Genomic DNA, 142,586 nt, shown 5'->3' with positions numbered 1-142,586 from the left:
ATGCTGCAACCCCAGTGGTTTCAGCATAGTTCTCCTGACTTGCACTAGAGAAGCTGAGATCAGGACCTTTGTGCTCTTTAGCAAGTAAGACCAAGCTCTTTCAAATGTCACACAAAGTACTCCTAGCTGTCCCTAGCAATTGGTAAAATGTCAGGGAGCAAACTGGCCTGGCATCCTGGGGCTGGCCATGAAATCTGGAGGGGAGGAGGTAGGTGGGGCTCTTGCAGCCAGCTATCTGTTATCCTCCCACTGCAGCAGCTGGCTGACCAGGAGATCTCCATCTCCAGGCTGGAGAAGGATTGGTGGCAGTATGAAATTACTCCTGGGTGCAGGCAAACCAAGTGACTCCCCACGGCTGAGCTATAAATTAGTCTCTGCAGCCTGCCAGCATATCCTGCCTGCTGATAGCTTATAAATAAGTCAGCTGCAGAGCAGGGTTAATATTTACCTACATCTCAGATGGGTGGCATTATGAAGATGAAAAGTGGTACAGAAATGCTACAGCAAGTTATCATTAAGCCTCTGCACTGGCATATTTACTCATCTCTAATAGCTTACAGAGGTGCAGAAATACAATTAAACCAGAAGAAATCTATAGCTTCTTGCCTCCTGATAACGCCTCATCTTCCCATGTATTGATTTAATGCCTGTGCTGGTGGTGTAACATATGTTTACTGTGTTTTACAAGTACCACTGTGCTGACCTGATTTCTGTGTACTGCTTATGGCTGTTTGTTTGCTCCTTTGGGTGGTATTTATTTATTGTTTCTGATAAAATATATGGAAGCTTACCAGAGAAAGGCAGGGGTGCTTATCCATAGCAAAAGTGCATATCTGGAACAGAACTCAATATGTTGAAGGGAAGGTATTATTTTGAGACATTTAATTTATTGTCTTCTGACATCTTAAGCTGTCATTCTTCTTGGATTATATAGGACCTGGTCATCAGACGCTAATTCTCCACATCTCAAAACCCATGATGTTGCACAGACATCTGTGCTGTGCCTTCAGCTTAGAGTGCAAGAGAAATCCTGCCCTTCACCAAGGTAACGTTCCCTCTTCCTTTCTTCCCCTTGGTCCTTCTGAAAGGATTCATAGCAAGAATGACCCAGGGCCAATTCCCAGAATATAACAAGACAAAACAGGGACATTTACATTCTTCATAAACACGTGGTCTTTCTAACATGGTCATTGGCACTCACAGGGATGTACTACAGCTGCTAAGTATGATCCTGGTCACAGGACTAATTGGATGTGGGAGTTCAGCCTGCTCCAGGGTTTGCTCTTTGCCTTAGCAAACAAGGATAAGGGGGGTTAGCAGCCCCTGGCACGCCATCCCACATACGTGGTTCATTTGCAAACTTTAGTGTTTATGGCTGTGAGAGCAGGAGCCAGTTTGGAAGTGCTGGATGCAAGAAACAGGTTGCTTTGCTGTGGATGAAAAGCACGAGGTGTTGTGAAAGAACTATTTTAGATGTCTATTTTAGGATGAGATGATCAGTGCTCTGTAAGAGACTCTTTCTTTCCACACTTACAGATGAAATCTAGATGGAATATTTACATGGTAGATGTCTGTACTTGCTTAGATGAATCCCACCCTCAAAGCCAAATTTTAATGTCACCAGGTATAATTTAAACCCATTATTCCTTGTCCTTCTCACCACACCCTTTCCCCAACCAAACAACCCCTTTCTCTGTCACTCTTCAGTGCTCTCTTTGGCTAAAAACCTACATCCTTCCATTTCTCCTTGTAGGTCTTATTTTCCAGACTTTCAAATTTGTGTCATCAGGGATCTCTTGTGCAGGCTGGCCTTGCCAAGCCAGTCCATCCTGGGGTGTAACATGCTCTCTAGGCTTCCTGCAGAGCTGTGCTTACTCTGGTGATGATCCTGCCACTTTACCTACCTCAGAGCCACTGCTGGTTTTGGAACACCCAAGCAAATCCCTTAACCATGACTGCCGCAGGCATCACCCCCACCTCTCTCTCTACATGCTATTTAATATAATTCTATGAAGACTGGAATAGGAACAGACTATAACAGGAATTATATCCTCTGAAGAATAAATCTCCTCCTATAAGCTCTGGATGGAATTCAGAAGCACGTTCCATGGAGATGCGTCTTTTGGAAATGAGAGGAGGTTCATCATCAGAAATGGAAACATGCAGAATATTCTGTTTTCTCAGCATCTAACTTTTGTTAGATGAGCCCCATCTTGAAAGTCCAGATCATATCTCTTATGTTCTAAAACAGCCTACAACAAAGCACTAGAAGAGAATAATTGATTTGGCAGGTCCATTTTCATGCCATACTCGGTTCTAGCATTTCCTGAAGGGTCTTCTAATATTATCTCAATTTCATACTGATTACTTAAAAGGGAAGGAGCTGGGAACAGTAGATATCCTAAATTTGTGTGAAGTTCCACAAACATGTAGTTACTGGACTGGGGGTTTTCAGACACCTATTGTTGGACTCATGAAGACATTGAGAAGTCATTCCTTCCTCTAAAACTTCACTGGCAGAGGCAGGAGCCTTGCTTGAACCTTGGAAACAGCGTATGTAATACCTTTGTTAAACTAGTTTCCATGGTAACAATTTCATGTCACTGAACATGGTTAAAGACATTAAGAAATACGAACTATTCTGTTTGCTTGTGTTTAGAGTTCTATTGACCTCCCTTTCTGAATAACTGTTCTCCTGGAAGTAAAGACTCAGGGCAAAACGACGGATGCTGGAGGTGTGGTTGCTTTGCTGTCATATTATTATCAAGCCTTTCCTTTGATTTTTCAGCTTGGGATTTCAGAAGAAAACTCTGTAAATATGAGTAGGCATGGAAACGTGGCACAGATATTTTTGTCTCTAACACAAAAATAAAGCAATTAAAGATGACTGTGGTTAAATGGCTTGTCCAGAGGGGAGTTAAAGCAAAGCATGAGGAGGCTGAGCAAGAAACTACATGCTATCATGACTTGACTCCTCCATTTACTCCTTGCCAGAACATAATGGTTCCACTTCATGTTAAAGCTGGATAAACCACTGTCAGGCTCCTTTGCCACCTGCCCCTCTGGCACTACTTTAAAAATGAAAACCCTGACAAATCTTGACATATGTGAGCAGCTTAACTCCTCTTACAAAACGCTCTAGCAATAAAATGAAGTGAGATGCACTAGTAGGAAAATTCAGCAGTTGTCTGTAATTTTCTCTGTGCATTGGGTGGGGTTTTTTTTAGCTTACCTAATCAACATTTGTTTTCTTACCCAATGATTTTTTGTGTACTACACTCTTTTCTCATGGGCAGCATTTGTTGCTCCTTCTGCCAGTGCAGGATTGCATCCCCAGCAATGGAAACAAACCATGTCTTGGCTCTGGCTCTAAGTTCACACTGGCTTCTATGTGAGGTTTTTCCAGCAGCCTGAAGGTCTTCTGTGGCACATCACCTGCAGAGACTTTCACAGCAGTGGGCAAAGACCCTTGAAAACTACTGCTGAGAAAAGCAGTCAGTAAGAAGGATTTGTGAATGCCTTCTCCTCTGCATGATAGCCATAGCAAGCTGGGAAGGGTCTTTCAAAGTGGGAGGACAACAGGGGAAAAAAGTCTGTACGTCTGTACGTGTCAGAACCAAGCTCAAAGATTCAAATATTTCACATTTTTATATTTGCAGATTTGATATTTGCAGATTTGATGCTGGCAGCCCATGTTACTCCAGTATGTTAGACTGGGGTGTGAACTATATCCAGAAGGTGCAGAGTGTAGATTTCAGATGACAAATGGCTCACCAGCTGAGATATGCATTCAGGATGCTGCCATCCTATGGCAAATAGCTAATTGGCTGCTATCACCAGCAGGATGCCTGAACAGAAATCAAGGGATGGATTAATTTCTGCCTGGTGGAAAGCTGTTTGAGGTGGGGATGAAATAATGCACTGTGTTACTACAGGGTTATAATTCAATAAAGAGCTATCTCTTTTGGACTGACCCTAAAATCAAGCATTGTTTTCCACACCAAAAAAACTGAGTAACTGTTTCAGGTGAAATGAAAAAATTTATAAAGCTTTCCAAGAGCCCTTCACCAGCTTTTGCTGCAGCCTGAGTTGCAGGAGGTGGAAGGGAGCAAGAGGAGAGGTGACATTCCCGTTTCTTTAAAAAGTTCCAAAATTATACACATTCAGGTACAGTATCACACTTTTTGTTCTGGGTACTGAGGACTGACAGCATCATGACAATTCTTCCCCCTTCCCAGAGAACTCTAGCATTTTGGGGCATACACCCTAGAGGTGGGAGGACAAAGCTGGAACTTCCTGATCTCTGAGTTGAATGCTGTGTCTCCAGAATTCACTTCCTTAAATATACACAAAAATATTTGACATTATATTAATCCAGCAGCTCCCTAACCTGGTTGGTGACAGGCTAGGTGGGTGAAGGGTCAGTGGGTTCCAACTCACAGAGTAGTAAGATGTGGATTTTCCCAAAGCACTGCCAAATGTAGGGAAGGATTTGACATTACCAAGTGTTTTCCTCTGCTTCCTTTAGCTTTACAATGCTGCAGCAGAATAAAACACCAAAATCTCAAAGTAAAATGGTCTGACATTTTCAAAATATTTTTTTCTGCCTGAATTATTCAAAACATTGAACATGAAACTTCAATAAGCATAGAGACTCCTAAACTGTCTCTCACTGACAAAAAAAATTATTTGCTACAAAAATCAATTTAGGTACCCACTAGGATTGAATGATGCATGAAAATTTCCTTACATTAATATTCTGATTTGTAATTTTTCAGGCAAAAAACCCTAAAAATAATTTAGCATTGCAACTAAATTTTTTAAAATAACATTCTGCCTGCTGGAATAAAAGGAAATCCAGGGACTTTGAAACAAGGGAAACCTCAACCACAACCCCACTTCCAGCTTTTTTAGCTGAGCCTTGAATATTTTCGCAATCCCAGGGCAAGCAGTTCCCCAGGTTATTGAACTGTTTTGGTCCTGGCTGTGTCTCCCTGATGGAGCTGAGCAGAACTGCCTCCAGCAGGGATCTGGGATCCTGCCTTTGAGACAGGCTCCTTTACAAGCTGCAATGCTGCTTGCCCAGAAAATGGTTGGCTGAGCTGACAGAAACTCAGGGTGAAATAACATGCACAAAACTTGGGATTTCAATTATCATGTTTTTCATCTGACTTTTTTTCAAATGACCTTTTAAAATGAATTCAGCCTTCTTGGCACATTTATTATCAGTGAGAAAAACAGCCTTTACCTTTGAGCCTACACATGATATTTTCCTTCCCTTTTTTCACTTTCTCTGCTTCACTCTCTCTTTTAAACCTAAGCAACCCTCCTATCTTTTCCCTCCTCTTGCAGCAAATCCCAAATCTGAGCAAAAATATGCCTCGTTCTGTTGGTACAACCTGGGACCTTACCATTTATATGGGCATGAACTGTGGTGTCATCTGACACTGGCACTCATTTCAGATGAAAAAGTGATGCAAAGGAGGAGGGGGTGGGCATTGCTATTTCAAATAATGTACATTACATCAGATACCTTTTCTTTCTTTTTAAAAACTCAGTGGCCTTTCCTAGTCCTAAAAATATTTTGTCCAAACCTCCTTTCTACTTTAAGGAAATTAAAAGCTGTGAGTGAGGATTGTCTCTATCAACAGCTCAAACCATTCTTTAATGAAGAGAACCAGAATCTTGTCTCTGTTTTCACACAGGCTTCAGTTCAAAGGAACTTGCTTGAGGATAGCATTTAATTGACCTCAGTGATGGAGCACTAGCAGGATGCTTCTTGCCTAGCAACAACCTCCAGGTAGGAAAGCTTTAATAACTGCTGGGATTTAGACACCAGGGAATGCTGTTGCACAGCTGTGATGGTTTCTGAGCAGCCCAAAAGTGAGCCAGGCTGGCTCCCCTAAAGCAACCGTAGACCAGGGGGGCTGGCTCAGAGGTTCTGAGCCGAGCATCAGGAGGTTGCACCTGGATCTGCAGGCATGCCAAAGCCCTCTCTGCCCTGCAAGGATGCACACAAGCACACAGCTGTTCTCCTTCACCTGCTGGAGTTCCCAAGCTCTCTGAGACCTGTGAGTCACCTGTGGTGGCTTTCAGCCTTGCATGTCCTGCTTGGAGGTCTGGCTGGCTACTCCATGCAAATGGCCTGTAGAGAATTATGTGGAAGCTTGAAATTTCAGGCGGTAACCAGAACTGTACATTTTTGGTAAATAAGCAAACATCACCTGGCCAGGGTTCATTTTATGCAATAAAGTATGTTAAGTGACAGACCAACCACCAAAGGTGAAAAACACAGAAAAAAGGAGATAGCACTCAAGTTTAACCAAATTATTTTAGCAAAGAACTTTTTTTCTGCATCTTCAGTTCCTATAAAAAGAAAAAATTCCAAAGCCTCTAACAGACAGGGTCTTCCTCCTACTAAGGACATGTTGGGGTTCAAGTCCTTTGTCTTTTAAATATAGGACTTTGGGAAATTAAGCTGACAAAGAGAATTTAGGAAAACAATCAATATTTCCATCCTCCTCATTCCAGGCACAGTTTTTTGGGGGGGTATATCTGAAGAATTGTGCTGAAAAGAGTCTTTGTGTTCTAATAATGATGCATTTCCTACATTTGTCTTACTGCTTTCAGAAGTGCCCTTCCGTTAATATTCAGCAGTCTTTCTTTACTCATTTTTTGACTGGAATTTTGTATTTTATATATCTATAGATATATATGTATGTATATATTTGTGTCCTTGTGTTTGCATGTATATATAGTTCATACACCATTCTGGTGGACTTTGCAGTCTCATCCCCTTTCCACACTTTCTTCCCCCAGATCCATTGCTTTTCTTGGCATAGATCCTCAAACCAGCCATGACACCTAACACCAGAACCAGAGACAAGAAAAAAACCCAGTAGTTACCATTGTGCTCCTGGTCCTCCTCTCTTTTCTTCCTTCTCCTGTGCATCAGCATCCATGACCACACATGGGGATGCCACATGAGAGGTGAATACAGTCAAGCCTTGCCAGCTGCTGCTGAGAGAAAGAAGGGCAGGCAGATCTACAGCCACAAGTGTTGAAATGATCTCTCAGGATGGGCTAAATAAGGTAAAAATGGATTGTTTGGACAAAGAGAAATAAAACCAGCAAGTTCCCCTTCCAAGTGCTGAAGTATCACCTTTGGACCACATCATATCTGGTGGTCTGCACTCGTTTGGTCAATGTCCTCTGCTGGAGCCATGCTTTGATGTTGGTAGCAAAGGGAGAAGGCAGAGACAGCTGTTCACATCCTACCCTCCAGAGTGCAGGAGAAGTTTCCCACCTTATGCTTTTCTTTCCTGTGCTTTTGCCCAAGAATGTGTCTCTGTGGGCATTTTTGTTCTGATGTGACTGAGCTCAGGGCACGCTCTGTGAGTCATCTCCAGGATGGAAGATGGAGGGCTGAAGTCAGCAGGGAGCTGAGTCCAGTGTAGAAGCCCCATCCTACAAGGGGCTGTAGCTCATGCAGGTCCAACACTGGGTGTATTATTTCAGCCTGGCTCAGAGCACTATCAGGACAAGCTGAAAAAAAACCCCACTGTTTTTTTAGTCTAAGCTTCTTACAGAAACATGGTTTTCAGACATGTCTGGGTAACATCTGGAGTAGCTGGCCATGAGATTTCAAGGGAAATGATATTTTCTTGAAAGTGTGCTCCTTTTGGCTTTATTCTGATGCAAAACTGAGGAGTGGACTTTGTTCTCTGCTGAATGAGAGAGTGTTTGCAGCAACATTATGGACAGCAATTAAGTTAGTCTCCATTTATAACATCTGAGAGTTGAATCTGGCCTGCAGTCGAGCCAATAAGTCTCATGGGATCTTATGTACACTGTTTTGAAAACCTATTTTTTAAGGAAAACAAAGGAAGTTCCAGTAATTTGAAACTCATAATATTTGCAGTAACCCAGCTATACAAAACCAAATACCCCCCAAGTAAAAGTCCATTAGACAGCAAACAATAATTTTTTTCCTGGTGCCTTGCTGCTCTGCAAAAAGAACCAGCCCTATTTTCTTCAGGAGGGAGCACAGAGGCTCCAGTGCACGTAGACCTCACCAAGAAGGGAAGAAGGGATGGCTGAAAGGGAGGCTGGACTTGAGCTTGAGCAGATCCAAACCCTGCTCTCATGCAGGCTGCCTGGTTGAACTTGAGCATCGCTTTGCTTCTCTTCCCATCTGTCAGATGGGATTATTACTCCACTCAGGCACTACAGAGATGGGGGCCAGGCAAGAGCCTGTAGCAAGATGAAGACTTTCTGATCTTGCAGCTCCTGACATCTGTGCTGGTAACAAAAAAGGCCACTGGTGTAGGTGGCTTTATGATGAGGAAACTGCATTGAGACCTGGAGCAAACCAAGACCACTGGCTTCTTTGTCTTAATGAAAGCACCTGAACAGAGAGTTATTTCCAACAGTTTTGATCTGTGAATAGGAATCCTGGTTCTCTGGGAGGTTAGGGTCATAATTTCCCATTAGTGTTCATGCTGCTTCCCAGTAATACTTTCTCTTGTCTTTTGCTTGTCTCCTTTCTTCCCCTTCCCCTTCAATTCCCTATTTCTATTTCACTGTTCCTGCTTTTATTTTCTTCCATCCGTCAGTTCTCAGAATTTTTTCAAAGCCAGACTAACTGTTAAATCACAGCCTTCTTTCACAAATCGACTCCTGATCTGTGCTTATATTTTAACCCAAAATGTACTTTTTCCATCCCACCTCTCAGTGGCTGAAATAAGCAGACTGCCTGAACACACTGAGTATATTTCTATTGCGTAAGGAAGGGAGATAAAGAAAAACCCACAGCCCTGAGACTCCCAGGACTACTGGGAGCTGGTACCACTCCTTTTGCCCAGTTTTGCTGGTACCAAACTGCTGTTTCCTAATCCAGCAACTGGGTTTCCACTGATGTGACAGTGTCTATATTCACACTGTAATCAACATCCACCTTCTGGCTGTATTTTAAATTGGATTAGGGTGTGAGTTTCCTTCTCATTTTACAATCAACATGAGCAAATGCTTTGTTTATCAAAGCAATCTGAGTGATGCATAATGGAAAGCATTAGATCTATCTGGAACAATTATGACCCTGGAGTAGGTGCGTTACAATAACGGGAAATCTATTCTGCTAAAAGCTTCCTTCAGGATCATTATCTAGAGACCTGCTAAGCCTGCAATTGTTCCTGCAGCCCCAGCACCTTCTTCAGAAACAAAATGAAGACCATAGCTGCCTGCTTCTGAGTGTGAACAGCCCAGCTTGCTGGTGCTCAGGTGGATGCAGCTCCCCATGTGGATGCAATGCTTCCCTCCCCAGATGATGAGGAAATGTAGACTGAGTGCTTTGAACGGAGGTTTCCCCACTGGTGCAAATCCTTCTTGTATAAAGACCATGAGGGAAAGAGCTTCTCTGTGTCTGAAAGCCTCCTTGACTTCTTTTTTACTAAACAGGAGAGTTTTACATATAAACCAAATGTATGCTTTCATTTCCAAAGAGTGAGGGCCTGATGTATATTTATAAATCAATGGTATCCCTTTGTACAAAGTTGGATATTTACAGTGATATTTTTATAAAATTGTTTTTAAAAAGTTGCTTGCTTTCTTCTTAAGGTTATTTACACATTCGATATATGGACAAGAAATATCTCTGGTATTTTCTGTGACCTTTTTTCTGAGCTCAACAAATTATTCCCCTATAATGACTTTTATAATGTTTATAATGTGTTTTATTCATCTGACTAATCTTGATATTTATAAAATAATTCATGTCAACACACTCAGGCTTCTTCACAAACTTGTTGCTGTGGCTGTTGTCATATGCATGGTAAAGCAGACCCACTCAGCATTGAAGGGGACAGGGCTTGGCAGGAGCAGGGGAGGGACTGAGCCTTGGCTTTGTCCCCAGCTGGTTGGAGACCCTCCCATGGGCTCAGCCCCTCTGGGTGAAGTGACTGTGGAGGTCACTTCTGGTCTGTCTTGGCTACAAGTGGACTGTTAAATTATTATCACAGAAACCTCCTTTAGTTTATCTACTTATAGCAGCATTAAGCCTCTCTCAGCAGAGCTGTGGCACTTCCAACTAAAAATGCAAAAATAATGATGAGCCAAAATGCAAAAAAATGGACAAATAGCAGCAGGACACTCAGACTTGCAAAAGAGATGATGCCTTGCAAGGCTGTCCTGCCGGTCTCCAATGATTAATCCCAGGAGGGACCTCAGTTAAATTGGATACCCTTGGAAAGGCAGTGCATGGTGAGCAGCAGTTAGAGGAGGTGGAATCAGAGGGGAAATGCTTTATCAAGTGGATATTTGAGTGTGTTAGCAATTGAAGGGAAAACAAAGGCAAGGCAGGTGAGTAATATCTGTGGAAAGGCAAAGATCTGTAGAGAATGAAAAATAGGAATGAAGCCAGGAAAGAGCTCTGTGCCAGTGGGGAAGGAGAAACTGGAGCCTGTGTGAGAGCTCAGCTCCCTGCAGCCCTTGCTTCAAATGCTGGCATGAACACAAAGTGCCTGCATGCCCTGAGCTGGGATGGATTTGGACAGTGGATTGCACTAACCATGGCAACTCACCAGCTGGAGCTGTGAGCATCACTCCTTGCATGTCTGCCTGCACCTCCTGGTGCACTGCTCCTCTGGTAGAACCTATTCCAGCCTGTCCTCAAGCCTACTAATGCAAGGGAAAGGAATTAAAATAATTTTGTAGCTGGCCTGGCTCCCTGGCAGTAACAAAACCTCCCACCACTTCAGTAGTACCGAAGGTTCACTAATGGCATTTCTATGGGAATCATTTTGCAGAGATGCTTGTCTGGAAAAGAGGTTTTCAGTGTGCAGAGAAGGAGACTTTCCCCAACCACAGTACTTGTAGATTTCACACCAAAATAGTTTTTTGGTGGTGTAATTTGGGGTTATATTACGTGATATCATATTTATTGTATTATTATTGGATTGTTGTATTATCTTTGGGTTTATAATATTTTTTTCAGTAATATCAAACACCTCACTGATTTAAAATTATACTTCAAATTCTCACAAAAAACCACGAGCTGATGGCAATAATTATGCTTCAGCTTTTAGGAAATCCTAATCCTTAGGTTTCAGGTCACTGCAGTGACATTCATTTCCAGGAGCTTTGGGCCATGATAAGAAGGGGTTTTATAGAGGACTGATAGAACATGAAAAAGCAAATGTCTCTTGACTGTCTCAGAGACCTTGGGAATGCAGGTATGATTCTCCCTCTGATAAAGCCTGCATGCTGCTGCTAAAATCAGAAAAATCATCTTTTCTGAGCAAAGTAACCATCTACTGAAAGGAGCCAGGATGGCTCCAGGATGGCAGATCCATCTGCCACTGAGGTCAAAAGAAAAACTTGCCCTAAAGCAGGTCTTTGCAACACAGTACCAGGAAAGTAATTTTTATTTCTCATTACTGCTGTGAACTGGATAAAGAAGCTCTTAAATGCCTATCAGAAGTATAAAAGAATGCTGTTTATTTGCTGGGAATGCATTAGAGAAAGGAAGATGTCAGAACCTGGAGGGAATAATGTCTTTTATATAGCAGACTAATGCAGAGGCCTGAATGCATCAGTTGCACTTGAATGACTGGAAAAAGACATACAAATAATCCAGTCACAAGTTAATAACCATTTGAATTTCAAATAGATTTGATGTAGACATGCTGCCACACCTTTTGTGCTCATTCGCTTGCAAATATGGGGGAAATCATGGTTTCCAAGTTCAAATAAACTCAGAAGAGAATTTTCAAAGTTCGTATGCCCATCTGTTCAAACAAACAAGCACTGCATTCATGTTTATGAACGTTTGTACTGGAGGTGACTGCAGATGTATTCAACCTGCAAATAAAAATGACATAATGTGATTTATTTAACCAGCCACAAGAAAACAATGTGCATATTAATGAATGTGAATAATTACTCAAAATTAACATTTAATCTACAGAGCAGTAGGATCATTAAGCTGTAGCAAATAAACTTAACTAAGGAATAAATGCAAAAGAAATTTGTGATCCTCTGGCAGTTATTAAATAAATGGCAGCAAAGACTGCATTAATTGTATAAATTATTCATTTTTAATTATTTGTTCAACTGTGGTAAGTATTGATAACAACTTTATGTCTCAGGGAGGGAAGAATGATGACAAAGAAACTTTGCTTATTCTCCTTAACAGTGGTAAAGTAAACAAAATTGGAGAATGAACTGAAAAATCTGGGGGCGTTTTTAAGTGTGTCGGGGACATCTTGTTGCTCATTGTTTTTTCTTCTGTCTACCCTTGTGCACAGCACTGGTGACCCTTTTTAACAGACATGCATTTTTAAAACTTGACTGATTAAAATGTTGGAAGAAGAGCTACCCAAAATAAAGGGAGCCTTGATCCATGTAAAGGTTAGATGACAAATAGCTAATACACTCTCTGGAGAAGGTGCTCGTACGTGTGGCTGTGAGTGAGGATTGCAGCAGCCTGGTGAGCTGGTTTGATTCTCAGCAATGTGACAGCAGAAACATTGTGTGCTTGGGGATCCACGACTGTGCAGCAAAAATAAATTAAAATTCTTCTACTTCTCAGCATGTAACCTGCAGCTTTTGATAGGTGCCAATACACAGTGGTGATCCCCAAGCTCCTGAGACCTCTTTCCTGAAGCAGGTGTTGAATGCAGAGGGCAGCAGGGACGGTTATCTCGGAAGTGCCAGCACATCATCCTCCAGGTATTTTCCCACCAGGACAGGCAAAGCTTCATGACTTCCATGCCAGGTACTACTCTAAAGACAGAGCTGCAGATCTCCTTCTCAGATTGTCTCTGGTATTTGCTTTGTGATCTGATTCGATGACATTTTCAGATAAGACAAACTTTTATCAAAAATCTTGGTTCTGCTGCTTTGCCCTGAGAGAGCAGACTTACTTTGATTTACAACAGCACTGCCCTGTCTCCTTCCCTGTCTCATATCACCTCTAGGACATATTGGCTTCTTGTTCCCTTTCTCACATCTCCTTGAGAGCTTGTTGCCTTAAGCTTCTTGGCTCAGCAAACTGGGACACCTGAAAACTACATGGCATCAGCAACAGAAGGCGAAGAGCTTTCAGACGGCCAGAAATTTTGGAAAAACCTAGCCAGACAAACCACCCCCATTTCATTTCTAGTTTGTGCTCCAAAGCATATGAACAGCAGAGTTTTTTGAAAAAAGAAATGCTTTCCATATTTTTTTACCAGCAATAAAATTATGAGTTTATTGAATCAGTTAAATCAATTTGGCTAGAATGTACTCAAGCAATTCAGGATGAATTAAATAGCATGAAAAATTTCAGCACCAGGACTATGATAGGCTTATTAACAACCAAAAACCACTTTTGAGAGAGAAGCATTAGACAATCTTAATCAGAAAGTGCCATTTCCAATCTACAATGGGTGAAAATTATATATTCCATTAAATGCCATGTATGATATGTACCTCCCACAGTGCAGAGCTATTTTCTTGAATGATGATGATGATGATAATGATGATTTTCTTTTTGTGCAGTTATATTTTCATATATTCACTGGGGTCTTTTATTAAAGAAACACAATTCCTCTGTGCAAGGAATTGTGTTGGACCTTGGCAGATCCAGCATTAGTTCATACTACCAGTATGAGGTGTCTGCAAAGGAACAAATGTCCCACTGAACTGCTGGGCACTAATAAGGTTTTTCTACGTGTAGCTGTTGTCTATTGAGAAATGAGAAACTGACTTTCCATTTCACATAGTTTCCCTCTGAAATGAATTAACCATCACTTTACCCAAGTTATTGCTCTGCTGAAATAACCCGAGCCTCCACACAGCTAATGATGGCATTCAGCAAAGCAGTTTGAATGTCCCCTACAATCTGTCAGGACCCAGGACATCCCTCTGGCTGTCCTGAGCAGCCAAGACCCCTGCCAGGGATCTCAGAGACCCTGGCACAGAGCCCAAAAATGCCTGTAGTTTTGATTATGACCCTTGGGGCAAGTTACCAACCTTAGATGAAGATCTGCAAGCCATGACAAATTAAGTAGAATGATAGTGAATTTATCACAAAGTAAAAAAGTAGATTTTAGAGTTTTTAGAATAGACATTCAAGGAAGCAAGATGGAGAGATCTGAGTGTGTCCAGCCTTTCTTCTTCTTTTTCTTCTTAGCCTCCATCTTCTGCTGTGATGTTGGCACTTTTAGATTAGTCTAGAGTAGAAGCTTACTGTCTAACATAGGTAATAAGTATTAAAAAGTAATTGTAAAAATTGTATACATAATTTTTAGTATAAAAACATAACACTGCCCTGGAGGCAAGCAGAATGCCTCTGACTGTCTTGCTGAGCAGATCTCAGCAAGACAAGAGAAAGAATTTTATAGATAAAATACAATAAACAACCTTGAGACCAAGAAATGAAGAGCCCTGACTCTTTCTTCAAGCACCAGGCTGGGAAAAGAGACTTTCCAACTTTTCTCAGAGTCACTCTGACCAGCGAGAGATTCCGACAACAGTCTCTGCTTCCAAGAATCCTGCTGGCCTTGCCTGTATCCTGGGGACAGCGTGCAAGGCAGTGGGATCAGGAGGTGTTGCTGGCAGTGTGAAGGATGCTGTAAGCTGCATCCATGAAGGATGCTGTAAGCTGCACCTGTGAAGGATGCTGTAAGCTGCATCCATGAAGGATGCTGTAAGCTGCATCCATGAAGGATGCTGTAAGCTGCACCTGTGAAGGATGCTGTAAGCTGCGCCATCTTGTGTAGCTCTAAAAAAGCCATCTGACAGCACAAAGATACTCAAGAATATTTCAGGAGGCAATTAGCATCCATGTACTAGGTGCTCCAGAGTGGCTAAGCTTTAGGAAGACTCCTTAGGATTTTCAGCTGAGTTTGCATCCCAGCTATAAATCCAGGAAGTTTTTCTACATTTGCTGCATAATACTGGGAAAGAGGGGACAGCAAAGGTGAGTCAATTCCCTGCTTCTCCCTACAAACCTGTACCAAGGGCCTCTGTTTTGAATGTATTATAGAATCAAATGTGCAGAATATGAAGTCAAGAAAGTTTAAGCACCTAAGCAGGGGGTAGGTATAAATATCATGCTAGGATCTGTCCCTGCTCTTTTCCACAAATGTGAATCCCCCTGACGTAAAAACCTGACAGAGGGCTTGATGTCCCAGCAGGAGATGGATTTGTGCAGATCTCTGCAGCAGTGACATTTGCATCCAGCTGACTCTACCTGTGTAGAACAGCAGGAATATTTGACAGCACAAAGGAACAGGCAAATGAAATCGAGCGAGGAAAATAATAGCATTGAAAGCATACACGAGAGGCTTGTGCTATGTCCTGTTACAGAATTTAATGGAGATGTTCTGCACCTACTTTTCTCAAAGTGTTTCTGTGAGATGGAAGATGTGAATTTGTCTTTTTCTAAATGTGGAGTGAGAGCCAACTGACTTTCACAATTAATTCGTGATACAGATGCAGTGTCCTAGAGAATATGCTCCCTCTCCCCTCCTGTTTTATACAGAGCTTTGCTAGGAGGAAGAGATAGCAGGCTCAAATGAGTCTGTAGGGGCTCATTTGAGAGGGCTTGGTGCCGTCTGCTGAGCTTGAATGCACAGTCAGGGATCAGGAAAGAAAAAGATGTTGAGCCTTTTAAGGCAGAAGGATCTTACATTGCCTCCTGTCACCAGCATGTTCTCCTTGTCCAATAAATTGGACATTTGTAAAGTAATTTTTCACCGAGTCTGTGTTTCTCCTAAGGATGATACGTCTTTTTAGTGTAAAGTAGGTGTTTTTTGAAGTCCAGCTCCGAAATCCTAGGGAGAAAATCTTTTTGCTGGAAACATTATTTGCTCTTGGAAAAACCAGCATATGTGCCAGGTAAATACATTCTGTGGTACTTTTATAATGCCTATAGGCAATGTGTGGCAATTATTTTCTGAGAAATGCTGATTTTCTAGTACATGCCTTTCACTTGAGTTTTAGTCTTTAATGACATGAGCTTTGGGATCTGTGAATGTATCACCTCTGGCAGAAGTACAACACAGTGCATTTTGAAGTTAGTACCCAAAAGAGCAGTGGATAAGATGTAGACACAAAAATAGAGCTAGACCTCACCCCAGGCTTGTATGTTACCAGGTTCTAGAGAAAGTTTCTGCTGGCTTTGGTGACAACTGAATCTAACTGCAGACTTTGGTTAAAACAAAACTTTAACACTTCACGTTAGCCTGTTGGGCAGAATCTCACTCTTTTTTTTTTGGATACGTTCTGCATAACTCAAAATAGCTTCAGCATATGCTCACTTCTTTCTCATTAAACATTTCCAGGAAAGTCTTAGCAGTCTTACATGTGGAATAAGAAGTTTAGCTTCAGTTTCCTGGACAACATGCAGCAATTGAACCTATAACAGCACCACTAAATCTCATTTAAATCCACAATTGTCTTTAATCCCTGACCTAGTCCTTTTTGTTTTTCCATGTCCACCTGAGATGGCAAATATTTTGCAAGAATAGGATGAGGTATGAGTGACAACAGAAAATCTTGGGATGCAAGCTCCCTGCTTAATCAGTGTCTTTGTGAATTGGATCATTTCAGTATGTAACAAAACCCCTTTAAAGGCAGAATATCATGCAGCAGGCATCTGGTTCACTTCCACAACCAAGCCACAGAGACCTTTATGAAGGCATAGGAATGCTAAACCCTCTGTACAGCCCAAGGAGGAAATGTCAGTGTCTCAAGCTCTTTTTGGCTTTACCATGTTTTTATCAATATAGCTGATAATTCAGGCACATCACTAATAGTTCCCATATGTAAAGGACCCATTTCATACATGCCATGGGGAAGTGCTGGTTTCCCCTTGAAGTGCCTCAGGCTGTCTCTGCTAAATACACATATAGGCATATGTGCCATTTGGTCGTGGTATTCTCTCCTGCAAGTTGTTTACCACATATACTATTTATAACTTTTGTTATCAGAGCTTGAACATCTGTACCAGAGATGTCTGTACAAAGTGACAGAGATCTGTACAGTATGCAACAAATAACCAGAGCTTACATGATGAGGAATGTTCCTGCTGTTAAGCTGGTTTGTTAGGGTTTCACTTAGCGACAGATAAAGATGATGGAATACGAATTCTCCCTGACAAAAAATTGGGTTTCTTCCCAGCAGCTCAGAAATGCCTGAGCCTCAAGACTGTCTCTGCTGTCTCCTTTGCCTGTCTGGGTGATACATGATTGATGCCTTGAGAGGCTGCCTTGAACAGCAGCTAGGCAGTGTTAAAGGAATAAAGTAAGTGTTTATTAAAAGGCCTTTAAAGGATACACCTTGAGCAGTACAAAAACCTGGCTGTGGCTCTACCCAAGATGGACCCAAGATGGATGATCGGTCACAAGTTTTCACGCTTTTATAAGTTTTGGCCCATTTACATGTTGGGGTTAATTGTCCAATTACAGCTTCAGGTTATGAAGTCCCATCCTCTTGGATTGCTCTCCTCAATTTGCTGTTGTTTACACTTTCTGGGACCAAAGCTGCAATGGTGTCCTTGGTTCTCAGCCTGAAAAAGGATTGTTTTGTCCGACTAAACTGTGAAGAGAACTTGCTGACACTTTATATGAAGTTCAGAGTTACATACTAATGCAGTACAGAATCTGGAAAACGTGAAAGCTAAACTTTAAGCGTCATGATGAGCACTCCCTTCCTATGCAAGCAAGTCAGTCCTTTCAGGCCACTGCATCTCATGTGGGAAGGCAATACTTTTTTTTTGCTGAACCACCCCTGACTACCATTTGGGAGCAGATGGATACAAAACAGCCAAACAGGCACTCTGGGTTGCTGGTATGTTTTTCCTTCCCCTGCATTTGGCATAGCACAAGAAGTGGGAAAAGCAGCCCCTCATGAAACAGCCCCTGCTTGTTTCCCTTCCTCAGTAAACTCCCTTTCAACTGATCAAGAAGAAAGCAGTAACTTTATACCAAGGATACATGAAAACCTGGCAGAGGGGGCAGCAATTCCTCTCCCATTCTACTGTAACAGCACCACATTCTTCACAGCCAGTTTCACAGGAAAATTACAAGCTATCTGTTTATTGAAGCGTGCTGGGGGATAAATCCCGCTCATCTTCTTTATGTGAACAAGTGAGCCTTATTGCATGAGAAGTTTGGCCAGGGGCAGAGCTGGCTCACAGCCTGTGCCCCACCTCCCCATGGCTCAGGGCGCAGCTTTTCGCATCCCTCTCCGCTCTGCCGCTCCATCCAGCCCCGCTTGTGACGTCCCAGGTAAAGGGCAAAAGATGACAGGATAAGACCTTTTGTGTACAAGTTGCAATCTTTGCAGAAGTCTGATTGTCTCATCATTTTCACATCAAGGCCATGACAAGGAAAAAGCCCCATAGTAACTAATCAATGGCAGAGTAACCAGTCAGCTCTGGGGCTGTTGGTTTTGTGGCATAAAATCATTGAATAAGCAGTAACAAATGTTTCTGCACTCCCTGTGCAGACCTGCCAAGTCAATTCAGAGATATCAACAAGAGCACTTTAAATGTTTTGGCAAGAGAAAAATTTCTTTAAGCTATTGAGGTGCTTTGTGCATGTATTTTCAGGTAACAAGCCTTGGCTCAAAGCCCTGCATTCAAGCATCGCTGAATATCACTCCTATTCAAAAACTAATCAGAATCAGCATTCAAGTTCTGTAAGCACTATGTTTCCTACAATTCATCTAACCACCATGAATAACTTGGAAATAATTAAGCTTTTGACCAAAATTATGTGCTGCATAATTTCAGTCTATAGACTTGATTTGTTGAATCCAAAATATTCCACAGATCATTATTATAGCTGGACACATTTTTTAAAATTAATGATCAATAATTTATATATTATGACAGATCATGCAGAGTTGTATTGCTTATTTAGCATCATGTGTATTCTTGATAAACACTGTAATAGAATAGCTCCCAAGCACACTTCCAACTCAGGAAACTTCTTCTGATCCTATATGGACAGCAATGAAAATAATTCTGGTTCATTTTGGAAAATTCCATTTTATCCTGCAGAGATTTAATCCTGTGTCCAGAGGGTTGACACTGGACTAGATCCAGTGTCAGTACAACACTGATCATGCTGATAACAGAATTATCTGATTACATAGCTACATTTATCAGAAGGGTCCTGACTCTAATGCACCTTGTCCTTTATGTTTGTTGCTCCCTTGCTCCTCCTGAGTCACTTGCTTCCCGCAAGTAGTGACTCACCAGACCTGCTCAGGGGTGCAGGGGCAGACTTAGCCTGTGGAACCACTTCAGTAGCAGAAGTGCTTTGGCAGGAGAACTGCTTTAAGAAGTTATCAAGGGAATGAAATGTGCTCATATGGCTCACATTTTCACAAATACGTAAAAGACCATGTGGAGCTCTATGCCTGTCAGGCAGTAAAAATCCCATCCCCTTCCTTCCATATTTGTTGAGATAGTCATGAGACTTCAACTCCTTCTTCTCCACACAGCTGGCATGCACAGCGGAGAGGAGCTGCATCCCACAAGTGCTGTGACAGATGTGCTGTATTACTGCAGCTGGATGTTCCTGCTAGGATTGAAGCAGAGGAAACAGTATCTTTGGTTCTCTTCAACAGAAATGAGAAAACATAAAAAGCTCTCACATCTTTCCTTAATATTAGGAAAGCTAATATTTCTTTAATATTAGCTCTGTCTTATTTGGTCTGCTAGGGTGATGCAACTACAGTACAAGGGGAATCCATCACTTTCATTAAGCATGGTAAGTAAAACTAACTCAAAAAATAAATAGGCTATTACATATTTCCATACTTACCTCAGGAGATAGCACATTCATTATATCCCAATAAGCCCCAGATAGAGATAAAAATACACCCAAAATTTGCTAGGGTTGAAAAATGCCTTTTTTTCCCTATACTCTTGCAGGAGATGCTGTACTTTTCACCATTTCCCTGCCATAGTGAGCTGATCTTCCAGCTCAGGAAAGCAGATGCTGTGCATCATTGCTGTTCTCAGCAGCAGCAGAAGCAAGGAGCCAGCACACAGCAATTTCCCCAGTACTTCAGCCCCCAGTGATGTGTAGCTGCACTCACCCCTGTCCAGTGTGTACAGGCACCAGCAGCCCAGGTTCTGCTCCCTCTGACACATCCTCCTCTCCACTATGGGCTTCTCTCACCTTTGGTTCATGCATTTCCAAGCTCTGTGGAGCAAGGCTCACTCTCAGAGCTGGCACAGTGACAAGGCTCAAGCTCTCCACGTTAAGTTAGGTCTTTAGTCATAACCATGGTGTAAGGTCATAAATTATCTGCTTGACCTGATCTTAACAGAGGAGATGAAATACTTGGAAATTCAGCTGGGACACCCTGTGAGTGCCCTAATTCTCAGCAGCATGGGGTACTCACCTGATGCTCTTTGGGCAGCTGGATCAATATTGCACATCTGGCTGGAAGCTGCTTTGGTTTACCCAGTGAAAGCAAATACTATCTCATACAGCAGTTGTGTTTCAAGCATGATGAGCTGCATCTTGGTTGCTCTCTTTGAGTCTGCACTGGCTCCTTTACCACCTGCCTCATGGACATCTGCACTGAATACACATCCCGTCAGTTCAGGATTCACCAAGTTTGTACTGGCGCTGAGAGTCAGAGCACAGTAGAAAGCGCCATCCTAAAAATGACTCAAGTGAACATTCTCTCATTAGGACAAAGAGCATCTCTTTCTCTCTCTCAGTGTGAGGTGACTGAATATTTTCTCACCAGAATTTTCCCAAGGCTGAATATAAGGGTCTATGCCCCTGTGCCTTTATGATAATTGCTATATGATTATTACTCCAATGATTTCTTTCTTGGTGAAAAAAGTAGGGAGCACAATCTCTTACTGAAAAAAAAATTGGTAGGGACAACTGTCTCAGTCCTTGAGGTGTTTATTTAGCTGTTACACAACTGGATAGGGGCATAAGGAAGCTGAAGTGAGAGGTTCCCAAAGGCTCCTCAAAGCCAGTATAGTTCAGAATTCATGGGCTTCCCTTTATAGCTGTTCAGTGTTTTCTTGCAACTTGCTATGTCTAATTTAGAGGGCATTTCGAGGCGAAGGATATGATTCCCATACTCAAAGCAAAGGTGTATGTCCCATAAACAAAGGATAGGAATGTTTTTTACTAACCAGCACATATATATTTTTTCTTATTTTATCCCATTTTCTCCTCTTCCCTGGACTCCCTTGTTAAATTCACATGTCCATGATGATTAATCCCAGCCTTTCCTCAGAAGTGTGTTGACATCACTGTGGTGAGCCAGTCAGCAAAGCTCACTAGTGAAATGCAGTATATGGCCCATGTGAAATGGCTGCTACAAGACCCTTCAACACTTGCAGAAGAAGAATACCATAAAAACAACAAATAATATTAAAGAGGATTAAACTGTATGATTTTCTACACCGTTTCCAGCTGGAACAGGGCACTTTGCATTAAGCTAATGAGAGGTGAAAGCCAAATTAGACATTCTTGATGGAGATTTCATTGTGTGTGGGTGCCCACTGACTGCAGATGCAATTATTTTTCAACCCGTGGGAGCTTCAATCCATAGACTTGCACACCACGTCAGGCTGATCCAGTAAGTCTGGCCCCCAAATCTGACCCAGCTGATTCTTGTTCTTTTCTGGGAAATTACTCAAGAGCAGGGAGGAAGAATGTAAAATGATACGTGCTGCTCTTGCTTGCCTCCAGCCTGAGAGGATAGGTTTGCTTACAAACACTTTCACATTTATCCTACATTAGGACTAAAAATCAAGATCCTTCCCATCACTGTCAATATAGAGGCACAACCAAAAAGAGAGGAAAACCAGAAATGTTTCAGGCAACAAAACAAACAAACAAACAAACAAATCAAGATGGAACAATTACAAAGAAATTATTTGTCTTCAGTAAAAAGACAGACTTAGGGAATTGTTCATCAGTTGCAATAGCCAAAGTAGACACATGGATGAACAGACAGGCTCACAAGAGTGTACACTGAAGTGAAAGTTGATTACCATTTCAAGGGAAAGTTTGATTAAAAGGTACGTGAAAAGAACAGAGTGTCTTACTCAAATTTTTCTTCTTTCTTCATTTTCAAAACAAAGGTGAAGCAATTAAGGTCATAGCAAAGCAGATAAAGTTACTTTTTTGCTTAGGAGATCAACTCTTGTCACTAGAGTGACAGTTCTTCACCTATGGTCCTCACTTTCTGCAGAGGAGAGAATTCTGATTTTAGCAGGGTGCCTATTTAACAGCATTCACCTTCAGAGCATGCTGTCTTACCTCCTACATGCTTGGGTGGCATCACATAGGATGATGCACCTCCATTTGAACTGCACTCTGAGGGTCAGGGTGTTTTGGGGTAGAGGTGTTGGATTTGTGTGGCAAGGGTTTGGTAGCAGGGGTGGCTTCTCTGAGAAGTTGCTAGAAGCCAATGCCAACACAGACACACCACTGGCCAAGGCTGAGTCCTTCAGTGACACCAGTGACACCTCTGGGATAACATATATAAGAAGAGGAAAAGAAAAACAACCTGCAGAACATCATCAGAGAGAGCAGTGAGAATATGTGAGAGAAACAACCCTGCAGTCACGAAGAGCAGTGCAGAAGGAGGGGCAGCAGGTGCTCCAGGCACCAGAGCAGAGACTCCCCAGGTGCAGACCATGGTGAGGCAGCTGTGCCCCTCCAGTCCATGGGGTCCATGGTGGAGCAGAGATGCACTTGCAGCCTGTGGAGGGACCCACACTGGAGCAGAGGAACGTGCCTGAAGGAGACCCTCATGGGAAACCCATGCTGGGGCAGGCTCCTGGTGGGATCTGTGGACCCATGGAGAGAGGAGCCAGTGCTGGAGCAGGTCTTGTAACCCTGCAGGGACCCACACTAGAACAGTCTGTTCCTGGGGGTCTGGAAGGGACCCATGATGGAGCACTTCATGAAGAACTGCACCTGATGAGAAGGACACATGTTGAAGAAGTTTGTGGAAAATTGTTTTGCATGGCAGGGACCTCATGCTAGAGCAGGGGAAGAGCACAATAAGGAGCAGGAGAGACAACATGTGATGAGCTGAACTACAACCCCCACTCCCCATCCCTATGCACCACTCAGGGGGAAAGAAGGTAGAGAAAATTGGGAGTGAAGTTGAGCCTGGGAAGGAGGGAGGGATGGGAAGGTGTGACTTATGATTTGGGTCTATTTCTCATAATCCTGTTTTGTCTTTCACTTTATTATCTTTCCCCTGCCCAGTTGATGGAGTGGCTTTGGGCATCTGGCATTCAGCCAGGGTCAGCCTGCCACACACATGGAACAGCTCTGTAACCAACTCTGCCAACTCCTGAGACTCTACTATAGCATCCTGGCATGTCTAGACAAAATGTGTGATACAGGTTGACCCCTTCACTGTTGCTGATCAGCAACAACCACCAGGACTGCTGCTACTAAGGAGGCAGACTGTGCAAGCCTTAATGAAGTCAATGGAAAATGCCTTTACTCTGTGATGGCGATTTTTCCTTCATAAAATTATATGTATACACAGTCAATGTTTTTCGACTTGAAGCAGTTGTTTCTGCGTGCTTTCCCATGCCAAGTATTTTAAATATCTCAATCCAGCTATCTACACTGTTTACGCAACAGTAGATGTTGCATAAACAATAAAATCTACTAGGAAGTGATTCTCATATGTGGCCAGCCCATCATATGCAGCTCTCTGGACCCTGCGGGGAAGGAGCATTTATTCTCTTTTCACACCAGGAAAGTCGTACAGACTTGTCCCTCAGTGCATCAGCTCCAAATCAGAGGGAACTGAATTTAGCTGTCTCACTGAGGTGATGTTAGCCTGGCCAGCAAATGTTCATAGAGCTTACAAAGGGATTAGATGGTGATGTTCTTGTTTGGAAATTCTGGCAAACCACTGGGAAGACTGAGGACAACATGAGAGCGGCCAGACAGTGGGCGGTTTCTGGTTCTGTGTTCCCACATCAGAATTACAAATGACAGAGTAGTGTTAAGATTTGTAATGGACATAAACACACATCCATTTTAGGAACTAAGGAAGTCTAAGCTTTTTACATGTTGAGATATTGGGGAGAAAAAAGAGAGAAGAATAACTGTAAGGTAATATAAAGCTGAGATAAGAATTACTTTTAGTGGGAAAATACTGAACTTTATGAAGATGGGAAATCTGATAAGACACAATTAACATAAATAAAATACTTTCCTCTTTCTCTAGTGGAAGAAAATAAAAACTCTAGACCTCCTCTATTTCCTTAAATTAAGAAGTGGCATCAGATCTGATTTGAGCCCCTCAGAATCTCTCTATTCCCCCTGATGTGAATGTAAAACTCATATCCATTCATTTCTCTGCAGTCATATAACCACTTAATTACTTTCTTTTTAGCACTATCCTTCTCTAAAGGCTGATGTGTTTTTCTAGATATATTTTCTTTAAATTGCATATTCTTTGTTAAGATGAGTAAAAAAGCCATACTACGCAGAAGATCACTGAAAAAATAGATTTATTTATAAAAGAGGTGTAAAGATCTCCCAGGAGAGCGACTGTCCTCACTGCCAGCTGAAATCAGCAAGAGCAGAGTCATCTCCAAAGCTCAGTCTCAAGTATGTAACAGGCTGTGAATTTCTGATCTCATTAGGACTTCTCTCCTTCTTTGAACATGAATATTCTTGTGTACATTCCCATACCTTCCTATAATAGCCAGGTGTTGCTGTGGGCAAGTGTAAATGTACGGGGGTTTTGTAATGGTATTGCCAAAGAAACAAATGCTCCAAAGCAACTGCATGGGATTACTGGGAGATGAGCTGTCTGACGTTAGTAAGTTATTTAGTCATTGGGCAAACATCTACTCCAGACTATGTCACGATAGCTTCTGCTCAGTTTTCCCTTGCAAAGTCCCCAGATGTTTAACAAGCAGGAGACAAACTGCTGTTCACTGGGAGGAACCTGCTTCTGTCTGAAACGTGGCACTTCCAAACACAGAATGGTTTGGATGGAAGGGACCTTTAAAGGCCATCAAGTCGAAACCCCTTGCAATGAGCGGTGACATCTTCAAATAGATCCGCTTGCTCGGAGCCTTGTCCAACCTGTCTGTGAATGTTCCCAGGGATAGGGCATCCACCACTTCTCTGGGCAACCTCTGCCAGTGTTTCACCACTGTCATCACAACACATTTCTTCCTAATATCTAGTCTGAATCCGCCAAAGTGGTTTAAAATCATTACTCCTCGTCTGGGTAAAAAAGTCTGGCCCCAACTTTAAGCTCCCTTTAAGCACTGAAGCTCAGAGATGCTTTAGCAGGCAAGGGGCGGAGGGGGAGAGGGGAATTTGGTGACAGACAACTCAAACCCCTTTCGGTAAGTGTAAATGATGTCGGGAATGGGCAGGGAAAAGCGTTTAGGGCAGGACGAGGGGGAGAGGGGAATTTGGTGACAGACAACTCAAACTCCTTTCGGTAAGTGTAAATGATGTCAGGAATGGGCAGGGAAAAGCGTTTAGGGCAGGACGAGGGGGAGAGGGGAATTTGGTGACAGACAACTCAAACTCCTTTCGGTAAGTGTAAATGGTGTCGGGAATGGGCAGGGAAAAGCGTTTAGGGCAGGAATAACACCTCTCTGCCAACGACCCACACCTCCGGCGCCCCGCCAAGCCGGCTCCACCCAGCCGCGCCGGGGCCGGGGCCGGGCCGGAGGCAGCGCCCGGGCGGGGCCGAGCCGGCCGGGAGGAAGAGGAGGGATTTCACCTGCCCAGCCCGGCCCGCCCCTCCAGGTGCCAGGTGGAGCAGGAAGCGGTGGCGGCGGCGCCGGAGGGGACCCGCGCCCGCCTGCGGCGCCGGGCCCATGAGGGGAGATGGCGGCGGGCCGAGCGCTGGCCGCGCTCCTGGCCATGCTCCTGGCCGCCTCGGCGCAGCTGATCCCGCGGGAAGGTACGGACAGGGACAGGGATGGGGATGGACCGGCTCCCCCCACCCTCGGCTCGGTTCCCCCCACCCTCGGCTCGGTTCCCCCTACTCCCACCCCGGTTCCCATCACCCCCACCCGGGGCTCCGCTGCCATCCCCTCCCCGCCGCCCCTCAGGAGCTGCCCGGGCCGGCGGGACCCGCCCGATGCGCGGCTGAGCCCGGGCTCGCTTTGGTTGGCGGCACCGTAGGCGAGAGACTGATAACTCTGCCTTTATCCCCGTGTGCTGCTGCTGATTTAATAACTATTAGTTATTTAAAAGGGGCAGGGGTGGTGGGGTAGAATCGCGCCCGTAATGTTTGTGCGGTGGGACATTTCAGTTTCAGCACTTCTAGTCAGAATGCTCCCTTTTCTTTCTCTTGGAAAATGCTAACAAGAAAAATTACTTGATCTTTTACATCCTTGCTTGCTGGAGTATTGACTACGCAAGTAACCTCACAAAGTCCTTTTCCCTGGACGCCAGAGGGGCAGCTGAACTCTCTGTAAAGAGCAGAAGCTCCTTGGTCTGTGTTCTATGTGGGATCGTGCAGTTGCCCGAGTTTTTCAGCAGAGAATGATATTATTGATATAGAACAACGGGTAGACCGTATGCAGGGAAATTGAAAGGTTTATATGCCCAGCCGAGTCAAATAGTTTAAGGCCCACAACCAGCTCTGCATCTGTTGAAATTCCTGGATGCTTGTTGAAATCCCATGTATCTAACCCTGTGTGCAACCCCAAAAGAATTCCAGTTATGAACACAGGGACAGAGTGTGGTGTTTTCCTCAATTTCCAAAGCTGCTTGATTACAAAAAATGCTCATCCTCAAGTCTAAATAGTCTATTTAACTGCTATCTGTAGTCCTTTCAAAGGCTCTTGAGGTACGAGTCCTTATGTACAAAATAACTGGTAGTTATTTGAAGTGACTGTAAATTGCCTAAAGAGTCTGGATGTGAAATTTATGCCTTTTTAATGTTTCTATTGCCTTTGACTGCACTGGTTCTGCTGAAGTGGAGCTCAGGCCATTATTATCATGAGCAATACATGCAAAATGTTTCCTTTGAAATTGGGCAGCCCTAAGGTTTAAGTTTCAAGCCGTGCAGTCTTTTAAATAAAATATTTGCATTTAATGTATTGCCTCTGAGTTGAGTGAATAACATCAATTTGCCTCTCTAAGCCTCTTCAAAGGAAAAAGAAAATATAATGCCGTTTAATAATTGTGCTTTGTTTTCAGAGTAAACAAATATTTAAAACCTTAGGTGGCTCAGCACTAGAAGCAGAGGAGGCAGACTGTCCAAGGATTTTAGCTTAATCTAGAGGAACGTGGGAGAAAGAGCACCCCAACCTCTGGCCTTGCTCTTTGGCAAATCCTGAAGTTGCTGTTTGCAGCAAAGTTAGTGACAGTTAAGTCACACAAAACGCCACTGGTAGACCCAGTGGTTTGTTGCCACTGATGGTGGCCCCTCTTCCTACCTCCTTCAGTCCTTTTCTTTCCAACCGCAGGCTTCCACCCGCTGGTCTGTCTCCTGCACAAGCACCACCACTCCTGTGTGCCAGGTCCTCTTCTGTCACCCTCTCAAACTCTCTAACGTGGTGCTTCCTCCTCTTTGAGAAGCCCTGGTCCCCCCAAAAAGAGGTGGCTCAGACTCAGCTACCTTGGCAGACTGAAGGTTGGGATGGTGTGAGCGGGACGTGAGGCAGAGGGGAGTGGGGCCTTCCCGGGTTTGTTGGCACGTGAGACCTTGTGTGTCCTTCCTTCCAGTGGGAACTGCTGTTGTTATTGCACAACCAAAACTGTTGGAACATTTCTCTGAGCAAAGATTTGTCCTGAAAGCCCAACACAGCTCAAGTTAAGATTTTCCTCTGCAGGCCTGCGTAGTTTGTAATTTTTAAAGAGTTCCTGTTGCTCTGGAGCTGATGTTGGCTCTGCTGTTGCTGTGCCTTGGCTGCTTCCCTTTCCTTGGTTGGAGCTTCCTTCCTTTCAGCAAGGCCGGGTTTAGGCTGGGTGTGCACGTGGGGTGTGGATGAGGCACACGTGGCTCCTCCTGGGGAGTGGTGATGCTCTGCTGGGACAGCTACAAATTTTGGTGTGCCTGTCTCTAAAGCCGTCTCTTATCATCCTCAGTGAAGTTCTTTCTCCTCTCACCTCCCTGCTCCACCCTTTCCCAGCAGGTACAGTATTACAGTGGTGTTCCTTTAGGAAGGTGTAGGTGGGGCATGGCTGGTCACATTGTTCTCAGAGGAGCTTGTGGGTTTTCTTGAGATGCAACTTAATGCGTAAAGTAAATTATCAAGTGAAAGATTGGTCCTAACTTATAGCTGGAAAACGACAGAAAGAAGTATTTGGTGTGCTGGCTGCGCACGGACGTGGGAGTGTGAACGGAGTATTGCATATCTGACCTTTGAAAGTGTGTTTTCCAACTAAAAATGAGTTTCTTTGAGGCACTAATAATGAAGTTAATCAGGTTTCTGTGCTGTCTATGAAACATAAACGTTTTTCAGGTTTAAAGTATCTTTATTAATGTGATAAAATCTGCATGTATATTCTGGGCTTTGTCTTTAAAATGTCATTGTTATAATAAGTGAATTTAGAGATAGTGCCAAGTTGATTCTTGCTCTACCCTCCAGTCATCTTTTTCTTGGCAACTGACTGATTTGAGTCACACGTCAGTCCTAACATGTAAAGCTGCTTCATTTAATAAAATAAAAAGCCCTGAGCTGTTAGCAGGGTCATTCTGCTGCTCTGACAGAATATAAATAACAACCATGTTTGTTCTCCTCTGAAAGTCAGTGGAAACTGGATTATTTCCACTCTGAATCACCATTTGTTCATTCGATTGAGACCTTTTTTTTTTTTGCTTGCCTCGTGCCATTATCAGTCTGGAGTGCTAACTTTTTTTCCTCTAGAAACTAATGTGTTTATAGTAAATTATTTATAGTGTGTCTCAGTTCTGATACTACTACCTTAAATTCACTTCCAGAAAATATCCCCTTTTTTTTTCCTTTTCGCAATTCCAGAACTTTGTGTATTTGAAATCTTTGTTTTTAAGAGGTGAGCCTTGTCTGTGTGTGTTTTTCATTCGTCTATAAGTCTGAAGGGATGTAGAGGTGATGGGAAGGGTTGACTGATTGTGTAAGGTGATAGGAATGTGAATCAATGTAAACATTGGTACACTGAGCTGAATTTATTGTCCATAGCAGCACAAATAACCACCAGTTTGAGTGCCCCCCACTAGAGATCCCCAGTAAGTTTGTTGTCTCTGGAGTTGTGTGAATGAAGTTCCTCCCAAGAGCTGGAATCTTGTTCCTGGGCTTACTCAAAACTGGAAGCACCAACAAATAGCAGCCCCTTGGCTACAAAGTGGCCCAGGAGAGAAGAAACGAGATGTGATGAGCCAGCTCCTGGGCCTGGCTCCTTAGGTGGCTGGTGTCTTTTTTGTGCCTGGGGTTGTCATTTGATGTGGTGGCTCAGCAGCCAAAAATAATTAGGGGAAAGCATGCTGAAAAGGATTATTTCTTGGCACTGATTCAAGGCAAAGGACTAGTCAGGGGAGAAACAAGTTGAGAGGATTTGAGGCTGATGAATCTCATGTCCGGAGTACCACCATGGACCTGTGACATGGAGGAGGTTATTTGTTCGCTAGAAGGTTGTCTTCCTCTCATTTTTATTACAATTCTGTGTGTTGCCCTGCTATACTACAAGGAGAGTTTCTAGATGGAAATCAGGGCTTGCTGTATGAAATAGAGGAAGAACCTTTCCCCAGCCTGATATCCGATACTATTTGGGTCAGTTGTGCTTAGGCTTGTTAATTGCTTGTATGAATTATCTTATCTACAGATAATGTTGGAATAGAAAAAAAAAAGTAGGAGAAAACTACTGAAAAATAATCTTGAGTTCTTGAAATATGTAATAGCAGCAGCAGTATTTTTACAAATAAGTGTTGCCAGGGTTCAGTTTATTAATGTAGCCCTTATCACTTAGCCTAATTGATATTTATACCAGCATATGGTAAATGAAAAGCTTTGTGATCCACAACTGCCAAACCCTCAGTCTTAGGCAGAGGCTGAACAACTTTGTTCTTAATGCATTCCAAAAATATTTCAAATTGGAAATAGCGTGAGGTACCCTCCTGTGCTGAGAGCAAAGTCAAGATACTTTTGGCTTTACCTGTGTTGACTAAAGCTGTGGGTGACAGGGGCATGGTCTGTTTGCAGATTAGTGTAGATGATGGCTGAATAGCTCCTTTCTTCACCAGTTCTTCTTTTTTTTTTAATCCATTCTCATTTGCTTTCCGTAATTGCTGATGGAAAAACATGACCTCCTTCAGGTGCTGGGCAGAAGAGCAGTGAATGTGTGTGGAGTTGTACCCCTTCGTGGTGTGACTGCGGTGGGATCAGTGGTGGTGCTGGGTTATTCCTGGGGCTGTGGGGGAAGCTGAGGGCTGCTCACCACTGCCATGAGTGGAATGTGCCTCTGAGCTGAGCTGACCAGTTCTCTTACAGCAGCAAACTCCTGCTCTCTTCTGGGTGCTCCCTGGAGCTCTCCCTTTGGATGTTTTCTGGTCTTGGTGTCTTTGCAAGAGCTCCTAGAAAGACTCAGCTGTAGCAAAGCACATATTAGCTAGAGAATATGGGCAAAATAGTCTTGGATGACAGTTTTGATCTAAATGAGCTCTTTTGTTGGACTACTCTTGTAACCTTCTGTTAAAATATTTTTTAAAATCTGCACCTTTAATAATTTCTGTAATTTATAAACCTTTGCCTGACAGGGGGGAAAAGCTAAAGATATCACTTAACAAAGCACTTCCAGCAGTTTCTGGGACAGCATCCAACTCACTGGTGCTGCTCAGGTGTCTCTGTCAAACCTCAGCTCTGGAGAGGACAACACACCCACTGCAGCAGGGGTTGGCTTGTTGGAACCAAACCATTAACCAGTTCCTGAAGAGCAGCTGCTGACTTTGTGCTCTCTTAGTAGGATTCAGCCAGTAGGGCGAGGTCACCATCCTTTGATTCGTAAACTTCTTGAATATCTTGCAGATGTTACCATAGGGTTTCTTCTTGCTTCACATCTGCTTGTGCCACCAGGGTGTGAAGGAAAGGACGTGGGCTGGGCTGCATTGTTGGCTGCTGGCCTTTACAGCCAGAGCAGAGCAACATCTTGAGTTTCTGTACTGGCTGGTGACAGAGGAAAGGGTTTGCTGCCTGCAGCTGAGCCTGCCTGGTGTGGGTAGTATTGATGGGACCTCCTGGAAGACCTTCAGCTGAAGAACTGTGCCATAGTGTCTAGTAGATAGGCATTTCAATATGTTAGTAAGATCTAGTCTGCCTGTGGGTGCCCAGGCTGCCATTACTGTGGAAAAAGTGTTTTTTTAAGAATCTGTCTCCTGTACCAGGGATAAAGTCTCTACTTTACCTGTTCTATTGGACACCTTTTAACAAGGGAGGGCAGCCTGCTTTGAGCTGTGCCTTTTGTTTTCTTGGGGAGCAAAGTGAGTGTGGTTACTTGATGTCAGATCAAACTCTTATTTTGGAGGTAGGATAATGCTGGCATTTTGGAGTTGGTCCTGGATTTTCTGAGTCCCTGGCTGTGAGACAGAGGAGAGAGCAAGCTTTGAGGAGTGGAAAGAGAGGATTTGGAGTTCATCAGAAGTGAGACTAAGAGCTGACAGCAGGATGTTTGGTGTGGGAGGGATCCCTGTTTGCGAAATGCGCTTTTACACCTTTGTCAACCAGAGCCAAGACTGAAGAGCTGCTCAGACATGCTCTGAGATGTTGTCCTTTTGCTGGCTTAAATCAAGGTAGGGATGAAAAACTATGCAAGCAAACACCTCTTTGATCAAGGGAGGCTCCTGCAGGGACCTGTGTGGTGTCAGTGTTTCTCCAGGCAGTGTGACATTTTCTCCTCAAGCTGTGCAGACCTACGTGTCAAACATTTTATACATTGTATGCTGGTGGTCAGCTCATAGACAGAGGCTTGCTGAGCTCTCTATCTCACAATGTTGCTTCTACAGAAGCAACAACACTTCATATCTGTAAAATAATAATTAGGAAAAGGCAGCTGAGAGTCAGCAGTGTCTCTTTCACACTTGTGGTGAAAAAAAGTTTCTTTTAAAAAAATCTGCATGACTTATATGTGTCTTAATTATCTTCCAGAAAGGTTCTAGAGAAAGCTGTATATGTACAGAAATGTATAGTTTTTGGGGTTTTTCTTCAGTTATTTTAAATCTGAAGGTATTTTATTCCTGTTAGGCATTACAAATTAATGAATTAACAACTTTTGAGTGAGCAACCTTGTTGGCCTGGGGTGCTGACAGATCTCTGGTGAGCTATGTTGGAATGGCTTGTAACATCACTATGCCAGAAGTGTCTGCCCTTCCTCCTTGACGAGGAGGAAAAGACCTGCCTCTCGCCTGCTTTGCATCCCCATCCTGGCTATCAGTTCAAACAATCACTTTAGAAGAAGTGAAGATTAGGGGGCTGTTCTGTGATGGCTGAGAAATGGGCATTCTTCCCCAGGAGCCCTCTCCTGAGGCCTGGTTAGCATGGCATAATAGCAATTGGCAACATCTATCTCCTAAGAGTTTACAAGCTTTGCAGAGTTTATCACTGTGATATTCTGGGTGATTCCCTGAAAGTAATCCTTTCACAAAATATGGACCTCATATCCCAGACAAGTGTGGTGGTGGAAGACAGGTCCAAATACCAGGAGATAATCATGTAATGTAGGGAGTAGTTTACATTGAAATGAAGAAGGGTTGGCTGTAGTTTGTGATTGTGATGTCTCTTGCTGCTCACAGCCCTGCTCAGGAGGTGAGAGGAGTCCTAACTGTCTGTGTGTCCCTGACTAACTTTGCTAAGGGTTTGAAGACTGTGAGGGCAGTCACCTGGATTACGTTGCTGGTGAGACTGGAGAAGTGGATGGTGCTTAGGCAGTTGGGTGCTGCAGTTGGACTGGAGAGATAGACTCAAATTGTCAAAGATGTTAGTAAGACAGGTGCAAAACAACTGAGTTGGCAAAGCAGGGAGACGTTTACTCTTTCAAATATTCCTTGATGTGCTTTTGGCCAATTTGAGTGAACTGTCCAGTGAATTGTGATGCAATTCACAATTCACTGGTGTGAATTCAGTGTGGTGGTGAGGTGATGCACCACCACACTGAGTTACTGTGTTATATACCCCTTGCTTCCCACCCTCTTGCCATGGCTCTTGCAGCAGATTGTGTGTAGTGGAATAACCTCAGCAGGCTCTGAGAGTGCCTGCAGGTCAGCATCCCTGCAGGGGCTCGGAAGAGGCAGTGAGCCTCCAGGAGAACCTGCCAAGCTGTAGTGGCAAACAGCATCCCTGTGCTATCCTCGTCCCAAGCTGGTGGCACAATTCCTGCAGGGAACGAGCCTGTTCTCTGGAGAGGTGTGTTGGTTGTGTGGGTTCAGATCCCCCTGAGGCAGAACAGGGCTTTGGATACCGGTATTTCATAATCAGAGCAAGTTGCTGCTACTCGTCTTGCGGCTCCTCCAGCTCATGAATGGTGGCTGAGTCAGCCCCATCCAACTGGGTTTCGGTAAAAATGGCTGTCATGGAACAAGCCTGTGATTTAACCAGAATGAGCAAACCCACAGTTTCTGTACATAATTCCGGGATAAATTAACATCTGGGATTTCGTTGTAGGTTTTGTTTTCTTGGTCTGACTGGGGCTTTTTTGATTGTTTTAATCCACCCAGTCAAGTCGTGTGAAACAATCCATAGATCCTTATGGGTAAATTACTGCAATAAAATGCAGCTGTCAAGCCAAAACTAGTTGGACTCTGTTCTAGCTCCTACTTTGTGTAGCAAGGCACTTTACATAGCCATAAAATTGCTGTTCTGCCAAGTCCTTTGCTTGTGTATACGTACACACACTCTGTATGAGTGCTACTGCCCTGACTATTTGCCAGCTGTCTTCTACATTGCACTCCCTCTTGTACAGGAAAAATCTCCTTTTGACATATACACATGTTAAAATTACTATGAGCTTGTCAGTAAATAAATTTAGGCTCAACTCTCTGGAGAAATTTAATTTGTTTTACACTATGCAGCTTGCTTCTAACCCCAGTGGAAGAGCTCTGAGTGCTAACATAAAAGTTTGAAAATATCATCCTCTTAAGAAAAAGCTGTGTTTGTGCAGAGAGGGGCATTACTCTAGCAATAGAGGGATGCTGTGATGAGAAAACTCTCATGAAGGCATTCTGAAATGAAGATGAGCAGTAGAAAAATCCAGTTGTGGAAAGGCAGGGTGTCAATTGAGATTAGGGCAGTTGATGAAACATCCGGGGAGGCTGCAAAACTGTAATTGCTTAGATGAAAAAAGAATAGGGTGAGATCAGCTGTCTGCATCAGCTATGAACCAGCTCAGGACTGCAGGCTGTACCTCTAACATCTTCTAGCTGAACAATTCCATTGTTGTATAGACAGAGACGAGATCCAGCTTGGCAATGCTTCCTCATGTTGGTTTGGATATCCTGTGTGTCATCCCTGTGCAGCAGCAATAAGGCGTGGAAATTGCTTCTTTTCAAGAAATGTGTCCAGTTACTGGTAATCCTAATAAAAAGGCATGCAGTGGGAGTCACAGACAAAGAGAGATTGGTGTGACTCATGGGGAGACTCACTCGTGTTTATAAAAGCTCTCCAATGAAGGTGCTCTTTAAGTAGTCCCTCTGTCGTGCTGCTCATGTGTGGCTGTAGTTTGGGGAGTTTTAGCCATTTGTTCGTTTGTTTTTAATGACTTTGGGATCACTGCATATACGTCCCGCATGATTCTTTTATTCTACTTTTCCTATTAGATTTGATAGTCTAATGCAGCTTAGCACATCCCTAGCAGCTGGCTGCTGTTGGCATAAGAGCACCACGCTCTTATTTCTTGGCCAAAATTATTATCTGTGGATTTTCATCTGTGCAAGCTGTTTGTTTATGCATGGGAGGTGTCTGTTCTTATGTGGGCTTCTAGCAGGCAACTTTGCTGGCCTGATTTGGTATAGATCTGCATCTTTCTTGCCTACTGCTGTGATGATATATATATATTTATATTGATCATTGAAAACACTTCTGTGATTTTGGGCAGGTTCTGTTTAGGAAAGCTGAGGAATGGGATAAATCTGTGCTAGAAAACAATATTGACCTGACAAATATTTGATATTCTTGCAGAGAGATCAAATGAAGAATGATTATATGGTCATGAAGTCAGTAAGAGGAGCAGAAAGGAGGGGGGAAAAAAGCCCAGAAAGCCAAATTGGGTCTTTCAGGGGCTGGGGAAGAGGATACTTTGTTTTGACCCTTGTAGGAGCCTTTGCTGATTTCAAAGCATTGAAAATTTCTGTTCTTTGGTTTCGGCTCAGGGTGTGTATTTGTTTTGATTTAAAACTAGTCACGTGCTTAAGGCTATGCCTAAACTTAATCCTCATGACTAAAAATTAGAGCCATGTGCCAGCATGTGGTGGATGAGTGCTGGCTGTTGGTGGTCCTGGTCCCTGTCCTGCCAGATTGGCCATATGGCTGTGCTGTCCCAGGGATGGGGAAACGAGCAGTGATAACTGTTTGACCAGAGAATTAGAAAGCAGACTTTTCAGTAATACTTATAAACTTACAAGGTGAGTATGGCAGTTACCTTGTGCAAGAAAGAAATGTATTTTGTCCATAGTTATTAATTATTTGGTTTATGTTATTAACACATCATATCTGGATGACTTAAACAGTGGAAAAGTTATGAACATCATGGTCAAAGGTGTTTTGTACGCTAAGTGTTGTAAAATAAAACCCCAAGAGAACCCAAAAAGAACCCAGTGGTATGGAAAATAGAACTCTGGGCTAGATTGGAAGTAGTTGTTAAACTTTCTTTTCTGGACACTGCTTCCTCCTGAAGAATGAGGAAGAGCAGCACTGAGTAAAGCTTGCTTGGCTTTCCTCTCTTCCCCACCCCATGGACATTGCCCCCGCAATTGTCCCCTGTCTGCTCTAGAAGGTCATTGTACAGGCAGTTCCCAGCTACACCATCATCTTTTTTATTTCCTCAGCAAAATCCATATTGAAAACCTCTTTTCTAAGGCAGAAACACAGATGTAAACTGTGCCAGCCATTGGAAGAGGTAGGAGAATGCAGTGTAGGCTCTCAGGTCAGAGAACTGTTCTGTCACTTAAAGGCAGTAGGAAAGTTACTCAGTGACCAGGTACTTACTAATGGTATTAGAGAGTTGGTAAACTTGTGGTTAAAGATATGTGCTGCAGTCTTCCAGGCCTCGTGGTGTTTGAGATTTTCATTTGAAACCTTTGATCCTGGAGGCAAATAGGTAAGGCAGTTTCAAGGACTTACTAAGTCTTTTGACTCCAAGATTGTGTAGAAAAGCTGCAAAAAGGCTCAAGACCAACGAAACTGAGATAAATACATGATGGGCTCTGCCTCTGAGTACTCTATTCTGCCCTGCTTCCTGTAGCAGTGGGGGTTTTGATGCCTGATGTTACCAAACCTGGAGCCACAATGTTTCCAGTCTCAGGGACGGACTATGCTGACTGCTCGGTCCCTGGGGCTTTTGCAAAGCATTCCAGTGAAAGTCAGGTCCTGCAAAGCCATGAGATTCCTGTAAAAATTAGGAGGTTTTTGAGCCTCTCTTCAATAGAACAGATGGTTTTTGTTGAAATTGAGTCACTAATGCAATAAGCTGCTTTCAGCAGCTGCGATGACTGGAGCTTTCAGCTGGGTGGGTCTGTCTGTTGAGGGTCTCTGGTGTGCTCTGTGACATAAGAGGGCTCTGCTGATCAAGGATTCCCATGGTGTGTTCAGCCCTGCTCCCCACAACCCCACCAGGTGAGCCCCTGCATGTCTGGGCTCTGATCAGCTCCTTATCACCCCTGCACCAGCTGGTGTGGAGCAGACTGGTGCTCCAGGGATGCTGAGCAGCTGGACAGAGCCTGGGGCATCCTGCAGATGTATGTGAGCCAGCTGTTCTCCTACACCTTCCTGACATGCTGCCTGGTAATTGGAATGGCTTCAGGGCTCCCTCAGGGCACTGCTCTGCTGGGTTTGCCAGCACAAATCTTTTTTCATTGAGGTTAATGAGCACGAGGATTCCCAACCTGGCATATGGGCAGAGCTTTGTCATGCAGCCCTGTGTGATGTACCATTCAAGGCAGAGATGTTTTTGAACCAAGCTTGGGGTACCTTTATTTCTAGATCTCTTACTGTTTTTTTATATGCATGATTTTCTTCTCATATACACTAAAAGCTCAAGTACTGTAGAAACTGAGATTCTATCTTCCATACACCAAAATAAGAAATGGAGAACAATGAAAACAAGCAGCAGAAACTTACTGTCTGTCCTGCCCTCAGATTTTCACCTGGGGCTGGGGTATGGTTGACTTTACTGCAAACTTGCCTTATTTCAGCCAGGGCTGCCCTCATTATTTGCTAAGCATCCAACTGAAGTTAATAATAGTCATCTTGAATGTCCAGTTGGTACTCTCTGGTGTCTTATATTATGTGTATATTTTTAGAAGACAATCAGGTTTGAGTCATTTTTTTGATAAACTGCTACCTGTAAAATAAAAGGTTATTCAGCAAGGAGTTTATTCAGTGAGTCTAGTATTTCCTGTGAGTGCTGCTCCTGCATCTGGCAGTACTTGAGGATGGGTGAAATATTTCCCAAAAGCTGTGAATCAATGATGGTTGTGTCAGAGATAGAGAGGAAGTGTCCAAGCACACACACTCTGTTCCAGGCCACAGATGCCTTCTGTGCTGGTGAGGGGCACTGCACAGACATCCTGTACCTTCAGGCAATGAGTTGTGAAGGGTGGGGAGGGTGGGAGAGGGCCATGACTGCACCTAAAAGTATCTGTTGATTTGTGCTTTTGGTATTGCTGGAATACCTCATCTGGCCTGCAGTAACTGTTGAGGTATACCCAGAAATTAATCTCTTACCATTGTCTGTGATTAAAGCTGAAGCTTGTTTTTTTGTTTGACTGCTGAATAAACTTCCTGAATTGAGTCGTGACTTGATGGGCGCCTTCAGAAATGAAGCAGGCTGCGTAATAACAAACTGAAAACAAAAATCAGGAGAACAACAATTTGGAAGGAATAGCTGAGCTACTTTTTAATTGTGAAATAAATGATACTGGTGAGGGTAAATTGGAGCAGAACTGATTGTGCACAAATTCCCTGTACACCTCTCCTGGGCACATGCAGTAAATATGTTTTTATGTTGTCTCTGCTGAAGAGAGGAGGCATTTTCTATTGGTACAGCACCAGAGGCTCCTGAGAGGTGGATGCTAATATTCCTTCGGACACTGTGGCATCTGTGGGGCTGTGTGGAGAGTCTGGTGCTCCTCATATGGCTAGTAACAGAACACCTCTGTTCTATGTATTTTTTCTTTCTTAGCTTCCTTTACAATCTCTCTTCATAAAGCGGACAACACCACAGTTACGATTAAACTGAAACCTGGTCTTCAAGCAAACTGTCGAATCCGCATGAAATATGTCATCATGTCTGAACTCAAGATAAAGCCTGGGGACAATGTGACCTTTACCTTCACCTGTGGTACTCCAGAGAAGTATTTCATCACGGAAATTCAGAAAAATATTGGTAAGATACAGATTTTTGATTTTTCCCCAGTAGTAATTTTCCTCTGGTAAAAGCAAATGCTTTTTTTCCTGCTGCTGTATTAAAGTATCTGCCATAATCTTAGGTAAGAAGAAATCTTTGAGCACTGATAAATAACCTTGAATGACTGCTACAACTATGCAAGCTGAAGAAGTCTGTATTGCAGCTGGCAGAATTAATGTTGATTTGGCTGTGCTGGAAACAGCTAGAATGCAGTTTGCTGCATTAATTCCTTGCTGCTTTTCCTTTTCCCACAATTTATAAACCAATCAAAGAATCTTTTTGTTCCTGACAAAAGCCTCTGAACACTTATAATAATATATTATGTATTTGATGAACAACTTGGTTGTGTCTATAAGGACAACAGAAACATTGAAGACCTGCACATGTTTCTTTATCTTTAATGAATGTTATTGAGATCAAAAAACTGTAAATTCAGAAGTGTAACTAAAACTACTTCTGCTTTGAATGTTATCCCTGGTGTATGTACTCTTTAATGGCATGAACACGTGCTACTTCTCAACTAGATCCCAAACTTCACTGGGTATTCAGTCTTTAGTAACATCTTCCTTATTTTTGGGGTGATGTTCAAGAATAATTCTCTTAGCGTTTTGGAATTTTATTCATATGATTCATGCAGATAGCAACGCTCACTGTATCTCATATATTTGCAAGACACACTAGTGATATTTCTTCTTTTAAGTCAAAGCTTAGACATGGATTAAAGTTACTTATTTTGAGTGTCAATCAATTGCTTGGATTTTTCAGATAAAAGTTTTCTGGCTTCCCCTCAGAATCCTGCAGTGGCATTTGTTGTTGTTAATCTGGACACCAAGGGAAGAAAAACACAGTTCCTGGCAAGGAGTAAAACATTTAAAGATTAATTATTTGCCAGGAACTCTCTGGGGGACATGGGATAAAATGGATTCTCTAGATCTGTGATTTCTAGCTCTCTTGACACTGCATTTGTCCCTTTTGCTGGTTGAGACTCTGCCCTATTCACTAAGTACCTTCTAAATTCTTCAGCAAACAAGGTGGAATACTAGGAACAATGAATCCCTCCTATTACTCAGCCTGACAAAAGCAGGTTTATCCTGTCTGTTCTATGGGCTGGGAGTCCTGTTTGGAGACAGCCTGTGACCATGTTAGAGGAGTGTCTTTTAGTGCACATAGAAGAAAACATGAGTGCCACCTGAAAATTGTGATAATAGCAAAGAAGGGGAAGTATCAAACTCCCCTTTTAATGGAATGCTTTCCAGAGTGTATCACAGTTCTTCTCTCTCTGCATTTAGACTGTGTGTCAGGCCCATGTCCCTTTGGAGATGTTCATCTTTACCCACCGGGGCTACCTCGCCTTAACAGGACTTACATCTGGGACGTGAAGGCAAGTACAAAAGCTGGACTTGAACTAAAATTTTCTACCTCCTGGCTAAGGCAGATTGAACCAGGAGAGACGTGCCCAGACGCCGTTAGCTACAACATCAACAGCTCTATTGATAATGCCACGGTCAACATCGGCACTTTCTGCAGGAACGGCTCCGTGTCCCGCGTCAAGCTGCTGGGAGGAGTTGTCATGTCCCTGCACCTCCCGTGGCACTTGCCTCTCACCACCTCAGGCTTCAACATAGCCAGCAGGGCTTCCATAAAACGTGAGTAGTGCAGCTGCCTCCTGCAGATTGCAGCAGAATCTATTTCAACCTTTCTTCACAGCTAACCTTCCATTTTTGGTGCTGCTATCCCTAACTCCCTTTCACTTCATCTGTTCTGGAAACTATTGTTGTATGATTTTTAGTTTAGTTAGATGGTGTTGTTCTGGAGTCAAAGTATTTGATGTACATTAATAATTTTAAATCTCTTTAAACTTCCTAAAACTTAAACATACCTGCTTTCTTGTTTTTGTGAATTCAGCTAGGTGACACAAAGTAGTATAACTAGAATGAGCCAGAGAGGTTTTGTTGGTTGAACTGTGTAGTTGGGCTTGTTTATTTTTTAAAAAGTTTCTTTAACTTCTGGAGCCTCAAACCAATACCTCTCTTCAGGAGAGGAGTGTGGGAAAAGGTGAAGCAGTGCCTGGAAGGCACAGGAGGCTGCATAAATACATTTATCTGTTTCAACCTGCACGGTAACATAAACCGTTGTGTAATAATCTTCCTAAAATACCTGGAATATTATACAGCAATCAGTGGGTTACTTTGTGATCTCATGACAAAACTTTCTCTGTACTTGAATTCTAGTGCTTTTGCTATCAGTTATAAAAGAAACCTGGTCCAGGTTCAAGCTTCTAGAACATGACTGTTTTGTATAATTCCTGGCACTCCTTACACTTGCACATCATCACTGGAGTCCTAGAGTGGGACCATAATCTCTATGTACCCAACTTCACGCTGCCAAGAGTCATCCAAGGATAAAGTGTCTTATGCAGCCTGCATGTTTCACATTTGTGTTTTAATATGCCTATCTGAGGCTCTTTGCTGGTGTGCTTTTGTTAAATTTGGGAGGTTTTTGTAAAGAGAGCTACATGCTGCTATATAAAAGCTTGCAGCTTTTGTTTCCCAAAACCCAGTGAAGCAGAAGCACTTATCAGGCTGTGTATTTGCTCTTGCAAATCCAAGTGTAGAAGTAGGAATTAGGATCTTGCCCTTGCCAATAATAAAGGCTTGTCTGTCCATGTGCTTGAAAGGTTAACCTGCTAAACTGCAAATGCAGTATTAATACATTCCTTACCTTTTCTGTAATTGAAGACATAAGAATCAACTCAAATATATGTTTTGGTCTAAGCGTTTTGTAATAACCTAGCTTGTAGCTGGAGTGGGTGATCTCTCTGTCAAAAGAAAGACTGCTTCTTGGGTGCTAGATATGCCAGTGTGCCTTCAGTAACTGGAACTTATTTTATATGTTGTGATTCCCTCCCTGTTTTAGGGTTGTGCATCATTGAATCCATTTTGAAGAGGGAGTCTTCAATCACCCTGATGTCCCCTAACTACCCGCTGGGCTTTCCAGAAGATGAGCTGATGACGTGGCAGTTTGTGATTCCTCCCAGCCTGAGAGCAAGCGTGTTCTTCCACAACTACAGCCTCTCCAACTGCGAAAGGAAGGAGGAGAGGGTGGAGTACTACATCCCTGGCTCCCCCAGCAACCCGGAGGTGTTCAAGCTGAGCGACAGCCAGCCTGCCAATATTGCTGGCACTTTCAACATGTCCCTGCAGGGCTGTGATCAGGATGCCCAGAACCCCGGCATTCTTCGCCTGCTCTTCCAAGTTGTTGTTCAGCACCCACAGGTTGATGAGAGTAAGTACCTGCCTGCCTCTTTTGTTGCTTTCAGATGTCTGGCATGAGCACCACAAGGGAGATAAATACTCTTTTTTGTTATTTTCCTTGTACTTTGGTCCCTGTATGAGTTTAAGGAGATTGCCAAGCAATGCTGAGGCCTGTTTTATTGCCCATGGTACCACTGACCACACGTACAGCAAGGCGAGCAGCGATGCTGAAATGTGCAATTTGCAATGGACTATTTAGTGCTGCTGTATTTTTTACACCCTAACTTATAAATGGAGACTCCTTTCTATTTCCAGCACCTGAATCATGTAATTGAAAAATGCCTTTAATAGTTCTGCTTTCAGACATGAGAATTCAGCATTTTAAAGGTCATTCTTTAAAGCGTGACCCCAGTTTTTTGTTCCCTGCATGAGCAGTTGCTCCTAACAAGGTGAAACCTGCTGTCATGGTAGATAGCAAGATCTGTGGTATTATTAACTGGTGAATTGAAAGATGTAAAATTGTCTCTGTATTGGTAATGGCATCAATATGCATCTTCCCTTCTTTTCTTCCTTTGAGTTTTAATTTTCCTTCCTAGAGGAAGTTGAACATCAACAAGTGTGAAGAAGTCACATTAAATACAAAAGTTGTACTAAGAATATCCCCTCCATTCTTGGATGTTCTTTACATTTCTTTCTCTATACTGAGAAAATTATTTTTTTCTGTTTTCTAGCCCCAAATTCAGATTGGTTTAGCACAATGACTTATAATACCAGAGCATTTCTCTAAAAACAGAAATAAAAGGCCTGTCTAGGTAATGAGCCAAGGAGTTAGTGATTTAGCCTCTGACTTTGCAACTCTGACCTCAGTTCAAGGTGAAGGTTAATAATCAAGGTGCACTTACTGCAAAAGAGCAGGTGGAGGAAAGTACACACTTGACTGCCACTGTGTCAGGAGCTACTTAGTGGTTTCCAGGTAATTTTAGAGAGAATAAGGTTTGAATGACTTGTGAGCTGAAGTCACATATCCAGAAAGGATCTGTAGCATCTCACGGTTACAGTTCTTTCTTCTTTGTCTGTGTAGCCTGGCTCTGTTTATGAACAGCAAATCCTCACAGAATTGCTGTTAACAAAATTGTGTTTGCTTACATTTATTGTGTGTTGCATCTCAGAAGCTAGACAGAATGAAAACATTATATTCAGTTAATCAGCTTTATCTCCCTTCTTCTTTTGAAAGCAAAAATAATTTTAATATATTTATGGCCAGGAGACAAGACGATAATCATGTAAAAAATCAAAACCAGGTTGTCATTCCGTGAATGAAATGCAAGTAATAAACCATTTGGATTTAAGAGACAACAGTGGTTTCTCTAGGGATTTTATAGGATTTCATGATTGATTTTGTAGTTATATAAGTTCCATCAAAGATTCAAATTCAGCCCTCAGGTTGCCATCTGCAACATTGCTCTTATTAAAAATGCATTGCTATCTGCATATTCTCAAAGCTTCCACAGCTGTCTGTGGTGCTTGTCATTAAATAAGAAGAAAATATGGCTCTTTCCAGTCATAATAACTTCTTGATCTAACTCTTCCTGTGTTTAGCTGCTGCAGGAAAATACATTGTGAAAAATTATAACCTTGCGGTGGGAGTCCTAGGTTACATGCTTGGTTGTGCCAATGACTTGGATAAGTCCATTTGACCACTTGCCTTTTTGTCTGCCTGATTTCCCACACAGGAGAAAGCTATTTTATTCACCTTTTGTGTATGACTGAGATCTGTAGCTAAAGCTAAAACCAGAAAATGAAGAGTAGTAATAGAATATGTGTGTATATAGGTACCCTATTTCCCCCCCTGTCCTTTGAAGAATCATTGAACGGTTTGGGTTGGAAAGAACCTTAAAGATGATCCAGTTCCAAACTGCCCCGCCGTGGGCGGGGACACTTCCACTAGGCCAGCTTGCTTTTTTTAACGTCAGAGAGAGGTGCCTTAGGAACAGCACCAGGATGTTGCGTGGATCCAAAATCTATCTATCCACAGGACAGTCAACCTTTATGAGCTACACTTGCATTTTTTTCTCCTCTTTCCTTCTGTTTTCTCCTTCCAGATGTTCCAAGAAGAGGTGAAGGAAGTTCTGCTTCACACTATGCTTCTTGGCTGTAATTGCTCTGGGGTGTTTTTTTGTTGCAGATGTCACCCATTTGGTTGACCTGAGCAAGGAGAAGAACATGACTGTGACAATACACTTGGAAGGGTGGCCCAGCCGCACGCCCCTCATGTCTGAGCCCATATGTCTGATCTGCAAGGATCCTCGCACCTGCGACCGTGCCTTGACTTTAACCTCTGGTGCTGTCTACAGGATCTCCTTCCTGTGCAAGGACTTGTCCCAGCTGAGGATCACAGCTGAAAAAGGCATAGGTACTACAAAAGTGGCTTAATCCTGTTTCTTAGGGAATGCTTTTGCATGTTTTTCCCCAGGGGTCAACCAAACTTGTTCCCTTGCTTTGGCTTTAAATTGAGGTTGGAAACCAGGTGTTGGCCAGCTGGGAGATGGGTGCAATGAATCTGGAGGTGACCTTGTTCAGTACATCGTTCTACCTTTAAGAATAGAAACTGCGTAGTTATTCCTAGAAGAGAAGAGAAAGAAGTCACCTAAGTCACTGCAAATTATGGAAACAGAGCCAGAGACCCAAAAATCTGCCCATGAAAATGCAGGACCAAGGTTGCCATCGGGAGGGCATCTTGTTCTGCATGCATGTCCCCTTGATGTAGGATTTCCCCAAATGCTTTCAACTACAGGTAGAAAAGAGATTTGAAGTATCCTTACCTTGACTGGTCTGCAGCAATGCCCCAGTCAGCAGGTATATCTTGAGTGAGGGCCTTTGAATATGGTTCTGTCTGTTTCTTTGGTGTCCTGCACCTATTAAGGAAAAAACTTAAATACAAACAACACGCGTTTGGATAAAGGTTACTAAGAGAGGATATTTTCTTAGGTAAATCCTTATCTTGGCCTGTAATGCAGGCCTGGCAGTACTCTGTGTGTGCCCAGCTATTTCCTCTGCATGAAATACTCAGCTCTTTGGGTTTTGTTTTTGTTTTTGCAGGCTGTATGGATATTCGTTGGTGTCAGAAGAAGATTTATTCCCTTTCAGTGCCCAAGGCTATTACCCGATTGCCAATTCGACTGCATAAGTTTAATTGGAAGCTCTTGGCCACTGATATGATCAACGTAGAAATTACGTCTCCGTCCTTGAAACTTCAGCAACCCATCCCAGAGCAGAGGTGCAACACGAGCTACAGTTACAGCATTGTCAGTGCCACCCCAGAGACAGAGCTGAATCTTGGTGTATTCTGTCCCGGTGGATCTATTGAAAAGATTCAGATGAGGAATAATATCACCATATCCTTAAAACCATTTGGTAAAGGATTCATCAATGAGTCTATCCCTCAGGATTTGAAAATGTCTTTTGTGCCACATATTAAAGGTAAGGTAGTAGATTTTCTACTACTTTGTTCTACAGTGATAGATCTCTCAATAGGCTTATTAAAGCACATATGGGTGAACAGAAATTAGGAGTTCAATCCTTTAGCAATGACTCTATGAGTAGACTCTAGAATCAGTCTTTATCTGAACCAGTGATGTGATTTATTTTGGGAAGAGAAAAGGAGCATTGTATTCCAGGTAGTGGATAGTTGATTGTGGCAAATTCTGCAGGTATGTCTTTGTTTATTGTGATAACATTGATTTGGGAAAGGACAATAATTATCAAAATTAAGTTTTCTTTTATTCTTTCCCTTTTGCTACAGATGAGTGCATATTCACCGTGAGCCCAAATCCACAAGCTAAAGTTTACTTGCAGACTCCCAACTCGCCTTATGGTTTGCCTCCTTACGTTTCCATATCCTGGTTCATCACTGTGCCCAGCAAGCAGACTGCCCGCCTCAGGTTCTCCAAGGACCGCATGGGCATCGCCTGTGAGACGGGCCGTGCCTACGTCAACATCAAGGAGGAGACGCCGGGAGCAGAGGAGATTGTGCGCCGTGAGGACGAGCTCCTGCCCCAGCCCCGGAACATGCTCCACAGCTTCTGGGTGAACGTCTCCAACTGTAGGCCTGCGGATAAGACGCAGCTGACCTTGCAGTTCTGGGTGACTTTGGCTGACAAGCAGCTAGGTGAGTGCTGTGAGGTTGTGGTGGTTTTTTTCTGGTTGTTTCCTTGCTTTCCCTTGAGGTAACAGTAATGGATGATGGTCCTCCTTGGATGTAGATTCCTGCCTTTGGAAAAGTCTGTCCCTCAAAAACTTCCCAGAGTTTCATCTGGATATTTCTAGGAGCTGGGGAAGAAGGAGGGGTTTTAATGTGGTATGGTTTTTTGGGGAGTGGAAGGTGTGTTTCTGGGTTTTCTTTCGTTGACGCAAGAAATGGCAAGGATCAAGGTAGTAAGACTAGATTTCATTTTAAAAAAATTAATTTAGCTTTTTTAATTGGAGATAATAGACAGAATATATAATAAGATCAAGTGATGTTTTTCCCTTCCAGGGTCACAGACCTAGTGAACAGCTTGGGATTTGATTATGCAAACTTATTCATCCAAGTAGTCCTCACTTCTTGTTAGCAGCTCAATTAGTCTCAGTGTTCACATGAGCAAGAAATCCTCCCTAGGACAGGTCTGTCATTTAATGGAGATTGGGCCCTGACTGCTACCAGCAAATTCTGTTTTCTTGTTCTCTTTCATCTCCCTGGAACATAAACAGTTTTTAAAGAAAAGATGAGGGGGCATTTTTAGGGTAGGCTTTGCTTATGTAAATTTGCTTCACATTTGCAATTTCTAATTTTTTGATCTTTTTTTTTTTTTCAATCTGTGCTTCTTTTGAAACTAGCGGCATTTTTCTTTGCTCATGCATGGACTTCCCTAATCAATTTTATGACTCCTAGAAAACCCCAGGTCAACACAACCTGTGTATTTCAGAGGAAAGGATGGTTTTGAGGGGAATCTATGGAAATGCCACTATTTCTTCTTTTGAGTCCTTCTCTGTTTCTTTCTGTGCTTTCATCTCTTCCTTGCCTATTCAGCCAGAGACATGTGAGGTGCTTTAGGTAAGTTTAGCAGTGCATGAGCTCTATCAAAAACTCTTGGAAGTGGGTGGGTTGGTTGGGTTTTTTGGTTGTCCATCACTGCCAACAGCAGGAGCTTGTTGTTGCTTGGCCTCCAGTCTCTTGGAAATGGCTTGTGTTGCCCTGTGGCAGGCATGGCTTAGGAACTCCTGCTCTGCCAGCAGCTGCTATGCTTAGAAGCTCTTAAAGGGGTTCAAACCCAGACAGATTTTAGGAGAAGGCTGGGTGTTCCTTCTTTTGCTCAGTGTCCTTGTTCCTTGTCTATTTGCAGACCTTGGAATCATACTTGCTGTGGTGGCTGGCGCTGGAGTTCTCACAGTGATTGGACTGACCGTGTGCTGTGTTAAGAAGAAGTAAGTTCATAATTCAGCATGTGTAACTTAGCAGTTCAGGAGAGCATTTTGGGAGAGCTGCTGGGCCCTCTGTTTCATGTGTAGATATCCTTTGAACCAGGGTCTAAAGCATGAGGAGGACATGGTGGAAGTAGTGTTGACCCCAGGAATGCTTCTTTACTCTAAATTGACAAACTTCAAAGGCAGAGCAGTGTTTCTGGAGTCACATTACTTCAACCTGCAGAGCACTGCTTACCTTGGCCTTAAGCGCAGGCTTTTGGGTGTACTGTGAGTCAGGTGTTTGTTGGACTTCCTCAGCAGTCCCTGCAATGTGAAATCCCAATGAATGTGGCTGTTGCATGCATGACTCCACTCAAGTCTTTGTTCAAACAAGATGTGAACTCATCCAGATACACTAAGAGTTTTCTTTCATGCATACAGCCTCCAGCAACTTCTGGAGTTTGCACATCAAGTGGGAACAATTTTCTGTGAGATGAGCCCTAGGGGAGAGAAGTGGGTTGTGCAAAGCTTACATGCATGGCATTACTCATACGAGCCGAGTCTGGAGTCATTGATAGCCTGGGCTTTCTCATGCATGTATGCTCAGTGTTGTCAAGGTGGTTGGTCCTGAAGCTGTAGAGCTGGAATGAATTTATGCAATATGGTGACTAGTGCAGTTAGGGGCACATTTTCCTGCCACACAGGAAAGACTTCACAAACACAGGCTTAAAAGTCTTCAGTTCAGCCTTTGTTCTTTCCAATTTAGGGGCAGTCATTCAGGAAAGCATAATTAAGAAAAATTAATTTGATTTTCATTTTGACCCACTACCTTGTCTTCAGTAACATAGCCTTGTTTTTGTGAGGACCTAATGGTCTCTGGGTCTTACAAATGCCTGTGGAAATTGTGGGACTTCTGCACAGCCAGGATCCCAGTGCTTGGGAGAACATTGGAGTTAATCTTGCAAACTTGAGGGTCAGCAGAGCAGCTGTGGGTAACCAAATAGCATGAAGTTGTTTTCTGCTCTGTTAAAAAAGAACATCTAGGCTTAAGAGTTATTTCTCCCAAAATTGCAAGTAAAGCCTTTAATCCAGGTAGGCTGCCTGACACTGTGTGCTTGGGATGAGTGGACAGAAGCTGTTGTTACTGAGTTCCAGCACGCCAGACGTGTCGTTTTTGACCTGTTAACAATTTCACCTCTGTAACAGGAAGAAGAAAACCCAGAATCCCATGGTGGGAGTGTACAATGATAACGTGAATACCCAGATGCCTGGAAGAAAAGGCTCATTCAGAAAAGGGAGGCAAAACAATGAGTCTCATGTCTATGCGGTTATTGATGATGCTGTGGTCTATGGACACTTGCTGAAGGAGTCCAATGGCTCCGTCTCTCCAGAAGTCGATGTCTACCGGCCTTTTGATGGACCCATTGGTAGCATGCCACCTTCTCCACCTCCATTCTCCTTCAGAAAAGACATTAAACGCTCTTCTAACCCCGAGGAGGAGCCTCTGCCCCTGATGGACATAGACCAAGACACTTACACGTTTGCTCATCAGAAATCAGGGCAGTCAGAGGACAATGGAGGTGCAAATAAAAAGGATAAGGGAGATACAGGCATACCCTTGCTGGAAAATAAGGAACCAGATGGTTTAGTGGGGTAATTTTATGCCACAGTTTTCTGTGGAAACACAGGTGTAAGGACAGTGGCCTAAGACAAAAACATACTGAAGAGGAGTGTTTTTTTTAAATATGTTTTTATCTTGTTTTGTTTCATTTGTGTGTTTTCAGTTGTTTTTTGTCCTTTTTTTTTTTTAACTTCAGCTGTTGATAGCTTTCAGTTTTAAAGTGAGCACCTAGCAAACTCAATTCCAGTCAGGACTCTCCAGGACTGGTTGTGAAACAGGTGCCAAAGGTGTGCTTCTGCTTTTTACTACATGGGCATCAGGAAAGTTAATTCCTAACCACCAGCTTAAAATTGGCCACTGGTAGTGGGGAAAGTGTGCTGTCCAGTATTTCCTCCTGTCACAAGCCATTATTTGTCTGAGTGTTGGTTGGTGACTCCTAGCAGATGCAGACTGCATCCCTGTCTCAAGGCAGCTCCAGGTTGCACACATCCAGGCGATCTGCTAATATCTGACCAAATCCAAAAAATTTAAAATCTGACCATCCTTTCCATCACTTGTAGCTTGAAAATCCATCAGATTTAGCATGCCAGTGGCTATGTGAGTGTAGTGAAAGACCATGTGTGCTGCTAGGAAGAGCTCTGTGCCTGTAAATCAGTGTGATCATTTAAGCTTGGACTCTTCTCCTTCAGAAGATAAGTTATGGATTTTCTCTAAGTTTCAGCTGATGTTGTTATACTTGGATTCCACCACGTGAGCTTACACCAAAGACTATTTTATTTGCTCTTTGACAAAAACAATTTCAAAAGTCTAAACCAATTTGTGGTTCTGTTCAGGTGCCTGTGACATTCGCATTTTACTAATACCTTGCACTTTCGGTTCAAGTGAGAGTAAGGATTCAATAAAGAAATAATGATGTGGCCATTCATCTGTTTACCAGTGCTTTTCACTTCACCTCTTACTAAGGTTTACAATACAGGGTAAAAAAAAATTGTTTACAGCACCTGGTATCTCTGAAATGCAAAAAATGAATCCATAAGAAAAGCCTAGATGTTTTAATTTTTTTTTTTTTTGGTGTATCAGTCTGAATTTAGCGACCATGTTGTTATGTTGGTGGGGACAGTTTTTGACTTCTGTCAGAATTTACACTTCAGTTGTCTAGCTGCCCCTGAAAGGTGTCTTTTGAAATCAGGTCTCATTTAAGTGCTGTAGTTAGCATGCCCCTCAGTTTCTGTGCCTTTGACAACACAAGGGCCAGATTCCTTGTGGCAGTGAAGTTGCCTTTTATTTATGAACATCTGCCTTGTCCAGGTGTGCAGTTTACTGAGGATGTTTGTAATTTTGTGTGCAGCACTAGACTCAACAACTGGAGAATTTCCCTCCAAAAACCTTACCATGACTGTTTCTGGCCTAGTGATACACAGAGGTGACATGAACCTTTTAGACAAGTGTTGCATGCAATGATGCTAAACATATAATAATATTTAAAACTAAAATGCCTTTATTAGAAACCTTACTGTTTACATTAAGTAAAAGTGTGGATTTCTTCCTGTGTTAACTATGCTGGCACTGCTCATTGACTATTTGGTCAAGTGTGTGAATTTAACAGTGTGTTAATACTGCTTGGACCTCTACACAAATCAGTATAATGTCATACCTGGCACAGTTTTCTGTAGCATTTATCAAAATACATGCTAGCTAAAAGTGCCTTTAATTGTTCCAGGTACCTTCCTGCTCATTTTTATCACTTTCAATACAGAAATGTGTATCCCGAGATCTCTGGCTACTCACTGGAATCAAAGTGTACTGGATGATTTTGATGTCATTTGAGAACTTAAAAAGATTTCTGCAATACTGGTATCAGTTTTTCTCAGGTAACTGAATTGCCAAAACCTATTTTATCAGAGTAGTCCAGTTGTGCATTTGTCTGATCAATGTTCCTCACTTCTGTTTTATTGAATAGTCTGTAAAAGAAATTCAAGGCTTTCTTATCCCTCTAGCTCAACTTCTTCAGTTCCTTAGATGAAATTTTTAGTTCGTGTCCCTTGTCACCAACAGGAAGAAAACATAAAGGAGGTTGGGCATTTGTTCACAGCCTCTTGATCCTTGAGAATATGATTCTTGTTGACTGATACTTTTATGTGCTCCAATTCAGCTTTTCATGCGACAGTATAAACCTTAGTTTATAGATGTCCCCACTCTAAGGTTGACCTTCACTATGCTTATTTGGTGTGTGTAAAAAAAGAGCTCAGGCACAGATTTCAGTTTGTTTTACATTAAGAGAAAGTTGTGACTTAATTTTTTTATTATTATTAAATAAATAAATGATAATGCTACCGCCAGCTGGAGTAACTAATGTATCTCCTTTGTGTGTGTGTGTGAACTCAGGATGAAGTATTTTGGTGTCTGCCTGTTGGTAGCTATGCCATCACCCTGGGCAGTAGAAGGGGGTTTCTAGGGAACCTGGTTTCCTGGGATAATAAACTGCTCTCTGTGCATGCCCTCATTCGTGTGTAGCCAGTGATATGCTGTTAATGACTGTTTTCAAAGCCATGTGTTCAGATCATTGAGGAGAAGGGTTGTAAAATGCTTGTAGATTTCATATAAAAATAAACAGTTCAGTGGCTTCTCAGTAGGGTTGAGATGTTTGTAATTTATCCATGCCCAACTGACACATAAAATTGAATTCAAAATTAATTTCATTTCAGGGATAATAGCACATTTTATGAACAGTCCTTCAGCCCAGCAGTGATCCTTATGGAAATGTGTGAAGCCCATTTTGTTCTAAATATAAGCTCATGGAATCAGTACATACTGATTGTTCTTTTGGGGATTTTTATTATTTATGAATTTATTTATTTTGGGGCAAGTTTAACGTACATAGAAAATGATGCTTGAAATCCTTACTACTGAGGATCCCAGTAATTGCTGGGGATGGATCCTAAACTTAATTAATGAGATCTCCTCTTGGAAAGCTTGGGAAACCTGGCAAAGATCATCCAGTCCCTAGGCCTTGTCCAAAACTGCCACTTAAAACAGATGTAGATGTGAGTAAAAAAAATCCTGGAGTAATTCCCTGGCAGTGGTCTTCATCTAAAAATGAGACTTTCTAAATCTGATTAGCTGTTAATTGAAAGGTGGGTGTCCATAGGAGGATAGCAGTTGCAGAACTCCTGGCCCAAAGGTAATTTGCTTTTGAAGAGCAAAGAGAAGCTCAGGGTTTTGTTGCCCAAACCAGCAAAGATGAAAAGATACCTCTTGCTTCTTGGGCTTGAATTTGTAAGGTTTAGACAATCTTGAGCTATGAAAATACTCAGTAATTGCTTTATTTTTAAACTTGTTTCTGAATAGTGTAGTTACATTTCCAGATAGACCAAAAGCCAAGTTACTCTTTTGTTGCATTACAGAAAAATTTGTAGAGCACCTGTAGGAAATGAGAAAGTAATTTTTATTGTAAACACCAGACAAACAGACTTCAACTCCTTGACCCTAGGGGGGGACAAAATCATGTTACTCTGAAGAAACTATGCTGGGGTACCTGTGAGTGTGACAGAGCAAATATTTAAGTCTGTGAATGTTTTGGGGGGAGGAAGGAGAAAGCAAAACACTGGATATCACTTATCCATGTGCACACCTTCACCAGCCAGCATCTAACTGCAGACTCTGATATACACAAAGGTGGGAGCAAATCTGCCTCCCCAAAAACTTTGAAGCTAAAAACAAAAACAAAGTGGAGGATATATTTCTTGAGTATAAACATCTTTCTACATCCAGCTTAGTGATCTTCATTAAAACTGAGGAATTGTGGCAGGGAGAACTGATCCAGCCTGGAGGAAGGAAGGGTCCTCTTACAAGGACTTTGAAACAACGTGCCAGAAGTTTCTTCAACACAAACGAAGCGTGGCAAATTGTTTCAATTAGCAACACTTAACACATAAAAGGTGGTTCTTGTGGTTTGGGCTGTATCCATTTCTGGTCTTAAGGAATTGCTACACTGCCGCACATAAACCAGGCTTTACGCTTCTGGGCAAGATGGATCTTCAAAGACCCAGCAACTGCTTTGTTCCTTGCTCCATTTGTGAGTGCGTTTTGTATACAAATGTGTGCATTTGTCCTGGTACAACTGCTGCAGTCACTCACAGCTGAAGAGGGACTGCCATGATGCATCCTGTCAAAGATACTTCAACAGAGCAGCACTCGCTCAGCACACAGCACTTTTTTGAGATAGGAAACTAGAAAAAATTACCTCACTTTCTGAAAAGTGTTTTCTCAGAAGAAAATGAGATAAAATGTTTTGGCAGTATCCAGTCATCTTTGCAACAGAACTTTTTTTTTTTTTTTTGTAACTGGAGGTTATTTGATTTGAGAAAGTATTGTTTAGAACCAACTAAATGTTTCATGTAAAGTGTGTGCTCCCTTTTTTATTTATTTATTTATTTATAGTAAAACTTTGAAAGGTTTTTTTAAAAATTTCCAGTTGCATTTATTTAATACTTAGTTTCTTTTTAATATTTAATTTAATAAATTGTTAATTTATTTAAATTTTTATTTTAATTTCAGTTGTTGGTTGCTCTTGTTGGTTGCCATTTCTTTTGGAGGCTGCATTCTCTGGTGGGTTGGTTTGGGTAAATATGGAGAGAGGTAAGGGGGCACTTCCCTTTCACCTCCTTTAATTAAATGGGGACAGGCTTGGGTGTTCCTCAGGAACCTTGGGAATGGTTTTGCCTGAAGGTGATCTATATCACCTTTGCCACTTGCCATGATGGGGAAAATATCCCATACTGGTCTTTACCTTAAGGGCTAAAAATGGCAGACAGGGCCCATATGGACACCTCCCTTCCTACATGAGATTAATGGTGGCAAAACAGTTGCTAATTACATCTGTAAATCTAGTTTTCTGCACAGGATAACCTGTCCTTAAATGATATTCATCACTTGGTCTCAGGAGTATGAACTGCAGGCTCTTAAGCCAAATTGTTTTAGCATCTGCTTCAAATTCATCATTGCAAATGCTTTTTATTTAAAAGGTGCTGTGTGGTTTTTTAAAATAAAGGAGAAGCAAACTAGTGGTGTGTTTTTCCTCTCAGAATGCTACTTTTATTTAATTGCTGGCTTCTGGAAAAAGTAACCCAGGAACAAATGCACAGAAGTGTTGTTTTGCAATACAGGCCTAATTTCAAAGGGGAAAAAAACCCCTACTGCTCTACAGTTTAAGCTGCTAAGTACAGTTTTGTTCATACTAAATTCTGCATGTGCACTGTGGGCCATGATAGCCTAAAGCTTTCAACTTTGAAGACCTGGACATCCAATGGCAGCTTCCCATGAGACAAAAACTATCAGTGAGGCTACTTGGAAAAACATCCCTGATATCCTCAGAAATGAGGGCTTTAAAGAAAAACGCAGTGATAAATATTTTTGTATAACAATTATCATTTTAGTAAGGGGCTAGCTCAACAGCTTGAATCTTTTTAGATTTCACATTTGCATAGTAAATTACAACTGTTCTACTTTCTGCCAAATCAAACCTGTTGAGATACTTGTTAATTCCTTTCACAGCTGAATGCTTTACCCATTCAAAAGCTTATAAACAGTTAATATGTTTTCCCAAGTTAGTTTCCTTAAGTTAATGAGAGTTTATTTAACAAGAGGCAAACCCTAAAAAGTAACCAAAGGCCTAATAAACTAATAAAATATTCCAGTATGATTGTTTGGTGAACATTTTATAGGTTAATCTTTCAGAGCAATAAAAAAAAAAAAAAAAAAAACAGCAAGCAATTAGATCTTTCTCTCTAATATCTCTTCTCTGGGTTATTGAAAAACAAATAAAACAAATTTCTAAGTACCTCAAACCGTCCCAACAGGGCATATGGGCTCATGTATGTGTCTAATATCTCAGAAGACTATTTTTGCTTGCCGAACATCTTAGGGAAATGGGCAATTGGCCATATACCTATGTATTCTGAAATTTTATACATTTGGCTGGTCAGTTCTGCAGGTCAAACTCTTCACTTCTTAGGTTTTTATGGTCACCCATTTGGGTTAAAGGATGAGGTACAGCTTCAGCTGAAAGGAGTTGATGGATTTCTGTAAGAATGCTTCCCAATACAGCCTGTGGGGAATCTGTGCCCAAGTTATGGTTGGGAAAGGAGCACTTCTGGACCTAAGACAGCTCAGGCTCCAGAGGCTGAACAATGCATCAACGAATCTGCTCCAAACACCACTGAAAGATGGATTTTTGTCATCACCCTCCTTTCTTTTCCTACTGTTGTATTTTCATGTCTTCTCTGCCTTTCTCCCCACACTCCCAATCAACAAAATTCAGGACAGAGGTCTCCAGAACCTAATTTTTTGATGAGTGTTCTCTCAGTGTTGGTGTGAAATACTTATAAACCTCTGTCTACAATATATTTCTTACTCTAGCCTCACCTGAACCTGACTGGAATACAGTAAAGCTGCTGTGTGAAGTTTGCTACTGCAAGGTCCTCAGGTTTCACCACAGAACAGCCACAAAGCTGCTTCAGTGCTGAATGAAGAGGCAGTACTTGAAGTAGTTGACATCTCAAGTAGTTGGAGAGGTACTTGGGAAAGCATTAATATATGTAGGAAAAACTCAAATTAGTCTGGAAAGTACTGCTTCTCTTGACATGAATGACCTCTTGTATAAGTAACACCTAATTATACACCAAATTAGGTGGAAGGCTGCAGAACAATAACCCAGCTCCATGAATGGTGCAGTGGATCATATCTCTACCAGTGACCTTTTCCCAAGATGCTTTACAAAATCTGTGCTTGCTTCATGAACACTGACTGTAGCAGAAACATCTCCACCAATTCACAGTCCTTTAGGTCATGACTTGGTGGCTTTCCGTCACTGAGGAGCAAAACACAGGAGAGACATTCCCCTTCCTGCCACCTCGAAGGAGAAAAAGATGATGAGAACAGTGCATCCCTTCACTCTTGAAGGCTCAGGTATCAATTTTAATTTTAATCATTAAGCTGAAACTTAGTGCTTGTTCTGAGGTTAGAGATTTTTCCTTTATGTTTCCTTTTGGAGTGATTCCACCTCATTCTGGTATATCCTATTTTAAGGTCCAGAGCTTTACAGCCATAAAGTCTCTTGCTTTTTTTAATACACAAATTTAATGCAACTTGAAGTCCCTGTCTCTGAAACGATCAACTTTAATTCCCAAGGAGTGTGAGTTCAGAGCACTGGGAAAGGGCAAGGAGAGCAGGGAAGGAGTGGTGTTGTTGGCCCTGCAGGGAAGGTGAGAGGATGGTGACCACAAGGCAATATCTCACTACTGAGCTCTGCCTCACTCGATGCAGCCAGTTCCTGAGACTCAAAACCTCCAGGGTCATCCCAGCTCCCTCATTAGCACATGAACCAAAGGCTGAATATTTGCTTTGCTCGCTGCAGTGTGGCCTTCAGGGCTGTCTGCTCTACTTCTTTAATGGACATTTATCACCTGATCAAAGTCATGAGGTGGTTTTATATCTGGCTGTGAGCACTACCCACGTCTGTAGTTTCAGCAGGCTTAAAAATAGGCTACTCATACAGGCTGGCAAACAATTTCTCTGAATGTTTAAAAGAAGGCAAAGTTAATGATGATTTCTGGCTGTTTTCAAGCTCTCCATATTTTATCTGTAAGGTGAGTTTTTCCTAGTACTATGCTTTCAGGAGTGTTTACCTTTCTCCAGTGATACACTACAACTACTTCCCGTGTTTGCATTCTTTTTTGGTGCATACATTTTAATTTAGGAACAAACCCCACTAATTATTGTTCTTCTTTTCTGAAAGCAAGTTCAGTTTCTAGGCTGGGTACAAAACTTGTCAGTCACTTGCTGTAGATACACAGCACCCCACCCACACAGCTCCTTCCAAGTCCTCACTCTTCAATGGAACCAATTGTTTAACCCTGTTTATAATCAGTGCAATTACTGGAGTGTTTCCTAAAATTTGACTGGTTTAAGGTCACTTAGGGGTTTGGCTTTCTGCCCTGATGTATTATAGAACAAAGTGTGAGAGCTACCTTGATAAAGGTGTGTTGCAGCACCTGTGTGTCGGTGCTCGGGCAGGTGGGACCTGTGCCATTGCCCATCTCCTGGGCCTGGATCCCCATGTCAGCATGGCTTGACACTCAGGGGCTTTGGATCAATGCCTTCCCAGTGACAGAGCAATGTCCACATTGCACATGAATCCAGATGAAATTCAAGCAGCCCTTGGACTCTTCTGCTCTAACAGTAAAGCAAATATTTCACTGTGGTTGATCTAATTCACATCTTCATCTGTGCACTCCTGAACTGAGTGTTTGGATTGAACATTTAATATTAAAATATATATATATATTTCATTTTCTTTTTGGTGATTTGGTGGAGTTTGTTTCCAATTTCCTTCTGGTTGAATAACTAAGTGAAGTTTCAGCTCTTGTCTGCTGATCACACTTGGCAGAGCAGCAAGACCTAGTTAGTATCTAGAGCTCTGGCAGCACTACAGTGTAGAAATCACTTCCCACAAGGGATTATTTTATTGGCTTTCTGGCTAACCTTGTTCTGTAGGAAGGCGTTTACATGACAGCTTGTCCATCAGGTGTCTGAGGTCAGCTGTCTGCTCCTGAAATCCCTGTTTTTCTCCTGTGACTGCAGAAGAGGAATAAGTTATGTAGGATCCCTTGCTCAGTGGCTGTGTTTGCACAGAAGTTGAAAGGGACCTCTGGAGATCACCAGATTGCACCTCCTGCTCAGAGCAAGGTCCCATTGGCCAGGGCCACATGTCCAGTCAGGCTTTGAGTGTCTCCAAGGATTGAGGCTCCACAGCCCCTCTCAGCAACCTGGCCAGGGTCTGACTACCCTCACAGAGAAAAAGGATTCTCTTCTCTTTAAGCAGAATTTCTTGTATTTAAGTTTGTGCCCATGGCTCTGTCTTCACTACCCTCCCCATCAGGCATTTGAGATCCCCTGAGCCTTCTGCTCTCCAGGCTGGGCAGTCTCAGCTCTTGCTCTCTGCTCACACAACAGTTCCCCAAATCCCTTCTACTTCCCTGCACTCACTTCACTAGGTCCATGCCCCTCCTGGGCTGGGGAGCTCAAAACTAGACCTGGCACTCAAGATGTGGCCTCACTGGCCCTGAGAAACACAGAAACAGGGTAAACCATTGAATGGCAGAGACCTCACTTTTGGGATCCTTGTTAATGGGTGTGATAGAAATAGAAGCTACTGACACTGCAGTGGGAAACCAAGCTGTCCATGGGGCATTGCTGCAAAGCAGTAGAGGTTGTGGGTTTTATTTTCCCTCCTGCATTTTCTTTTACAAGCTGCTGTGCTTCCCAAACAGTGTTTTCTAAACACAGCTTCTTGAGACATGCTCTCCATTGCCAGGCTGGCAAGCAGCTCAGGTGTTGTGTTCCCTGCCTCAGGCTCAGAGCCAGCTTTCTAGAAGGGCTGAGGTGAGAGCAGCCATGTTCTGGGATCAGCAGCTGGCCTCACCTCTTGGCAGCACAGCATCTTGGGTTTCTCCTTCCTTCCTGGAGAGATGCTGCAGGCCCTGGGGTGCCTCGTGGCTGCTGCCAGCTTGGATGGCCCCGGGCTCCAGCACAGCAGGACAGGGGAGTCACAGGGACGTGATGCAGACACTGACCTGTCTGCACAGCACAGGACAGAGTGGAGAGGCTGCTGGGTGTGAGACTAAAATGGTTGTGATTTGTTTTCAGCTGTATTTGGAACAGTCCCCAGCTGCTACCTTTGGACTCCCTCTGAGTGCTTCTATATATAAAAGCAATAAACCATATTTTTTTTGTTTTGTTTTGTACACCACAGCTTGATATCCTATCATCTATCCCCAAGGAGTTTATTTTTATGCTCTCCATTAGTTTAGTGACCTCCCCTAGCAGGTTTATATTTATGCTCCCAGAGGTGTTTTGGTTTAGCTCTGTTTGCTGAATCTCACAAATCTGTGCTTCTTCCCTGTCTGTGGTGTCTTCTGAGATGGAGAAATGTAACTTTAATTTAGCTTTTTATTTTATTTGTCAAAAGAGAGACTGGCAGTGGGGTTCAGTGCTTGCACAGGAGAGGGAGTGAGCAGTAAAGGCAACAGGAATCACAAGATTCAGTGGTGCAGGGGCAGAGGAGATCCCTCCCTTCTGAGGCTCATTCTACCAGAGGTCTCATTCTATAACCACAGAGGTGGGAAGTGTGTTCCCTCTGTGCCAGGCAGGAGCAGAGGTGCTGAGGGGCTGTTCCTTGCAAAGGATGACAGGGAGAGGGTGCACCTCATGTGGAGAGAACCTCTGGTCTGAGAAACACCAGGGCTGGGTGGGCAGGCACAGGGAGCAGGGCCATGGGGTTGGGTTTCTTGTTAGGACTACCCAGTGCCACAGAAGTGTCCAAGGCCTAAAACAAGCTTTTAGCTCACAGCTCCCAAATTCTTACCCACCTCTGCCTACCCAGCCCTTTCACTGACTGAAGCCAAAAGCAACCTGGCTGCTGGGGTGTGTGAATAGTGTGCTGTTCTGGTCCTTGTGCTGAGAGACTTCAGAAAGGTATTACCTGTTTTATGGTTAATCATTTCACTCTGAACTATTTGGTCTTTTCCTGGACCTTCAGGCAAAGACCTGGAGCAGGTCCTGAACTCCTGGACCATGGTCAATTAGGGTGGAGGCCATCAGTGGGGTGGGTTAGCACAGCTGTTGAAGTCAGCTGTGGATGGCGTAGTGCTGAGGGAACTCCTTCTGTAGGCTCACCCAGTAACTTTAATTCTGTTGTTTATATAAATATATGTACATTTCATGCTTCATCTTTCCTCTGCTGCATCACAGAGCCACAAGCAGCTGAGCAGTGCCACCAGTGGCACAAGATCTTACAGAACATCCTCCATTTTTAATAACATGAGGTTCATTAGGGATTGCAGGCATCACAATACATTGTTTCAGACATGGCCACTTCCACATTTCCTTTTCCTTGGGGAAGAGCTGAGGTTTCTTTCCTTTAGTCTGCATGCCTTTGGTTGGGACCACCAGAGATGTTCCACTCTGGCTTGAGTGCCAAAGGATTTAATGGAAGATCCAAAAAGTGATGCTTCTTCTGGCCCCCAGCAGGAGGAACACGTGTGCTCAGGACAATTTCCCTATGGAGGCAGCCAGTGGCTGTCCCCTGTTCAATCCCTCCATCCTGGTATTCCCTGTGACAACAGGGTTGGACACATAAAGCAACACTGCTCTGGTAAGAAGGATGAGGAATCTTCTAAAAGTTCCTCCTCTTTGGCTTTTCAAAGAAAATTTGTTGTTCATATTTTACAGTAAGAAGAAGATTGTAAGAATAATAGGAAACTTACAAATGTAGCACGGAAACTACAAGGTCAGCTTTGTCATCCTAGGTCCAACAAGTACAGCAGGGGCAAAGCCACCCTTCCCTGTGCTCCTCCCAGCTTCAGAAGAGCAAAACATCTATGAGGAATGGTGCTGGCAGGAGTTTAGCTTCGTGAAAACAGAGAGCAAGACAGATACGAGCAAGAAATCTGCCGAGAGCGACTTGTTATTTTTTAGATTTGACAGATTTACTTCTTCATGTCCTCTCTGGGAATATCCTTTGGCATCCATCTCCATGGCTGTTTTTCAGATTCACACTCCATACCAAGATGGTCCAGCTCCAGCACCTACAACTTCCCTGAAACTCAGCATTGCAGGGTCCATGACTTTCACACTGTTCCTCTTTCCATAAAAGCCCTCAGTTTACTTCTCTGACCACACATTTGTGTTTTAAGACCTTGTGGTTTATGACTAGTCAGAATTAAAGCCAGCAATGTTTCCAGCGTTGCTGCTTTGCCTTCATGTGTATCTCAAAACATGAGGATGATGGAGGGAACATCTGCCAAAGCAACTAGAGGATTTATATTGAGACAAGCTGGCTTGTAGGGTGTAATCATGACCTACAGCAGAGCCTTGGAAAACATCAGGAGCAGGATCCAAAGTAAAGCTCACTGAAGGGCTGTGCAAAAGAGACCTAACTTCACATGCAGTCCTGCAGCAGTTGAAACTTCACAGACTGGTGTGAGGCACTGTCTTCTACATGGATGGTCTTCTCTCCTACATGGGATGCTGGAGTGGAGGGAGAAGTCATCACCACCTCAGTGGGTGAAGAAGAGGGACTCCTGGTGCCTCTTCTCACTATGAGCTCTGCTCATAGTGGAGGAGGTGGGAGGCAGCCTGGGAAGGACTGGTTCCATGCTGGGAGCTGAGGTGCCATCTCCCCCAGCACCACTAGTGCTGCCAAACAGGGCTGAGGGAGGAATCTTCCTTCTGGGTTAGCTTGTATTTCAGGATGAAATTTCCCAGCAGCAAGGGAGGAAAGGAAGGAAATCCTATTTTCCTATAAAAGGATTCCCTGCCTGTATCCTGTGTATGACATGTGACTGGGATGATAACAGGGAAGGAGGGGGAGAATCCTATAAAGCGTACTACAGGGTGGGAGGCTCTCATTTCCTGCTTTTCCCCTCTGCCTTTGTTATCTCTGGCCTTCAGATATATCCCTGGAGCTGCTCTGAAGAGAAAGACAAGTAGAAGAAAGCCAATCCAATCACATGGACACAACTCCATTCCTTCAGCAAGCTATAGAGATATTTTTATTTTATAGTCATTTGAACAGCGGAGAGTTTGGCAATAGTGACAACCTCAGAAGCGTGCACTCTGCATTTGTGTGTGTGTGTGATTCCAGCTTGGCTCAGACTTGATGGTTTGGAAGACCCACCACCATGCTGCTTTTAAACAAAGCAGCAAACTGGAATACCTGTCCCATGGGCAGGATCCTGTCTTGACACCTCCAACCTGGAAGTGTAGGGCCTGTGACCCAAACTGGAGGGGTTATTGCCAAGCACTGGACTGAAAAGAACCACTGATACCTTTTAGCCAACAGCCAGCAAAGCTCTGTTAAGCTGCCAGGGTGACCTGCACTTCTTTCCCACCATTGCTGGGGAGTTTTTCTGTTTTGTTTTGCTTTGGTTAGGTTTGGTTTTGTTTTTGCTTTTTTTGTTTAGTTTTACTTTAAACCTTTTTTCAGAAAAAATCACTGAGGTCAGACCTTCAGCTGGGCATGACTGTATTGGCATAAACAGTGCTCAGCAGATTTATGTTTGCCAAGAACCAGCAAAGACTGGACTAGTTCATCTAGATTCCCATCATATGAACAGGTCAGGTCATTCCTGAAGCTGCTGGAGTGAGTTGTCCTGGGGCTTGTTTTCAATATATAGTTATTTTTATATAGCAACATACTCCCTAAGAGTATTACATGAATGTTATTTATGTAATACACACATCTTCTATTTCTAGTAATATTGTTGACTAACTATGCCCCAATCTTTGCTGCTTTCCCCTTGATACTGCTGCACAATTAAAGCTTTTGATGGGATTTTTTTTTTCAAAGGACCTGGCAGTGGGTCTTACTGTCCCACTGAAGTCAGTGAAACTGGCTTCTGGCTGGTGAGAAGAGGATCAAATATGCCTGTAACTTGCTAATTCATTCATACATGAAATTTGACTAGTTGAGCAGCTGGTATCCTACCAAATAAGCCAAACTGCATCTCTCAATGCAAAGCAGGAGTAGCTCCCTCTGCTTGCTGAGACAGGACCTTGATCCTCACAAGGCTGAACTGGAACACTGTGAGGAACACAGAACTCTCACAAATTGCTGCCAGGGCTTATGGGGAAGCAAAACAAGAGAAGAAAGCAGAAACTGCCTATGCTGGTGTCCCAAGAAAGCTCAGCAAAATGGGAAAGGACACTGCAGAGTGACAGCCCTGGGAGGCCGAGGCAGCTGTATGCCAGGCTGGACTGGTTCTTTGCTGGAACAACTGAGCTGTCCTAATAAATTCCCTGTGTAAAAAAATATATATCTATAAATTGTGCCTTAGGAAGAGTAGTGCAGCTGCAAACAGGGCTGAGTGTGGCCAAAGGAAATGCTCTGGGGCTCTATGACCCGGCAGCGAGCCGCAGCGACTCTCTTTGCAAAGGGTGACTCTACTGAACACGCGCATGAGGGTGTGTGGATGGACATGGAGGCGAACACACAGCTACAGCTCCATCATCCCGCTGCCCAGGATGGGCTCTGGGCTGGCTGGGCAGGGGGGAGGCCCTGCCCCTACACGATCATGAACTGGCAGACATAGGGCAGCTGCTCTCGGCACCTCTTGTCGAACCATTTGCCGTTGGCGGTCCCCGACAAAGCCGCGCAGTTTTCCAGCTTGCCGCCGTCGGGCTGGGTGGTGATTTCAGTCTCCCAGTTCTTGTAGCGGATGGGGCTGCCCGTCATGTCGACCCACCTGCCCTCCGTGGCCATGTCGTTGAGGCCCAGCCAGAGCTCGGCCTCGGGGCCGATGCTCCTGCGCATGTAGTCGTAGAGGGCATCGTTCTCCTCGCCACCCAGGGGCACGCTCAGCGTGCCGCCCTGGGAGATGCAGCTCTCGCTGGCCTCGTGGTACGTCTTGGTCTCCGAAAACGCCAGAAAGCATTTCAGATTAATTTTGGTGCCTTTCAGGCAGACTGAGAGGTTACCACACCAACAGAATAAAAAAGACAGAAAGAGAATTTGGTTTAAAAATGGTGCCCAGGAAGAGGCAGCAACCGCAAACGCAGCAGCCAAATTACAAACTTAATTTCTTAGGCTGCACAGTGACCCTTAGCAGCACAGGATTCCAAGGGCCTCTTTTCCTCCTATGCAGGGTGGGACAAAGTCATAAAGACGTGCCCTCCCCCTCTGCAAATCACTGGGTGAAATGGATTTTCAGGGTGCCCCTGCCACCCTTCTGGGCTCTGCTGGTGCTGGAGCAGAGGTGCAACATGGTCCTCATGCTCCTTCCCCTGGCCTTGCTCCTCCCCAGCCACTGCTACTCTTTCTGTGATGAGTTTGTTGGAAATATGGTTTGTCATGGGTACTGCTGGGTGTTGGAGTGTTTTGGGAAAAAGCCTGCATACCAATTAAATCATCTTAATTATGCAAGATGAAAAAAAAAGTCTTTTTTAATAAGCTTTGATCAGAAGCGTTGGGCTTGCATAGCTTGAGGTCTTCAGAGGAAATTTCTACTTGCCTCTGATTTTGGTTTTAAGATTATCAATTTATTTTGCTTTTCTTTAATCTCTAAACCTTAAGAGTGCAGGGTACTGTAGCCAAACAATACCTAATCAGAGCCACACATTAATATCCAAACCAATTACTTCTCAATGAATGTGAGCTTGGAACTAAAGCCTTGATTTTGCTTGTGTTCCTTTTCTTTTAAGGAGAAAAATCTCCTTAATTTGCATTTTCATCTCATTTCTGCTTCATCTTTTGCAAATCCTACTCCTACTGATGCCAGTGGAGTTTGCACAGAATTACTATGGAGTACATCTGGAAGATGGACATTTTGGGACTGTCCTCTGTGTATGTTTAATGAAGCAGGACTGCCCTGCAGTGCAGTACCCTGGGCAATACCATGGTGTGTAGAAGAGACCAGGTTGCCATTTCACTAGGGTCTGACAAAAGAGTAAGCTACATTTGGTTAAAGCACAGACTAATCGAAATCCCATCCCTCCACCTCATAAACGAAAATGAACATCTGGCTTAGCATCATAGGAATATCCAGATGGGAGGCACATAAAGAGGGGGGCCCCACACTGCACAGCTCCTGCCATTAACTGCCCAAGGAAGTTCACCAGCCCAGGGGAATTGCAGAGACCCACACTCTGCTTTGATCTCCCAACCTCTCTCCCCGTGGTGGGCTTGCTGCTGGGGGCTGCTCGGGCATCTCTCATCAAGACATGTGGAGCAATTGCAGCCACGTTACGAGCAGCTCCTCTCTCAAAGTAAAAGTTGTGTGTTCTTCAGCAAGCCCCTTACCTGTCTGGAGTGCTTGCTTTTCCTTCAGTAGAGCAACCTCCTGAGAGATGTTGTCAATCATGGCCTTCAGGTCTTCAATCATTTTGAGGCTCACACCATCTGTTGGAGAAATCAAAGAAAGAGCACAAATATTGGTTGTATCCCAGGGGAAGCAACCAAATCTGTTCCTATCATCAAAACTCCATGTTTCTTTGCCCTCAGAGCAGGATAGACAAAAGGAATCCACAAAGTCAGCACCTGTGTCCCCTTGCACATCCATCAGAGTGCATGTTTGCTTGCCAGCCTGGTTCCACTATCAATTACAACCTTGTTTTCCTGGTTCAGGTTTTGGGACTGTGGACCCCATGCATCTTCCAGCTGCAGGGCTGGCAGTGCTGGGGAAGAGGTGATATGCACGAGCACTGCAACGTGCAGGCTTGTCTCTGGCACCCTTGTGTAGAGCAGTCATTGGGCATGTGCTGCATTGGAGTCAAGCTCCCAAAATGCAGGAGGACATCCTGGCCTGAACAGAAGTCCTGACACACAGAAATGTTTTGTGGGCAACTTGAAGCTAATGATGAACAGGATTTATTTTTGTCAGATTCCTCAAAAGCACACTCTCTCTCTCTCTCTCTCTCTCTAGTCACAGCACACCCTCCTGGCTTCCCTTAAATACCCTAACACGTGATGTTCTCTGTGTGCACTCCTGGCTGCACCCACCTCTTGTCTGCTGTCATTGGTGGGTTAGTAGGAAAGCACTTTGCTCACCAGGCTGATGCTCAGAAGGAAGGGGCTGGAAGGGCTGCAGATCCTACTTCCACTAGATCTGCCTCTGCACCACCAGCCACCAGCCTCTGCCCACCAACCACACCATCCTTTGGATCACCACAGCTGCCTCTGCCTCATCTCTACCTTCATCACCCCCAGTGCAGGTACCCAAACAGTGTCCAGAGCTGCTTTCCTGCTGTGAGAAGACACCTCTTTGGCTGGAGAGCTGGCTCTTAAAGCCTACATCTTGCTAGGTGTGCTGCTCCTGCAACAGCTCCAACCAGCTATTAATCAGTACTTGGATTTCTCCTAGACAGAAGCAAAGGGACCATTTACACCTTGAAGGTGGTGGGAGATCAGACATTGAGGTATGCATCTAGTAATTCTCATGTTGAAAGCATCTAGTGGTTCTCCTGGGCTGAAAGGAAATGGGACAGTTTGCCCATGAATGCAGGAGGAAGAGTTTCCTTGAGGGCCAAGGAGCTGAGGCACCAAGGCAGGCAAGTAGGGAAGCAGCCTGGGTGCAGGTCAAAACCACCAACCCAAGATTACATGGTGCCATGAACATGAAAGCCAGACACATCAGGAGGAGGGCATTACTCATTGCTCAATTAACTTTACTTTACTCATTGCTCAATTAACTTTAATGGATTCACTTAACACTGAGGCACTAGATATTATTTTGCTGCCTTTGATGAAAACACTTTGGGGGAAGTGGCTAATTAATCATGGGTTTTTTACCCCATGCAAGCCTGTCTTGCAGCAGAACAAATGTTCTAAGGTTTAAGTAACATCTAAAGGCCATGGCAGGACACTGCCAATGAGTCTTGCTGGGGCAGCTCCTTATGGAATTCCAGCTGGATTTGCTGGTGGGTTCCCACCTTGAGGGTCCCTGCCATGAGAGGTGACATGTCTCCATTTCCAAACCCTGGGCAACAAGATGCTCCTACAGCACTGCATTCACTGGGATATCTCACAGAGAACCAAGACTGGTTGACCCACCTTTCAGCTATAAATTGAGGACCACAGCTATATCAACAGACATTGTTGTCTATTTTATTGCCATGGGTTTTTGTCTCAGTGCTGTCATTTCCTCAAGGCTCACCTCCTGAAGCCTGGGATCAAGCCTGTTTACAGTCTGGGTTTTCTGTGATGGCAGCTGGCATACTGATGGAGTGGGTCCCTGTGCAGGACCAGGAGCAGCGGGATTAAGCATGGGCAGAGGCAAGAGCAAAAGGAGACTCACAGAAGTGTGGGTCAAAATAGTCTGTTGGTTTGAAACCCTGGCCAGGAATGTGTTTAAAGCTAAAAATGGGAACTCTCGCCCACTCTAATTAATTGTATGCTGAATAACAAACAAATCCCTCTGTACTTAATTTTAATGTCTTAACTATTCCTGTATGAAATTTGGATATATATATACATGTTTCTTAGCTTTGCCTGGAGATCCAAACAGCTTTCTGTCCCCCAGAGGAATGAGCATTGCTCTGGTTCACAATGTTTATCATCAAAGCTCTCTGGCCACCAGTATTTCTTCTGACACCAGCCATTTCTTCAAAGGTATGAAGTGGAACAGTCAGGTCCCATATTGCAGTCTGTCCCTGGATCAAAGGAGGAGACTGAACACACCCACACTGGATTTACAGCACTCTAAATGTTCACAGGCATTTTCAGGGAAGAGCACCCAGACAAGAATACACCAAAATTTTGGGCAGTAGGTGGCATTAGAAAAGAAGCCCAAATTACTCCCTACCCACTGAATTAAGCATCCAGATTCTGACTTCTATCTCCAGTTACCTCAGAAATACATGTCAGAGCTATGCAAAGATGCTCCCTTCCATGATGCCAGCACCCCAACACATCTGTGACCAAGGGGAGCCCCCTCAGGGCTGATGCCTGCACCCTCCAGCCATGGGGTGTCAGCACTGCCCAGGCAGGGATGCCAGTGCCTGCCTCCCCCGGGGCAGTCTTTTGGATGAGACCCCCAGACCCGCCAGTCAAGGGCAAATCCCACCTGTATCCCAATACACTGGGGCTCAGGGAGAGTTTGCTGAGCTACTGCATTTGGAACAGTAACCAGGGAGTACTTTGAGGGGCAAAAACACAACAGCAGGCAAAGTGAATGTGCTGTCTCAGCATTTTCTAAATGCTGTGGTTTGGCTTTTTCATGTTGAAATAGCATCATTTTTCATTCTGAAGCAGATCCAAACATAAGCCGTAATTAAAAAAAAAGTAAAGAAATTTTTTTTTAAAAAGCCAACATAAAAAGCTTGGCTTAAACCAGTGCTTTCTTTTCTAATTTTTGTGGTTTGGTTGCATAGATTAAAAAAAAAATAATCCAGTAAAATCCAATAAAAACACCAACCCTCCAGTGGCTTGGCTATTCCTGACCCTCCCAGGCAAAGTGTGGGGCTGGAACCAGGATGGGGGTACTGGATGCCTGGATGAAGATGAGATGGGTCCATCCTGCCATTGTTCAGAGCAGAAGTGGCTGAGCCCTGTCCCCTCTGGTGGCTGGGCAGGCAGGCTTGGATGTAGGTGAAGAGGAGCTTCATAGGGGATTTTTAGCACTTTTCTCCCTCTTTTCCTATCCTCAGGCATTGGTAAAAATCTGAAAAATATTAACCAGGAAATACTGGAAATTTCCAGTGCAGGCAGGGCAGCTGAGTTCCTGTGGGGCTGGATGGGACTGATCAAAAAATGCCAAGTTGCTGGGTTTTTCCCTTTCCTCCACAGAAAATATGACCTCTCCTTTGAAAAGAAATTGACTAAAACCTGCCACCAGCTGGTCCAGATGGCTTTTCAGGACACCCCCCTCAAAAGCTTTTAAATCAGAGCCAAATTTTCCTGTCAAATAGGAGATTTTTCTCCCACCTTCTTGTCACTAATCAATTACAAACAGCAGTTGCAATGACACCTAGAGAAAAACAGGATTTCTTTAAGAAATGTCTCTCTCCTGGTACCTCCAGTGAGTGCAGTGCATGTATGTGTCCTATATGAGCCCAAGGGGGTACTTTTTGCTCAAGAAAACAGTCAGATTGTTTTCTCTGTTATTCCATGTCCTGCAGAATAAGATGTGGAATAAGCAGCTAAGTTTGTGAATTCATAGAAAGATCTAATGGGAGAAAAGGCAGAAATTTCTCAAGGATGGAATCTGACAAAAATAGCCACTGGGTGAGTGTAGACAGCAGCCTGGCCAAGTGAATTCCAGGGATGCTTCTTCCTTGCTCCCCACTTCATTCCAAGTAGGAAATGAAGGAGCGGTCCAAGTCCAGGCAGTTGCAGTCGGTCACATCAGGCAGGCAGGCAAAGCTCACACGCTGCTTCCTCACCTCACCGGCCTTCCCCTGTACCTAATGAGCACTGAGTCAAGGATGGGACAGGAGGAAAACAGGAGAAGAGAAGGAGAAACAAACCCACTAGGGAATAGAAAACCCAGGCATCTTTGTGTGTGCAAGCCTGAGTAGTCAGAGCTCGTGTCCACTGTGAAACACACCCGAGGCCAGTGGGTTTAAACTAAGAACCCTGTTGGTGCTTAATGGCTTGGCTATTTTGTGCCTGCTCTTATCTCCAAAATTGCCTGTCATCTGCCACTTACTTGCTTCTGAAAAATGAATGAGAAAGGGTGAAGGTGTTATAGAAAGGGAGAGTTTATTAGAGGAAAAGCTTGGGATGAACCTTAGAGGGAACATGGAAAACATGTTCCCCTTGAAATTCAGACTAAGCTGTCCCAACAAATTTATTCAAGGTGAGGACCCACCTGAACCGTCTCAATACCCTCACTATTTTACAGAAGAGCTGCACAATCATTCCCACGGAGGAAGGGGGGAGGAAGACGCTTTATTAGGTTTTTAGCTGTTTTTTAATGAAGTTCCACTAAAGCACCGTTAAATGCCCAGACGAGTGGGCTGACTGCAGCCCCCCCAAGCCCTGCAAGCCTTTCTCGCAAGGAAGCTGCCGCTGCCCCTTACCTTTCTTGGAAGCCGCCGGTTTCTGCCGGGCTTTGCCGTTCTGCTGCTCGGAGAGCTGGGCGAGGGAGAGGAGGCAGAGGAGGAGGAGGAGGAGGAGGCCGGCTGCCCGGAGCGCCATGCCGGTGCGAGCGGAGCTGCAGCAGCTCTGCCCTCACACAGCCGCCCGGACAGCGGCTGGAGGCGGGAATGGCTGTCCCAGAGAGCTCCCGCTGAGCCTGGGCCAGCGCAGCCTCCCGGCCCCGGGCGGCTCCGGCCAAGGCTGAACACCTCCCAGGGGGGGCTGCAGTTCTTAGCACGCCGCTTGTTTTTGTTCAAAAAGAAAAAAATAAACAAAACAAAACAAAACAAAAACCTACAAAAAAGGACGAATGAATGTACCGACAGTCTGCTAAGCTAAACATGAGGAAAGGCTGGGAGTGTAGCTGGAAGGATTTCCTGTGGCTTTTAGCACAACGCCACGAGTTTGATCTCGTGTGTCAGCGATGGCAACAGCGAGGCCAGGTGTGAAACAGCGCTTGGGTGGCCGAGGGAGCAGAGAGGGGCCGCCTGTCCCCCGCCTGTCCCCCGCCCCTCAGCAGGGATGCCCCAAGGGATGTACAGGCACCAACAGCGGCAGAGGGAGTGGGTGGGGGGACTGAGCACCCCAGTTCCTTGCTCAGAGTGTAGGGTGGCTCTTAACCCTCTAAAAAGCAGTCCCACTGTGGCTTTGGTAGGGTCATCCTGCTGTCATTGCTTCTCCATGGGATCTCCAGTGGGACTTGGGACCAGGGGCACATGTTCCACAAAAAGCCATTCTCCTCGAGGCCCCTTTGCAGATCCCCAGCCTGACTTCTCAGAGCAGCTGGGCTGTGCTGAGCAGCTCTGCAGCCTAAACCAAGACCACTGCCTGGTTTTTTGGGTGGTGTGGTTGTTCAGCAGCTGCAACTCAAGCAGGTAAGTCCTTCCCCACAGGAGGAACAGCAGCAGTTTGAACAAGTGGAAGAAATTAATGTGGAGGGAGGAAAGATGGGCATTTTGCAGAACAAAGTGCTCCAGACATCAGCTATTAACCTTAAAACTTTTCTGATAATTTAAGGCAAGATGCCACCCAGCACAATGTGAAACTCTGGAGTTCTAGGAGCATAAAAGATCTGAGATAAACAGGGATGTGATTGGAAAAAGAGCTGCCAATGAGTTAGTTTGGCAACCACCGTGTTACCCTATCTCACACTTCTGCTGAATAAGGAAAATCCTGCCCTGATGTCCTACCTGAACAGTTCCAGCTTTTGAAGCATAGGAGGAACAGTTTGATTTTCACTGCTCTTTATCATGTGCACCAACCCTCACTCAAATTTAAACTGGAAAATACATATTTTGGGGATTTACTGTTCTCCTGCCTGGACTATCCCAAAATGGGATGGATGGAGCCCAAGAGATGCCAGACACTTACACAAAAACACGTTTGTTTTCCTTGAAACTCCAAAGTACTTTTGGTAGGTAACTCAGTACCTCCCAGTTTTCCTTGGCTACAGATACACTCTCCTGCCTTTGCTTTGATTCATGTGCTGCCAAGCTGGAGAAAAAATCAAAATGCTCCCTTTACTGCTGCCCATGAAACAGATTGCTGTGGTGTGGAGTCTGACAGCAATTCCTAACCTCAGATTTCCAGCCTGGGACCAGCTGGAGTGTTGCCCATCTGAAACAAGAATGGCAGGGTGGCTTTCCATTAGTCCCTGAAGAACAGGTCTGCACCAAGGAGACCCCTCCCTGCACCATCCAGCAGGTCCTGTGCTGGATGCCACCACCATTTTTCTTGAAAAATGAGAAAAATGAAAACAAGTAGACTCAAAACACTTGTCTCCAGCTGTAACACTATCTACAGGGGGCTTTGCTCTGATTCTGTCCAGTGTAGACTGAAAATAAAAATCCTTGAGATTACAAAAGCTCATAAACCCTGGCCCATCCAGCTGATGGGAGCAAGCTGAAGTGTTGCTGCATTGGATCCAGCACGAGGATGCTTAAGGGAACAGCCATCCTCTGACCAAGCTCCCGCTGAAGCCAGAGGTTCCAGTTAAATAATGGGGCTCTCAATGCTCCTTTGCTTTTGAGATCCTCATGATTCACACTTCTTTAGGTGAGAGAGGTGTGGGAAGTGAGTAGAAGTAATCCTTTTTATTAGATGAACTAATAGAACTGGAAGTCATCAGCAAATGCTAAAATTATGCCAAGGAACCAAGGTTTTGTCCATGATTTTTAACATCTGTGCAATTATAGATTTTACTTTCCAGTAAAGGCACTTCACTCCCTGGTTTCAAGCCCAGACTCCTGGTTAGAGAGAGAGTAGCTCCTGTTAATTGCAAGGTAACTGGTTTGAGATGAAAAAAAGAGGGCAGAAGAACCTTGTGGAAAGGTTCCTTGTGGAAACCATTCCAGGGCCGCAGGGAAGCAGACAGAAAAGTTTACGTGGCTTTGGGAAACCCAGTAAGTAGGCTGGGATGCTGAATTTGGAAGGCTTTCAGTTAGCAAAACAGTAGTTGGAATAAATCCATGAAAGGAAGCTGGATGCTCCTGGCAGCAATGCAGACCTGTGATTTTGTGCCCAGCTAGGCAAGGAAATGGGCAGCAAGATCAGAGGCTGTTTTGCTTTGGCTCCTAGGAAAAGAGCAGGTGTGGCCAAGCCAAGAAATGAGGCAGCACCACTGCATAATGGCTGGAAAGCGCCCGGGTGGACTGGATAACAGCATTCACACGGTCATTATCAAGATCGGCAATTACCAGAGCTGGCCTTTCAGGGCTAAGTCACCAGTTCAAAGGCAGGCCACCCCAATGCTGAATGATGCCAGCTCTTTGCCTGAAGCTCCTCCTCCCTGGGAAGGCTCCTGCCTGCCCTGCCAGCACTGACAGCAGGAGTGCAAAGGGGAGGCCCAAAAGCATCTTTACTTTTGGGGCCCTGAAGCTCGGGGGCCTGATCCATGGCTAGGGCAGCACACTGGGATTCACACCTCTGCTCCCTTGAGATCAGCTCAGTGCATTAGAGCCTGGTGCTAAAAATGACAGGGTTGTCAGTCCCTGTACAGGCCATTCACTTAAAGCCAGACTTGATGATCCTTGTGGGTCCTTTCCAGCTTGGAATGTTCTGTGATTTGGTGACATCCACTCTGCAAGGGTAGGTCTCAGGACTCTCGCTGGTCAGAGTGATCCCAAGATGTGTTAGAAAGTCTCTTTTCCCAGCCCGGCGGTAGAAGAAGGAGTCAGAGCTCTTCAATTCTCAGTCTCAATGTTGTTTATTGTTCCTTATCTATAAAATTCTTTCTCCTGTCCAGCCGAGGTCTGCTCAGCAAGACAGTGAGAGGGACTCCACCCACCTCAGAGGTGGTGTTATCTTTTTATACTAAAAACTATGTGTACAATGTTTACAATTACTTCCCAATACCTATCACCTATGTTAGACAGTGAGCTTCTACTCTAAACTAATCTAAAAGTGCCAACATCACAGCAGAAGATGGAGGCCAAGAAGAAGAAGAAGGAGAAAGACAGGACACGCCCAGATTCCTCCATCTTGCCCCCTGAACCCCCATTCTAAAAACCCCAAAATATCTATTTTTCACCCTCTGATAAATTCACTATCATTCTACTTAAACTTTTGTGTCTTGTAATTCTTCATATAATTACAATAATTCTTCATTGTTTTTTCCAAGGGCTAAATCAAAGGCACAGGGGTCTTGGGGTCTCTGAGCCCCCTGGGCAGGGTCTCGAGTCCTCCAGGGCAGCCAGAGGAATTTCCTGGGTTCCGACAGGTAGGATCCGCGTGTCAGTGGCACCCCAGTACCATCAAAGAGGAACAGGAGAGAAACAGCAGTGGAAAGTAACAAACACTGTGTGAGGAAGTGGGGCTAGCACAAGAAAATCTCTGATATTCATTAGCCGCTGCCTGAACTCATGCTGGCATCGTTCCTGATTTCCATCAGCATAAACATGGGAACAGGTTAAAATGGAGAGAGCCACATCTATGGATCATTGTTTTGGAGACCAATCAAGAAGAAATGCAGTAACAGTTCAGGAAAGGGCGGTTTTCGTAAGGACAATGATGGGGAAAACCAAGGATTTTGCCAAAATGTTATCCCCAGCATCAACTTCAGGAAACTGGCTCTGAGCCTAAGGAGGCAACCTTCCCATCATATCCCATGTCAAGCACGGCTCGCATCCCTACCCCACATACACCAAGGGCTACAGCACAGAAGGATCTATTCTACAGTAGATCCTTGGGCTTTAGACCAGATGCAAATGTGGAGCACTTCAGTTCAAGTAATATCAGCTGCTTAAAATCCTTCTGCTTGCAAAGGAGCTGCACCAAAGGACTCACACTCCCTTTTGTTTGGAGACTGTAGCTCCTGTAGACTAGAGTAATCTGTCTGTCTTCACTGCTTTGTGTTTGCCCCCCAGCCAGATCCCGAAGTCCAAACAGCCAAAGGAAAACTGTAGTGAAATGTCCAAATTTAACACCAAAACTCTGGAGGAATTCCTGTCGAGGTCCACTGCCTGTCACAGCATCAGTTCAAGCGAGGTCAGCACTGAACTTGATGGTCAGTATTTTTAGACAGGCAAGTAGACAGCAGATCCGTCAGCTTAGACTTATTTAATGTTGTTCTCACTTTTGAGTATTAGATTGCTGTGGTTGCTGAATTGTGGATTATGTGAGAATTTCAACTTCAGGTTCGTGAATTCCTTAATTTTATGAATTTATAGAAAAGTTTGCATGATCAGACAGCAGAAAGAAAGCAATCCATGGTCTTGAAAAGCCTCATTGTGTTAAAGTTGGTCTTTCACTGGAGGGACGAAAGAGAGGTAGGACTTAAATCATGACTTTTCAACCCATAGGTTTCCAGCTGTGGAAACAGGCAAACTTACCATTTGCCAAAACACGGAGAGAAGGGGCAGGGAGAGAGCTCCTCTGGAAGGGAGGGATCCCTGCCACAGCCAGCTGGGTGCAGGAAATCAGAAAGGGCCTGAGAATCCTTCTTAGCCCTCTGAAGGTACAAGCTAAGAGGCTGCAGCAACTATGATGATCTCTGTCTAAATAAAGGAGAACAAATCTCATCAACAAGTGGTGTGACATGAAAACTCAGCCACGCCTGTGCTGCTCATCTTACCCAGATCTTGAGATCAGGATGGCAACAGAGATGTTCACAGAGCTTGAGAGATAACCACAGCTCTATTAAAAAGTGTTCCAGTCAATGAAATGGAGGCTTAAACCATCACCAGGGAGTCATCAGCAGCATGTTTGAGATTCTAATGATGTTTTGCAGCAACAGCAGAAACATCTTTGTTCCTGGATAGCTAGAAATGCAGCTCCAAGAAGATCGCTAGAAATGCAGATCTAAGGAAAAGAAGGAAAAAGGAAAAGAACAAAGGAAAAGAAGCCTCTGTGAGGCACAACTATCAGGAGCAGCCACATTTTGCCTTAGAAGGGAAAGCTGCCTTGCATGGGCAGGGAGTGCAATGGGGCAGGAGTGCACTAGGAGACAAGAGGAGCAGTGAGAAATCAGAGAGGTTGATGGCTGAAGAGATTCAGTACCAGTTGCAAACCTGCTCTTGCATTTTTCCCCAGTGTGTTAAAGGAACAGGGAGAACAAGGCTCTGGGGTCAGGACTGGAGCACTCAGTCTCACCAGTTACAGCTTTGCTTCTCAAACTCTCTGAGTGCCACAGTGGCCACTGACCACAGGCAAAGTAAACCAGTGCCACAGCAGGGCTGGAGAACATCCTGCTGCTGAGGAGGGCAGTGGCATCTGCTGCAGTTCAAAAGAAAAGCTGGAGGCAGTCCTAGCAGAAGTGGGTAACTGCTGCTTACAAAACAAATACAGAAACACCCTGTTGTCTGTGTCAAATCAAGGTGCCAAATCCCTTGAAGAGAGACTTGCACACTCACGGGAGCTGTGAGTGAGCTCTGGCTCACACCAATTTGTCTTTACACCAGGCTGTGCTGAAGGAAGGCTTCTTTTAAAGCCTGACTGCAGGTGGGACAGCCATGCTCCTCCCTATTGCCTCCCCAGGGCAGAATGAGCTCCCCTCTTCTCCCCAAACTGCACAATTACAGTGTTGAACTGTAGCTGTAAAACATAGGCAGACAGGATTCCTGGGCTTGGGTCCACTGACCTACAGCCTAGCCCTTTTCTGCTTTGAGGGGAATGCTGTCCCTGTGAAACAGGTAAATTGCAGGTGTGTGCTTTCTAGGCAACATGAGTAGAAGCCTAGCAGGAGTTTCTAGACTCCTCATCTCTAGTGCACAGCTTTCAGCCTCTCGACACTCCCAGCAGAAGCAATTAATTTCTGGGACAAACACAGAGCTATCCCACTCCACAGATGTTTCCTCTTAGTTCTACTGGACTCAAGTCAATGAAAACGTGGCAGTATCTGCACAGCAACACATGGAACTTTCCACCAGCTCAGATGGGAACAGGAGCATTCTGACTTGAAATCTCTATTAAAATTCTGCTATTTTTGTTTGGAAGAGAAGGGAGGGGTTAAAGGCAGCTAAGAAAATAGAAATTGGCCCTTAGCATGCCTGAGAACCACAGTCTCACAGATTTCTTGGCAGATACTGTATCATCTGGGAGAGCTGTAGGACCTTTTACCCCTGTCAGAGCTTTGTTTACCCTTTTGGGACACGAGCTGGTGGCAGCAAACCTCCAGGGGCAGCTGAGACCAACTAGCAGCTCTGTAATACTTTTGGCTGGGCTCATTATTTATATCTCAGTGGTTGAAGCAGGCCCCATCTGAACTGGGGTCACTCTCCTCACCACTGTTTTTCCATGCCAACAGATGGGAAGCAGTGACACAGAAGGAACTGGGCCCCTTGGGACACCCAAGTCACTCTGTGCCTGCATACCCAGCTACAGAAGACCAGGGGGAGGACACACACGTGTAGGGGAGGCACTGCAGACCCTGGCACCAGGTTAATTTACACGGCTGCTCTGAGGAAGTGCTTGGCACCAAGTGTCTCTCCTGAGCACACAGCCTGGATCTCAGAGGGCTAAATATTGGCTGTCCTTATTAAGAACTGGGGAGGGAGTGCAACGTACTCCCCTCTGCAGAGGCGTCAGTTCGCACACTTGAAACACAGCGATGTTTCTTTTCCCACCACCACCTCCAGCTCTCATAAAAATATATTTAAAATTAAAAGGATCTGGAGAAGGGACAAGAAGCATCTTTAAGTGATGTAACTTGCAAAATGCTTGGACATCCTTCAGCTGGAAAGCTGTGTAGAAATACACTATTCATATTACAAAATTCACCCCAAGTGTAACTCAGGGCAGCTTTTTGGTCTCCAACCACAAATCTGCAATAAAACATTCAGGGAATAGCTGAGGTTCAAGACTTGCAGTCTCATTTACATTAACTATTTTCTGCAATATTAAATAATAAATGATAAAAAACCTGCCTGTGGTAAGTATAAGGTTTTTTCTCCCTTCAGTTTTCTTTCTTTCTTTCTATGTTTTTACAAGCAGCTTTGCATGGCAATGAGTGGATCACAGCTACTGTAAAGCTGATGTCAGGTTTGTTTGCCTCACACAAAATAACTCTGCTGAAGTGATAAAAGACAATATGTGCACTCATTGTCACTTCTTGGCTCTACTACTGTGTAGTAACATTACAACCTACCTAAACCATTACTTAAGGGACTGAAAAAATCCCAACTCTTCAAAATACGAATCTTGGGCAAATTTTGGGAGATGTTTTTTTTTTTAACAACCTGTCTGCTTGTTACACTGCTTGTTATAACAGTGGCTGCACATACCAGAAATACACAGTATTGCTGCAGTCACCTTGAATAACTAGTATGAGCTCTAGAAAAAGGACTGAAAAGATTTGGGAACCTTAAGCACTCCATATGTTTTAATGTGATCATGATTATTAGTTTGACCTGTAATAGGTTCTGTCCTGTATCTACAGCTTTCCTTCAGCAAAACCCTTCTTCCCCTTTTCCCCACCAAACATGTTACAGTCAAAAGAAAATTCTTAATCTGATATTATAAAATGGAAACAGAAAAGTCTGAAAATATTGCTTGAGTAGGAGCTAAATAACTCCTGGATTATTGTAGTAATTTCTGCCATAAAGTTTGTTCAAAACAATACTTAACACTTGCAGATGAAATATCAGCTTCTTAAACATCATATTCTTCCTTTGACTTTTTCCATCTGTTGTTTCTTCCTATCAAGCCAAACACCTCTTACTCTTTGCTGGGCCATCCAATTGATGTAGGGAGGGAATCCCCACCTGGTGATGCAACTTGTATCCATGCCTTACCTGTAATCATCTGCTTTTCCCTGTGAAGGACCATTACTGACAGCCACTATGCTTTTCCAGCTGAATTACCCAACTCTTAAAGACCAACTTAGTTTTCCATTTACCTTGGTCATGTCCCTTCTCCTTAGCCACAGTGAGATGTTTTGGCTGGGTTACTATTGCAGCTGTTGGCAAAAGGGATAGGTGGAGCTCCAGGGAGCAGGGAAGTCATAGCATATCCTGAGTTGGAAGGAACTCACTGGGATCATCAAAGCTCAGCTCCTGTACAGAACACCAAGAGTCACACCATGTGTCTGAGAACATTGTCCAAACCCCTCTTGAACTCTGTCAGGCTTGGTGCTACTTCGTGGGAGAGCCTGTTCCAGTGCCCAGCCACCCTCTGAGTGAGGAACCTTTTCCTGATCTCCAACCTAAACTTTCCCCGACACAGTTCAGGCTGTTCCCTCAAGTCCTGTCACTGGTCACCTAAGAGAATAGTTCGGTGCCTGCCCCCCTGCTTCCCCCTGTGAGGTTGTTGTAGACAAATCTTGGTTTAAAATATGAATTATGAACTTGGGACCATGTTGTATTTATAGTAAAATCTAACCACATTTTATTCAAAGAATAGTAAGGTAATTTGAAGGAAAATTTACAGCTAGTGCTGCTCTCATTTGTGCTGCACAGAAGACAGCCCCATATGCATTCTAGAACACAGCAGCTGGTTTACAGATGTGAAACACATGCAAACAGAATTAAGTGGAAAGTACACCAGTCACTCTGGAAAACAGACTCAAGCACTTCCCAGGCAACAGCATTATTAACTGCTGCTGCTGCACTTCCTGGGTGCCAGCAGTTACCCGTATGGAAAGCACCTCAAATTTGCTTATTTGCATTTAACTGTAGCTTTTTTTATTACTACTAATGCTTAGTAACATTTTGAAAGCCTCTTAGACAGGAGGATGACTCTGCTGGAACAAAAAAAAAAGACCTTTTCTTTATATACAAACTGACAAGATTGCAAAATCAATTAAAAACAGTTTTGAACATTTAATAAAAACTCATCCTAGAAATCCAACTTTTGGTCGTGAAGTCCCCAAATTCTCTTCTTCATCCAAAATCTTCTGAAGGGCTATGTGAAGTGACTTGCCTACTCTTTGTCCTGTCTGCAAAGCAAAGAAAGCAAAACAAACCTGAGACATGTTTATTTGCAAGAAGACAACTCTTACGGAACACTTCCTTTTGACAAATATTTTCCCTTTGATGATTCATATACACCAGCTGGTATCATAAAATATGCTTTTAATTTAGAAAAATAATGGTGGTGAAAGTTTCATTTTAACTTGATTAAGTTTTGGAAAAACATACACACAAAGCCAGTGCTCTCATTCATCAGAGAAGCATTCCACAATCATTAAAACCAGGTCTGCGCATCGCTGGATCACCCAGGAATACAAATTAAATTCACATCAGGCACAAGCACACATTCAAATTAGCCAGCACACAGAGCATGAAGCAATGTTCTAGCTGCCTGAGGACAAGAGACACCTGACCAGCAAAGCAGGCTACCAACAGAAGTTCAGCAAACTCTCCTGAATGTGTTCAGAATCAGCAGAGTGAATTTAGGCCAGCTGAACACCCTGTCCTGTGGCCAGAGAAACCCAAAATGCACACTGGCTGCACCACCAAGTCACTCTGTGGGCAGATCCTTCATATGATGTGTAATTCTGTCCTGTCCAAGGACCTTAAAGGAGTTAACAGAATGTTTTCTTTACAGAAATAAACTCCAGCAGTGAAAACCCAACAGGATTAGCTCCAGCACTGACCTCTACTTGTCCCACATGCCCAAGTATACTGTGCAAGCTACAGGGCAGGGAAACATTGGGCAGTGGTGAAATAAAGATCTTAAGGTAGTGGTGCTCATTGGATCTTTCCCAGGGTCTCTCTAAGTGACCTGAAATACTGACTGCAAACAGAAATAAAAAGCCCACTGCCCCCTAGAGAGCCAAAGGCAGACTATATTAAAATGAGTTTATTGGCTCCTGATCTATGCAGCAAAGTCTAGGCCAGCCATACAGCTGACACAAAACTCTGTTTCACCTCCTGGTGACAATTACCGAAACCATGCACAAACCTGAAAATAAGCTACATTTTTAACTGAAGAGTCAGGTGTACCAAAGGAAATTGCGAAGAGCTTTGATGCATCAGGGTAGCTGTCAATCCTAGAGACCATGAGTCAGGCTACATAAATGGGGGGGGCACAAGAGCAAGAACTGTCACAGCTCTGCACTGGGACAAAGATCACTGCAGCAGTCCTTTTATCCCTGATAAACTTTCTTCTCCTCAAATCTAGGACAACATCACTCACCCCAGGCTAAAGTGAGTGGGAACTGTGCAGAGCTTTGGTATTGACCCAACACTGTTGCCATCATATTCCTGCTTGCCTCTCTAGTGGACTGGATCATAAACTCAGAAAAAAAAAAAAAAAAAAAAAAAGCCTTATGCTTTTGGCAGCTTCCCAAAACCTTCCCATGAAACTCCCTTCTTTCCCATGAAACTTCCTTCCTAAGAGATATGTCCTAGAATGTCTGTTCTCTACCAGTGAGGAAAAACTGAACATCCTCTGACCTGCAGCCAAATAATTCAGGAATAGAGGTGTCAGACATAGGTTACTCAGCTCCTCCACTGGCATTCCCGGGCCTTTTTGTTTTTCTTATATCCTAATAGGATATCCTAATCAGGATGTTGAGTTTAAGGCAGGACCAAACAGATAATCTCTGACCTTACAAAAACATCTTGGGTTTTTTGTGTGATCAGCTTTATCTCTCACTCCTGCAGAGGAATTAGAGATAACACCTCTCTACCCAGGTAAGGGGGATGAAAGGCATGTGTGAATGCAAATAAAAAGCCCACTGGTACCACTGGGATTAGCACTCTGGATTGACATCATGACACAGTCAAGTGCCATATACTCAGTAATTCCCTCTTGAGACCAACTGTTGTCAAACTTGGCTCCAACTTCAGCATTCCTGACAAGAGCCATGCAGAAATTAGCCACCCCATGTCTCTAGGAAACAGGGCCAGCTTGAACGATATAATTTTCATTCTGACTTTCAAGTTCAATATCCATTGATATTGATCTCATGCTCAAGGCCAAACTCAGGCATGAGAATTTACACTGGAGAACAGATTTAAGAAGAGCCTGAGTAAGGGTTTAAAATTGATCTTATATGAATGTGGAAAATATCCAGATACTAATATTTTTATGAAGTAGGGACAGATTGTAAACTCAATAAGGAAGCAAAGAAAAACAACAGTAAAATGAGAACAGTACATTTATCATAAAGCAAATGAGTTGTGCTAGAACACCATGCACCACCAATTCCGAACACCATCTCTACTCTTACAGGGACTTTACCACATTAGAAGTTTTGCTCTTTCAGTCTTTAAAAGACACAATAAAGGGGAACATGTTCTTTAAAAATACTCTCAAAGTTTCTCAGCTTAAGCTTCACTGTCTTACAGCTGTGAAGTACTTGCCTGAAACAAATGTGAATACCATATATTTCAAGCATCTAGAAGTTTAGACAGTGTCTACTCACATTAGAATCTGTTTCAAAGGAACTGCCTGTGACCTTCACAAAGTCCCTTGTGCACCAAATCAAAGCACCAAGGTCTCTGCTCTGAAAGCCCTTACTGAAGCTTTCTGTACACCCAAGCTCCAGTTCATGCAGTATCAATCCAAGACAGGTAACTGCTCAACATTCCTTACCTCCATCATTTCAAAAATACTCTCAGGATCCAGGCTACCTTTCCCCACCTTCTTCATAGAAGTGATGGCACCTTTACTGGTCACTGAAATAAGCAGGCTTGCCAAAGAACAGGCTTCTTCCTGAAGGGTAGCATCCACCACGTGCCTATATCCAATCTGCAAGTTAGTGACAAAACAATGCATTAGTCTGCAGTTCTCAAAGCTCCCCCACTGAGAAATCAAACTGTGAATGGTGGCTTTGTTACTTATCTACAGCCTCACATCCTAAAATCACGTAGCCTTTGGAAAGAGAGACTGACTTAAAAGCACAGGATTTAAACAGCTTCTGACCCCAAATGATGGGTACATAAACAACAGAGGTGAGATAAACATGTCACTATTTCATCCTGTTTTCCTTTCTACCATCCATTCATCTGTATGAAACTCCATATTCATCTTTTCCTGCAACTCTAAGTATAGACTTTGGTCCTCTCTACCTGAAAATTACACATCCCAAGACTCAGGTGAGCCCTCATTTCAGCAATGGTCCCTCTACTATTTATGCAAATTGCTTAAAAGAAATGCCAACCAAACTCTCAGGTGCCTAAGCCAATCACTAACACTTGCAATGGAAAATGCAGCACCCATAAAATCAACTGTGTTAGCTGTGTGCTATATATGGAAGACAAAAACCTGACTGAATGGAAAGGGATGGTATTGCACCCATGAAAGTGGAGTTCTGTCCTCAGCAACAAATACTCAGCATGTAACTCCAGGCAGATCACACAATCTCCACTCCTGAATACCGTGACCTCTTGTTTTAACACACTGAGATATCTGCTGCTCTGTATCTTAAGCAAGGAGCAGATGAAAAATAATAAACAACTCCTCTGCATGCAAGAAGATGCATTTTAAGAATGCATCAATTAGAAACCTACAATTCAGAGATGCAAAAAAACCATGTTATTCAGTAAAAGTTCTTAATCAGGAGGCCAAAGACAAACAAATATAGACATAGAGGACACTGCCTATTTCTGTAACTCTAATTTACAGAAAATTAGGGGAAAAAATAAATGGCAGGTGAAATTAACAGGAACTGCAGTCTCGAGGCAGAAATTTGTCAGGCTTACTTTGCTTAGTGTGACAATACAGGGCACCTCATCTACGTTGAGTCGAATACAATCGTAAGGGTCATCAGACAGCTCAATCTCTTTGGTGCCTTCCTCATCCTCCAGAACACGCACTTTGGGTATTCTGTGGAAACAAAGTTGCAGAGTCATTGCCAGAACACACAACAAATACAGTTGTTATACAGTCACAAGTCCAGGAAGTCCCTGTTCTTCTAAATGAGGCAAAATGTTTAGCAGAACAGTACAGAATGTGATCAAAGGATTAACAACTCACTCCCTGAGACTACAAAGAAAACACTGTAAGTGGGAAGATATTTAGGATAAGATAATCCTATTTACATCATTCAAACAGTTAAAATTTGAGCTGTTCTTTACACTATTACATGGGGAGAAATTAGTTTTGAACTTACACAAATCAGTTCTGAACAATTCTTTGTATGCACCAGAATGTCACAGATGCACAGGAGACAAATTACCAAGACTGAATCCTTTTGTTCTGTGGTTCCCAAACTTGCAGACAACAGTAAAGTTGTCAGCATTACATCAATTGCATTGCTTGGCAAAGGTGTGACATGAGTAGCAAATACAAGTAGTAAAGCTGTTCAGGAAAGAATAGCACCAACTAAAGAGATTTGGGGTGAAGAGAAAAGGTGACATTAGTAAAATTCTTTCTCTAGCAAGATGAGACGATTGGCAAGATACTCTACTGTTCTAAGGACAGGTATACAAGCAATGTATAACGTATCAGGATGAAGAAGTGATGAAAACCCAGGCAGAAATCCAATAAATGCCTTCTTCTCAGTTGTGAATGATGAGCTCTCTCAAAATGAGCCTGACAGGCTCTTTATGGCTCCTTATCAGCCATACATACATTGTATTTGTGATAGCCATCTAATGGAAGTTGTACAGGATGATTTAAGGCCGTTTCCTTAGCATAGTGAATTAAGTAATTTAAAATAATTTAGTAGAAGATGGTATCTCAAGCTGCCAAGAGTGTCAGCATCTTATACACCCTCATTTATCCAGGTGCCTCCTAGGATGGAGTACTGACTGAGAGACTTGGCATTACTGGTCAGTAAAACACACACAGAGCTCACCCACACTACTCTCTCTTTCACACATTTGCACTTGAAAACAAAGTATTTCAAGGTGTCCCAAGACAGCTAACTTCAGTAACCACAATCTGGTTTTATGTTAGTGCTGTTGCAGTAGCATTGTGTTTTATAACTAGAATCTGGAGGTTTCATTCTTCTATGCCCTCTGTAACAAATCTGTTCTTTTAAAAGAGGAGATATGGACTCATTTAATGAACATTTCCCCCACCAACACAAAGTGATTTTGATTGATCCTTGGAAGAGTATTTTATTTATCTGGGGCTAGTACATCAAAACAGCTAACCCTGCTCCAGTGACAACAAATTCCCTGCAAGCACACTGGCCTAAGCCAACTCGAAACTAAGACTTTGAGTAAGCAGAACAATTGTGATGTGCACTTTTTTCCAGAAATGAAACTCCAAATGTTTCAACTCATTAGAAATGCATCAAAGCCTATTTTCAAGTTTAAAATATTCCATTAGAAGTTGATGGAATAAAGTCACAAAGTGACTAACCTTCAAGCTACACAGGACAATGGACAACACTGGACAACAGCCTAGTCAGGGAAGAGGTGTCCGTGCCAGAGTAGTGTTTAAAAAACAAAGCAAGATTTTAAGAAAATCTGTGAGATTAAGCAATTTTTAACTCCAACATAAAATGGCTTTGAAACCAGAGCAGTGTTTGTCTGCAAGAAAAAGTTGCCAGAATTAATATCTGAAAAATGCCTGCAAGGAGCTTTTTTGGCCAAGAACAGATGAGAGAGGTGTAAATTAGAAATACTGCAAAGGCAAAAAGATCAGACACAAGCATCATGGTTGCATAAAAAGGGAGTATATGGACAGAAAAACTATGCAAAGTGAATGTAGCACAAAGCTTCTCCAGAACACTGTTGATTTCATCTCCTAGCTTGTGAATATTTATCTTAAGAAATAGCTGTACACAATTACTTTGCAACTTTTATTTTTCTATTTTGATTCCTGCAACTAATCAGGGCAGAGATCTGTACAGCGAGACTTAGTCCTGTAACAAACAGTGCTCTTTTCTTTGTGTGCAGATGCAGATTTCACAAATGTAGAACCAGTTCCACCCTTCCAAGCAGGCATTGGTTCTGCCTCTACCATGCTGTGCAGCAAAAACCTCGGTGTCTGCAAGGCTGTTGTGTTATAAACTTTGTTGGTTTTGTAACTTGCCTATTTTCTGCAGCCTCAGGTTACAAGCAGGCACATTCCATGGGACCAAGTTTAATGTCCTGACACAGTAGCTAGCTGCACATTTTGCAATATCTACTTCCATCATTAATAAATCCATCCTCAAACATGTGGGAGACATGGGTAAGAAGAAAGCCTGGTATCTGCTATCTTGTGCACATGATCTTGATGGTAGTTTTTAGAACTCAATGAACAATACAAAACTGCAAGGAGTTTTGTTTTAAATATTCCCCCTAAACCAGTTCTATTGTCATTGTTCCATGCCTGAAGGGGAGAGAACAAGTCAGGTCAGGCATTCAAAAGATTTAAATCCCCTAAGTCTTGAGCAAAATTCCTTAAATTGTGATGTTGGATTTACTTAGCTCTAAAGCAAGATGGGTCCACAGATATTACAAAAATGCTTAGAGCAAGATTTTAAATTGAAGCTGAAGTTTTCAAATGCCTATCTGAATATCTAAAATTTTGTAGCTTCAAAGAAACAACAGCACCTTGAGCTCCCTGCTCTTTGTTCCAATGCTGTAGTCAAGGCTGGCAAAGATCTGAAAACACTTAGAACAAAAACTTGGTTGTAAGCAAAGTAGGAAAAGCCAGTAAGAGTCAAATGTAGAACACAGTTCAGAACACTTAATCTGAAGCAATCTTCAAACTGACATCTTTTCTTGTTTGGAGAATAATACTTTATAGAGAACAGGCAGCTATCTTCAATCCAAAGAAAACCCAGTAGCTACAAAGGGAAAGGGGGAGAAAAAAGTGAATGAGGACAACAAGTTTTCACTTTGAATTTCACCTCTTGACTTTCTGAACTTGTATGAGATGAGCTGTACTAGCATTCCCTGCTCAAATCAACAAGATAGGTTTCCAAAGGTAAAAAATCAATAGGCAGTGTCTTACTGTATCACATTTTGAAATGATACTCAACTTCAACAAGACTCGTGATGTTTGCCCTCAGCTTAAAGATTATATAAAGGACACAGTTGTCAGAGGAATAAAAATAAGTAAGAAACATTAAAATAATTACACCTTCCATCACGTTGTCCACATTCTTTTATTCATCTATTTAATTCACCACTTTTTATATGATCATCTCTCTTTATTCTTGGTTAAAGTAACGAAAAAGGTCTAGTTATCTTATATATAAAGTATGAGCTGTGGATCTGCAAAACAACTCACATGGTAGTAACTGTTTTAACTGTATGGCTTTTGCATCCTGGCAACTCACACACAGAAATACAGGCATTTCTTCTTTTTACTGTACTGCCAACTCCTTTGCGAGCCACTACATTTCTAAAAGCATTTCTTAATGTCATAAAAACAATCTACTGTTAAAAGTTACTGCTGAGAATTTGATTAACATGAGAAATTTCTCAGCAACACATAGAATTTCTAGTCTCAGATGGATAAGTCTCCCCTTATCCTTTTTGAAGTGTTTATAACCTGATATACTCCCTGTCTTCAAAAGCTTATTTTCCTCTTCTTTTTGCATGTACTTTTCCAGATCTAGTACTGTGCCTTGATTCCCCGATAAACAAGCCAGAACTACACTAGTGACTAGCAGATCTCTAATTAATGCTGAAGAACAATTTGAGAGCCACTTTTAAAACATTTATGCTTCTAGGAGTCAAGGTTGCAAACCTCTACCAGCTATTTTTACCATGTAAGTTTTCTAGCAAAGCTATTCACTAGGTTGTTTTTCTCAAGGGTGCTATAAAACTCTGTATTCCCTTTCACCTACAGATAAAGAAAATAAAAACAACAGAAAAAATAGTAGTGAGTCCTATTAAAAACACACAGAGAAGACATGCATCATTCATTCTACTAGATTGTATTTTCCCATTCTTTGAATTATAATGCATGGAGCAAAGTTCTTTTAAAGACACATCCTTTTCCCCTCCCCACAATCTCTCACTACCACATTTTTCCTCTTGATTTTAAAAAGAACTCTAGGCTGACAGATAATGAGAACAAAATCAAAAGTGGAAAACCAGAGCTAATTACAAATCAGCAGTCACGCTGACAGAGGGCTTCTTATTCAAGAGCATCACACATCAATAAATACTTCTTATTTCAAACCCACAAGGCATCAACACCAAGGACTCCAAATACTTGCAACAAAACCACCTGGTCAACACTACTTTTGTGGATCTGGCTACAACAAAAGTTATACTGTGAACATGACTGTGCATAACATGCAATATGACACTTGATCATCAGAAACTGAATTAAAATAACATTAGTTCATGGTACTTGCATGCAAATGAGTGCTTTGTATCTGAATGCAAGTATCTGTCTTGGGAACTTATTTAAATAATTAAGCATTAAAAATGTTTTGCTCACAGAGAATGTTTCTCCTCCACTTCCCATGCCACTTCTACCCACATGAAATAAGATCTGTGCTTTACCTTGTGTTAAAGAGAGCTGCCTTCACTGCAATAGAGATTGCATCAAAGATGTTCCCACCACATTCCAATAACTGGGGAAGAAAAGAACAATCTCTTTAAAAGAAAATCAGGCTAGTGTCTTTAAATGAAGCCTTTATTTTATTTAAACCTACTTGAAAAGGAAGAAAATTAATTACCAGAACAGGTTTTTAAAAAACAAAGTTGTCTTTAAAGCCTAGCTATGAAAAGAAACAGATAGGAAATAAAGATTTCAGCTAACTGTATTATACATGCAAAATAGAAGAGTTAATGCACTTCATAATAAAATTAATGATAAAATGTAATAATAGAAGCCGAAATGAAACCAGCACTGTTCTTAATCTTCTTGTGCTAAGGTTCTGATCTAGACTATGGCCAGAATACCCTTATAAAGTCATCATATTAATTCTTTAGTGTTAAATTAAGCCAATCAATTTTCTATATTTCATTTCAAAGAGGAGCCTTTTTAAAAAATATCAGATGGACAAAACCAACTGGGAGAATTGCTTTCACAGAAGAAACACACACTGTCACCAAGAACATGGTATGGAAAGCAAGTAATACAAGGTGTAGTTATGAAGGCACATCATGATTTATTCTCTTTATGGGAAAGAGCCATTGCCAGGTTTATCTCACAGCTGAAAGTGATCCAAGGAGAGCCTGATGTCAAAGTCTTGCAAATGAGAGTTATGAACAAGTGAGGTGTTTGGAGGGAGCCTAGCTCAGCTTCTTCCCGTGAAGACTGGGAGAACAGCAGTCAAAGGGAAAAGTAGCACTGCATACAAGGTAAAAAGGGAGGGCTCCCCAAAGCACTAATACCTTCTGCAGGCTGCCAGACAAGTCAGAGATGTATCTGTCCATAGCCTACTGTCACTTCTCTGACAAGCTCAGCTCCCAGCTGCCAGTACTATTTCCTGAGGACACACACACATACAGAGCAGGCATTCGGATCTACTCCAGCAAGAACATATGGATGCTTCTCTGTGACATCAATCTACGCTGTATGATGAGAGCAAAACATGTTTTGCAATCCTGATTACATTGGTTGTTCTTCAAAATTTATTTAAAGATGAGATAAACTCCTGCACAGGCAGTAAATCATAAACGAGATATTCTGTAAAGACAGTTACTTTTTATGAAGACAGACTGAACAGTGTAAAAAGAATGACAAAAAGTTGGGATAAAAAGCTAAATACAACGGTGATCAGATTATTTCTTTGCAAGCAGCTGCTGGATACAGAGAGGTTAACTTGCCCCTTTCAGTCATTATTGGATTTTACTCGATAACACAATAAGCCCCACAATGTCTGTGTTATTAAAACACAATAATGGGATGTGCCTGCACTGTTGCTAGGCTGGTGTTCAGGCTGCTGTTCTAAAGCCTTATCTGTACTACAGTGGCTCCTAGAGGCAAGGAACACTGCCTGCACAGAGCACGGTGCAACAATTCCTCCACAGAGAAATGAACACTTTTCTCAGCTCAAGCACCTTGTACTGACATCCCCCCCGTTTATTTAATTATTTTTAGGACTAAGAAAGTCTCCACAGCTGTGAGTTATGGGAGAGGGGTCTTTTCTGCTTTTAATTTACTGATATGGAAGTGAAAAAGTTATGGGAAAGAAAAGATAACACATTATTGATCCAACCTTATTCAGAGAAGCTTTTCCTCCAAAAGTAGATTCCTAACTTTTTTTTAATCAGACTGGGGGCAGGGGAGGAGGAAATAGAAAAGATGAGGAAATCCTGGAAGGTGCTCAATAGTGAACTGCAAAAATTTCAAGAGAAACTAATGCACCCTGTCCTCCTGACACACAATCTACTGTGACTGGATAGGGAATGATAAGAGATTGTACACTTTGATTCTCCTTGCTTAGCCCAGCAGGCTGCTGGGGCAAATTATGGGGAGAAGGATATACATATATATCAAAACCCACTCAAAAATGCCTAAAAGCTTCTTATTTCTGACATCAATGGCTTGCTTAGAATAGGAAGAAATTGAGGGAAACACAAGAGAAGGTGAGAACAGGCCTTTGATGTACTCCATGTTGATAAGCTATTATTTAGAAGTGGAATGCCTTCCATTATTAAAAAACAAAGCATATATTCTGAAAGGTCAAGGTATATATTCTCCACCTTGGACACATGTATCTCAATTTGTCCATGTGCCTGCATCTTTGTGGTGTGCATGGCTGAAGTTATTTTTTTCCATTCTGACTGTACAGAATTATAGCATTTCTCAAGTACACTGACCATCAGAAAATATTTAAGAGATGTTTTTAATTGATAAAGCTTTTGCATGACTGCAAAACACACTAGTTTCTCTTTTGAGGCTGCATGTGTCAAATTTTGTTTACACACAGGAGCTGAATACAGGTGTTTCAATCAAACTGCACATTGCTAAATTGCATAGGAATGGGGTATTTCCAGGCTCATAACATTCTTTCTGATCTTTGTCTTTTGGAATGAGAGACTTCCAGACAAGTCCTTCCTGACTGCAAGTGTGTGCAAAATACCAGTACTTTCAGCTTTATGATAGATTTGAGGTTTATTTTCCCTCCAATCTAACTGTGCAACGCAAACATCAATGTAAAGGATTTCCAGGAATTCTGAAGGAAAATATCACCCAAAGCACTCTCTATGAGTGTTGTTTTTATATTCAGAATCTGTCTCCCTCAAATGACAAATAATATGAGTTGCTCCTTTTATTAGTCCAAGTGTCATCCTTAAACCACACTCTATAAAAAGTAGAATTCTATAGGAATGATTCAGCAACAGCAGCTTCAGGAAAATCTGTAGGTGTCAAGCACCTACACTGTCACATGTAATATGATCACACACTATCACATGTCTACTGTTTAGAAAAGGAAATATTACAAGTATGTCCAAAAAGTGAAAATACAGAGGAAAAAAAAAAGGTGGGGGTAGAACAGAGTAAGAGAGAAACGTTAACACTATCTTGTTCTAACTGTACCAACAGCTCTTCAATGGCTCACACACAAAATCCCTGCAGAATAAATATAACATCAAAAAGACTCATCAAGTTTAGAGTCGTAATTATGAACCTGCAACAGATTTTTTATTGGCACTGTAAGAAGAGGTAAATGTAAAATTCCTCACATAACATAGTGATGCCTTGATGCCCTGATGTTCCTAATTCTGATACAATCAGTAGCATGAAAACACAGAGGCTGTTTTTCTCTGTAACTGTGGACAATCAACAAATCTGTCCAGAAAGAATCAGATATTGACCAGCTATATCTCAAAAAAAGCTATACAGAACAGTGTGTGTATATATATATATATATATATATATATATACATATATACACACACACACACAGAGGCAGGGAAGCAGACTGCTTTATGGAAGTCTTTGTTTATGCAGTGCCTATGCAATATTTAGCAGCATGTTGCTTAAATAAGCACTGCATTTAATATTCTGTACCTCTGCTTGCAATTACATAGTAACTAAAGGCCCCAGTGTGATTTCTCAGAACTAACACTTCATTCTCCATTAAACCTTGCCAAACTGCAATATGCCAGTGACTTGGGCTGTTAAAGCACTCAGCAGAGGTACATATTCCATCATTTTGTAGCTGGACTGTTGTACCATATCTACTCTAATTAGGCTAATGCTACTGCATTTTAAATACCTAGTGAACTAATTTTCACATTTATTTAGGTCTTAGTCTAAATGTTCCTGCATTGTTCATCAAACCCCTGTATTTAATTTTCTGCCTGTACAGCTTAACATTTTGCACATTACTTCACAGACCCTAATGGATTCCTGTAATATCCCTTAACATATTTTCGCTTCCAAATTTGATAAACAGAAACTCAACTTTGGACCAATAAGAATTGGAAATAATGTTCAGGAGAGTCTGACTTGCAGACTTCTGTTGAAATTCCCATGACAGAGTGCTTTAAATGCAGCAGATTTGGAAATTGAGCTGCTGCATTCATCAGATTTGTACACATAAAATTCAGTGTCCATTATTGTCATGGGAACAAATACTCAGTTTATCCTCTATGTTTAATACACATATACAAGCTTCATCAAAAAGCACCTCAGCTAACCTAGCTGTTGCCAAAAACGGTTCTGTTTTACTTTAGTGAATTAGTTGTGATAAGAGTACAAAGAACCAGAGAGATGGACAGTTCTGTTAGGGCTAACATACACCCATGATAATTTACATTCACTTGAACAATATATTTGCTGTTACATCCAGCTTGGAAAAAAAGTTTACCCTTCTTTAGTGGCAATTTCCTTGTCAGTATAAGATCACTGATTTTTATCTGAGACACATTCAGGGTATTCAATGTTTTATTAGTTCTGCAGTAGAACACCAGCATCAAGAGCAGAAAAGGAGCAAGCTGAAATTAGTGATTAACTATTATAAGTAGATAGATAAGTGCCATCCACGCTGTGATACATTATATCACATAATGAGAAACTTTTTTTTAAACAAAGAAATACAGAAGGTTATGCTAAGTCAGTTTTTGCCTTAAAAACATTTTGCTGAATCTTAGTTTTCATTTCTGTACTTACCAATACATCCACATAGAGAACCCAGCAGTGCTCTTTGGGATTAATACAAAGGGATTTCAAGTCTACACTGTTCTCACAGCTGAATACTCTGTATAGTGTATTTGCTATATCTGTGCCAAGCTCTTCTCCTCCCCGGCCTTCCAACTCAGGAGAATTTGAAGAACTAGATAAAGAAAGAAAAGAATACTTTCACTTGTGAAGCAGCAAGTACCCAAAGCATATTTCTTAAATATAAAGCATTAAAATTATCTAAGGATTTATTTGTACAAGAATAAGCATCCTATCTGAAAAGGAATTATTTCCATTTTGCATAAGAGAAGGTTTTGATGCAGATAATATACTGACATTTTGTTACAAATACTAACTAAATTCCACTACTATCTTCAGTTCCCCAGTTATAATTAAAGTAAAATTTGGTGGATTCTCTCAGAGATTATTTCTTAAGCACTGCCACCTTCTATCACTTCTACTCTTAAAAAAAAAAAAAGGACATCTCTATTAAGTTCACAACAGCTACCAAGACAGCCTAGTGAGAGTTCAATGTTCAATTTTTAAGAGACTGGCTAAGAGGAGACAGATATGATGACATGACAAGTAGAATACTAATTTCTTCTAAGTAACATGACTGCCTGACCTTAATTGGCAATTTCTTTACTGAGTGTACTGTCTGCTATCAAGCCCCTTAAAGAAAACATGTCATTACTCTCTCAGGCTTATGGAGAACAGCAACTAAACATCTTCTCCTGAAGGGATCTGACAAAGCGATCTGGTCTTCACTTCCCTGATTCCAACATAACAAACTATTTATGAGCAGTCATGCAACAAAGTCCTTGGGTGCTGGGGTCTGGTACACAGCTAAAAACTTCTAACAATAAAAGAAAACAAACCAACATAAAAAAAAAAAAAAAAAACAAACCAAAAAACCTAAAAACAAAACAAAACAAACAAAAAACCAAAACAAAAAAAACCCAAAAAAACCAAACCAAAACCTAAAAAAACCCCAAAACAAGCAAAAGCCAAACCAAACTAACCAAACAAAACCCACCCCAAACCTAACAAAAAATGCCTTGCCTCCAAAGAACAATCAAATAGAGCATAAATGTCCAGAGATGCATATACAGCAAAACAATGAGCAAAGATTCCAAACCCAGCCTCTGGTTTATAGAGAGGGCAAGAATATTCTCAAGCAGTGGACCTGTAGCAGGACTTCATATCTTGTTTTAAAATAAACCAGTCAGACCTCCACCCAATTAATTTCTCATTAGAGAACATATCAAAGTTAGTGGTTACACAGAAGTAGTTTTGGTCTGCTCAAAATCAGTAATGGCCACGCTCCATGTTCTCCTGGTGGGGCACTGCACTGCTACAGGGCATGTCACAGGGCAAATTTCTCATGACATGTATGTTTTGTGTCTATATGATGATACAAAATACCAGGAATACAAAAATCCAGCAGAAAACAAAGTCTTGGAATATAATCCCTTCACTTAAAAAAAAACAAACCCAAACAACTAAAGATTCACGTTATCAAGGTGTGACTTAAACCACCAAGTGAGCTGTGCCAATAATACTGCAACACCTATAAGCTTACATATAATTATCTACTATTATTCTTACCTCACAGTAACTCTCCCAACTTCTTGTTTTGCAGAGTTGATGAAAACTCTGCAAGACAGAGTTTTCTTTGTCAGGAAGAACTACTGGATTTTACAGATGTTATTTGTTGCTACTAGAAAGAGATAGCACTATACATGCTTAAAAATAGAAAGAAACATTAGTGCAAATTAAGCACTGATCTATACTTCCAAACTATATTTGCCACACGAAAAGCATTGGAAGTGTGACACACAATATTATTCAGGGTTATTAGGCACCAATTTTATGAGATAGGATCTGATTTAAGTATAACTCAGTGCTGAGTCAGGTCTTCAGGTTGTATTAAACAAGCACTTATCCACTGAAGCAGTTTTTATGCAAGTTAACAAGATCATTCTGTTTAAGCCATAGTTATGAAAGCATTATGATCCCTATGGCAAGTTGCAAGAATTTATGCAAATTTCAATCTGTGCCTCATTATTATTTCTAAACACAAAGTTTTATCAAATGTTGTATTTTTTGATTAAGATTGGATACTTTCTTTGACAGTGAATAGAAAGAACCTAAGACTCAATTGGAATATCACTGTACATTTCACTGCATCTTATTTCCATTATCATTTTAACACTTCATTTCCTTGCAATCAAAATGAAATAAAGAAGGAAGGCTAGCAGGATATGATTGTAACTATTTGGTAAATACTGCCACCTAATGCCTACAGACTATTGCAGTAACTTATACTGGGCAAAATTTGGAAAGAGGATGTCTTAACAGACATGATGACAAAATGACAAATGATGATAACAAAATGACAAAAACTTTGCTTATGGTGAACAGAAAGAATTTAGTAGTGGTACAGAATTTCTATGCCAAAGCAGCATGTAACTTTCAAGACTATGAAAATAATTTCAGTGTCACATTGCCTAACTATCAGAGATTCCTCTTAAAGCATAACAATGATTCTACCACACATCTCTACTGAATTTCAAAACTCCTCCTGTTGCCAGTCAAAATCTTTCTGTTGCAACAGTTATATATTTCTCACTTACTGCTCAGGCCATTAATATATTGCAATCTACAGATGGTCAGATCTGGACAAATACATTCCTTGCTTCCCTAATTCCACAAACAAAATCTGATGCATTCAAGGAATTCAGATGTCTGCTTTTCTTGTTGTTTCTATTTCTTACAGTTTGAAAGTGATAAATCAGATCAGCCAGAAAACTCAAATGTGATACAAGCAGACATAGCAGTCTTTCAGCATCAAGGGCCAGGATGAATGTCTTCTCCAGTGATGAAAGACAGTAAGAATACCACACATATTAGGACATAGACTTGTTTTATGATAATTAATTTCTAGGATCACAAACCAGTGCCCCAAAAATCATCCCCTCCAGAGATTCGCATTAAAGTCTGTCTCAAAATGGGAGTAAGTGTGCTCCTCAGATTTCAGGTAAAGGACTCAGAGCAGAATAAAGAGAAACAGAAGTTTGGAGCAGAGAATTATACACATGATCCAGCAAATGATTATTTTCATCAGTAACAGAAAGTTTCGGGAAATGAGCATTTTAAGATAGTAATCACTGCAGTCTGAGTTTTTATTATTAACTTCAAAAATATAAAAGCCAAATAGAACACACAGGAACTTCACCAGAAGATTCAGGGTATGGAATTCTGCTCAGTTACTACCACCCAGTGGCAGTCTGGCAAGGCATCAGGGTACTGACAGCAGCTCATTCCCCTTGACAGAGGGAAGGTGCCTCCACTTCACCTTCTGTCTTTTGCATCTATCTGGAAGCTAAAGAACACCTTTCCCCATGCCACAAGCATGTGAAAAGTGACTACAATCCTCTAAGGTTCAGGCCCTTGGATCCTGTTGTCACAGAAATTAAAGATTACTTATTTCCTGAACTGACTAAATCCGACTCCCAAAGATTGATCCACATCTCCCTCCCATCCCATGAAGCAGAGATTAACAGAAAATACAACTGAACATTAATCTAATGAGTTGAAGTTTTTCTAATATCTATTTCCATACACAAGTATCACAGAATTGCCATATGTCCACAGACCACTTTTTTTTAGGAAAGAAATGTCCCTGCTGTCAGTGGACTTTTTTCATATAGAGACAACCAGAAAAAAACCACAAAACAATAAACATGTAGCATTTAAGACACTTCATACATAAGTTCTAACAGCAGGATCACATTCAAAATCATCTTCCCATCTGGTATTTTTTGAACAGCAATTGTAAACAAACTATCAATTCACAGGTGAGTGCTTTCCTTTAAAACATAACTTTCCACACCAATGTTAAGGCAGATACAGACAATTAGGTCAGAAAGATTATCAGATATACACTTAGTAGCTCTCATACCGTAGCTTTGACAATGGTATATTGCTTAATGTCAGAGTAGAAACATGTTTTTGTTTTTAATAAAAATGAAAAGAGATGTCACATGCAAAGCAGCCAACTTGACAATGCCAAGGCTTTTATGAGAAGTCCCCAAAGCAATTTAAATCATAAAGAACAGTTCTGAGTAAGTCTGCAAGACATGGATACTGTAGTCTCAGGCTGCAGACAATTTAGACTAACACTGAGATGTCACTGTGCTATCTCAGAGCAAACCTGAAAACAAGTTCTCAGTTTGCTTCTAGCTTCTTCCATAATTCAAACACTGTCAAGACTGTAAGGATAAACAACAGTCCATTTGTAGCAAATGCAAGAAATCTGATTAAAAACAAACACCCTTTTAATTAATGAAACATGGATTCACTCATAAATATGTAACTAAAATTTCTAATTAGTTTTTGCATCTGAAATTTACACTAGGGGTTTTTCTTTTTTTTTTTTTTAAGTTTTGTACTAAACACACTTCAAACTTTTTCCATTGCTTTCACAAACAAAGTAAGCAAACCTTTAAGTAAAGTTAAAGTACAGTCTGTAATGGTCAATTCTTCTCTTCCAACTTACTTTTTTTGAAAGAGATTTTCTCTATTTTATCATGGTAAAAACAACAGCTAGACATTTTAGTCATGAAGTCTGGTTCCAAGTGTGTGTACTTGAACCATTACCCTTTTCCAGCTGCATTGATGCTATGCAATTTGGGATTGTTTTATTTAATCTTTTTTCATTCTTTAACTCCTGCTGATTTGCTTCTTTTGGATTTGCAAGACCAGCAGAAAATTTCTCTACATTCACTGCTACTGAAACAGTAAAATAATTTGTTTCTATTACTCAAACCGCTAGAGGAGGTTAGTGGAATGAAGGCATAAACTTCTGAAGAATGGCAAGACCTGATTAGTCATTTATTCCAAATATTAGATCTATTTCATTCTTTTCTAGTATACTAACCAGTCAACAAAAAATTCCAGGTAACCTTCATCTGGTTTCTCCAACTTCGGTGTTCCCATTTCAGCTTTTATGCCTACCAAGATATCAGTTTCTCCCTATTAAAACAAAAACACATCACACAACTGGAATTATAATTACAGAAGTATTTGTTTAATTTAAATGTCTGTGATAAGCTGACATTTCTACATTTCAGTTATCGGATCGTTCTATCAGAGTGAACTTAAAATAACATTTATTGAAAAAAACAAAAGGCTTTAGAAGGACAATATTAAGTGTAAGAAGATTCTTCAAACAATTATCATACATGTTACCTATCTCTAGGTTAAAAAGACTCTTAATATCCAAGACTACTTCTGTCATTTTGGCTCTGTAAACAGCTCTTTCTGCAGAACCTTCATGTTCAGTACATTTACCTTCTTCTTCTTCTTCTTCAGTCAAAACGTCAGAAATCATTTTGCTTCATTTTAAAGGAATAGAAATTTTTGCCCCTCCCAGAAACTAGGCACAACAGTGACTTCAGTTTTCAAGATTAAATATTAGATTAGTTCAGACTGAAGGCTGTCCAGGCACTTTATAGTAAATCCAGCTCAAGCCAGCCTGAACTAATGATACATCCTGCCATTATTTCCATATCCCATAGTTTCAGTTACTGCTATACCCATATATGTTATTGCACACACAAACCTATCTACAAATAGCATCAGATTAACTAGTCACATGAACAAACAATTTCATCAGCAAGGTACCCAATCCCTAAGAAATTTACCTACCAGCTTTACTCTTGCAGATCCACTTGTGTTTGATACAACATCTGTTTCTACTTCTGCACATCTGTAGTCTTCACAGCCTCGACCATCTACACGAAGGTCTTCCTAAGTATGACAACCAACATATTGCTAAGGGAATCAGTAATGAAAAGTAAAAACAAAACAAAACAAACAAACAAAAAAACCCCACCACAAACCAAAAACTGTGACTTTAAACTTTCCTTCTCCTATACCAAATGCAGCAGTAAAAAAGGATCTAAAAGCAACAGCTTGTAGTTTCACCATGGAATACAAAAGAACCAACTATACTTTTTCATTTATATCTCATTTAGGTAGAGCTTGCAACAAGCAATTTGCAGGCAGACATGAATTGCACCAAGCCTCTCTAATTCCCAAAAGAAAGCTTCAGATTTCAAAACTGTAAAGATCTTGGCTTTAAATGGTACTTTACCTAATGCAACCCAGCTCCATCCTGGCATAGACAAGTTCTGTACTTTTACATCAGTAATGAGCACCCCAGCAGACAAAAATAATACACCACCCTCCCAAATGCTTTCATCTATTTGCATTCCACAAATGGGCATTATACATCCTCTGATAGCTCGTTCCCATAAAACCAGGTTATTTTTCAGGAAATTTCAGTAAGAATACAGCTCTTTTACCTTTGGGGCTTCTCCTCAAGCCCCCTTCACTCTTCCTCCTTTGTCCACGCATGTTCCTTTGCTAAATTACAGGCTAAAACTCTATCCAATGGCAATAACTTGAGAAAGAGCCAGGGAAGAGCAAGGAAAGAGGAGCAAATGGGGACAGAAGGATATTGATCTCTCAGAGATCATCCAAAGGAGGGCAATGAAGATGGTGAAGGGCCTTGAGGGGAAGTCGTTTGAAGAGATGCTGAGGTCGCTTGGTCTGTACGGCCTGGAGGAGACGGAGGGGAGAGGAGACACCTCGCTACCTCACTGCACTCTCCAACTTCCTCATGAGAGCAAGAGGAGGGGCAGGCACTGATCTCTGTGGTGACCAGTGACAAGGCCTGAAGTTGAGTCAGGGGACGCATAGACTGGACATCGGGAAAAGGTTTTTGACCCAGAGGATGGCTGGGCACTGGAAAATGCTCTCCAGGGAAGTGGTCACAACACCAAGCTCGACAGAGCTCAAGAAGCATTTGGACAATGCTCTCAAGCACGTGGTGCGGCTCTTGGGGTGCTCTGTGCATGGCCAGGAGTGGGTGAACCTTGTGGCTTCCTTCCAACTCAGCATATGATGTGATTCTGTGAAAACAAATCCACGTCCCGCTCTCAGCCTGCTTCCCGTCCCGATGCTCGGTGTGCTGTGATAACTCCAGAGGTTCGCCACCAGACACAACGGGGCAGGCCCCCCTCCCTCTCTCCTCCCCAGCCAAGCTCGCTCCCTGCCGCCCGGCGCCCGCCCCGGTACCTGCACGCCGTGCACGATGTAGAGCTTCTCCGCCTCGCTCAGCATCACGGACGCCATTCCCGCCGCCTCCCGCCCGCACCTGCGCAGTGCCCGCTTCCTCCCTGCCTTCCTGCCCGCCCGCCGGGGGGAAGCTGCCGGCTCTCCAGAGCTGGTGTTCCCCCCGCCCAGCCGGCACCGCCACCTCACAGCGAGGCCTCCCCTTGCCTGGTGGCCAAGCGCGGGGTGCACCCGGGAAGCCACAGAAGCCTTTCACGTACCGCTCTGGACGCGGTACCCACTGGGCACCCCGCATCCCGGAAAACGTCCCGTCCAAGAAGCTGACCCTCGCGGTAAAAACAAAGCTGCTGCTTTCTGCCAAAAGCTCCTCCAGGAGGCTGTGGAAATATCCTGGTGCACAGAAATGGATCTTGTAGTCATAGTTCTCTGCGTTTCCTCATTTTCCTTGCGGAGTTTTTAACCTCAGAAAGGTCCAAGCGTGGTGCAGCTGGGAAGGCTGGTGAGGGGGCAGGGAAGAAACCAAATGCTTTCCTTAGGAGATTATGATTGTGGAAAACGCCAATCACTTGTTTTTAAAATTTTAAAAGTTAAATTATAATACAGTGGTTGTCAAAATACTAATACAATTAGCGTAATAATAATTTGGACAATTGGAATTAGGACAATATGAGACAATAGAATCAAAGAGTTACGGACGTCCGGGTACATTTCTCTGGGCAGCACAAGCCCGAAAAAGGACACCCGTTAACAAAGGATTAACCCTTAAAAGCAACAGCCTGTTGCATATTCATACACTTCATACATGATGCATAAATTCCATTCAAAGACAGGATTCTGTCTGGTCATCGTCAGCTTCTTCCTCTGAATCCTAACAGCGCCTTCGAGGAGGGAAGAAGTTCGTTTCTTCTGATAAGAGGGCAATCAGTTCTTTTTCTCTGAAATATTTAGGTGTCCTGTGGCTGCTATCTCACTGCGAGTCCTTTCTTTAAAAAAAGTATCCTACATAGCATAGTTTCTATTTTAACATTTCTTACAACCTAAAACTATATTTAACACACTACTTAAGAAAATTAATACAGCATTATTTTCTAACACAACATATATAATATTCATTTTAATATTTGCAAAAAGCCAATCATAAAGTACACAGTTTTCACATCTTGGTCCTGTGCCAGATATTGCTGGGAAGTGGCGTGGGAAATGTGATTAAAAACTTGCACTATATATTAAAACAATAATTAAGGGTTGGGTTTTTTTGACAGCCTTAATTGAAAATTTCATAACAGTCATTAATGTAAGTTTGCATGCTTTTTTGCACAGCTCCTGTGTGATAATTTTCAGAGTATTTTAAAAGATGCTATCTTGACTTCATGCTGATGCTTGCTTGGCTAAAAATGATCCATGGCTCCCAAGGATTACTCAGCACACTGCCAGAGTTTATGCAGCTTTCCACAACTCCTTGTTCAATCAAATGTACAAAGCATTCCTGGCTGTGCCTACTTGAACAGGTGGCGTGATGCAGTGGGAGCAAACTTCAAGAGTGATGGATGGTTTTGGAAGTTTTAGCTTGGTCTGGTCCCATTGGCAGGCTTATCAATCAGCAGTCAGGGCAGAGTGGATGCATTTTTGGGACTCTTCCCACAGCTTACCTGCATCTGAAAGGTGCCACATTTCTGCACACTAGGATTGTATGGGGATTGCATACTGCTTCTTGGTGGGCAGAGCCAGCAGTGGAGCCTGGCAGAGCTGGGAACTTGGGTAGCTTGTCCTCCCCCACTCACCCTAGGGAGGTGAGCAGGGCCAGGTTTCCTTGCTGGCCCACGGGAGTGCCAGACAAAGGCAGTGCCCATGCATGAGAGGGCCCTGGTTTGTATGTTCTCTCTAAAACAGCATCTGCCAGTGCTGCTGTCCAGCACAGCCTAACCCTTCGTTTGACTTGAAGTGTGATACTTGTGTCCTCATGTTGCACAGTGTGAACCAAACAAGAAGTAAGAAGAAGTCAGAAAATCTCTGAAGATGTGAGTGAATTCTTGATGTGAGTAACACTGTCTTGCAGTCTTAATGCAGATGCACCCCATGATTTCCACTGAGAGCATAGGGAGATGACATTCTGGCTCTCAAGTTAGTTCCTGATTCTCATGCCTTTGCCCACAGCAGCTAACAGGTACAATTGCCAGGAAAGAGTGATGTGTCAATTTTTTTTCCCACTTCTGCCCCCCAGCTTGGAGTCTACCTAATGTTAGTCAAATTCTTGCACAGTCCAGAGGCTCAGCTAGCAAATCTTGCTCACATGCAAACAGCAGTTTTTTAAAGGTGGGAGGAGCCCAGGTTTGGCTCATTTTTCCTCAGGGAGAGCAGAAGGCAGACCTCTTGCCCTAAAGAGCACTTCTGAGGACATTCAAATTCCAGCACAAGGCAGTAGTGAAGCTTATCATACAAAAAAGGATGCCACTTGTTTCTTGGGTTTGTTGGGGTTTATATGTTTGGTTGTTTTTTTGGTTTTTTTTATCTTTTAATTTCATTGTGATAAATGAATGATGTATGTTGGCTCACGTCATGGTTTGACACTGGCTAAACACCAGGCACCCATGAAAGCTGTTTGCTGATCTCTTGCTCTCAGCTGGGCAGAGGAGACAAAAAAAATAATGGAGGGCTTATGAGTTGAGATGAGGACTGGGAGAAACTCAGCCCTTGCTCTGGCTCTGAACATGCCACCTGCAGTGGAGGCTCTGACACAGAATCACAGAACAGGTATGGTTAGAATGACCACTGTGGGTCATCGGGTCCAACCTCCCTGCTCAAGCAGGGCTGTCCTAGAGCACATGGCACAGGATTGTTCTTGAGTATCTCCAGTGAGGCAGACTCTACAACCTCTGGACAACTTCTTCCAGTGTCATTCACACAGTAAAGAAGTTCTTTCTCATGTTCAGGTGGAACTTCGTGTGCATCAATTTCTGCTCATGGCATCCTAGTGCTTGGGACCACTGAGAGGAGCCTGGCTCCATCTCTTTGGCACACCCACTTGCCCCTCCTTTTAGACATTTATGCACATTAAAGATGTCCCCTCTCAGTAGTCTCTTCTCGAGACTGAACAAGCCCAACTCCCTCAGCTTTTCCTCGTAAGAATGATACTCCAGTCCCCCAAACATCCTCACTGCTCTGCACTGTAAGACTCCCCCTTGGGTGCCAACAGATTCTGGATACCTGCAAACCAAAACTACCCTGAACCCGCCTGGGGCTCAGAGGTGCCCGCTGAGGCAGAACCATCTGTTTCCATGCCAAAACCAAAAAAAGTGGGGTTTTTCCTCACAAAACCCGCATTTCCCCCCAGGGATCGGCACGCCCGAGCCGTTAACGCGCAGTGGGCACAGGCGGTCCGCAGCCTCACGGGCCCAGCCGCCGCTGCCGTCCGTGGGCCGGGGAGCCCTTGGCGGGGCGGGGAAGGGCAGGGCCGGGACGCGCTGCCTCCCGCCGCCGCCGCCGTTCACTTCCTGGTTCCTCCCGGCGGCCGCTCCACCTCCGCGCAAGGGGCGGGCGGGCGGCCGGCGGAAGGGGGGGTGCGGTGCCGTGCCGTGCCGTGCCGTGCCGCTGCCGGCGCGGGGGCGGCGGGGCGCGCCGGACCCGCGGCGGCGGCGGCGGCCACGGCCACTGGGGTAGGTGGGTGCGACTGACAGCGCGGGGCGGGGGGTGCTGGGGGGCGGGCAGGTGTGTGCGCCGGCGGAGCGGGGCGGGAGCGGGAACTGGGAGCTGAGAGCTGGGAGCCGGGAGCGGGCCGCCGGTGGACGGCATCCCGCCGCCGCCTGCGCCGCTGCACCAGCCGCCCCCCGGCCCCGCCGCTGTCCCTGGTGTCCCTGGCCCGCGCGGCCCCTCGGCCGTACGTGCGGGAGCCCCGGGGGTGGCGCGGCCGCCCAAGGGCCGCGCGGGGCTCCGCGTCCCTCGGCGGGGCCCCCGGGCCAGGGCCGGGCGGCGGGTCGTGTCCCGCAGCGGCGTCCCCGGGACCTGTGGGCATCGGTCAGGAAACGGGCGGAGGGCTCCCGCTCTCACCTCTCCGCCTTCCAGCGCTGGGTTTTAAATACTGGGAAGCTGAACGCGTTAAATGATAGCGTGCTAAGTACGCGGTTTAGGTCTGCTCCGCGGCCTTTCGGAGCAGCGTTGAGTCCCCTCGGCAGGAAATTAAAAGTCGGAGCCTCCAGCGATTTCGTCGGGGTCCTGTGACCTGTCGGTGGATTGCAGTGGTCCTATAATTTGCTAATGCGTTGCAGCGATGGGAGCAGCTGGACAGCGCGTGGAGCTGACCCTGTCGCTTCCGAGGTGGCTTTGGTCACCAGGCGTGTGGCTGCGGCTGTCCCATGGCCCCATCGGCCAGGTGCGCCCCCGGGATCGGCAGGAATCCCTGGCGAAAGCATGGCGCTGTGCTGTGCTGTGCTGTGCTGTGGCGGGTTTAGTTGAAATGGATGGTGAGTTTTACGTGGCAGTAGCAAGCGATCCGGACTGATGTAGAACGGCAGCTTCTGAGTGCTACTGGAGTTGTTCTGTAAGGTAAATTTTTAAGAAGAAGCAAGAGTTCACGATGGCTCATTAGAAAATAGTCTTCAAGAAAATAATCAAGAAAACAGGCCTTGGGGAGGAGGGGGCAGCAGTCTGGTCCCTGATGGGCTTTCCACTTGGTGTGTACCATTGAGGGATGTGGGATGGAGAGCTAAGTTCGTTTAGGTGTCTTTCCTTTGATCCCGATTAAGAAAAGCTAAACTGTGTTATTCAGCATGAGAGAGAGAGACAGTGTGCCAGACTCCTGGCACAGCAAAGGTGTGTGTGGAATATCAGATCTGTAGGAAAGGAGCCCAAATTTGGATGGTTGTTCTGATACGGTGGAATCACAGAGAAGGGAGGGACTGGTGACTTATGGTGAGTGACTGCATTGGGTGTCTTGTGGTGTACATAGCAAGGCATTACTGAGGACCATATTTTCCTTTGCTTATTGAAAGCAACAGATAAGTCTTTTGCCTAGCGTTACAGGCATTTCAGTGATAAGAGTCCTCATAAGGGGAGCCACGCCATTCTTACATCTTTTTAAAAACGCGTGTGCAATAAAGATGCACTCCTTCAAAGGCCATGACTCTGTCAGCGTAGCTCTTGGTGCTACCTCACTGATGCAATAGTGTTTGTCACACCAGAGGGACCTGCTGCTGGTAGTAAGTTGTGTCTGACTGAATGTTCATTGAGATTTACAAGGTGCGGCCCAGAAACTCTTGTGTGTTTATAGGTTTATGAAAGGGCAAATATCAGGGTCTGTCTAAACCCCAAAATATTTGTTGTGGCATTTAGGATCCATAGCAATAACATCTATTGGGTATTCTCATGTATGTTTCTGCTTCCTTTTAATTTTCATTTAAAGTGATACAGTTACAGGCAAGGGTGTCAATTTCAGTTTGAAATTGCTTGTTTGGTTGTACACAAATGTAATTTAATCCAGATAATGGGAGTAGGTTGCAAGAAGATGAATGCCTAATTCCTCAGCAGATGCAGGTCTGCTGTGCTCAAGTTATGTGTTTTTTCTGGGCAGTTTCCTTTGCGTCAGCGAAGGGGAACAGTTGACAGTCTTCAACAGTGTGTGTGTATCCTGGGCAATGGTCGCTCAGCTTTGGTGAATTGCTTTTTCTTACCTAATATGAATTTACTTTTCTCAATGGGTGGATTGCTGTGCGCCTCCAGCAGAACAGGAGCTAGCAGTGCTGCATAGTCCATGCAGTTTAAACCTGTGTGTTGCATTATTTCAGGAAGACTTGCTCATGGAGCCAGTTTTACTGTGCAGACATTTCCCATACAGCTGTGACAGGGCATCTCTCCTGTAGAGGAGACTAGATGGGCACCCACAGTGATGTCAGTCTGAAAATGGACTGGCTGTAGCTCACCCAGTCTCTGCAGATGTTAGTTAGCTGAGCTTATGCTTTTCTCTGATGCCTCTGCAGTGTAGACATGACCTTTTTCTTAGGGCAATATTCAGGAATACGGTTTTTCTGCCTTCCTGACAGAAGACAGCAGATAATGTAAAATATGACACAACAGAATAGCTTGTTGTCAGTTTTTATTTCCCCCATCCTCCGCTTAGCTGGTTGAAGGAAACTAAATGTGACCAGTTGTACCTGGAACATCATATTTAACCTGTGCATGTAACTGATCTGAAGCTTTGGGTTGTGTTCAAGAAAACGAGAAGTTAAAGCTTTCCTAATTGAAGCTGTGTGTTTCCCGGGTTAGTGCAGGCAATAAGGAAAGAAGATAGCCCTTGCCTGGAGCTGCAGTGCAGCAAGTCTGCCAGTAACACTTCACACATTGTCCTTTTGAGAGGGAGTCCAGAAACGTGAGCCAGCTTGTTTGCAGGGTGTGGGTGCCAAAGACCTCCCCATATGGCAGCAGTTCCCTGCTAGTGAGGTGCAAGGTGTTAGAGGCAAGGTGCAGCTAGGTGCTGGCTCACTGCATGGGAGCACTGGTGTGTTAACTCCTGTCGCCTGCTTCTGGCTGTGCCCCTAGCTTGGGGGCTGCTTGAGAGTGCTTCTGGAGACTGGAGTGAGAGATTTGTCTAGCCTTATAGCCCCATATCTCTCTTTGCACCACCAGGGTGACCGTACAGAACCCGTGCTGTTACAGGAGAAGAGGTAGAAGTGCAAGAGGAGGGGGAAAAAAGAGAGGATAGGTATGGAAAGGTAAGGAAATGAGAGGGAAGGGTACAGCAGCAGAGTTCAGTTAGAAAAATGTTGGGAAGCGCTATTCCAGGAGCAAGTAAAACAGCAAGTAAAAAAAGGACACAGAAGACTCACTGTTAAGATCCTTTGACAACAGAGGAATGTTGAATGAGAGGAAATGCAAGGCCTTTATTGATGTTCCTGCTCCTGGGCTGGTGGTGGATGGTGTGCTTGTCATGTTCAGCTGTAAGTTTTGCAATAATGCAGAATTGACAGGGGTGACCAATCTTAAGTGTGGTGCAGCATGCAGAAGTTAAAACAAGTGGGCTGAAGCTGAAACAGTGTGAGTGAGTAAAGGTAGTGTAAAATACTACACTCTTGAAAAAAAAAAGGTAAAAAAAGACATATGTGGGCTTAGTGGGAGGGCAGTAGTACCATACCATAGATTGCAGAGAGGACTGTAGCAGATGATAAAGGTAGGTAATGTGATATGCATTCTTTGTTCTTTGCAATGCCCACTTGAATTACAGATGTCCAATACCGTACAGAATAGATAAGGGAGATATTATATATGGTAGCTGGTCTTGTCTTGAACTCTGTATTTCAAAAGAAAATTAAGGTTTACACACAGAACTATTTTTTATGGCAGTAAGGATCCCAAGGATCCCTGCTGCTTGCCAGCGCTAAAGTGAGCAAAACAAGAAATGCTTACTTTGCCAACTCAGATGTTCTTTGCTACGTTTCAAAAGCTTTAACCTACAGCAACTTTGAACCTGCAGGTTTTTCCAGTTCTCTGAAGTAGCAGCGTATGTTTCTTCCAGTTGTGATTTTAACTTTGCAGGATAGAGGTGATAATTGTTTGGTCCCTGTGTTTTTAATGTGCTATTTTAATGTATGCCCTGTGTACTTTCTGTAGTTGGCTTAGGGATCTGCTTAGGTGTAGTATGTAGATTTGAAATCTAAATGCCTTACAGCCTTTATACCTACATCTTTACTTACCCATATGTGGCAAGGCAGAATAATAAACTACAGGCAGGGGAATAAAATCAGAGAGTGAGTGACTTGTTCATGCTTGTGAAGAGGGGGCTGTAGCAAAAGCAGGTGAGAGCCAAATCCTGCGATAGACCATCTTGAGTGAAAACCTATGTCTGCTAGTTAAAGTGCTCTTTCTGCCTTGAAAGATAGTAGTTAAAATATTTTTTTAGACTAGAGGGTTTCTGCCAGCTTCTTATTATGATTAAAACTTTAAAGCTGCAGCTCTTTCCTGCTCTGCAAAACATATTCCTTATGCCATGAAAGTTGTGTGGTTTTTAAAATTGAAACTAAAAATAATACCAGTTTTATAGATAAGCCTTTCCCTTTATTTTTTGTCTTTGTTAAAAAAAAAAAAAAGTTGATAAAGGACAAATTGAGAATTTACGTTCCCCTAATCCAGTGGCTTGCTGTTTTAGGTCCTGAGTCAGCATGTAAATTGCAAAGCTGTCTAGAAGACCAGGACAGCTTCTCCTGTTTTGTCTCTCATAAGGCTGTGCATTCAGGATAACTGCAGTGCTGTGGGAAAGCATGACATCCCCATCTGTTGTTTTCTATTTCCTGGTGCAGTCTCCTGCACGATTGCTCTTTCCTTCCAGTGCTTAACTTTAGATAGGTGGCAATGCAACAAGGATGGTATGTTCAGGATTAGTATTTCTCTTTTGACATGGGTTAAGTAGCTTGTGTGTATTTGGTTTATTGGGAACTGTGAGATTGAAGTAACAGAATATCTCTGTTGCCCTTGTAGCTCTGATAGTTAAAAACTGACCAGTTATTTTGTAATGGTTCATTACTTAATGACAGTTTTATAAAGTACCTTCTATCTCTGATGAAAGACTTATTAGGATCACTGACTGTGATTAGTCCAAGTCAGATCCAAGTCTGACCTCAGTCATGATGCCCTTGTGATTTGTGCCCTGTTTCTACATGTTGCCCCAATTTTGTCACTCATCCATAGTGGTCCAGTGTTTTTGTACCTTGGACAGTAACTACATTGTCTTTGCTCTCCTTTGCTCTGGCTGGCAGCTGACAGGCCTTTTGGTGGGGGTGCAATCACCAGATAACTCAGACTCTTAGGTCAGTCTTTATTGCATTATAATTTATTTATATGATACATGTCCATTAGTTAAACAGAAATGATACAGACATTAACCAGGGAGCTGTTCCCATCCCCCCCGAGAGACTGCATGCCACAAGCATCAGGATAGGGAATCCCCTGTATTTGTAATTCAGAAAACATGGCCTTATTTTTCTTACAGTTCTACTAATGGAATTCCTCTGGCACTGTTGAAGTTGCTTCTTGTCTACACTGATGTAAATTAGAGGAGGACTGAGGGGTTTGTGCCTTATGTGGTTGCATCTTTTTTGAGGTGCAGTCTGATCCAAACCCTCAGGATGGAGTTTCTAGATATGACAGACATCTTTGATGTAATTTCCCCCTCCCCTTTCTCTCCTTAGGGAGAAGTTTCCTCTGTGTATTTGCTCTCCTATTCAAATGTGTTCTTCAGGAAGGCATGACTTCAATTAAATCTTCCCCTCTAATAAGATGCTTCTAATAAAAATAATGAAAGTATGATTTTAGCATGAGCCATATTTACTAAGGTCTTGTTCATGTGTGGCATCTTTGAAGTAAGAAATTAAAATTAGAAAATAACATCAAAATAGTTGATGTTATAAACACTTTTGCAAGCAATTACTGTAAAGCATTCTATTGCAGCCATTTACTCCCTTTATGTATAGAAAAATGTTATAAATTGGTTATCATCTGGTTTAACTTGCTCTCTATTCCCCTTTTTAAGGGAGGTAATCCAAGCCTGTGCTTTTACCCTCAGGAAACATAAATATATTTTAAGCCTTGTAATTTTTTAAAGATTTCTTTACGCCACTTTTCTTGAGTATGGGAACTGAAAGTGTTGCAATTGCCTGACTTCAGGAGTCAAAGGATTCAGGAGACTCTTGAGATGTTTGTGAGCCTTTTGCTAAAGGCAGATGCATAGCTGGTAATGTAATATTTAGGTTGTAACTATACTCCTTAAAGCAGCCTGAATTTCCGGGAGAAAAGTGAAGAAGTATCTGTGGTAGGCACAATCCTGTTCCCTGCCCCTGGAGGAGGGCTGGCAGCGCCGACTTTGCCCTGTGATAGTTGGATCTGACTCATCGGGTGTCCCGTAAGCACAGCGTTAACTTCCGTGCCCTGCTCCTTCCCTGCTGCCTTTGCCGTTGTAACCCAACAGGAGGGTTCTGCCCCTTTGGGTTTTCAGCCCCAACTGGGGTGGGGTTTGTTGTGTTTGCTGTTTGTTTGGTATTTTTAACCATGTGTGGAGTCCCGAAAATATGCCAATGGAAGTGGTGTGGAGTCCCGAAAATATGCCAATACAGCTCTCCATAGCAAATTTGAGCCTGCTAATAATAGGTTTGCTTTTTTTAGCTGCCTTTCGTAGACTTGTTAGATGTGTCCCGTTGACCCTCCAGGGTTTTGTAAACCAGAGGTTGGAAACTGCCATGCCAGTGGATATCTGGATGAATCTGCAGGAGACTGCCAAAAATTCTCAGCATAGCTGGCCTCTTTTGTTGCACTCCTGCAGATCAGAAAAAGCTTTTTAGGCCTTGCAGGAGCCATTAGGAAAATACATATAAATACTGATATTTTCTTATTATCTGTGCTTTGGCAAGTTTTCACAAGCTTGTTAGATTTTGGTTGCATGGAAATGTGGCAGGAGAAGCATAGTTAAAAGCCCTTTTAGTTAGGAAACTCACCTTCTCTTATGTCTCTTGCAAAGGAAGATTTAAATATGCAGTGTTTTAATCTATTCAGTTTTATGTGCAGAAAAAATGAAATAAACTTAAAAATTAATTCTTCTGCAGTTTCTGTCTGTCTGGAGCTGACTGATTTTGTTTAAAAGGACATCTGTCCTGTGGATCTAGATTGCTTGCCTTAGCTGTCGTGAATTTAGTAAGCCTAGTTATATATGTCTGTTTCCTTTTGATGATAAAAAATTAACTTTAGTATTGTTTGTCAGCTCTCAAGGTACTCTGTGTGTCATAAAAGCTCTTTGGAAGTATTCCTTTAAAGTAAATTAAAAACCAAACTGAAAACCTAAAAAAGTTCTGCCATCTGCCCTGATCTCTCTTCTTTTTATTCTTTTTTTTCCCTCAGTATTGTTTTCATGTAGTTGGCAGAACTTGAAATTCACCTAGTTCATATGACACAATGAAAATGTAACCTCTTCCCCGAGTTCAGTGTTAATGGACTTGTAATAGAGGAAATGGTTGCAATGTACATAGTAATGCTGTAGTTCTGCAAGTCATACCCATGTGCTTGACTTCACTAACATGAATAATTACATGAAAATCAGCAGGTTCACAATGATGGTGGTTTTAAGCTTGTTGTAAGTTTTACATCAGAACCTCATGTAGCTTTCAGGCACTTACTGGGTGAAGGTTGTTTGTACATTCTTAGCAAATTCTTTAGCTGTCACAGGCAATTAAAAACCAGATTTTTTTGACATGGCTTATGGCAAGTAAAAAGACAGTTTATCAGTTTATATAGGGTGTCGTAGCATATTTTAAGTGTTCATTGTAGCAGGAAGTAGATTTTCATTTTTGTTTACATTTCTAACTTATGTATTACATGTTTTTTGGTTGTTCCTGTATTGCCAAATGCCTTCCAGACAAAAAAAACAAGAAAAGGTCTTTGCTCTGTCATGTCATTAAGCTGAATTGATGTGTGTGTTGTCATTGTATCTCACATTTACCTAGTGGCCTCTCTTGTAGCCTGACACCAAGATTAAGTCCTTAAGCCCTTTGCCTACATTGTTTACATATTGTTTGCTCCAGAGCAGGAGGAGCTGACATATTCCATCTGTATTATAAATTAAGTTCATATGCAGCATGATCAAAGGGCAAACCAGTTAGGGCAAGTTACTGCTTCCACCCTGCTACAACCTTTTTTTTTTTTTTGGTTGTTGTATTATTTATCTGAAAATACCAAACTGGATAACATAAACCAAAACAGATGTTTGTATATATAAGAGCAAGGAATTAAAAAAAAAAACTCACTAACCGGGTCATGTAGGAGAGAGGCTGAGACTTTAAGCTCCTATAGCTTGACTCTTAAGATAATGAACACTAAAACACATATGTATTTCTCAAAACAGTGTATGGTGTTTATGTACTGATTTATTTTGTTGTCTAATGAGGCGTCTAAAGCGAGCATTAAATGGCAGAGTACATTAAATAACAAAATTTTCCTCTAGCCACAATCAGGGGCCTGTGCTCTGTCCTCTTAACTCCCTGCAGAATTGAGTCTCCAGACTTTCATACTGAGGGGGCCTCAGGGGTCCTTCCAGTTTCTCCTTAGACAGTTACACAGCAATAGGTTTTTCTTAATTTCCCCAGTTTAGCTTAATAATATATTATTATTATTATTATTATTATTATTATTATTATTATTATTATTATTATTATTATTATTATTATTATTATTATTATCTCTCTGAGAGAGAGCTGTAGGACTTTTATTGGAGTGAAACTATTATTGGAGTGAAGCTACTTCCTGAACTTGCAAAAGAGATTAATTTTTATTTCACTGCTGAAGTGTGCTTTTCAGGACTAAACCCACAGCTTAATCACTGTGTATTTGTTCAGCTTTCAGTCAGCCTTTGCTCATACTGACCTTAAGGTGACTTGTCAAACGGATTCCTTTCTTAAATAGGAGTTTGCTTTTCCTGTGACTGTTTGATTCCTTTGCTTTGGGATACAAAACCTTAGTGGAGGGAAAAGGCTCAGAGTCTAGGCAAAAAATCCTGAGAGTCTGTGTTCAGGACTGTCCCAGCTTGTTACTGTACCTGATGTGTCAAGTTTAAACTTTCAATTGAAAGTTGAACACCTAAATTACAGTTTTCTTTCTTACTTTTTAGTATAATGTGATGTTCTTGTCAACTAAACACTGTTGTCAGGTGTGAGTCTAATTATGTCAGTTTTATTTTGAGCTGGCAAACAAGCACAGCAATTTTAATAAGATTGTTAAACAACACAGTGAAGGTTAACCTGTTTTCTTGAGGGAGTGAGGGAGTGAAAGAACTAAGTCTTTGAAATACTTGTTAAGTCTGTGTGAATGCTTGAATACATAGTTGTCCTTACAGCAGTTGTTAAAAAAGGGAGAAAAGGTATGCATATACTAGTAGGTATAGATTTATCTGAACTTAGACTGCCAGATTGTTTGGGTAATCACTATTTACAAAAATTACATAGCTTGTCTTCCTAAATATCAGAAATCACGAGGCTAAATTATAGCTGTGGTTAAAATACAGAGTAATTACGACGTGTTACGTGAATTTTGTGAATGAGGAGTGGGTTTTTTGTTGTGGACTTTTTTCTTGTCAAAGTAAATGACATCCTCACGAGGACATAATCATCTTGATATTTCTGTTCTGTGGGATGTGTATATAAATACAAGACTGATATGCTTTAACATTAATTCACGTGACTTTCTTCAGATTCATAAACCACCTTAAACTTGCTTGGCAGCATACTAAATGTTCAAAGTGAAAGATAAGAAAATACCTAATTCTCCTAGTTTATTTATAAGAGTTGTGCTAGAAAACAAATACTGTAAATTATCTAGTTCATCTGCTTCTGTGCACTTAGGAGGTTTGTGCTCCTGGCTTTTGCTTCTCACTGGTTCTCAGCAGTTCCAGTACCTCTCTTTGTGTCTGTCACTCGCAGTCAGGTGCACAAAGCTTTGTGCTTGGATGTAATTAACCATCCTGCTCATTAATAACCTTATTCTTTGACTGTGAAAGAATGATTGTCCTCTTATGAATTTGGTCTTTTTAAAAGAACAGCTGAAAAGTAAACTATCACCTCCTTCCCTGTTGAGATAGGGGAAGCAACATCTCCATTTAGGCTGGTGTTAAGCAGAGTAGAGCTTTCTTCTTGTACTTGGCAGAATTTAGCCATAAGATTTGGAGAAAAGTTTGAAGTCCTAGGGATTTCTGCAGTTCTCTCACTATGTTTTATGTAAAATATATCCATTTTTAAACAATTAATGACAAAAAGAGCTTTAGGGTGAACTTTCTTGACTGAAAAAATAATTAGCAGTGAACATTTTCTCTGAATTTAAATGGTATAGTGAACACTCTTGTTTTGCAAAGCCATGAGAATAAGCCTTACATTTTGAAATAGCAGGAAGTTGATACCTTCCATTCAGGGATCTGCAATTCAATGTATTTAGTAGTAGAATTATTGCAGCCATTTTTGTAGAAGGTGGGTCTTCAGAGGGTGTAGTGTTATGAAGCATTTAGAGCCCTAAGCAAATACTCTGAGTAGAAGTGTGTTTGGAAGAGGTTGCTGGGTGGGTAAAGAGCTGCTTTCAAAGTGTACCATTCCAGGTGTGCTCCAGCATTGAGTGGTGGATGGAATGAGTGCAGATGGATTGATGCCTTGCCAAAGACTTAGGAGCACCCTCTCTGTTTTCTCTAAAGCCTGCATTTGGTGGGAGTTACACTGAAACACAATCCTGGTGCATACCTGGAGCATTACTATTCCTGGTTCCAAGATGGCTCTTACTCTCTGGATAGACAAGGTGTCTGCAGAGCTGGAGAGGAGAGGACAGGGCAATGTCAGTGTTGGTCCTCTTGCTACAGTAGAGTGGAGTTGTCTGGAATATGGGAAGCAAAACAAATGCTATTGAGGGATGGAGCAAAGGTGGTGGGAGAGGCATGGCAAAGCAGAAGACTTCCAAGGGGTGTAAGGCCAGAGGAGGAGGTGAGAGTGGGAAAGAGCTGTTGTTGGGAAATAACAGCCTCCAGCCAAGACCAGAAGTTCCTGTCAAGATATTTCCTGGGTTGCTTCTTAATCAGTTCCTGCAAATCTGACTGTACTGCTGTTTGTTTTTGCACTTTTACCCCAAAGCTGGGAGTCAGTGGGTAAGGAGGAAGGAAGCCTCATCCACTTGCTAAGTTTCCCAGTATGTGTAGGAAAGACCCTTCCCCAGATATGAAGCAGAAAAAAGGGGACCCTGCCAGCTGTGACAGGAGTTTTCTCCCCTCATGTAACAGTGCTGAGTTCTTGCTTCAGTTCCTGTTGTGGCCGCTCCTGTTGGCTCCTACCTGATGACTTTTTCTTCATTAAAATACTTGTTGCCTTCCACTTAGGGAGGTGGAGGTGGCACACAAGTAGACCTAGTGTGTAATTAAGCACTTCTTAAAAGCACTTAGAGTCTTCTGAGTAAGGAGTGTTCCGATAAGCGCAAGAGTGTGGTTTCCCAATCCATTATTTTATGTTTGATTTATTTACCTCTTTTGCTTTTTCATCTCACTTTCTGCAATTTTCCCATGCGGTGACCGTGCCGTTATGTGAACAGAGGTCTGGATGTCTGGCAGAGCAGTGAGCACTGTTTCTGACTCTCTTTCAGATGCAAGTATGGACATAATAGCCTATGATGATTACTCCAGTCCACCGCTTCAGAGATATTGAAAGGACACCTGAATACCTCCAGCCGGAAAAGTGTGTTCCACCTCCTAGCCGCGCTTCCCTGGGAACAATGTGGTTTATTCGAGATGGCTGTGGTATTGCATGTGCTGTCGTTACCTGGATGCTGGTGTTCTATGCCGACTTTGTAGTCCTTCTTGTCATGCTAGTTCCATCGAGAGATTATGTTTATAGTGTCATCAATGGCACACTGTTCAACACCTTGGCTTTCCTCGCTTTGGCTTCACATTTTCGTGCTATGCTGACAGATCCAGTAAGTATCCACCTCTCTCCGTGTGTCTCGGAAAGAAACAGGCGGTGTTTTTCTTGTCTGCTAGATGTTGGGTAACTCAGTTGCCGAGTGAGTGGCAGATTTAAATAACTTTTGTGTGTCAGCCTGCTGAGTGAGGCTGCTGATGTGGTATGCTAATTTTTCGTCCCACTCAAGTCGGATGCAAAGTCAGGGACCCAGTGTTAGATTCCTGGTGTGTGAGCAGCTCCTCTTTCTGCACTGGGAAGGAGAGTGTTTCTCTCTGATGCTGTTTTCTCCCCAGTGGCAGATCTTGTGTTTGTGGCTTGTTGTGTCTTGACAAATAGGAAAGCTGGAAAAGCTGGTTTTGGTTGTCTGCCTTGGCAAGTATTGCTTCAGCAGAATAGAGCAGAATATGTGTTGTTTTGAAAAGCTGTGTTACCATGTCTCATTCTACTGATTTTGTTGAGTGTATTGGACAATGCTGAAATAAATACGGTCTGAGCATGAGATGGCAGTTCTTAGGCAAGTTGGGGAGCATCAGAGCTGTGAGATACCTTTGTATGTATCCTTAGGACATTGCTTTGAGAGATCAGATCTGCTGCTCTCTCGTCTTTCAGTTTGTGACAAGGTAAAGTTTAGCACCATGATGTTAATTCTGAATGGCCTGTGATGATTTATTTTCCTTAATAACCTCTGGACAGTAGACTCAGTTCAAAACCCCATCTTCACTAGTTAGTGGAAGGAAAGACAAGCTTAGACTTCTCCTTCCTCACAAATGTTCTTGCTGCTGTTGGGAGTGGTGGTGTGCCTCTGATAACTCTGTCCCTTCCAAATGTTATTTCCCCCTTGAAACCTTGTTAGGTGCTGTTAAGACTTCAGTACAATTGTTGTTTCTTATATTGTAGCTCTTCCAGAAGCCCCAGCACTGCAGAAATGGCTTGATTTGGGGTATTCTCACAATTTGTGGTAAAGACTGTTGAATTGCATGCTACTGCTGCTGGGCAGAAGTGTAAGCAGTACTTCAGCCTCTGAAACTTCTGATCACTGGACTCGGGAATGAAGGGTTGCAGCAGTTTGTTAGATAGTTTGTATCCTAAGGGTGGTTGTTAATTATTGTATGTTGTGTGATTTTTATGCTTAGGGACCTTCAGGTGGCTGGAATTATTTTGCAGAGTTAGCAGCAGCTCTTGTGAAACAAAAGCTGTATTTTGAAATGGGCTAGTTGGAGCAGTATTGGAGAAGCAGATACAATTTCTGTTGAGAGTAATTGGGAAAAGATATGTTAATTCCTTGTGTGAGGTGGGATTTATGTATGTGGATGGAGAGCCAGTGGGATTTTGTTTCATTTTTATAATGAGGAATTCAGCTAAATAAAATGCAGGAAGGAAGATACAGAGAAGGGATGCACTAACATCTGGCAGACAGTGAGTCTGGGATTAAGGAAGCTTCCAGGACATGGGGAACCAGAGGCATATGTAGGATGAGAATGAAACAAAAAGCACTGCTGAGGCAAACAAGAAGAATTCTTATTATAAATAAATTAACAACTCAGTTCTTCACAATTGATAGCAGGTGTCCTGCATTTCAGTGGGTCCTTCTAAAAACTTCTTCCAGTGGATCCTTGCTAAAAACATTCCTAAAGTTTTGAGCTTTGCTGCATACTGAAGAGAGAGAACATGAGTTGTAGCAATTTTGTGGAAATTGGTTTGGTAATTTTTAAATTAGTCAGGCCTTTTGGGTGGTTTTTGTGAGAAAAAGCCCCCAAAGATTGCTTTAAAAAGTCTCACACTACTGGTTTAATGTGCAGTTCTCTCACTCATGTATCACTCCTGTTTATTGCTGTTAGGAGGTTGTATAGATGTATTGAAAGGAGACTCTTCCATCAGAAATCAATTGAAATATTGCATCTCTGTTTTTATTTCAATTTAAAAAGCCTTAAATTCACAGAAGTAAATTGTGCCAATGTACTAGCAGTGTTTTCATACACCATCTTTCATGGTGCTCTTTTTTTTTTTAGCAGGGGGAGTTCCTTTGGTTTGTTTGTTGTTTTGTTGGTTTTTTTGGGGTTTTTTTGTGAGCAAGTTTTTGTCCCTATAAAAACTGTAAACTCATGAACTTGGGCTCCTGTAGCAGCAATATGTTACCTATTTAAAGATATACTTTGAAGTGGAAATTGCACAGCTAAGAATTTTTTACCTGGTCTTATTCAGGTGTGACAATTCGTAGTGTTCACTGTTTGAATGTTAACCCCCAATTTAAATAGCAAATACACAGTGGAAGCATAACTATAAATACATGAGTTACTTACCAGCAACTCTTAATGTACAGAATAATACTTCTGAAGAAGCTGCTTCTACTGGCATAAAACATCTGCAGTTTTCTGTGTGTTAGGAAACACTGGCATGATAAATTTGTTGATGTGCAAAGAGGGATGAGGATTCTTAAATATTTTAAGGTTACTGTAGGACTACAAAAGACTAATTGCTTAAGTGGAGGTTTATTGATTTAAAAAAAAAACCCAAACAAAAGCCCCACCAAAATTATGTGTAAGTATGTGGTTCCATATTTTAAGACCACATTTAAATTTCTTTTCTGAATCTTCTTGCTCTTCTTAAAACTCTGTTCTGTTGATCTTAGGAAAACTTTTATTTCTTTTTCTTTCTGCCCCTCCCATAGTTTTAAGTCATCCTGTTGTTCTTAGCAGCCACAAAGTGCACAAGTTAATCTCCTGGTTTGTTTTTTTTTTTTTTTCCTGCAGGGTGCTGTACCCAAAGGTAATGCCACAAAAGAGTTCATCGAGAGTTTACAGCTAAAGCCAGGACAGGTGGTTTACAAGTGCCCAAAGTGTTGTAGCATCAAACCCGACAGAGCACATCACTGCAGGTAAAGTCTGTTCTGAGGAGGGCTGTCTCATCAAGACCTCAAGAATTATTCACCATTGTGCCTTGTTATTGCAGTCTGACACTGCAGTGGGTCAGTTGAGGGATTGGCATGCAAATTCTGTTGCCATTAGTACCAGACACATTTAAGCTTCTCACAAGAAATCTCATACCTTTTCTGACAAATGCTCATATATAGGAGGCCAGGGCTACTTTGTGCAAAGTGAGAAACACTTGCAATTTTTGAGTGCTGCCTTGGTTCCAGACTTCTAACTGACATTCCATAAATTTTCATGTAAACATGACTTGAAAAGAGACATTCTATACCAAAATGCATAGAAATCCATAAAACGTCTCCCAAAGGGTCAGTGTCTTTTCCATTTTTGTTTTTATCCACAAACCCATTTGTCAAACTATGTATTCTATTTAGAAGTGGTATTTAAGTTAAAACTGAAGTGCAGGTAACCGTATATGTATTTTTAAGAGTTCAGACTTCCACATTTTCATTGAGTGCTGTGACTTTGTTTTTGTGCTGTGTGATAGATCAGTATGCCTACTGATCTGTCATGTCCTTTCTTTTTCTGGTAGGATAAACTTCCCGGAAGACAGTAACTGGTAGTGAGCTTTTTAGTACTAAAGGCAGTGAGCAAAAAAATAACTACTTCCTAAAATTCTCTTCTGCTTTTAAAGCAAGCGAACCTGCTTTCCAGTAAGTAGTTAATAAGTTTGCACTGGTGTCACTTCCTTACCTACTCAAAAACCAATACATACAGAGAGAGCTCGCACCTGGGCTAGTGCTGATTCGTGCAGTGGTCTTGTGGGGAGGGAAATATGTGCTAATGAGCTGAGCAAACTTGTCCTGCTATTTGCTTTTTTTTATATTTGTTTTCAGAGCTTCAGTTTGCAGATGTTTTTATTTTTTGTTGGTTTTCGTTATTTTTTAAATTTTAATGAAAATCGGGAGTTGGTTATTCAGCAGGAGCAATGTGGTCATGCCTATCACTTATTAATGCTACTGTAAAATCCCCTCTGACAGCTTTTCAATTATGAATGAAACTTCACATCTAATATGCTGTCTTCGTGATGACTCACAGTGTAGGTAAATGAAAAGGACTCTGGCTAAACACAAAACCTTGTCGCTGTGGTCCTTTTTTCTGTCCTTTAAAGATAAGGTTTTAGACATTAAGATTTGGGAAGGTGATCCACTCACCACTGATGCTATTGAGAATCTTCAGTCAGACAGTTCTTTTTTGTGGCCTAGGAGATTTATTAGACTTTAAGACACCAAGGTTGAGTGTATGCATCAGCAGGAGATCCTGCTAGCTGTGTGCCAGAGGAACCAGGGTGTTTTTGATGGATGTGCTATTTAGTGAGTCCCCTGTGCCCACTAAACTAGTCCTGCCAGCATTTGGAAGCTGGGTGGTTGAATGGGGGAAGTGTCTGACTATGGGCAATCCCTGCTCCCTGTAGTGTTTAGTTGTGGTTTCTGTGTTTCCTTTTCCACCAGCTAGCTTCCCGTTCTCCCTGTCATCCAACTGTTTTTGGTACGTGTACATGGAATAAAACTCCCCTCCCAGTCTCCTCTCCTGCCTCTTTCACATCTGTGCCATGGCTGTTTCAGGTTGTCCCTCTGGGGAAGTAGGAGCACTTGGAGGGTTGCTTGGGTACTCCCCTCTCCCGAGCCCAAGGGAAGGGTGTGCACACCTGCACACAGGGAGGCATCCTCCTCCTTCACTATCTTCCTCACCTTACCCCTTCCTTTTTTTTAATCACAATGAGAGATACTTGTCTTACAAAGTACATTAGCTGGCAGATAAATTGCTTTTACTGTGCCTGCTGATTTTAGACCCCATGTAGCTCCAAATAATTTTAAGCTGCTTGTTCTGGCAAAAGGTGGCTTTTTCTTGTTTCCCACTGGACGTGGGGCTGACAGATAGTACAGCACACATGTTTGCCTGAGGAGAAGGAGCTCCTGATGTGCTTGCCTGGACTTTCATTTAGGATCAGGCCTATAGCAACTCATTTGTTTTTCAGGCATAGCCCATATCCTTGGGGATTATCCCCTTCCACCAATTAAAGTGAGTGAAAGGCTGTTCTGACAGAGATTTTCTATTATTTATCATACATGCTGATAAGAACATATTTATGTTTTCGTTTGAGTTTCCCTTAAGTGTTTGGGTGTTGAAGTTTATTATTTATATTGAGGTCAAGATGCTTTTTGTTATAAGAAGAAAAATAAAATTAGCAGAGCACTTAGTCCTTTCTGTTTAATTGCTGCCAGAATTGTTCTGGCATGGCTCTTTCCTTTCTGGGTCTATTGTTTGTTTGCTTTGGGGTTTTGTGTTTTTCATATTTGATTTCTGTGCTTGTTTGTACAATGTGGTATCAGGAGACTGACTGGCTTTCGTCTCCTATCATATGAGAAAGCAGCAGAGAAAAAGGCTTCCTTTATTATGTGTGTTGAAGCAGTCACTGACTAAGCAAGAGAATGATGTTCAGAGTAATATATAAAGTAATAACATTTTAATTATTTGACTTCCAGCCACAATTTGCACATTGGCAAGAATTTGAATTTTGATTTCATTAGTCTGGTTTTGTGAAGTACTTTAACATCTAATTTCACCTTGAATGTCTATTGTGGTACCATCTTCTTGACTGACTGCCACAGCTATTTTCTGCTTGATGTCAAGAATCTTTCCTAATGCCTTATTTGATTGCAAGTTCCTGCTACCAGCAAATGTTGGCAAATAAACCTGAGTTTGTTGTTAGCAACTCTGAGAAGTATCTTTATTCATTACTACCTTTTGTATATTTGTGATTTATGTTTAGTTTTAATCTGTGGACGTTTTTACAGGCCAAATAGATTAAAACTAAAAAAAATCACAGATTTTTTTTTCCATCTGTCTGAATGTATTGTTCAAACCATATTTTGGAAAGAACCATTGGTGTGTGGCATTAATTTTTGCAATGGTGGTTTGGTATTGTATGATTCATTTTGAACAGGCTTAGTCAAGTAAGCAAACCACAAATATAAATATGGTGGCAAGTAAATTCTTTCATGTTCAGATTTCGCCTTTGGTTCTTTAGCTGAAATTCTTTGTCCCCCAAATCCCTGTAAAATCCTGTGTTCTTGGAATGAAAAGTGCTGTTAACGAAGACCTGTGTTCTTTCAGTGTTTGCAAGAGGTGCATTCGGAAAATGGACCATCACTGCCCGTGGGTCAATAACTGTGTGGGAGAGAATAACCAGAAGTACTTTGTACTGTTTACAGTAAGTATTTCACAGGTGATGATTGAGGTTGTCCAGTGGGAAGTGCTGAAATGTAGTGCCTAGTCTGGTGAAACAGCTCCCAGGGCTGGTGTTCTCTTCCTTCGTGTTTTGGAAGAACTTTATGGGGACCTGCTGTGGGCTTCTGTTTCACTAATTAGGAAACACCTCCCCCCCCACCATCCATCCACAGCAATAGGAAGAGGCATCACAGGAAGCATTTGTCAGGGGTTTTTGAGGTTTGCATTGATGGTTGCTCAGCACCTATTTTGTAATGTGAGTAGTGTATTGTGGTGCTGAGCTCTTTGAGGGAGGGGCCATCCTTTTACATCAAACACTGGCTGGTAGGATCCCAGGCCATATGTAGGGTTCCTAAACATTATAGTTGTACAAGTATCTGTGTGGGATCATGTAATAAGAGCTGTTGCCACATCTCAAAGAAGGAGTGGGAAGCCTGCATCCCCTTGGATAAGAATTATCCACCTTTTAATTGCAAGTGGTTTATTTTTGTACTTGAAAACCACGGAGGTGCTTGACTTTTTGTACTATATCTGTAGCATCATGAGTAAGAAAACAGGAGTGCAAACTTGAACAGTGGATATTTCTGGAAGGTTTGAAAAGTGTTTCATCAAAGTGAACTGCAAATATCCCGTGGGAGTAGTGTGAACATTACAAGGCTGAGTCTCAGTGATGCTCTGTTTTATTGATAAATCTTCTGAGACATCTGTAGGTTTGAGGAAGTATGTTCTCATATTACCAAGCAGAAAGGAGGAGATTTTCCGTTAAATGACAGGCCTAGTGTTCTATGCTGGGGTTTGCAAGGATGTGGATTACAGAACAAAATTAATCCTATTTCTTTCCTATGAGCAAACAGGTTTTTTTTAAACCTTGAGAAGTGAGCTAGGTGTTCTAGTCCTCTCAAAAGGATTTCAGTTACTATTAGGACTTGATATCCACTTTCTAGCAGACTGTATTTAAGACTTAATCTGGTTGAGACAAACAAAATAAGGGTTGCTGGTTTTGTTATTGAATATTCTTTTTAATACATGAGGAAGTGAAAGAGCAGCAACATGCTCAACTTGCAAGGAAAACCAGAATGCTCCCCTATTGCCTCTTACTGCTTCCAGAGGTGTTTCTTGTTACAAAATCTCTCTCACTTCTGCTATATTCCTATCTTCCTCAGAGTTGTAGGTTCAGAAGAGTAACTTTTTTACCCCTTAGTAAATTGTAATCTATGTGTGACATTGCACATAGCTTTTGTTCTAACTTTTTGTTACATACAGTTTTTCTTACAAAGCTAAGACCTCGTTTAAACCAAAAATTATTAAGTACGAAGTATTAAAGCTTGAGAGAAACTTTCTATGCTAGTGCCTGCCTCGGAGAAAGTACTTCTAAAAAAAAAAAAAGTAATTTTTCTGAACCTCATACTGGAAAACAAAGTGCATTTTCTGGTTAAAAGAAAACGACTGTTGTTTCTCTGGGAAACTGTAGTGCTGTCAAGAGCAAGGATGTAGGCTTTGGCAACTGGATACCTTGATCAGTGTTACTGTTCTCTGAAGGTTGTGCAGTGCTGAGCTGAGGTAAGGGCAGTGAGCTGTGTGGAAGGCCACTCCGGGACACAGGAGGCTGGGCTTTGGATTCAGCTGCTGTTGGATTCAGCATCTGCCTTGTGTTCACTCAGAGCTGTTCAAAGGAGAGAATGAGTCTATGTAGTCATGCTGTTTGCCAGCTTCACAGTGCTTTTTCAGGGGAGATGGGAGAGCTTGATAGTTTTTGGAGTTGTTTTGTGGTTTGGTTTTATTTTGAAATCTTAGCACTGTGCTTTTAAATAAAGTGTTGGGAAGATAAAGCATTTTGGTCTTTGAACTCACTTGATACCTGTATTACATCCTTCATTTTTCAGATGTATATAGCACTGATTTCCCTGCATGCCCTAATCATGGTGGGATTTCACTTCTTGTACTGCTTTGAAGAAGACTGGACAAGTGAGTATAAACAAAATACCTTATTAAAATAACAGATTATCCTTTGAATAAGAACTTAAAATGCAGTTGGCTTATTTCAGAAGAATGTTACCAACGTTCTGCTATGCTATCTCTATTTTTTAATTTTTTTTGTCTTTTTAATGATCATTCCTGGGACTTCATAATTCTTTTTGAGCTGCTGGAATCTCTGTCCTGAAAAGTCCTCTTTTAACTTATACCTGATAGTGCTTAGGAAAAAGCTGATATGTAAAGACACCTAAGGAATATGTGTGCAATAACCTACTGTTGGCATGAACACAGCACTAATTTCCTGAATGCTAGCAAAAGATAAGAAGAATGTGTATGCTTTTTTTAAAAGGGTACTGTGAATCATTCTTGCAAGACTGCCAGGAAAACATGCTGCTCATATCCAAAAATCCACCCTTACAAGAACAAACAATTCTTTTCCTCAGAAAAACATAAACCAAACAAACCAAAACCAGAGCCCAAGCAGCTCAAAAAAGTGAAACCAAAAACCTCAGCATTCACTCTGAAGTAGTCAGTGAGTACATTTTCACAAAGTCAGTCTGTGTATGTTCCTAAAACCACAAATGGATATGGGAAACCCTTAATGTAATGCTGAGTTGAACAGCAAGGTATCAAAGAACGTGTGTGCACATGTATGTACTGCCTGTGAGTTTTTTTGGAAAAAGAGGAGGGTTTTTTCCCTTGGAATTGCAGTAGTAGTCTCAATATCATGACTGGTTTTAGATCATAGTACTGCAGAGGATACACATGTGAATTGAATTTGAAAAGGTTGTTCTGCACTTCAAAACTTTTAAAACAGCTGCCAGCAGTCACTGAGAACATCTGCATTTGACTGCAGTGGCCAGGGCCATAAAGGAAGGATACATTAAAAGATATATCCCTTATGTCCTTTCTCAGAGCCTGTTCCTGTGGGGAAAGCACTTCCCTACACCTGTCCCAGGTTTAGGTGGCAGAGCAAAGCTGTTAGGAGATGGATGTGCTGTTCCAGCTGCCTTGTGTTTGTGCAGATTGTGTTAGTTCCTGATTATCTGTTTAAGTCTAAGATCTCATTAGAAAAATACAGGCTTTTGGTGAGAGTCTTAGATTTTGGAAAAATCTGGAGATGTTCTGGCACTTACAGCACTCAACTGTAACTTTGCAGCACTCAACTATGACTTTGGCCCTATAACATTACTTTCTTCTGCTCCTCCTTTCTAATTACCTTCTTGGGTTTCTTTTTTCAGCTCTTGCTTGAGGTTGCACTGTTGAGTATGAGGAAGAATAGGAACTTGGTTTAATCTGACCTTCTTTTAGTTACAGCTTAGAACAGTTATGAAAGGAAGCACACCCTGGTTTTATGTTGGTGCTACATATGCTCATGTCCTGACTGCCAGCTTGAGATTTTTAATGGACTTATCACTGTGGAAAATCTGTTAAGTCTAAGATTTAAGAGAGAACCTCCATGTGAAATGGAGGAGAATGGCATCCTAGTTGGTATGCTGGGGAAACACCAAAGTGGAAAAGAAAGTCGCAATCTTGAAGTGTTGCAGGGGTTTTGGTGGGCTTTTTCACTTTTTTTGAAATTTGAGGGAGTGATCATTTTATGATTGAATGTCAGAGCTTCCCTGTGTATCTTTCTGGGAATGGTGTTCATATAATTAATTGATAGTTTGGGTATGGGAAATTCATGGCTTAGTGGGTATTTTGCAGCAGCTGCATTACTTGGTGTCTATCCTTCCAACTCCATTGTTTTGTCTTCACAGAATGTAGTTCCTTCTCTCCACCAACTACAGTGATTCTACTCATCCTCTTGTGTTTTGAAGCTCTCCTATTTCTCATCTTCACCTCAGTTATGTTTGGGACCCAAGTACACTCCATCTGCACTGATGAAACGGTGGGTGTCTTGCTCTCTCCTTTACCCTGTCTCTCACCATTTGTAGAAACAGTGTCTACAGGGCTACAGGGTTTTGCCTCATGGCACAGGGAGACCCATGTACCCTCTGAGGAGAGATCCAGTGTAATAAAGCTGAGTTAGCACAGTGCTGGATGGTGCTCTTGAGGGTTCCTGTGGGACACAGTACCCTGTGTATTGGCTGGGGTGCTGTGTTGACAGTAGCTCCCATGAGGTAGGCATAGGTAGCTGGGGTTACTCTGTAGAGAGTATTTGTCCCTGTGGATTGGAGAACCTTTCTCCTTTAATGAAGTGCTTTTACATCAGTATTGTCTGAAATTCAGCTGTGTGTCCTGGTTGTCAACTATTCACAGATTTATGTGCTGGAAAGGCTGGAAAGCCAAGATGAGAAGTTGGGGGAGGAACACACACGCACACTTCTTTTAGGCTAGAAGATTTTCCAGCCTTAGCTACCTCTTCAGCAGTTCAAAAACTCTTGCCAGGAGGAAAAAGAAAAGGGAGTGGAGTAGGCTCATGGAAACTGCTGGATACAGTCTGCTGCAAATCCACCAAGCCATCTCTGATTTGAAGATGGCATAGTAGAGATGATATAGTAATATTGCAGTCCTAAATCCATGTATTGCTCACTTCTGCGAAGATGGAGCTGGTGACTCCTGGGGGTGTTCCCACACTTGTGAATACTTGCACTCTTCACCAAGCATGCTCAGGTAATTGAATTAACCAGAGTGGCTGGAGAGACGTGATAGTCTTAAAAGAGGGACAGCTCTTCTTTCCTCCCCTGCCTCCTTTAGGTTTCTTTCTCCTTGTTTGCCCATGGCCAGTTGAAGCTAGAGTAGATGTTTTTGCTGCTGTCAGAGAGCTGTGACTGGCATTATATGCTGTACAAGCCCATTGTTCTGAGCCTTTGTTTGCAGTGCTTTCCTTAATGCTTGGCTTCTGCAAGAGGCTGATGTTCCACCTGTGTGTGTTCAGAGAAAGACTTCACTGTGCTTTCTGATGGGGAGAGCCCCAGGAAGAAGTACAGAGTGGTACAGATCCTGCTGAGCTTGTGTTCAGCAGAAAGTGTGTAAATTGGCAATGCTGCCTGTGAAATCATCATTTGAATTTCTCTATCTTTGGAACCTGTCAAGAATTTTTAGAAACTGCTTCCTACAGCTGGGCACCCAAATAAGTCCCCAGATTTTCCCTTCCAGTGTAGTTCTGGGGACTCGTAGATGTTAAAGGAACAATGCCACATTCTAAAATAAAGGAATGAAATATGGTCTCCCCCACTGGGTTGTGGGTTTTTATTTTTGGGTGTTTTTTTAATATGTACCAGTAAGGATTCTGCTCTATGGAATGTCTCATTGTTGGTTTGCTAGCATTGAGCTAGCTGTATGCAAGCAATCTGTTTTGAGCAGAGGAATATTTCCAGGTGAAGTGCTTCTTGGTGTGCTCTCTTACAGTGTTCTAATTTGCATTTTAGAGACAGGGCCGTATGTTGCCCTTTTTTCACCTTTCTCTTCCAGTCACTGGGAGACTTCATTCCTCAATTTGAGTATGCTGTCCTACCAGGATGGTTTCTCTCTGCCTGAAGGGACCCAGAACCCTGGCATTTTGCTGTTGTCTCTGGAGGTGACATTACCAGGGATCAGCACAACTCCTGCAGCTGCCCCATGTTCTGTTCATCAGAGCTCCCAGCGTCAGTGATTTGAGGCACACAGATGTATTGCAGTGCATTACTGTGTAGTATGGGAGACACATGTAGGTCAGGAGGAACCTTGCCTTGCAAAAGATGCAGAGTCAAGGAACTGGGTGATCTGCCAGCTGCAGCTGCCCGTGGGAGAGTGATGCTCTCCAGTGACTGCTCTTACTCATTGGGCTTCTATAGCAAGCATAAATGGCTTTCCTGAAAGACCAAATTCACTTCCTGGGCTTCAGACACAATATGGGTTTTTATTTTCTTTTTAATGTTTAACTAGTGAATGTTTCAGCTGATTGCTTGATGGCTTATTTTTGTTCTGCCTCTAACCTTTACTAAACAATGCCAATGATTTCTTCAAATCAGTATCTTATTTAACCCTCTCTCCCTGCTGTCAGCCCATGCATGTTTTAGCAGTGATTCTAATGACACATGAAGAGGCACCAGGTAGACTCAGCTACACTGAGCCATGGGCACTTCCTGAACTTGCTTGGTGAATCTGAGAGCATTACAGAGATTATCTTTGGGTTTGTGGGGTTTTTGGTCCCTTTTTTTTTTGTTTTTTTTCTGCAAGCTTGTAATGGTTTCTTCTAAAACTTTTCCATCTGGTTAGCACATAATGCATTCAGCCATTAAAGCACATACTTTTTGTTTGGTTTTAAGTGGTGGGGTTTTTTTTATTGACATCAGAGGCAATTGGATGGCAGAGCTTAAAATGGTTCTGAAGTATGTAGGTCTGAAGAAAATGGAAGCAATTTTATTTCCAAGGAACAGTTTCTAGCTTTAGTATTTTTTAATATAAAGCAGAGAGAAGAAAAGGAAAGGCAGTACAGATGCATTTGTATTTTCTTACTCTGTCCTTCGGATGAGGGGTAACTGAGAGGAGACCTTTCCCCGAATCCAGAGCTACAAAACCTGAGTATTTGACTGAAAATGTCATATTTCTGTTTTCAGGGAATAGAACAGTTGAAAAAGGAAGAGAGAAGATGGGCTAAAAAAACAAAATGGATGAACATGAAAGCAGTATTTGGCCATCCGTTCTCTATAGCATGGCTTAGCCCATTCGCAACACCAGACCAAGGAAAAGCAGACCCATACCAATATGTGGTCTGAGGAATTCCTGACCAGCATTTCCACTAAAATAGAAACATATTACAGCACTACTGTTACAAATTTTCCATGAATGTTTAAAACAAAAAGCAAAATGAACTTTTTTATGTCTATTAAATGGCTGATAATTGCAGAGGAAAAAAAAAACCCTGTGTTCCACCATTTTAGATAATTCTATATCTCTGGCTGAAACTGCTGCTTTTTTTTTTTTCCCTTTTTCTTTTTTTTCCTTTTTTATCACATTAACTTTACTGGCATTTGTTTCTCTTTGCTTTCTGTATGGCATAACTAATGTGAAGGGAATCCTCTCTTCTCTGTTATGACCCACCTCTTCTGAGTAAATTCTCATGCTGTCTCCTGACTGTGATGAGCTCTGTGGATGACCTGTGAGTGCCAACAGCCCTACACAGACACCTTTGGACTTCCTGAAGGAGCACATTGCTCTTTCATAAGTGAACTTGAACAGGGGAGCAGCACCTTCATGTACCAAAAGGTGCAAGACCAGAAGGCAGCACAGCAAGTGAGCCAATTGACCTGGTGATCACAAACAGTTAAAGTACTTCAAAGTTGCCAAACCAATTCTCACTCCACCCTCCTTTTTCCTTCCAGCCACAGAACTGATTCCATCTTTCTGGCATTATTTTATCTGTTCCCTCCCTTGTGTGCAGGAAATTGTTGCCTCTGTAGGATAACTGTGGCAGATTTAGAAGACTCTTTGGATTATTACATGCCTTACACTTCCAGGAAAGAAAGCAAGCTAATTTTCAAGTGTTTAGAATAGCAGAATCATGTTTTTTGATGTGTGTTTGTCTTGGTAAATGACTTGTTAGAGGAATGCCTGCGAAACAGTGTTAAAGTGAAAAACTGACATGAATGCCCAGATTACTATAAAGACTAATATTGATGGGATGTGTAAATGTTCCAGGGTGGTTGATTCTATATTGTTAGCTTTGCCCTGGTTTAGAGCTTTGTAAATCTTTTCTCCTGTTTATGCATACATGTGTATGTGTGTAAGCACACGCACATATATGTGTAAGGGTTTGAAATTGGGAAATATTTATGGTAAGGAGCATGCATGATGTTATGAACTGTGTGGTGATGAAAAGTGGGAGGGACAGAATGCATTCCAAAAACAGGTAGAGCTAAACCATTAATAATTCCAACTGTTAATGTTAATTACAACATCTTGTGTTCAGGCAGGAATTTTATTTATATTTTTGATTCACAGCTCCCATGGGCTCATTAAATGAATTGCAAACAGAGGAAATACACAAATCAGCTGCATCTGTGACTTCCAAGGAATCTTTTCTTTCCTTGGCTTAAAATATTTTTTTGGAAACTGACCTGCTTAGACTGCTTCAAAGCCACGGGGGAAGGGAGGGAAATCAGGGAAGGAGAAATTTAATGGATGTCTCATTTTGGAAGTAATGTGAATGCTGCATCTTTTCAATCTGTTAATGCTTCCATATGGAAAACAAATGCAATAAAACTTTTCCAAAAACTTGTTTGCTGTTCTTTCTTTCTTTCTTTGTTCCAAATCTTGGGAAAAATCTGTAATGGTTTTCTGAACTTTCACTTCTGTATGCAAGCAGGCAGAAGCATGTAAAAGTTAATTAACTTGTGTGTTCAACTTCTAAGTTGAAAAGTGAGTTAATTGATAATATGCTGATCTGTTAATCAGTGGTTTATTTCAGCAGCTGGGAGAAGCTGTAACTCTGGTTTGAGTATGTGATGGTGTTTCTCAGAGAATGCTCCCTTAATGGTTAAGCTGGATCTTGGGCCGTGGTCAGTCCAGCCAGTGAGACATGTGCAGGTGATAATTTGAACTGGCAGAGAATCTGGCCCTAAAGCTGCCTTGATGCAAAATCAGAATATATTGAAGGGAGAGGCTTTAGTCACCTAGGCAATTAACTAATGAATGCATCTCTCTGTAGTTCACTGCTTCAAAGATTGTTTTGATCACAAATTTTACATTCCAGTTTGGGCTTATTTTAATTACCCTTATTGGCTATGTGTTCTGGAGGAAGATTAATTATATTGTTCTGGCCTTTTGACCATTGTGGAAAAATGTGCAACTACTGTGTTTTTCTTGTTTCAAACCAGATGCAGATTGTTAAACAGCATTATATAGTACTGAGATCAAACCGTGTGTTTTGTCTTTTAAATGAGGCACCATCACAGAAATGCCACTGGTACCTGTCCTGTGTGTGGTGGTAACCTGGGCCTTCGGGTTTTCTTGTGCTGTACGACTTTGTTTGATGCAATTTGAATGGTACTAAAAGTAAGTCAGTATTAGTATGAGAAAGGCAGACTTAGTGGTTTGCTGATGGAAAGTATTTTCTTGGTCAGGACTACCTGATTTCAGGTGCTGGTTCTGTTTCAGTGTGGCCAAGAGAAATTGAAGGACAAACTCAATCAGAGCACTTCTGTTTTAAAAAACTAAGTGGTGCTCCGTGCAGAAATGTGTGAAGGAGCTGCTGTAAAAGAATTTCTGCCTTAATCATGATTTTCTAATGGCAATGCTTCCTGTGTCTTCTCCTTAACCATCAATTTGTCTCAATGCTTGTCTTTTTGGTTTGCTCTTTCCTTTCACATCTTAAAAGTGCATTGAAAGACGTTAATGCATTTCTTCTAACATTCAAGAGCTGTCCTACAGATTGCTTCTGGGTCAGACCATGCAGCCCACCATCCTCCTCTGGCACTGGGCAGGAGGAGATACCAAGGGCAGTAATTGAAGAAATGGGTATTATTCTACAGCATCACAGTGGTCACAGGTCAACTTGTCTAACTGTCCCCATGTTTGCAATGTCGTGCCTTTTACTTAAAGAGGAATGTCCAGTATCTTATATTTCTCACTGTATGTCTTTTCAGTATTGGTTCAAAATTATGTAATTTGAAACAGGGAAAGATGATGCTTTCTAAGCATTTTTTTTTTTATTAAGTGGAATAGCTGCATGATGGGAAAGAGAAAGAGGTGTTGGTTTAATTCAATACACAAAATTCTCACTTTGTAAAATAATGGTGAGAGATTAATGTAAATATATTTCTTTTTAAAAAGCTTAATTAAATAGTACTTAAATGTCTTCAACATCTGTGCATTCCTTCCCTCTCCCTTAGATTCTTTATAAGGCACAACCTCATGCCCTACTGACCATGTGGCCAGCAGCCAAACTTAGATCAAGATACAATTATAAAACTTCTGTTTATTTTGAATACATGCTGTGAAGGGATTAGTGAGGTCAGGCTGGGAGAGAGAAAGTATGCCCCTGGCTGTTCTGATGAACTACTCCCTAATTGGCATTAGCATAACCTCAGCCTGACCTTGCCTTGGTTAGCAGGTGCTGATAGGAGCAGGTGAGCAGTGTTTTTTGGGGGAAGGGAATGAGGGGTTGCTGCACAGAAATGTTCCAAATTTGTATTCCCAGTCTAGATGGCAGCAGGGATTGAAGCGGATTACACAAATGACTGCGGGCAGGGTAGAAGCTTGTGCTCTCAGGGAAGGGTTTAAATGCCTGATGTCTGTCTCTCCTCCTGCTCTGTGCTGCTTGTTTTCCTTCTTTCCAGATGCTCACGCAGTAAGTGCTCCAGCCGTGCTCCAGCCAGTTTGTTACTAACACACAAGGAAACCTCTGCAGTTGGCTAAGGAACAGCGCGCAGCCAAAGGTGCTCTCCTGCTTTAGGCTGCCAGAGCTTCTGCCCCCTGGCTGCACAGCCACTGGGTGCTGGAAATGCAGTATCCTGGAGGAAAAGCTCATGGTAGTGCTAGAACACTTTGCCAAGGGTCTGCTGTGCACAAACTCTGCTCCTCTCCATCTTGCCCAGCAGGGAGGTAAGGTCAGGTCCTGGCTGTGGCACACAAATTGTGCCATCCCAAGGCACCAGAGGCTGCAGGGGATTCTCCCTGGAGCACTTGAAATGGTACATTTGCAAGCTTGGGAGCAGGGTGAGGTGCCACAGGCCTGTGTTTAGCATTCTAAATCCTTCAGGGCCTGATTTTTTCCCAAATTACAGCCCTGAGGAATTCCGATTTGGTATTGCGTCGTTCCTTTCTGCACGTTGACTGCTGAGTTTCTCTTAAGTCAGCACCAGAAATGGGGCATGAATGAAGGAATGAAGTTCATAAAAGCTTTGCACGCAGCGCTTTGGTTTATGGTGTGCTTTCTCCTGGGTCTGCTCTGCTGACTCAGCGTTACTGCAAACTGAGCTGCTGCTGTTGTCTTATTTGTGAGGCTGACAACTAGTGCAGCTGTGGTGCTGCTGAGCTGCTGTGTGTATTCCTTTCCCCTCGCTGCAAAGCTCTGAATGTTTTGTGTGTTGTCAAGAAAAATCTGTAGAATTAGAATGTGAGAAGTGTACTGTTCTTCTAGCTCTTCTAAAACTGTTCTTTCTTACAGTTTTAACCCAATTTGCACTTTTTTTTTTTCCTTCCCTTGAGTTTCTCAAAACTTGGATCCCAGTATTCTTGCTTCTCTAAGAACAGACTTTTTGTGTGGTCACTTGTATATCATCACAAGTGGATCGTACACAGCTGCAGATCTGACTCCTCTCTTACATGATACAGAAGATGGGCATAAAAAATCGTGCCCTATTTCACACAGTGGTAGCCTTAAAAAAATCATTAAGAAAATAAATCTTAGTTCCCTATTTCTATGTGGAGAAGACTATCAGGAAAAAAATATCCCTGCCCAAATTTGATGGATCTGTTTATTAAGTGCAATCAAAATGTTTGCTTTACTAAAAGTGACATTCTTGGAGGGAGGATGAATCAGAATATTGACTGACCAAGGCTCCAGTCCCATTTTGAAGCTTCCACAATAACCTGTACAGATTTTCTCAACTCCCAGCAGGTTATCTGGCTTGCATTGTGATTTGTCTTTGACAATTTGGTAAATGGAAGTTGTGTTCTTAAATATTTGCTCTTAACTGGCACAGAGTGAACTTCTAGTGACTAGCCTAGGTGTGGCAGTGGTAAATTCCTGATTGCTGGGAAAAGGTGCAGTATTTTGGCTGTGTCTGAACTATTGCAAAACAATGCCCAAACAAGGTGAAACTCTTAAGTTGTAACTGTATTTTGTCACTCCTTGGAAGGATTTGAAAAGCTGTGTGAGAAGAGGTCCATGTTTCCCAAAAAGACTGGCTTTTCAGAAGCCATCCCTGTACTCTAAAAATCAACTGATTCCAAAATACATCAGCAAGACTCAGACTGTCCATGAATTAGATCTGGTGTGAGGGTTTTGCTGTTAAATGTGGAGATGAAACTCTCAGTAATGCAGAGTGTCTGTCTTCATACAGACACAGTTCCCCATTAGTTCACTCAAACTGGAATAGCATCAACCTAGCTATAGGTAGGCAGTTCTGCATGTGCTACAGTGCTTGGTGCTCCAACACCTGCCGTAGGCGTGAGATAACCATAAACTCTTCTCTTCTTGCAGGGTATTGAGCGACTCAAAAACCAAAAGCCAACGTGGGAGAAGATCAGTGGCTGGGAAGGAATGAAGCTGGCATTTGGAGGTGCCTTCTCCCTGGGTTGGTTCAACCCTTTCTCAAACCTGAACTGCGAGAGCCCAGCGCCTGCTGAAGCAGCTCCTGCGTCTGAAATAATGACCCAAGAAGAAATTGAGCAGTTTCTGGCTCGAGATGTTGCCATCCAAATGTTGCGTGAATAAGCAAAGCGTTCTTCTCCTTCAGGAGAAGCTTTCAGGTGTTTTTTTTTTTTTAATAATTACTTGTGCTGGAGATTTAAGGGTTGTTTGTTAACATACTTTCTGGTGCATTAAAAAATTCAGGAGTATTGGTCTGGAACAGACGCTACAGCACTAGCAGAAGCAATGCAAATCTCCAGAGAGAGCTTCATAAGTGATGGGGTTCATAAGCTCCTTTCAGACCTGTGTCAGCTGCTTTATTGGTCTTTTCTTAAATGGCATTTAAGGACAGTTTATAATTGTCAGATAGATTGGTTCCAGTTCCCAGAAATGTGCCATCCTAGGGAGTCTGGCTAATCTTTTGTTCTTACAGCCCTTTGGAAGACTAAATGTGTGATGGCAAGATTAGCCAGCTCTGAAGGTTTTCTGGAAAATGCATCCTCTTTAACCCATCCCATCCCATGCGTGCTGCTTGTGGGTTACGAACGTTGCTAATGCACTGGTCTTAGCAGAGGTGGGATGCAGGGCTATGGATGAGCTCACCCTGGGTGTGATTTCTTTGGGCTCTGAAATATCTCCAGGAGTTAATTTTTACCTTCTGTGGTTGTGAGAGTGCCCAGGGCTGGTGGTGCTTGTCAGAGGTGGTGGTGGGCTTGTGATGGTGCTGGCAGGAGCATTGACCCATGGCCAGTGCAGCCAAGAAGGAGCAAGTGTTGGCTGGGATGCTGAGCTGCTGGTGCTGGTGGGGGAAGCTTTTCCCCAGGGCTGTGATTCATGTAAGATGTGTGGAGTGGGAGCTGCCTGGCTGAGCTCTGCAGCCCAGGGAGCAGGGAAGCTGTCTAGGCCAGGTCCCAGGGCTATTTTTGTATTTTTGCAGTGAAAGAGAGGGTGATGTGAGCACCCTGTGATGGAGGTACTACCTCTCTGTTTGACTTGTCTAATTTAGATGTTTCTCTTTCCTTGGTAGCTAGAGTTGGTGGAGAATTAGTAGAGCCTCCTAATCTAACTGTGTCTAACATTGTACGTGCCATTACTCCAGGTTTCCTTTCACTGATTTTGCAGCCAGTCCCTGGGGAATGCTGGTGACCCTGTAGAAGGAACACCTGTCACTCAAAGAGGGCACCACTGCAGGAGGCAGTAGTTGCAGCAAAGTCCTGCAGAGGTGTTGCCAGCTGCTGCATTCAGATGCACTGAAAACACTTGGCATCCTCCAGATGTCAGGCTAGTTTTAATTTAGACTGTTCTTCATTTGTGTTTTTGTTCCTCTTTTGTCATATCCCTTAGATTAATTGTCATTAAATTTGCAGGAGTCTAGAAATATGCTACTGGTTTCCCTCCACAGAACATTCTTGCTTTTATCTCCCCCTCCCCTTAACCTGAACCAAAGAGAACTGCTTCCTCTCAAAAGGAAGAGAAAGGAGTTTTTGGGATGAAAGCATGGTATTGTGAAAGACCTATATGAAGTTTTTATTATTTATAGGAGTAATATCAAATGGAATTTGTGCAAGATTTTTTTAATGTTTATTTTTAACCCCTCGGAAAGCATCTTTGTGTGCATTGATTGTGTGATATTCAGGGCTGCTGTGGAGGGATGAGATTCTCTCCTGGCCTTGTCCTCTGCCACAGCAATCCTTTTATCTGGCAAAGCAGTGGGAACAAATAGAGTGCCTTGGCTGTTAACAGTACAGCTTCACCAAAATCCAGGAGGTATTTCTGAATAGTTGTGCCATTCCCTGTTCCCTCTGGATGTCTCTTCGTCAGTGAAAAGCAGATCTACAGAACATCATTAGGAATTGCATATTTATAACCTTTGGGTTAAAGGGAAACACCACCCATTTGAGGGGAAATGAGATCTCCTCTCATGTCATTTAGTCATGAGGTCTTGAGTGTCTTTGCCCTGTGCAGCAGGGTGCTGAGGGAAGAAGCTCCTCCTCTGCACTAGCCCATGTTCCTCCCTGTCAGCATCCCACAGGAGAGGGATGTCAGGGACATACACAGGTCTGTAAGGGATTTCCTTAGGCAGGAATGGCCATGTTGAAAGAGGAAGAGTGCCCTTTTTAGCTCATGTTTTCTAATTTTGCCCTGCTGCTCCACTTCTGCATCCAGGTAACACCCCTGCTTCTGGTGGTGTGTCTGCAGTGGGAATGGTGCTACAGAGAGGAACTAGTCCATGGCTGAAAATCACCTTGAGGCAGGCATATGGGGATGTCAGCTTGGGAGAGAACCCCTGTGCTGCGTTCCAGGGATGCTTCTCAGGACAGGGACCCTACTCTGGGACATGCCTTTGGGTAGGCATGGATGGAGGCAGCCAAATTTCTCCTCCACCTTCAAACCTGGTTCTCTTCATCATGAGAACATTTGTCATTTGTTCTGTTTCCCACCTCTCCTGTTGTTCCTCAGGTGCTGGCATTTTTGGGTTTGTTTTTTTTTTTTAATAGGGGAAACAGAAAAGCAGTGTGAAGAGGAGGGTAAGAGCCAGAGCAGTCATCTCCTCTCCTCCAGTTACAGTCTGAATGAGACAGGGACGTGTCCCTGGGCCTTACACAGAGCATGGACAGCCAGCTCTAGCTGTGGTGCCCTCAAGACATGGCAGGGTGACTTCCTCTGCCTAGGAAATCAGTTCTGGTGTTTCTTGGCTGTCAGTCTCCCTTGGCCTCTCCCAAAGTCCCAGTACCCCCTGGTGTATCTCCTTCTTGTCTCAATGTAGTATGACAGCTGTCAGAAATCACAAGTCTTCACAAGTTGGAAAAATCTTTTATCCACAGCTTTTGTATAAACCTTCTTCTTTAAGGATTGACTGGTAACTTGAGACCAAACATGATTTACATGGAATTGAAGCTAAGCTCACTGTTTACCTTCCCTTCCCTCTGTACACTTCTTGCCCTTTGTTAGGGGATGCCTTCATGTTCAGACCATGCTGCTGTGGTCCTGGCTGGCTCGCCAGGTCCCAGGAAAGACATCCTGGAGAGCCTGCTTTTAGTGCCCTGAATTTATGGGGCTAGGGAGAATGCTCCCCCTGCACTGCTCAGTGGGACATGGTCTGCTGAAGATCCCATCACTGCTCTGACATGAGGTGTTAATATGTGATGGACAGAGCTGTGGCATATGTGGAAAATGTTCTCGTACTTCTCACCTGGTGTCTTCCACAGCAGGTTTTCTATGCAAATAGGGAATTTACATCTTGTGAAAAAATGCATTTTTTGCTGTTTGTAACTCCTTTTGTGCCTTTGGTTGCTGCTGTACTTTTTAAAGAACTAATACTTCATCTGCCAAGCACCACCTGCTCTTCCCTGCTCTGCGGACGTGATGTGCATGGACCATGCACCTGTTCTGCCTCTGGAGAGGAGCTGCCACTCCCTGCTGTGCCACCACAGGAGGTGGCCTTTTGGGGACCCTGTGCTGCTGTGGAGTGACACAACACTGGGCAGAGGGGCAGCAGGGGTCTGGGCAGCCTTGACCCCCTTCTGTGGCCTGGCAGCCACGTGTGTGCTTGTCTGGGAGTTCCCCAAATCTTTGAAATGCAGAAGAGTGGTTAAAACCTTTTGGCCTTTTAATGTCCTTTTTTTCCCTCTTCCCTTTTTATGGGCTGGCACATAACCAGATGTAGTCACTATTTCTTTTTTCCGCTCCACTGCCTTAATGCTTGAGCATTTGCCTTTTAAATAAACAGATAAATTACTCCCTGTACTACTGTGTGACCTGATTTCCTCTTTACTTGTGGAAATGCTGTCAAACCCACTGCCACTCTGCTGCTGGCCATGCTGGGACAGGGAAATCCCTTGCTAAAGGTGGGCTCAGGAGTTGCTGGGGTGTGCAGTGCAGAGGTGGGCTCCAGCTGTGCACAGCTGTTGTCTTTTCCAGTGTGATTATGGCTGGAAGAGCTCCAGGTGTACACTGCCATCGAGGTTCTTCCTGTAGTCCAGCAGCATTCAGGGTGGAAGGGGAAGAATAGAGGTTGTACATTTCTAGGGAAGTACTAGTAATGAATGCTGCTGGAGATGGCAAAAAATGCCTCTTCCAAAAATGCCTGAAAACCCCCAAAAGAAGTGGGATAGGAAGATGTACGAAAAATGGTGTTTGGGGAGAATGTGCTGGGTTTGCTCTTTCTGAACTCTAAAGTCAAGGAAAGGCATGTGTCATTCCCCAGATGGTCAGCTGGGAGGAGAGGGAATTAACTAGGAGGGATTTGCTTGAAATGTTCCTTGAGCTGCACAGCAGCCCTTTGTGCAGTGAAGTCCCTGTGTGTCCCTCTATGCAGGACCACAGCACTGCTGCCCCTCCCAGGCTCACACCCATCTCTGGCTGAAGCTGGTACCAACACAAGCTCCAATCCCTGGTCTGAGATGAGAACATCCCCTTGTGGGTCCAGAGCCATCCCAATGTGACAATATCACCAAAGCAAATCACACAGTCAATTTTCACCATCTTTATTGAATCACAATTAACTACAATCAATGCAACTGTGCCTTTAAGGCAGTTTAATTCCCTTAGCTTTATGGCATTTTTGCTCTTTACTTTAGAAGCACTGTGCAGCAATCAAGAAGGCAAGAAGTGCCCAGTGATGAGATACATTTAGCAAGGCCAACATTTGCACGCTGCCAAGGCACTGATCCTACTCAGTGATGAAGATGCCCTTCTCTGCAGAGATCCCTTTGATCTGGTTGGAGATCAGCTTGGCTACGATTTTCTTCTCTCCTAGTCTTGTCGGAGTGCATACTATTTCAGACTTCATGATCCTGCCAGGCATTATATCCCTGAGGACAAAGGAAAAACCAAAATAGTCCCATCATTAATTTGGGTTATTTGCCACTTTTGAATAATTTCTCTTAAAGAAATAGTCACTGCATATGTTTAGGGTGGATATTCCCCTTCCCCCATGACCAGTTTGCAGCAAATGGGACCTGGCATGGTGGTACTGCCTAGTGGTCCCAGTGATCCTGGGGACCTTCCCCAGAGTTCCCTGTACTGCTGAAACACCAAATTCAGCTCTGAATGAAGCAGCTGTGCTCACACTTATGGGCAGCACAGCAGGAGCATGGGGGGAGTCCCTGTCATGCCCATCTGCCCTGAGCCTGTCAGCTGCTGTGTGGGTCTTTCTGGTCAAATGTGGTGCAGTTTCAAACACAGCTGGCAAAGGCCTCTCTTCCTGCAAATCCTCTAACCACTTCTTCAAGGATATTTAAAAAAAAGAAAAAGCAGAGCAGAGTCCTGCCATGGTCATTTCATTGGCTCATCTCCTTACCCCAGCTCAAATGTTGTCATTTTAAATATGCCCAAGCCCTCCACCAGCAGCTTGCAGTTTTCCAGGGTCACATTCAGCTTGTTCTTGAAGATGAATGCACAGTTGAAGTCATTGTACAGACTGGCTGTTTCTGGCATCTAGCAGAGGAGGAAAGAGAGAAACAAACCCAAAATTGGGGATTAGGGGGGTAATAAAGATGTCAGAGCTGCTGCAGGTTTGCTCACCACCAGCATGATAGGGGACAACCCCTTCATATCCTTTCCACCCACCCAAAGCACTGTGTTTTCCCAGATGGTTTCTCAGCACATTTTTGCTTCAGGAGGAAGAGCTGTGGGCTTGGAGATGGGCTCTGTACAAACTGCCCTCTCCCATCCCCTTCCCTCCAGCAGCCCCTGCCTTCCCCTTTTAGATGGGGCAGTAATAAAACTTTGATTTCATGGCCGCTTTCAACCTTCAAATGAATGTTGAATAGCCAAATAAGACGCCAAGAACTGAGCATCCTAGGAGGCAGCTGTTTGGGAGATCCCCCTGGGAATGCTAGCACCACCTGGTGCTGCAGTGAGCCGAGCTTTAACCCTTGTCCTCCCAAAGCCCAGCTGGCGGCTGCCTCACCTGGACAGTGATGGGGGGATACTGGAATCTCATTGAGGTCTCCTTGGTGAGTTTGTCATTGGTTTCCTTGACCTCGGCAATGGCGGTGACAAGGATGAGGACTTCATCTTCCACAGAGGACAGTGTCTTCATGTATGCATCAGGTGCTATTTTCAGGGGGATCTGCATCTCTGCAGGAAAGAAAACACAGCTTGGTGTTTCACCACATGCCCAGGAACTGGGTGGCAAAGTCGGCAGGATGTGGCATGAGCCGTATTTGCTGAGACCATCCTGCTTTCCCTTCAGTCCCTGCGGGGGGAAGCCCTGGCTGAGCGGGTGGTACCTGGCACATGCAGCCCATGGAAAGGAGCTACCTTTGTGTCCTGCCCTGCTGCATTTTGACAACAACAGTATATGAGTGAAAACACTCAGTGCTCATCAACAGCAAAGATTTTTTAAATTTTTTTTTCTTTCTTTTTTTTCTTTTTTTTTTGAGAGTGATTCATGCTAGGAATCAGCAAGGGTTGTTAATTATTTATTATTTGTTAATCTCTTGTTTAGCAAATTTCAGTTACGTGGCTTGGAATCAAAAATACAAGCTAGGTTACTCAAAGATGTGCAGAGCACAGCAGCAAACAGCTCCAGGGATCAGCCAGGCAGGCAGTCATGAAGTGGGAATTTGCTTGGGCAAAGAATTCAGAAAATAACACCAGCATCACCACCACCCAAATTAGAGTGGCAAACAGAAGGACAAAAAAAGGCTGAAATTTCCAGCCATCTAAATCCTGTGAGGGAAATGATCCACATGGATGCACACAAAGCCTGTGGTGACATCTTTGATGTTCAGACAGTGAGGACAGGAGGGAGATGCTTCAGCACACCTTGCTCATGCCATGAAAACCTCTGCCCACAGTGATGTATTCCTAATCACCTCCTTGAAGCTGCAGCAGGGCCTTCATATTTTGGTCCCTGCTACAGAGGGATCCCAGTCTGTAACTGAGACTTCAAATGCAGTGAAGAGGGAGGTAGGTTCTAGGCAGGCAATTTCTGCTCTTCACAGAGTACAGGGCCTACACTGGTCTATAGTGGAGCCAGTACAAACTCCAGACTGCCACAGTAAATTAGACTACAGAACACAGCAAGCTTTCTGTGCTTACCAGATGGGCCTTCAAGAGTGATGGTCTCTTTGATAGTTCCAAGATTGGCCTGAACATTTCCAGTATAGTACTGCAGCTGGCAGGAGCCAATAAGGTCAACGGTCCAGTTCCCAGGAGCAGAGATCTTCACTGTGATGGCCATTTCCAGGGGATTGCCAGGATGCAAAGGTTCTGTATTGGCTATCTCCAGGTGGAGTCCAGTCTTGGTGACTGGCTCCTTGGGGACCAAAGGCTCGGTGTTGGCACCTATTGTCTGCACAGTAGAAGCATAGCCTGAACGAGGCATCAACCCCGAAGGGCGTAGGAAGCTGTAAGCTCTTTGCATGGACATCCTTTCCTCTTTGGAGCCTGGATGAAGAGAAATATGGGTGACAGCTGTATCTCAGTCTCCTCACCCAGAGCTATCTTCCCCTTATTTATGCTTTTGCTGATAAGCAGAGAGGATGTCAGAGCACCTCCAGCCTCTGCTTAGGACAACTTCTTGGTTTTTGCTACCACCAAATCTAGCTGTAGCATTCTGGCCTGGAAGAATTTCCTGAAAGAGACAATTTAGAGGATGGATACTCTTAAATATTTCAGCCTGATATTTTTGCCCTCCTCACTGAGAAGGTTTTAACAATCTAGGACAACATGGCTGGATCTTGAGAACTGTGGGAAGGAAATGTGGGATTTTTTGTTTTCCAAAATGGTTTGGGGGAATGGAAAGGCAAAATGAAGAAATGAAAAAATAAAGCCAAGGTCAGTGTGACACTAGGTCCATCACTCAGCTCATTTCTTTCACTGTCTGGAGGCTTGCTCGTGTCCCTGAGGAGCAGCCTATAGGTGTCACTGCGGGCATGAGGATGCCCAGGAGCAGCGCTGCCTCCCGAGGGTCTCCAGGCCTTAGGCCGAGTTTGCCACTACAGCTACTCCTGCAGTTTTCTCCTGGAAAAAACACGTGCTGTGGGGTGACCTGCAAGGTGGGGGTCTCCTCTTTGGCACTGGGTCAGAGGATGGGGGCAGTTACCTTCGGGGTACTTGTACTCCTTGGTGATGTCTACCCGCCTGTTCTGCCCCACGGCTTTTGTGCTGATGTTCTTGCCAATGGCTTGGGTCTCTGTGCCGACCTTGAAGTATTTATCCTTGCCGTTCACCTTCTTGACCACCCAGTAGACCCTGTCAGCGTTCACCTCCGCATACACGAACTTGGCGTCGTAGGGCAGGTACACATCTCCTTCCCGCACAGCCTTCACCGGGCAGGGCCCACACTGGAAACGACCTGGAAAGAGCATTCAATACCAGCTGGCTTTCCAAACACCTGCTGTGGCTCCAGTTTTTGCTCCACACTCAGACAACATTCAAGCAGGAATCTGTGGCCATGGCAGTTGATGCTTAGCAGTAAACAGCCCTCCAACTCAGTAATGAACTCCAAACCCTCTCATTTATCCCACAGCTGCTTGGGAATTTTTTATAGATGACCAAGGTCTGGTAGGAGCTTTTGCACGTTTCCCCTTACTTAGATAATTTTAAGGTTAGAAAGCCACAGCTGGGTTTGATAAAAGGAATGGAACATAACAGTCCCTTGTCCAAACACAGGCAGTGTGCTTTAAAGACATAAATAAAATGATGTAAAAGTAGGCCCACAGGATGCTAAACATAGCTGGAACCAGTGCATAAACAGATAATGAGGAATATAGTGGCTTTTGTGTCAATGTTATGTGACAAGAAACAACTGCACGTGCCCTAAGAGAAGTTCCAGGCAAGGTCATCTGTAAGGCCGGGGGTACTTGGTGAGTACAACCACCAGGGACCCCTTCAGACGACCCCCCAGAACCATAAAAGGCCTTTCAGTAAGAGGCAGATGCAAGCAAATTAGTTCTAGAAGAAGCGATGTTTATGTATTAGCCATAAAGTACACTCTAATGAATATGTATGATCATGATGGAATAAATACCTTGTTGTAAAATTTCATGATACACCCAATCAGAGGGAATACCCTCTGGGTGTTCAGCATGCTGCAATAAGGAATGTCTGCTTTCTAATGCTTCAAAATTGTGTTAGAAAGTTTCTTCCTTAGCCAATTTCAGTATCAGGTTATTAAGTCGGCTGCATCCAGACATCTCTGTTTGATCTCTAGGCAATATTCCACTTTCTGCATTTCCCTGAGGATTATTCTTTTGGTTTTGTTCCACCTTCAAATTCCCTGAACCTGTGCAGGGAGTTTTGGTGGTCACTCCTGTCATCTACCAATGAGCAGGCTTCTGACCCCAATGACTTAGATGTCCTCTAACCTCTGAAACAAAATTCACATTCCCACACAGTTGGGTTTGTGCCTGCCAAGAAATGCTGTTCCTTCCATCCTGGGCTGAGGGGGCAGGAGTGACACCTGCTGTTTTACAGTGTCACTGCGCTGGTGCATGAAGTTGTGTGTGAGGAGTACCTGGTTTGCTGACTGGGAAGCATGTTTTACACACAAAATGTCCCTGCCTCCCTCAGGAGTTGCAGAAGAGCCTTTCTAGGCAAATCCTACCTTGACTTTGCTCCTGAGGGGTTGAATCAATTGCCTGCCAGCCACTAAACCCATTTGGTATGTCTGTTCTCTTCATCCAGGCATCATTCCACACGTGGAAGTTCCTGTGTGCGTTTGGGTTGGAAAGAAAAGGT

General features: G+C 42.8%; 5 protein-coding genes across 9 annotated transcripts in view; 2 read left to right on the top strand and 3 right to left on the bottom strand.

The window, feature by feature from the left end:
- The first annotated feature begins 25,879 nt into the window (after positions 1-25,879).
- Positions 25,880-49,086, top strand: CDCP1 (CUB domain containing protein 1). The gene is made up of 9 exons (XM_066572056.1): positions 25,880-25,944; positions 38,355-38,558; positions 39,869-40,225; positions 41,496-41,864; positions 44,019-44,246; positions 44,933-45,313; positions 45,636-46,001; positions 47,215-47,296; positions 48,482-49,086. Exons 1-9 carry the CDS (start codon positions 25,905-25,907, stop codon positions 48,930-48,932), a joined length of 2,478 nt encoding a protein of 825 aa, XP_066428153.1. The 5' UTR covers positions 25,880-25,904; the 3' UTR covers positions 48,933-49,086.
- A 12,398-nt stretch (positions 49,087-61,484) lies between these two features.
- CLEC3B (C-type lectin domain family 3 member B) lies at positions 61,485-69,655 on the bottom strand. The gene is made up of 3 exons (XM_066572041.1): positions 69,471-69,655; positions 64,753-64,851; positions 61,485-63,419 (listed from the first exon to the last, which is right to left on the bottom strand). The coding sequence occupies exons 1-3, from the start codon at positions 69,586-69,588 to the stop codon at positions 63,019-63,021; spliced, it is 618 nt and encodes a 205-aa protein (XP_066428138.1). The 5' UTR covers positions 69,589-69,655; the 3' UTR covers positions 61,485-63,018.
- An 8,664-nt stretch (positions 69,656-78,319) lies between these two features.
- On the bottom strand, positions 78,320-99,107 carry EXOSC7 (exosome component 7). The gene is made up of 8 exons (XM_066572028.1): positions 99,037-99,107; positions 97,603-97,704; positions 96,833-96,927; positions 91,882-92,044; positions 87,315-87,385; positions 82,614-82,737; positions 81,505-81,660; positions 78,320-78,898 (listed from the first exon to the last, which is right to left on the bottom strand). Exons 1-8 carry the CDS (start codon positions 99,091-99,093, stop codon positions 78,794-78,796), a joined length of 873 nt encoding a protein of 290 aa, XP_066428125.1. The 5' UTR covers positions 99,094-99,107; the 3' UTR covers positions 78,320-78,793.
- Positions 99,108-99,285: 178 nt separating this feature from the next.
- On the top strand, positions 99,286-132,977 carry ZDHHC3 (zinc finger DHHC-type palmitoyltransferase 3). 5 transcript variants are annotated; one of them, XM_066556245.1, is made up of 7 exons: positions 99,286-99,365; positions 114,163-114,492; positions 117,230-117,354; positions 120,524-120,620; positions 122,521-122,602; positions 124,372-124,502; positions 132,744-132,977. In XM_066556245.1, the coding sequence occupies exons 2-7, from the start codon at positions 114,187-114,189 to the stop codon at positions 132,975-132,977; spliced, it is 975 nt and encodes a 324-aa protein (XP_066412342.1). In that variant the 5' UTR covers positions 99,286-99,365; positions 114,163-114,186. The 5 variants fall into 5 exon arrangements, with proteins under 5 accessions (XP_066412342.1, XP_066412322.1, XP_066412357.1 ...); XM_066556225.1 differs by lacking the exon at positions 99,286-99,365 and adding an exon at positions 102,589-102,686; XM_066556260.1 differs by lacking the exons at positions 99,286-99,365; positions 132,744-132,977 and adding exons at positions 102,589-102,686; positions 127,156-128,816.
- A 4,387-nt stretch (positions 132,978-137,364) lies between these two features.
- Positions 137,365-142,586, bottom strand: part of TGM4 (transglutaminase 4) — a 13,295-nt gene continuing 8,073 nt past the window's right edge. The window contains exons 9-14 of the mRNA XM_066572016.1: positions 142,453-142,556; positions 140,950-141,201; positions 139,944-140,291; positions 138,808-138,977; positions 138,196-138,332; positions 137,365-137,707 (exon numbers count right to left, since the gene is read on the bottom strand). Of these exons, the coding sequence (XP_066428113.1) occupies positions 137,566-137,707; positions 138,196-138,332; positions 138,808-138,977; positions 139,944-140,291; positions 140,950-141,201; positions 142,453-142,556 (1,153 nt within the window). The 3' untranslated portion in view covers positions 137,365-137,565. The remainder of the gene's footprint in view (positions 137,708-138,195; positions 138,333-138,807; positions 138,978-139,943; positions 140,292-140,949; positions 141,202-142,452; positions 142,557-142,586) is intronic.

This window comes from Molothrus aeneus, chromosome 1 (genome assembly GCF_037042795.1).
Source record: "Molothrus aeneus isolate 106 chromosome 1, BPBGC_Maene_1.0, whole genome shotgun sequence".
Lineage (NCBI taxonomy): Eukaryota > Metazoa > Chordata > Aves > Passeriformes > Icteridae > Molothrus > Molothrus aeneus.
Note: the sequence above shows the minus strand (reverse complement) of the source record. Positions and strands in the feature narration are given on the sequence as shown.

Bases quoted from the DNA above. Each gene is read 5' to 3' on its own strand.
- ZDHHC3 (XM_066556245.1), top strand. From the start codon at position 114,187: ATGATGATTACTCCAGTCCACCGCTTCAGAGATATTGAAAGGACACCT. The intron at 120,621-122,520 runs GTAAGTATTTCA...TTCATTTTTCAG, and splicing joins AGTACTTTGTACTGTTTACA to ATGTATATAGCACTGATTTC. The intron at 124,503-132,743 runs GTGGGTGTCTTG...CTCTTCTTGCAG, and splicing joins CCATCTGCACTGATGAAACG to GGTATTGAGCGACTCAAAAA.
- CDCP1 (XM_066572056.1), top strand. From the start codon at position 25,905: ATGCTCCTGGCCGCCTCGGCGCAGCTGATCCCGCGGGAAG. The intron at 40,226-41,495 runs GTGAGTAGTGCA...TCCCTGTTTTAG, and splicing joins CAGCAGGGCTTCCATAAAAC to GGTTGTGCATCATTGAATCC. The intron at 46,002-47,214 runs GTGAGTGCTGTG...GTCTATTTGCAG, and splicing joins TTTGGCTGACAAGCAGCTAG to ACCTTGGAATCATACTTGCT.
- EXOSC7 (XM_066572028.1), bottom strand. From the start codon at position 99,093: ATGGCGTCCGTGATGCTGAGCGAGGCGGAGAAGCTCTACATCGTGCAC. The intron at 97,705-99,036 runs GTACCGGGGCGG...TGTCATACTTAG, and splicing joins ACATCGTGCACGGCGTGCAG to GAAGACCTTCGTGTAGATGG. The intron at 78,899-81,504 runs GTAAGGAATGTT...TTTGCTTTGCAG, and splicing joins GTATTTTTGAAATGATGGAG to ACAGGACAAAGAGTAGGCAA.
- CLEC3B (XM_066572041.1), bottom strand. From the start codon at position 69,588: ATGGCGCTCCGGGCAGCCGGCCTCCTCCTCCTCCTCCTCCTCTGCCTC. The intron at 64,852-69,470 runs GTAAGGGGCAGC...TTTCTCCAACAG, and splicing joins ACCGGCGGCTTCCAAGAAAG to ATGGTGTGAGCCTCAAAATG. The intron at 63,420-64,752 runs GTAAGGGGCTTG...GTAACCTCTCAG, and splicing joins AAAGCAAGCACTCCAGACAG to TCTGCCTGAAAGGCACCAAA.